The sequence below is a fragment of the Triturus cristatus genome, chromosome 3_2, assembly GCF_964204655.1.
Source record: "Triturus cristatus chromosome 3_2, aTriCri1.1, whole genome shotgun sequence".
Lineage (NCBI taxonomy): Eukaryota > Metazoa > Chordata > Amphibia > Caudata > Salamandridae > Triturus > Triturus cristatus.
This window is the reverse complement of record NC_140584.1, coordinates 301,218,056-301,362,234: the sequence shown is the minus strand read 5'-3', so window position 1 is coordinate 301,362,234 and position 144,179 is coordinate 301,218,056. Positions and strand designations below refer to the sequence as shown.

Sequence of the window (144,179 nt, the reverse complement as noted above, 5' to 3'; positions counted from 1 at the left end):
TTAGCACTGATTAGCAGTGGTAAAGTGCCCAGAGTCCTATAGACCACCACAACAGGTCTGGAAAAAATAGGCGGAAGGAGCAAAATGTTTGTGGATAACCCTGCAAAAAGGGCCAAGTCCAACAGTCTTTCTTCACAATTCCAGTCATTGCTGATCTTTTCAGCTATGTTAGTTGGTTTCATGTAATACTGGTTCATCAGTTGTGGAGTAATATTGCTGCAGGTCTGAAAGGTCTAGATCTGTGCTTTCCAAACTTTTTAAAACCACAACCCAGTTTTTAAAACGGCAAACCTTCGCAACCCATTTAAAACAAATTGCAGCTAAAGCATTGTGTGTTAATGCACGATCATTAACAGACAGCACATTTTCCATTGCAATTCCACAAATGTTTTGCTTTCCTAACTGCTGAATGTGTACAGTTCATTTACAGGTATTTACATTTTGTTGTGTGTTACCAAAAAATGACATCCTACAGCCTTTCCTTTCGCACTTGCCTACCCCAGTAAGATTGTCACATAATGCCCTTTTCTCTGACTACAAAGTGAGATGAGTTTGTCAACACAAATCCCCATGATAAAAAAATAAGCAGCAATTTGTCAGAAGACGGCCTGACATTTCACCTCTGTACTTGAAGATTGGCAAATGTGACAGGATAAATACAGAATTTAAAGACATCTTTATTTATTGATTGGACTTTTGTGTCCCACCAAATATCAGCTCATTGTTTAACAACATCATCAGTATTGAGACCGTTTTTTTTTTAGGTCAAGCATTCGAGACCTCTTGTATATACTTTAGTATATGCTTATATGTATATGTACTTTGTGGGCTCTGGAGATCAGCTCTAGGACTTGTCTCCTTCCGTTTAGGGACTTTTTTTTCCGTTCAACTGCCTCTATTTAACTGTATTAATAGAAAACGACCAGTAGAGGTCAGTAAAATACCAGAATTGCTTTCTGCTGAGGGACTTTCTTTTTTTTATTTTTCTGCCAACTGCCTCTATTTAACTTTCTTGATAGAAAACGACCAGCAGAGGTCAGTAAAATACCAGAATCACTTTAGCATTCTCTAAATTCCAATCCGTAGTTATTGTCTTCCATGAGCACCCATAGACAATTATGTTTTTTTAAATCTTTATTTTGAGTGATCTGACCAACAAAGGCCCTGATTTCATATTAAAAACTGAGCTTTGGACTATACCATTTCCTACTGAAAGGCAATATTTCTCTCCATGTGTTCCCATACCTGGCGTGTCACGCAGTTTGGTGCTTACTTTCCCTCCATGTTACATAACAGTAGCTGTTTCAGCACTCAGGCTAATGTGCTGCATAGCTAAATACATACAAGGTCCCAAAGGCGAGGCCAGTTGCATTGTAAATGATTGTTTATGATATCCGATGCAACAAGGGAGGTGTTCTGTGATGACATGGGTAGGGATAGGAGTTGCTTGATGTCATCAGTAATAAGATGTGGTGTTCTGTGTTGTCAGCAGCGAGCATGCATTTTCTATAACGTCAGGGATGACTGTTCTGTGAGGCCAGCAGAGGGACAGGTACTTCGGTGATCTCATTGTAGTAAGACAATGCATTTATAATGTCCTGTGCAGCAAGGCTGTCTGTACTGTGTCGTCAGAAGTGAGACTGTTTTCTATGATATTTCTACCACCAAGACGGGGTCGTTGTGACATTAGCGGTGATATTACGTATTTTTTATGTCATCAGAAGACGATGCCGTGATGAACGTGGCAGTGAGATGGTGTTTCTATTATGTCACACGTAGCGAAGCAATATTGTTGTGCGTGATCAGCAGCACGGCAAGGCCTTCCGTGAGTTTATCGGGTGAAACATTGGTTCTACATACTTCATCAAAACTGTGTGTCAGTGGGCAGACTGAAACATTGTTTGATGTCCCATGCAATGTGTGCGCCGTGATTCTATGCGCCATGATTTTAACCGGTAGAAACGCTGTATGTTCTGCTACAGCAGCAGAGGGCTGTCACTTCTGTCACCGAGAGTGAGACGATGTGTTTATGCGGTGTTATTAGCAGGAAGAGTGTGTATTCTGCGGTGTCAGCAGCATCTTAGGAGTTGGCCTTATCACGCCTAAGCCAACGCTTTCTATGGCGTTACTGGGTGGAGGAGGGAGGCTGGGGTGATAGCGAGCGAGTGCCCCTGTTCTGTGTTATGACATCAAATGATCACTAAAATTAGTTCTGTTGAGGTGGCCAAAAGTAAGTTTTGCAATGTGGTCAACACTAAGAGATTGTGGTCTGTGATGTCATCAGAGGTGAGCAAGGAGTTTCTGCGATATGCACGTGAGAGACACTATTCTTTGGTTTCAACAGGAGTAAGATACGGGGCCTCATTTATGAAAAGTGACACAATGCTGCGAGATAACAATGATGCGTCACTTTTCATTGCGCCCTCCTTGCGACACCAATGATGCATCATATTTACAGTATGACGCATCATGTCACAAGGAGTTACAGATACGTCAGTATTTCTGACGTATCTGTAGGCGCAAAAACGACGCATTGCTGGAGTGTGTCACAAAAGTGTTGCAACTCCAGCAATGGGTCATTACACATGCGCAAGTCCCATGTTAAATGTGCCTGCGTCAGTCGTGCGCCTGCCATGAGGCAGGCGTAGATATTGACGCATTTGCGTCCTAGAAGTGGTGCAGTGAAATCTCATAGATTTCACTGCGTTCCTTCTACGACCCTTTCTTGCGTCGGAACGCCCCCCCCTGGCGCAGGTATAATGTAGCGCAGGAGTTTACAAAGTGACGCAACTACCTCGATGGCCACTTTGTAAATATGACGCAACATGGCACATTTTTTACACTGCTGGTGCGTCACAAAAAGTGACGCAAGGGCCCATAAATAAGGCCCGGGCCCTTTGATTTCGTCATGAGTGACTGGCGTAGGATGGTATGTGTTGTCATTATGGAATCAATTGTGCAGGCTGCCCCTTGATTGCTTCAGTAGAGATTGGTGTTAGGTGTGGATGTGGCATACGGCCAGAGCTGCCGGGACTAGGGAACCAGTTTGGAGTCCCTGCACAGGCTCTACATCCCCTGATTCTGTGCAAATCACTCAGTCTCCACGTACGTAAAAAGATAATCTAACCTCGTGTCATGTAACTGGCCCTCCTATAAAGCACTTCAATGGCCCTGGGTGGAGTACAAAACAGCAAAAAAACGAAAGAAAAAGAACATCGTTGGGTAGTGATTCCGCTTGACTTCCTTTATAATGAATGGGAAGAGGAACAATGTCCCACATCCTCCCTCTAACTCCCCCACCATCACCTCCAGCATAAGAGTGTTCTTGGATTTCATGGTAGACAGAGGAGCTGCTCTGTGGTGGTTGGTTCCAGTTTGTCTTAACCCGTTGCATGCTCATGACGAGCTGAGCATGAGTCACAGTGGAGCTGTGCTCATGATGAGCTGAGCTCGTCATAACGACCGCGGTCCACCCACGCGCGATTAATTCCCCGCCTGTGCGGGAGAATTAATCAGTGGGCGGGGTCGTGACGAGCTCAGCTCGTCATAAGCACAGCTACACTGTGACTCATGACGAGCTGAGCTCGTCACGAGCACAGCGCCGCCGCGGCAACCCCCCCACACCCCAGCGCCACGGGGGAATTGCCCCCGCAGGGAAGGGGTTAAATCAGCAGTGAAACTCTGAGGCTTATTTACAAGCCCATCGCGCCTCCAGTGTCACTTTTTCCCATATTAAAAGAGACGCACCGGCGGCTTGCAAATAAGCCCCCCTGTGTTTAGTGATATTTCTGGAAGTGAAATAATAGTCGCACTAGAGAACTAAGGGGTTATTTAGAAGTCACATTTAATATGGGAAAAAGGGAAGCACCAGCGGCGCAAGGGATTTGTAAATAAGCTCCTAGGTGTTCTGTGTTGCCTTCTGTAGCTGTAAAATATTCCAGCCGGTGGTGTGCCTTCACCAGTAATCTGTATTTAACCTACAATTCTGAAGCTGACTCCGCATTTCATCCTACTACGGTCAGTAAAATGCGTACCATTAAGGTGGCCCATAGGGATATTCATCAGGGATTCCTTTGATCTGTCCTGTGATTAACATATGCGGTAAGTGTATAAACAGTCGGAAACTGGAGTATGAGACTGTTTGCTACACGCGGTCCTTTCTACTCACCGCACAAGAAGCTGGTAGCGAACTTTGACCCCGATTTTCGAGTGGCTTTGGCTGCTGTCCACTTTTCAGACAGCTGGGGCCATGCTGGCGGCCCTCCAGCCGCTAATCCGGGGGATCCCGCAGGCCTGGCATTTCTGAGGCCCAGATACACTGCATGGGGCTCTGAGGGCCGGGGTAGGGTAAAGCAAGTCAAGCGTCGTCGCCGGAGGCAATGGCTTCACAGCGCACATCAAACAGAAGCCATGCAGCAGCGCCCATGTTAACACGTCGCTCACTTTGGTCAGGGTGTTGCATTTTCTGATCAGGCGCTCGTTAGACGCCAAGCAGGGGGTCCTTTCCAAGTCATTCAGTTCTGAAAGATCAGACACTAGAGGCTAAATAGGCTCTGTCAGTTCAGCTGTTTCTGGGACCATCCCTATAAGTCGTTGTCATGTCCCATTTTGTAAAAGGGAGCACTCATATGTTTTTTTTTGTCCAACATACCCCTTTTTAGTGGACCCGGTAGTCCGTTACCTACTCACATAGATTTGCAAGACCCAGTGGCAATAATTATTCAACTCAAGTGCATTTGAAGGTGGGGAGCAGATCTCTTGGTCAGCCTCTGGTTTTCTTGTGTTTTTCATTATCTGGCAAGGTGTGGCTTAACGGCTAGAGCGGCCGACTTCGAAGCTGGGGAACCGGGTTCGAGTCTGGCATCCTGTGATTCTGGTCAAATCACTTAATCTCCCTTGCTTAAAAAGTGAATGTGTCCCTTTGTAACGCAACTAATGCTCATGTAAAGCGCTCTGATACCTTCGGGTCTAGCTCGTGCTATATACAACTGCAAACAAAATATGCTTAAAAGGGATGTGCATGATGGCATGGCATTTTGTGGATGGTTACTTTATCACATTTATCTTGCCATAAGATTTTGTTAACGGGGATCAAGTAGCATTGTAAGTCAGTGTGTGTTCCCTGATATATTTATTTTATTGACACCACAAGTTTTTAATTGCTGATTTATGGCTTTTTGTTGTTGAGAAAGTGCTTGTTGTGTCGGTTCCTTAGTTTGTTTTAAAGACACCAGGCTATTCACTAATGTCAGGGTCCCCAAAAGTTTGGTTGTATTATCAGAGGAGCAGCTAGGGCAGCAGAAGTACATGCCACTGAGGTTGCAGCTTTACGTCCGCCAAGAGTCTCGAGTCTTTGACTCCACCCAGGAATGGTGAGAGGTGCGACCCCCTGGAAGACTTGGCTACTCACGCCCCCAAAGGAAAGAGTCTGAGTGTCTACCCAGAAGCAGTAAAGACGGAATCCACCAGAAGACAGAGCTCCCCACCAGAAGACACAGCTTCCAAAGAAACCATCAAGACATTTATGAGTTAACCGGGTCCACCCAGGAGCAGTGGAAGAGAAACCCACAGAAAAGTGCAACATCTCAAAAGTAGACTGTTATAGAGCGGTTATTGTAGTGCACGGAGGCAGAAATTTGGCCAGCTGGAGGTTGGATTGGTTTAGTTCTCCAAGGAAGCTAAAGAATCTTGGTTACTCTTGAGGAAGGGTGGGAGAGAGAGGGAAGGGAGACTCACACAAAGTCCGAGTAGGCCCACATAAGGGAGAGGTCACAGGAGGCACACGTTACTTCTCCCCATTTACCTAGATACCTATGAAGGGCGGCTTATGAAGAGAGGACAGTCTGGCAAAGAATCAAAGGTGGGGAATGAGACTTGCCAGCAAGCACCTAGAGAGGTAGGACCAGAACCACCTCCTGTCGTGCGGAGAAGCCACCACTACCAACACATGGCATATGGCTCTTATGGATAAATGGACTTGCAGAGGCCAAAGGAATCAGCAGTCACTTGAGCTGAAAGATAACACCAGGCACCGTACACTGCTGTGAAATATAGTAAATGAATTCAATTTAGGTAAGCCAAATACAGGAAGCCTCTATGTAGAATTTCTTATTTCCACCTGTAGGGAGACAACTGCAAGTGCAACAGTAAGGTAAACTGTATATAGTGAAACCGAAGGACACGAGTTTCCTCAAGGAATGCATTTCCTTTCCCAGAGTTTGAGACTATCCATGATCACGATTGCGCTGTTGTTGGGAAGTATTCCTGAGATGCAAAAGCTAGTTTTATGCCAACTTTGGTGTATTTCCTTCAAGCGGTTCGGGCTACAGACGTGTCTAAATAGTCTATGGGAACTAACATGGGAAATGCACTTTTTTTGACACCCCCTTTTTCTCGGCCCCTGCCTCAGGGATCACACAAGACTTTCCATGCACAAACAAGACCCAACATGACACTTTTTTGGGGGAAATTTCGTGTAGATTCGTCAACTGGTGCCAAAGATATAGTCAAGTAAAAACGCTTTTTCTATAGAAACATGGTCCTAACAATAAATTCACTACTGGTGAGCGCTAGTAGGTAATATATATATATCCCAGTGGCAGTTGCCACTGGGTAGTTATAGTTATGTCAGCTCTTCCAAAGGGAATGCGTTTTTTGGGTTGCTAACAACTTTGGCTTTGTTTGACTAAACTTTCCTAACTGAGCTACTTTTTGACTAGTTTGTGCATGGAAAATTTTGGTGTGCTCCGTCAAGCAAGGACTGAGAAAAAAGGAGGGTCCCAAAACACAAAATCCCCATGCATTTTCCATTGACTTCCTTAATAAGCAATACTAAAAAACTGCTGAATGGAATTACACCCCATTTGGCAGGAAGCTAGATTGTACTTTTTGTGATTTGGTGTAAACCCGTTCAGTAGGTTTTTTTAGAAACCAAGGGGCAGATTTACAATAACTGGCGCTTCCCTGCATATCAGCAGGGATGCGCCAGTTATTTTGCGTCACGGTAGACACTTCTTGCGCCACCATGGATGGCGCTGGCTTTGCGTCACCACTGCGTCACAAAAGTGATGCAACGGCGGCGGTAATGTGGCGTACGGGGCTTGTAAATCTGCCCCTAAGGGTGAAAAAAATTTGTATATCTGGACGGCTGAGTCCGCAGTGGCTCAAGAGACTCTTGGGGAAGCACCAATTAAAAAATAAAGCATTTCATTGACCCAGGGAGATAATTTCCCTTGGGCCAATCGCTCCTGCAGGAGTCAGCTACAGAAGCGAGTGCTCTTATTGGCTGCTAGCAACATTAGAAAATGTTGCTGGCAGCCATTACAGGAGCGTACTGAAGTTTCTAAAAAAGTGATATAAGTGGGCCCCGCCCAGGCCAAAATACAAAAAAATCAACAATTTTTTCTGAGATACCACAGGGCTCCCACCAGATTAAGAAAAATGGCGGCCTGGACCCATTCTTCAATTATAGGCCCTGGAGAGCCCACCCCGAATTCGAATTGTTTATTTAGGGGGGTGGGGTGAGCTATTATAGGCCCCGGGGAGCCTACCCCCACGGCCGCATTTTATGAGGGGAAGAGGGTGCACAGCCCCCCTCCCTGCGCCATTATAGGCCCCGGGGACTCCATCCCTGGGGCTGCATTCCATCATGGAAAGGGGATTCATAAAGTGAGGGAGGCGCGCAGCCCCCCTTCCCAATTCATTATATGCCCCTGGGAGCCCTACTCCCCAGGGCTGTCACTTTACTTTTATTAAGAAAAAGGGAGGGAGGCCCCTCCCCATAGCCTTTATTGGCCCTGTAGACTTCATCCCCTGGGCTGGCTCACTTGCTGTGTCCTGGGGGCCCACCCACGGGACACAGCAGATTCCCTGCTTGCACCGGCACAGGCAGGGAAACTTGTGTTTGCTCCCATCTGATGGCAGCATTTTCAAAACTCCTGCGCAACGAGAACAAACACAAAGTCTGCTCCCAGCGGGTGCGAGCTTTGAAAAGGCTCCCACTAGCTGGGAGCAGACTTTTGATTGGTGTCTATGCCCGCACCGATGCGGGCAGGGAAACAGATCAATATTGCTCCCGCCCGGAGGAAGCAGCATAAATAGCTGCTCCCTGTGGGCAGGAGCAGTGCCAGCACCCGCAGCGTAATGGGAGCCGGCTGGGGCCACGGGGGCGCTGGGACTTCCCCCACAGCCCCCAAAGTGTGTATAGTGGGTGTCCTCGGTGGACACCCAACTATAATAAACTTAGGCCCAGAGGGATGGAATCCCCGGGGCTAGAATAGGCTCGAGAGGAGGATTGTTCGCCCCCCCTTTAGGAGAAAAAAAACAAGGCCTTGGGGGATGGTGTCCCCAGGGCCTTTTAAAAAGGGTCAGGGAGGGGTGCCGTGCTACTCTCCTCATCTTAAAAAAAAAAATTAGGCACCAAATAGGCTACAAGCTCTGCCTATTTGGTCCTGCTCCTTCCATGTTAGTAGTATGCAACAGTTTAACCACCATTGTCCAGGCTGATGGACTGTGTGTTTTCTCTACAATTGCTGAACATAAACAAACCATGGCATTTTGCTTTTTCCATATGTGCTGCACAAGCCAGCACACATGGAAAAAGCAAAATTGAGGAGAAATAATGCATTTCTCCTCGTTTCGCCAACTTAAGACAAGGGTTTTCCTGGTCTTAATGTTGGCACTGCCTCCTATGTACGCCACCCTTGTACATAGGGGGCAGCGTCAAATACAATGAGTGCAGTGGAACGCACATCACAACACCCACTGCATGCCCCTTTCACGCTAACCATAGCGTGAAAGGGTGCCTTATGTTCAAGGCAGCGTTAAGCCACGTTAAGTGGCTTAACGCTGCCTTGTTCATAATGCGCAGCCCCTATCGCCACCACAACATCACTGAAAGTAACATTATGGTGGTGATAGGGGATTATACATATGCCTCTCAGTATATATTATGTAGAATCTTTGCCCTGTTGGAAACTTTTTCTACAGAGCCAAAAAACGTGTGTGGAACATAGTGGACACAAGTCGTCAATGTCATCTGCACACATAGTTTCAATACAAAGATTTATAGCCTGTTCAATACCATGATGCATTCGAAGCATATCCGTTTTGTAAACACTTACAACCAGTACATGGACATAGGCTGTACAAAATCAGGCAGAAATGAAATATGTTAGCTTCCCGCCACTATGTAAACTAGAAAACAAATTAGCGCACTCATTGGATGATGTCATCAGTGATTTAGTTTGAGATGTCACAAGTTATAGTTAGGTCTGCTAACTATAACTGTTGAATTTCTGATTTTTTTTAGTTCAAAACATCAATGTTGTCACTGACTTATTTACCTAACTGTAATTTTCCTTTAGCCTTTGTTTTTTGAGTATCCTGCTTAAATTGAACCCATGCCTTAAACTCTCAAACGGGACCCAAGCCAACGAACATTTTCTCAAGAACAATCATGGTGCATGATGGGATCAGTAGTCCCTTTAAAGACAGGAAAACGCACCGAGGGGCTGGCATTCATGTCTGACAATTACACATTATGGTGCCGATTCCGATCCTGTAAAACCCGGGTACAAATGGTCGTGCGGAGCGTTTTCTCCGTACGACTCTTACCCGGGAATTCCACCGTACAAACCAGCAAGTACGATTCGTACAGAAATACCATTTCCGTACGAATCGTAAAAAACACCATACGGCTAAAAAATACATACAATTCCGATCCTGGTCCGCGACGTCCGCACGGAGTCAGGCAGCGTTTTACGGACCAGCAAGTACGATTCGTACCCACAGCACTCCGCACGTCTATATTTTTACGGGAGCCAAAAAGTGCCGGAAAAGCTAAGTACGCCGCGATGCACGAGGAAAAGGGGGCCCGCTACGTGACGTACACGCAATCACCCACATCGTACGTGTCCTCATGTAAGGTGCATACCCCAACATTGCATATGTACGGACCGTACCCCCCACCCCCCGTATGTACGGACCGTACCCCCACCCCAGCCCCGTATGTACGCGCCGTACCCCCACCCCAGCCCCGTATGTACGCACCGTACCCCCACCCCAGCCCCTTATGTATGCGCCGTACCCCCACCCCAGCCCCGTATGTACGCACCGTACCCCCATCCCAGCCCCGTATGTACGTGCGGTACCCCCACCCGTATGTACGCGCCGTACCCCAACCTCAGCCCCGTATGTACGCGCCGTGCCCCCAGCCCCATATGTACGCGCCATACCCCCACCCCAGCCCTGTATGTACGCGCCGTACCCCCAGCCCCGTATGTACGCGCCGTACCCCCACCCCAGCCCCGTATGTACGTGCCGTACCCCAGGGGGTACGGTGCGTACATACGGGGCTGGGGTGGGGTTACAGTACGTACATACAGGGCTGGGGGTACGGCGCGTACATACGGGGCTGGGGGTACGGCGCGTACATGCGGGGCAGGGGGGGGTACGGCATGTACATACGAGGCTGGCAGTACGGCGTGTACATACGGGGCTGGGGTGCGGGTACGGCGCGTACATACGGGGCTGGGGGTACGGCGCATACATACGGGGCTAGGGGTACGGTGCATACATACGGGGCTGGGTTGGGGGTACGGCACGTACGTATGGGGCTGGGGGTACAGCGCGTACATACGGGGCTGGGGTGGGGGGGTCGTACGACTCGTACCCCGGGCACAAGTGTACCCGGGGTAGGGGTCGTACACAGTTTGCTCCGTACGGGATGTTTTCCATACGCTTGTGCATTCGGAACGCCGGTACGGATCGGACTTGTGCGCTCGGACTTCAGTTTTACGACTCGTACGTAAAACTGTCCGGGGTCGTCTCGTAGACTTTTCCCGAGGCGATTCGTATGTATTTTTCCCGTACGAATCGAACTTCACCATTTGTACGGTACTTGTACGATTCGTAAGTAACAAAATACGGAATCGACCCCTATGTGTTTAGATGTCCCGGGTGCTTACATAATATCATCATGTTTTACTGTTAATTATGCTGGCACATGAATTTCTGTTATGAGCACAGTGAACATAGTTCGATTTTTTTTACTACTACGTACGCTGGTAATAGCTTTTTGATATTAGCGCAAGGGGTACATATCAAGTTGGGTCTCGCAGAGGAGGTTAAAGGGTAATTGCCGGTGGGGCAGCACACGCATTATCTTAACATCTCACATGATTACAAGTCTCGATTGAAGAAAAAACGTTTACAATTACAGGCAGCATGATTTTAAAAGTTGTTTATTTTAGTTAGACACATAATGGCTACAGAGTTAGGAGATTTTAAGCATTATTTTTAAGCATAGCATGTTCCTTAAATTACTGCAGATTTTCACGTTTACATTCATATATTTCTCGCCTGCTTTGCTCATATTTTTACACTGCAAATGCGACGTTTGAGGTTGGTAGGCTATACATTTAGTCATGTTTTGTATTTATCTATTAAGGAGAAACACTTCCAGAATAATAAGAAGATTTCATTATGTCATCTTTTTACGTTTTCAGCCTCACGTCTTAGTAACTTATGTAATGAGCATTGTTACATCGTACAGGTTTTTTATCATCACATTGCATCATAGTATGTATTCTGTGTTTATGCATGCTGCAGTAGGAGGGGCTATATATACAATCACATTTTGGCCCCAGTCTGATTGAGAAAGGCTTCTGCGAAGCCGAAACGCGTCTCTTGTGTTTCATGGTCGCGGCAGACCTACGATAATAAAATTGACGTATCCTAGCAGACCTGAGTACGTGCCTCCTTCGTTGCTCGAGATGGATTTGGTATATATATATATATATATATATATATATATATATATATATATATACACATACATATACACATATATATATAAACACAACATTCCAAATCATTTTTAAACATTTAATTGCCTCTCAACATAAACTTATTAAAACATATTCAAAATATAAACTATATAAATAAATTAAATGTAAAAAGAATACAAAAATAATTTAATAAATAACTTCCCTCCTGTAGGAAGCTGGCTGGCTCTGTATATCCTACACCAAAGTGAAGTATAGTGTGCACAGAGTCCAGCAGAACCCAAAGGGTAGGCAGAGGTAAAGTAGATAGCACCTCCCTCTCTATTTGCGGTAGTGTGGTCGAGCAGTAGGGCTTTATCAGAGGACAGTGTTAAGCATTTGTTGTACACACTCAGTCAGCAAATGAATTCACACGCTCAAAGACTGACCTTCAGACAAATTGTTTTTGTATGAAAAAAAAAAATTCTGTTATTTTATTTCCTAGAACCAAGCAAGCCTGGCACAGGTAAGTGATACATACTTTGCAGTAAATATACAGTTGTAACACAGTTTGGATTGTAATTGTAAATGTACTTTGATTTGATTACAGTAGTGTTACTGATAAGGCAATGCATTTCAGAATACAGTACATATACTTTGTATAGGATTTTTAGTAAAATTACAGGTAAGTTACTTTTGAGATTACATTTCTTACAAAGTGTAGTATACCTGGATACTACACTGGGACATTTCCTATAAATAGGTAAGTAGAATCTTTTGTGTTAGTTAGTACAATTTTCAAGAATTTATTTAGGTTTTCCAACTCCACACTTAAAACTTTTCATAGGAATTAATCTCAGGATACCTAGTGGCATGATCCACTACCACTAGCATGAATTTGTTTCCTGATGCTGTGGGAGGTTCAAGTAGACCTATGTCCACACCTACCCTTTCAAAGGAAGCCCCAACCACTGGTAGTGGAATCAAGGGGGCTTTTGGGTGTCCACCTGTTTTGCCACTGGCCTGACAGGTGACACAGCATTGCGAACAATCGTCGGCTGGAGTCTGGGACCTCCTTGACATACCCTAAGAGACAAGTCATGGGGTCTGGTGCAATAGTGTCTGTGGTGATCTCACTGATGATATGGCAAATGTCTTGCCAGAAAGACGTGATTCTAGGGCACGTCCAAGTCAAGTGCACAAATGATGCATTGCGGGCGGAGCATCGCGCGCAGTTGCCGTCTGTGGTCAGTCCCATTTTGTAGAGAGTAGTGGGTGTGCGGTACAATCTATGCAAGTTTTTGAAATGTATAAGGCATAACCAATAGTTGGGAGAAAGTTACTAAGCTTGGTTGCAGCAGTATAGCCACTGTTCCGGTGTGGGCTCGTATCCTAGATGAGTCAGCCGGGTGAGGCATGCCCGTTCGGTATCATCTGGGGTGGCCGCGGGTGTCAGTGCATAGAACCTAGTAACCAGTTTGCATGGAGAAGTGACAGTATGAATGTATTCCAGTGCAGCACTCAGGGAAGGGGAATTGGGGAAGGTGTCATTCGCAGCCCTGCAGGTAGCTCTTATCTGAGAGTATAGTAATTTATCTAGTGGGGTTGCGTTCTCTGGGGGAGAGACAAATTGACCATTGGGATATAGATCAGCGTTGGTATTGATGCCTAGTGTGGCCGCTCGTCGTGCCATGCCAAACGTCTACAGAGGGGGGAATGAGCGGTTGTTTGCCAGTTGCATTGCCGGAGCATATAACATCTTAACTCTTGTGTGTCTACGAATCCCATCCCCAGGCCAGCGCATGCATTCTACAGTGTCTATTTCACGCACCGGGGCCGTGTAAGGGAGGAACAGAGCCGTCTGCAGTGGTCACGGGGAGGAGAGGTCGGTTTCGACCGCGACGTGAGGTTGGAATGGTGTGGGGTGTAACCAAAAGTAGAGAAAGCTAGCTTGAGCTACACCAGGTCTTTCTTTTTTTTTTTTTTTTGAAACTGTTTATTACAAAATTAAAAAAATATACAAAGATGGGCCTACAACCTTCAGGCCGGCCGCTAGCAAGCAAGAGGAGCATGTGATACAAACAATAGCGCGCATGCCGCGGCAAAGGGAAATGCACAGGAGTTAGAAGCGGTGGTAGCCACACCATCCGGACCCCACATAACGGTTTCATTTTAATATAAATAACAACAAAAAACAAATCCACAAGGCAACCCACAATCGGAAACAGCAGCATGTGCTCCCCTAGAGGGGGGACCCTACCAATCCATAGGAGTATCAAGGGAGGGAAAAGGTCAAGACGGGGATTAGGTGGACTCAGTGCCCGGAACCGGGGAGATAAACTGGCTAAGGGGACGGGGCCGGTGACGGATCGGGCAATAACGGCGGGGTACAGATTCCCCCGCGGTAGGCGTTCCAGGGGCCCCATACGTTCACCCATGTCCCAGGCTTACCTCTCGCAACATACACCACCTTTTCCCGAAACATGCACCAATCCATGTTATCCTTCCATGCCGAGACAGTCGGCGACCTCTGGGAACCCCACAGTTGAGCAATGTCGCGTTTGGCCACCATATATCCCAGAGTCACCCACCGCGTCTGCGGCACCGAGTAGTCGGTTGGCTCCCACACATTCAGAAGGCATCTCCTCGCTTCGGGCAGCAGCGACACACGCGTAACCACCCGCAGGACCTCATGCACACCACGCCAGAATCGCTCCACCTCCGGGCATTCCCACAAAATATGGATAAAGGTCCCCAAAGAACCACACCCACGCTTACACAACCCGTCCACAGCATAGCCCATACGCAGTAGCCTTGGCCCCGTAACATAGACCCTATGGAGTATCTTAAGCTGGACGAAGCGAAGGCGGGCCGGTATGGCCACCTCTTTCGGGGAGGCCACCGCAGATACCCAGTCCTCGTCATCCAGCTCCAATCCATCGGCCACCCATGTCTCACGAAGGTTAATCAGCAGTCCCGAGCGGTCATTGATAAGTTTTTTATAGATTAATGAAATTGTGCTGTCCGGTACATGTCCATCTAGCACCCTATCCTCCAGAGGGGAATACTCCGGGATGGAGGCAACGTCCGGGAATACGGAGCATAGCGCATGACGGATCTGCATATACCGAAAGTACTCCCTGTCCTGCAACTGGAATTCTGTCTGTAGCATCTCGAACGTTTTGAATCCCCCCCTCGTCCAGAGATCACCCACCCTGCTGATGCCTATCATGTCCCACTTCTCAAAGCCCTTCGAGGTCCACAGGGAGCCCAACTGCTCAGATGCGTATAGTGGCGACGCCCGGGTCAAACGATCTTTCCACCCCATCGCCACATTAGCCGCGTGCCACACTCGTACCATGACACGCGTGGGGCCCGTCAGACGTGCGTCAAGCGAGCTGGAGTAAAGCGCTCGGTTATAATCACCACCCGGCAGTAACATCTTATCCATTTCAAAGGCCGGGTTTAGAGCGGGCCCGTACAGGCCGTGATTAATCGCAGCCAGCTGGGAGGCCCAATAATACCGTTTGATATCCGGGAGGGCAATCTCCCCGTCATACCACGGGAGCGTCAGCTTCGCCAGGGCGATACGCGGTCTACCCTCCCAGAACAGTCGGCGCTGCAAACTCTCCACGTCGCGAAAGTAGCGCGCCGGGACGATGTCCATTGTGTTCTGCAGAGCGTACAGGAAACGCGGCAGCGACATCTTAAACAATGCCGCCCGGCCGAGCAGCGAGAGGGGCAAGCGCCTCCAACGCGCGACATCCTCCTTCAGGCGCTGGAGGGGGGGAAGCAAGTTCTGACTATATCGGGCCTCCGCGTCCAGGGTAATGAAGACACCCAGGTACCGAAATCCCCGTGGGGCGATCTGGATAGGACAGCCCCGCGGAAGGATAGGATCCTCCCCAGAGAGAACATAGACGCACGATTTAGCCCAGTTGATGACAAGGCCGGAGTTAAGACCAAATGAATGCAATACATCAACCAGTACTATCAGTGATTTACGTGGGGAAGCCAGGTATAGAAGAATATCGTCAGCGTATAGAGATACGCGGTCCTCATACTCGGGGGTCCAGCGGAGACCACGAATAGAAGGTTCCCACCGCAGCCACTCCGCCAGGGGCTCCAAGGCGAGCGCGAAAAGGAGCGGCGATAACGGGCAGCCCTGCCGCGTGCCCCTGCCCAGCTCGAACGGAGCCGACACTCTACCGTTCACAACCACCTGCGCCAGCGGGCCAGAGTACAACAATTTTACCCAACTGATGAATCCTGGGCCAAACCCAAACTTCGCGAGCGTCGCCCAAATATAAGGCCATTCAAGTGTGTCAAACGCCATAGTGGCGTCCAGGGACGCCAAAATGGCCGGCTCCCGTATGAACGGGACACGTGCGAGCACCCCATGCAAACGCCGCAGGTTAAGCGCTGTGTTGCGATGAGGGATAAAGCCGGACTGATCCTGGTGAATCAAGTCACACACTACGCCGACCAGCCGATTGGCCAACACCTTGGCGAGGATTTTGGGCTCCGCATTCAATAGCGAAATAGGCCGATAGGATGTGACCCGGTCCCGTGGCCTCCCCTCCTTATGGATAACCACGATAGTAGCTAGACGCTGGTCTAGCGTGAGGGAACCCGCCGAGTGGGCCGCGAGGAACATAGCACGGAGATGCGGCGCCAGCGTATCCGGTCGCAGTTTATACAACTCGATGGGAAGACCATTAGGACCCATGGCCTTGCCGGAAGCGACCGAACGTATGGCGAGGGCAATTTCTTCGGAAGTTGGAGCGGCGTCCAACGACACTCTGTCCTCCTCCGAAAGGGAAGGCAGCGCGATATCCCTGAGCAGGGCATGGGAATCCTCTTCAGAGCGGGAGGACACCGGGGAATACACCCCACGGAAATAGTCTGCAAAGCAGGAGACAATTTCTTCTGGTTCAGTGACACACACACCATTCTGTTTCTCAATCAACGGGACAACTCGACTCGCTCTCTCCTTTTTGTCCAGCCACGCAATCAATTTACCAGCCTTATCACCCACATCATACAGTCTCCCCTGTTGCTCTCTACTGAGGCCCCTGGCAGCCTCCGTGACGAGGGCCTTATAGGCCGCTTGCTTGAGTCGGAGAACATGTAATTTGTCATCCGTCACCCCACATTCTAGATCACCCTCCAACTCGGTTATCTCAGCTTCAACACGGGTCACCTCCTCCCGCTCGCGCCTCCGGGAATGGGAAATAAGGGACAAGGCCTCTCCCCGGAGTACCGTCTTGAACGCCTCCCACAGTGAGACAGCCGAAGACACAGACCCCACATTCTCGTCAAAGTAGCGCTTAAGGGATTTAACCAGCTCTGCGCGAATGGTGGGGTCACGCAGGTACCAGGGATTATTCGGGACCACCCTACCCTCTCCCCTCGGAAGAATATCAAAGTGCAACAAGAGCGGGGAGTGGTCCGAAATACCCCGTGCCAAATGGCGCACCTCCCCTATCCTCCCCACATGCGCCGCCGGAACCAGGACATAATCTAGCCGTGAGAGACTACCATGAGCCCCTGAATGGAAGGTGTACTGTAGCTGCGTGGGATGTTTCAGACGCCAACAATCCACCAGCCCCAAGGTATCCAAGAGGCCAGACAACCACGCCTGGGCACGGGGGAGATCCCTAGGGGGGTGACGATCCACAGTTCCGGAAACCACAGCATTAAAATCCCCCCCCCACCACTAGAATCCCCTCCGGAAGGCCAAGGAGGAGGCGCCCCAGATCCGCAAAGGTGGTCGTCTGCAGCCCCGGCGGGACATAAACAGACACAAAAACGACCACTCTGCCCTCCATTCTACCCACCAAAACCGAGTAACGTCCCCTGTCGTCATGGAGCACCTCATCAATCTCCAACGGGAGCGAGTTCTTAACCATAATGCCCACACCCCTTGAACCAGACGTGAAGCCCGAATGGGCCACAAGGCGGTAGCCCCGTCGATTCATAGCACAAAAGGAGTTGCCAATGAGGTGTGTCTCCTGCAGAAAAACTATATCGGGCGAAATTTGCTTCAAGAACTGCAGGACCACACCTCGTTTTATCCTGTCCCCCAATCCATTAACATTCCAGGACAACAGACTCAGTCCCCTACCCCCCATCATAAACAGAAGCCATCACTCGTCCCCCAGAGAGCACTTTAGAAATAACACAACGATACTGTTGCCTTGTGGTATAAACGAACAACACCCCACCCCAACCCACCCACCCCAACAAAACTCCCCCCTCCCTGCACCCCTGCATGAGCCCAGACAGCCCCCCCAACTTGCAGTGTGCCTGTCGCCCCTATATAATGAAACTAGCTAGACCCCCTAGAGGAGGAAAGAGTACCCCTTCTAGACCCCACACAACCTCCAAGGGAGGGGAAAGAACAAAGACAGAAGCTTGGTCGAAAGTGGCATCATAGTCGTCCAGAGTGAGGCCCAATATCAACCCCTCAGTCCCGATCCAGTGGGCCGTCTCCTCCCGCCGCCCCCCCCCCCCACCATCTCGATCACTACCCCCAGACAGAGTGTCCAGCCAGTCCCCGGCCGCTTCGGGACGATCAAAAAAGTGCGTGCGACCATCCACCTCTACCCGCAGCTTGGCCGGGAAGAGCATGGCGTATTTTAAGTTCATGTCCCGGAGCCGGCGCTTGACACCCAGGAAACTCAGTCTCTGCTTCTGGACCGCTTGGGTAAAATCGGGATAAAAGTTCACCGCCATATTTTCCAGCTTAAGCGGCCCTTGCAGTCTGGAGGCTTGCAAGATCGCGTCCCTGTCCTGAAAGTTAAAAATCCGGGCAATGAGAGGCCGCGGAGGGGCTCCGACCTTCGGCCTTCCCCCGGGAACTCTGTGGGCCCTCTCCACGGCAAAGAATTTACTCAGTCCCCGAGGCTGGAGATTGGTAGCGATCAGGTCCTCTACAAAAAGATCCGCCGCCGCCTCCTCCCGTCCCTCGGGTACTCCGATGATGCGGATGTTATTCCTCCGGGCCCGACTCTCGGAATCCTCCAGGCGCCGATCCATAAGCGCACTCGCCTGACGAAGTCGGTGCACCTCCGTTTGGAGGGCCGCCACCTCAGTCGTGAGGCCCGACGCGGTTCGGGCCAAAGAATCAACCCGGTCGTTGGTCTTGGAGAGATCAGCCCTCACCAGGCCGACATCCACGAGGACCGCGTCCATCTTATGCGCCAAGGTGTCGAACCGCTGGCCCACCGAGGCCCTCATCTCAGCAATGGCGCCCATGACGTCTTGCAGAGTCAGATCCGTGGGCAAATCCGGGGCATCAGGGGGGCCCTCAGAGGACTTGTGCGGGCCGCCGGGAGATCCCTTCTGGAGGGTATAGCGGTCCATGATGTTGGCCTGATGTACGGCGCCACGCCGGGTCGACTTGGTCTTCGACCGATCTCCGTCTTGTTTCGTGGCCATCGCCACGGGTCACACACCCGCACCAGCTACGCCGTAGAGGGCAGGCAATCAAGGCCACGAGCTCCGGGGGGCCACCCCAGGTCGGCGGGGTGGGTCGCAGCCGGCAGGCAGGCAGGGTCTCCCAGCGAGGCCACACCAACACAAAGAGCTCCGCGATCTCACTTGCAGAGACGGCAAGGGGGTGCGAAAGTGAAAGCGAAAGTGCGGGATACGCGACTCGCCAGGCCCATCCCGCCGTTGTTGTTCACTTTGCCACTGGGTCACCCCCCAGCGCAAATCCGGGGTCCGGCGAGAAGTAGGCCGCAAACTTCAATCGGTGCTCACTCCGGTACCCGAAGTCCGATTCGAGAACGGGGAACGGGTACCACCTCAGCTCAGGCTCACCGACACAGTCCCCTCAACCGAGGCAGGATGAAGACAGGATAAACGTAGGAGGTTGCGGGGGTCCTCGGGAGCCTCGCACCTACGCGGCCATCTTGGTTGCGCGCTAGGCTCCTCCTCCAGGTCTTTCTTTAAAGGATCAAAGGGGCATATTATCAAGAAACGGTGTTAAAATTATCGCCGCTTTAGCGGCAAAAAAATGCCGCTAGAGTGGCGATAATGGGCTTGATAATATGCCCTTAAGAATTCCCATAGAAGCCCATGTTCTGGTGTCAACATGGGCTTCTATTGGAATTCTCTGCGGCATATTATCAAGCCCATTATCGCTGCTTTAGCGGCAGAAAACTGCAGCTAAAGCGGCGATAATTGTAACGCTGTGCTTGATAATATGCTCCATGGTTCTTTCTCCTGTACTTGTTAGTAGATTGGGAAGAGTTTTGGGACCCACGCCCCTGTGCAGGGTTTTGGGGCCCTTTTGAAGACTCAGGCTTTTTATCTTGGGGATTCCACCACCTTTCCCCTGGAGAGGTTTTGTAACCCCTTTCTTTTGGTCACCCCCAGTGGTTGTTTTTGTCACACTTGTCTTGACCCAATGGTCTGCCTTCTTCCCCAATTCTAGACCTAGGTCTACCAAATGCTGATGTAACTTTTCATTAGTGCAATTACTTAAAATATTTTCTTTCATAAACAGAATGTAAAGTCCATAGAAATCATGCACATTGTGTCCAGTTAACCAACCAGCTAGTGTTTTAACTGAGTAGTCTACGAAGTCAATCCAGGATTGGTTTTGTGTTGTGTGAGCACCCTGAATCTATTTCTATATTCCTCAGTTGTGAGTCCAAATCCCTCAATCAGAGTTCTCTTCATGAGGTCATAAGACCCAGCATCTGCCCCAGAAAGGGTCAGGAGTCTGTCTCAGCAGTTACCAGAGAACAGTTCCCAAAGGAGTGCCCCCCCCCCCCCCCCAGTGTGACTTCTTCACTTTTCTCATTTCACAAGCCCTCTCAAAAGCTGTGAACCATTTTGTGATATCATCACTCTCTTCATATTCAGGGACAATCCCTTTGGGGATTTTAGGATCATAATATTGCTCTTTATCCTTTTTGAGTAAATTGCTGTCACCATTGATGGGAGCTAGGTCCATCTCTGCTCTCTCTCTCCCTAGAGCCAGCAACCTGGTCTCTAGATCCAGTCTTTTGGTCAACCTTGCTAAAAGGCTGTCCTCCTCATTGAGGCTGTATTCAATGTCCTCAGTAGTGCCTGATCCACATGTGTGGCTTCTAGGTACTAAGATGTTTACTCTTGGAGTGAGGGGCACTTGGGCCCTTTTCTCCCTATGAAGTGGGGTGGGTTGATCTACCTGGTCACCCCCTTCCTCTTCTTCCTCATCTGATTGGTCTTCACCATTTTCAGATGGGTGGTCCTTAGCATACCCAGCCAACAGCTCCCGGAGCGTTTGTTTGGTGGGATGTGACCCTATGGCTATGTTTTTAATTTTACATAGGGACCTTACCTACTTGAAAGACAAGTGAAGGTAAAGGGTGAGGCCAAGCTCCTCAACCTGGTAGTCTATGGCATTGTGGTTATTTTCACTAACAGCTGGGTTCTTGCATTGAGACATTGTTAAAAAGTTCTCTAATCCCTCTAACCCTAGCTAAAGTGACTTTTTATTTTTCTAAAGTTCTACAAGGACTAAACCAAGGCCCTAGCAAGACTCTTAGGGGCATATTATCAAGCACGGCATTAAAATTATCGTCGCTTTAGCGGCAGAAAACTGCCGCTAAAGTAGTTATAATGGGCTTGATAATATGCCGCAGAGAATTACCATAGAAGCCCATGTTGACACCAGAACATGGGCATCTATAGGAATTCTCAAGGGCATATTATCAAGCCCATTATCGCCGCTTTAGCGGCAGTTTTCTGCCGCTAAAGCTGCGATAATTTTAATGCCGTTTCTTGATAATTTGCCCCTTAGTAATTTTGCAAAAATGCCAATTAAATTTTTTTTAGAATTACTAAGACAATTTAAGAGTTCTGTTGTGTGATCAGGTGGTAATCAAGTAGTCCAACAAATACAAAGTTGTATATCCCACCGCTGATCCACCAATATAGGAAGCTGGCTCTGTATATACTATACCAAAGTGAGGTATAGTGTGCACAGAGTCCAGAGGAACCCAAAAGGTAGGCAGAGGTAAAGTAGATAGCACCTCCCTCTCTATTTGTGGTAGCTTGGTCGAGCAGTAGGGCTTTATCAGAGGACAGTGTTAAGCATTTGTTGTACACACTCAGTCAGCAAATGAATTCACATGATCAAAGACTGACCTTCAGACAAATTTTTTTGTATGAATAAAATTCTTTCAGTTATTTAATTTCCTAAACCAAGCAAGCCTGGCACAGGTAAGTGATAAATACTTTTCAGTAAATATACAGTTGTAACACAGTTTGGATTGCAATTGTAAATGTACTTTGATTTGATTACAGTAGTGTTACTCATAATGCAATGCTTTTCAGAACACAGTACATATACTTTGTATAGGTTTTTTAGTAAAATTACAGGTAAGTTACTTTTGAGATTGCTTTTCTTACACAGTGTAGTATACCTGAATACTACACTGGGACATTTCCTGTAAACAGGTAAGTAAAATCGTTTTTGTTAGTTAGTACAATTTTAAATAATTTCTTTAAACTTTTCCTAGAAAAACAGTCAATGTTATCCTATGGAGGAAAATAGTGTTATCGGTTTAAAGGTAAGTACTTTGTTGTGGGAGTTGGTGTTCTGGGGTTAGAAATAGGGGTCCCCCAGGGTCAAAGATGCCCTCTTGTTACACCCTCAGCGGCACTAGGGCGGCCGGGTGCAAAGTGCTTAGGCCCAATGTTATCCAATGGGAGACAGGGGGCCTCCGGTTGGTGGCTGCTGATGAGCAGGCCACTGGGTTGTGGGAGCAAAGCTCCTGGACTTAAGCTCAGGGCAAATGAGGGTTTAGGCCAGCACAAAAGTTGTACCCTCAGCGGCACTGGGGCGGCCGGGTGCAGAGTGCTGTTTTGGTGTTGGGTGCCCTGTAGCTTTCAATGGGGAGTCTCCAGTTTGCAAATGCACTGCAGGCTTGGGGACGAAGGTCTTCTGGGGGCGACCACCACTTGGAAAGGTAAGTTGGGATCTTGGGGATTCGCTAGGCACCGTCGATTGGGCTACCGAAGGCCGTGGGGAGTCGGGTGCAGGGGTGCATTTTAGGGTCGGATCTTCTTACTAGCTCCTGGTCGTAGTTGGGGGGAACTTCCGGTTTGAGGCTGCAGGCGTCGGCTGGAGGCTTGAGGCAGGTCAGGGCTCACCGGATCTTGGGTTAGGATCGCTGGGGGGACCTCCTCTTTGTGTTGGGCCACTCGAATTCAGGCCGTGGGCGTCGGGTGCAGAGTGGTGCAGACCCGCGGATCCTTGCAGAACTGGAGTCTGTTGTTTGAACAAATCCGGTGTTCACGGGAGACAGAGTGTTTGGGATTGAAGGCAGGCAGGTCCTCCGGGTTTGTTGAGGTTGCTGGCTGCAGGACACACCGGGATTTCGCTGGAGCAGGTTCGAGGTGGGTACAGGCTGGTAGGGCTGGGGCCAAGTCAGTGGGAGTCCTCCTCTTGTTAGCTTCGGCATGGCTGTTCGGTCCTTCTTCTTCTTTTCTTCTTGCAGGTTCTTGTCTGAGGAATCAATGTTCAGGGGGGGCCCTAAATACTAGATTTAGGGGCGTTACAAGTAGGTAAAAGGTTGAGACCAATGGGTCCCTTCCTTATGGTGGGTACACCCCCTATTATGCTACGCTTCAGTGAGAGGGGGGGCATAAGCCTTTGCCTGGTTGGCTGGGTTCCCCCATCTGCAAGATGGCGGGGACTGAGAGTTGTGCTTCACCTCGTCTCCCCCACCTGAGGAGTGGAGTTGGCAGAGATGGACACACCTCTCTTCCTCACTTGTTTTTCCCGCCGGTTCTCCCGCCCAAAGTGGGGGTCAGAACCAGTGGGGACCAGTTGCTGAAAGCAGCAAGTGGCCTGGGGAAGCTCACAAAGGCGGCATGCCTTTGAAGCTTACCCTTCGTGGACCCTGCCCCTCCTGGGGGAGGAGGCTTAGCACCTTGTCCCAGGATGTGCATTGTTTCAGGCCCCGAGAGCAGCAGGCTTTCGACCCAGGGGTCCAGAAACATGTCTGGTGGTGGCAGCTGAAAGCAGCCACTTAGACTGGACACTAGTGGTAGGTCGTTTTTAAGGGGGCATCTCTAAGATGCCCTCTGTGTGCATTTTTCATTATATCACACACTTGCATCAGTGTGGGTTTAATGTGCTGAGAAGTTTGATACAAAACTTCTCAGTTTTCAGTGTAGCCATTATGGTGCTATGGAGTTCGTAATGACAAACTCCCAGCACCATATACTCTTAATGGCAGCACAGCACTTACAATGTCTAAGAATGGACTTAGACACTGTAGGGGTACAGGGCTCATGCACCTGTACCCCCACCACTGGTATAGTGCACCCAGCTAGAGAGGTGACTGATCTATGCCAGGGCAGTGGGTTGTAGGCATGGCACACAGAGATGTGTGCCATGTCGACTCTTCACTTTGTTCTGCACCAAAACACGCAGCCTGCAAAGGCAGTGTGTGAGTGTAATGGTACAGGGCCTCTAAGGGTGGCACAATAAGTGCTGCAGCCCTTAGCGGTCTTCCCTGGTCACAGTGCCCTGGGTACCTGTGGTACCATTTACCAGGGGATGACCTGTAGCCAAAGATGCCAATTGTTTTTTTTTTTCAATGAAGTTTTAGGGAAAAAACATAGGCCCTGTGTACCTGATTAGCAGGTGCCCAGGGCACAGTCAGTAAAAGTACATCAGCAATTCAGCAATAAGTGGGGGCAACCATGCAGAAAGAGGGCACTTTCTCACACCTCCCTACTACCTAAAAAATACACTCCCTCAAAAAAATTAAATAAATTATAAATAAAACATTAATGTTAAGCGATTACATGAAACCGATACAATGAAAACTACTTATACATATAAAGTACGTTTTCCAAATGTTATTAAGTACACTTATAAGTTAACAAATAATTACAGAACAACAATTAATGTACGTAAATAATCAATTTAAAACTTAACATATTTATCAATTAAATATTTCATAAAAATTAGAAAATAATCTGTTAGAAAAAAATGTTTAAATAACTCCCAATCCTATACCCTTAACAGAGAAACTGCAATTAAAATAAGAATTACTAATTTAACTAAATACAAATAAAATATACTTAAGAAAAAAAACACAAAATACACCTAAATAAAATAACAATAAATTAATCAATCACCCATTCAATATTTAGCATAAAAACTAATTACAAAATGAAAACAATACTATAATTTTAATAACTTCCCACCCTATTGCCCTTCAAACCCAACAACCAACTACTAAATTGTAAATTACTAAATAAATGTAAAAAGATTTTAATAAGACGTTATGAATTACAAACTATACTTAAAAATGTTAAAGCAATTACATTAATTTTAATAACCAACATTGATAGAATAACTGATATAAATATTAAATTAATTTAAAACAATCTTTAATACAACTCAATTAAAGTAAACAATATTATATACAATGTTTTAAAAAAATATATATACATAAAAAGTTATTCTTATTTTTTACATCCTGTTCCACAATGTTTGTAGCGCCGATATTTTTGCCATGATATTCATGTCACGCATAATTTTGTATTAGTTTGTCATTCATGTTTGTAACGCCAGAGACATCAGATGGCCTCTCTTTGCAATAGGCAGAAAGACAATGTTTTGCAGAACATACCGCTCTGTCCCCCTTTTAAATCAGCCCCTTCTTAAAGATATATCTCAGACAGGTATTAAGATTATTGAGTGTGATTACTATGTCATACATACTGTAATTAAGCCCCAATTGCTTTTATCACCTGCTTAACTAAGCCTTGACTGCTAGCTGTAGCCACCTTTGGAGAGACAAGTGTACAGAATCAATAACTCTTGTTCCTGGTTGGAAGGAAATAGGGTCTAAGGCTCTGAAATACCAAAGTAAACCACAGTATCCACCACGAAAACTGACTAGTAACCACCTACTTCTGGATATTCAAAGAAAGCGTCTCACAATCTACTTGAGACTTTATTCCCTTAGCTACAGATATTGTGGTTACCTAGAAATAGCCTCATTGGAGAAAGCAAGTGTTTTAAAAACCAGGTCCCCACACAATGTGGGCTATCCACTATGATGGACAGATAACCCCATTAAGACAATTGGATACTTTTTAGCCATGGAATTTTACAACTTTACCTAAACATGCTGGTAATAAACAGTGCAGTCCCTTGGCCTTTCCATCGGAATTATTGCCAACCCAGTTGTAGCCTAGTAACCTAGATGCAAACTGTTAAACGTGGATCTAAATCCCGGCCTCCAGATTTGGCCATATGTGTGCTCTTGGGCAGTCACTCTTTGAACTTATTTTTCTGTTCCCGTTTTTTGCAAGTTTGGGAGCACTTAGATTTAGTTCAGAAACAGCTGCTATCCACCGAGTGGCACTTTGTTATAACTCATATGGGAGCTGATGAGCTTGGGGAGGGACACCCAGCCAGGCTGCTCTCTAAATGGATCCCATCTGGCAGCCCATGTCTCCCTCCTGATTAGCGTTCATCTTGTTTGTCCGGTGAGTGTCAAACGGGGTCATTTGACATTTCTCACCCACTGGGTGTGGGACACACCCGTAAAGCCGGAAGAGTGGCTATCGGTAGTGCAGCTGGTGCAGTTGCACTGGGGCTGGGCCCAGGGACGAGAAGGTTCATTTGTATCTCAATTACAGCTAAATTTTTCAATTCAAGCCACAGATAGGCCTACCACAACGTATGCTGTTAGCAGGGGTGTAGCAACCAGTTGTGCAGCAGGTGCAGTGCTACCAGATCCTAGGGATGTGAGGGGACCATTTGAACCCAGTAGTCTTTTACAAACAAATTGTGGGCAGGAGGGCCAATTTTCCTTGCTTGTGGTAGGGCCTATGAACCTTGCTACGTCACTGCCTAAAAGCAGAACAAAAAAGTGGAATATGGTGCAGTTCCATATACAGCCTTTGCTATGCGAGTACGGGTGACTCTGCCAGAGTGTCCGCCCCAAAGAGAGCTCTGGCAGGGCTGAATGCCATTTTATTTTCCTGGGGGAATTTCCCCAGTGGGCTGGAGACATTAGAGGCCGGTTTTGAAAGGCCCCGTGCCTCTTCCACTTTCTTCAGGTCCACAAAGATGAGGGGGGTGCAGAAAAAGAGGTCTATGAGGGAGGGAAAGGGGAATGGACGGAAAGAGAGTTAGCGCGAGGAGAAGAAGGGGCGGAGCTGGTTTGAGCATGTGTTTCCAGGGCGCTTTTGGTTCTCTAGTCCGTTCTTGGTTCTGAGTCCGTCCCTTGCTCTGCTTGTAAGAGCCAGGCTCATCCACACTGCCCTTGTTACCCCAGGCTAGGGTGATCAGATTTTTAAAAACTAAGGGGCATATCAGCAACAACCGGCGATAATTATCGCTAAGCGCACTTAGCGCTAGGAAAATGATTGCCGGCTAGCGTGGATTTTTATCGCTGAGATAGCGTGCTATTAGCAACGCTTATCTCAAAAGCGATAAAAATCCTATCGCTAACTGCCAAACGCTGGGTTTCCAGCGATAATCCCACGAAGTTTGGTGATAGCTTGCTGATAGGGCCTCACATACTTAGCCATGATATCCACCTTCCATAGGCTATCATGGCTAAGTCAGTTTCAAAGCAGGCGTAAGTAAAGTAGCGATAACAGAGGTTATCGCTACTTTTCTTGTCGCTATGCTGCTTTGCGTGAGGCTTGATAATAGGAGAAATGTCGCTTAGCGACATTTCTCCTGTTATCCTGGGGAGGAACGCCCACTCTGCATCTCATTAGAGATGCAAAGATGGGCGTTAGGAATTCAGGTGCTAAGGCAAGGTTTCACGCGATAGCGTGACCTTGCTAATATAGCGATAAAATTGTCGCCACTTTTCGGCCCAAAACGGCCGCAAAAGCAGCGACAATTTTATATCGCTGCCTTGTAGATATGCCCCCAAAAACCTGGACATTTAGCAAAATTAGAAGAAGGGCTTCAAGTATATACCGACTTTGGTGCAGGAAACCAGGTTTCGAGCCTCGGGGTCGCGTCCACATTCTGTGATTCTGGGCAACACTTAATCTTCCCGTGCCTGAATGTGTAATGTAAATACGGTGCTCGTGTAAAGCACTCCAATACCTTCGGGTCGAGTTCGCGCTATATAAATATGCAAAAAAAAAAATAAAGGAGCGCACAGAATGATGGCACTTATCAGCAGAGAGCTATAGACCCGGCACTAAGGAAATAAACCACAATTTTTAAAGCCAGTAACATGCCTGTTATTTAAATTGCTTTCTTAAAACAGCTGCTAACTATTCCTGCTTTGTACACCATAACAACGTATCTCACACTGTTTTCAGTCAACCGTCGGTAAAAACCGGGACATGAGTTAAATTTCTCAAAATCTGCGGGGACAGCTGGCTATTGATACCCTGGCGCCGGGTCGCCCTTCCCCAAGCCTCACAGCTCATGGGACAGCTCTCTGAATGGGACGGTGACCCAGCATGTCTGAGAATGGATTGGAGCTCAACGGCATGGGGCGAGGGGGCAGGAGGTGACGGTCACCCCCTCCCAGAACTTAACCTCGGGTGCTAATCCTATTTATTACATATTGGAGTGCTTTCATTCACACAGCAGGGGAGTGCATCCTTACAGTGAGGGTAAGGGGCGCACCTTTCTGCACAGCCGCATCACCGTATATCCAGGGCTTGGCTAACTACAGCTTTACACACGCCCTTAAAGTGTTTTATGTGAATGATTACAGCAGTGCAACTGCAATGGTCGGTGCATGTATATATACAAATATACCGCTGTCCATGTCTTCATCGGAGCGGTGACATTGCAAACTGCCCCTCTTATGAAGCTTATGAGGCTCAGAGTGCAAATAGGCAGAAGACACCTGCCACCAAGCGCAATGTATGTATACAGCGCGCGCCGGGCCCAATTTCAGCCTCTGTTACCGGAAGCACTTCGGACACAGACGCTACCCTCTGAGCATGACGCTAAAGTACGTCACGCGCACAGAGAGGCCTTGCCTTCCGTGCATCTTATGACGCACAGACACAGAGGCCCTTCCCTCTGCGAATCTTATGGCATTTTATGCACACTTATACAGAGGCGCTTCCACTAGATACACTCCCATAACCCAAAGCACTTACGAGTATATGCAAAGCATGAACGAAGAACGTCGTACAGACAGGGACCAGAGAGGCTTTCCACTATACCCTTTTGTCTTTAAGTGCTGCCTTGTATACATACGGGTCAGAAGGCTGTGCCTTGTTCACCCAATGACAACAAGAGGTTAAGCACTTTATAAACTGGGGAGAGAGTTGGATTATATACACACTATTACTCAAATCAAATTACTAAATCCTACTGGGACCTCCTTTATAATATATAAGTGTAGTTTATATGCACTTAGTCCGACGTACTTCCTTCTTCAAATCTTTAAAGCGCGTTGTTACCGCGGAAGAAGTGCCATCCTCTAAGCACTTTAGTCACACGGTCAATGGTGCTACCCTTTTCTGATCCTTAAAACTCAAAAGCTGATGCGGGGGTGGGGTGGTGGGGGGGTTAAATAATTTCTTCTGATACTTGGAGCGCTTTATAAACACGGGTTGGACAACTGTCCCCCCTTCTGGGATGTTCAAGTTACTTCGTGTAGAAAGGTAAGTAACAGCTGCCGCCCGTGCACCAGGGGCGTAACACAGGCCCCCGCATCTCAGCTGCAGGGGGCCCCCTCACCACAGCGCTCGGGTCTGAGTGCTCCGGATAAAATCCGGAGCTGGGGCCCCTCTGTGTACATTGCAGTGGGGCCCCTTAAACTTTCGTTACGCCACTGCCGTGTACCCTATACGTACCTATACACCCATGGGCAAAGTGCTGCCCTTTCTGTGACTGGATGCGGATCGCTCAGGGTAGGGAAGCGCGGGGCAGCTGCAGGCAGCAGGGGGTGCTGGGCAGCGAGGGAGCCTTTGAAGTGGAGACTTTCGGTCCTGACTAGGGAAGAGACATTTCCCCTAATCCCATTAGTCAAGAGGAGTATCAAAGTGCCCGGCCTGGAATGAGAGGGCGCCCCACTGCGAGAAGAGCAGGGCCCCCCCCCTGCGGGGAGGGGGCGCTGCATACTCCAGCTTGCCTGAAATGGAGGCAGAGGGCGACGGACGCGGACAGACCGGGCTGTGTCTGTAATCAATGTCATTTGGGGCTTATCGAAGGTAAATTCCACTTCATCTTCTTCTTCCAGGGTACAAAGTAGGAATTAAAAAAGCATTGGCAAAGCCAATTCTTCTTAGTTTGCCAATACTGTAGGGTCGCTGCTACTGGCTTTGGCACGGTGGAGGAGGACAATAGCCAGGGCATCACCATTTATTTATTTATTTATGCATTTTTTTTTATAGCGCGGACTTTACCCAAAGGTGTCAGAGCGCTTCGCAATAGAACCAAGTATGTTACATGAGGAGAATTTTACATATTTACTTGTTACAGAATCAAACGAGAGAAGATAAAGTAGAATAAAACAATAGATGGCAGTCAAACACATTAGGGTGAAGATCGTACAGGCATAGATTACAAATTTACAATATTGAAAGAACTTGCTTGAGGGACATGAAAATGGATGTATTAGTTCTGGAAGTGTCTTTGGAGGAGAAGAGATTTGAGGTCAGTTTTGAAGGTCCGAGTAGAGGTGGTGGTACAGAGTAGTGGAGGAAGTGAGTTCCATATTCTAAGAAGGAATGAGCCATCGATCTTTCCCTTTTGAAGGTGGGGGCTCAAGCAGTAGATTTTCCGCATTACGAGAAGGTCTCGAGCCTCCAGAGATTTTAAGTTTCATTGCCAGGTATCCAGGGGAGGAAGTGTGCAAGGCTTTGTGGGTGATGCAGGCAGTCTTGTAGATTGATCTTGGCTCGATGGGAAGCCACCGAAGAGAAGACAAAATGGGTGTGATGTGGTCACTTCTTTTGGCCCCAAAGACAAAACGAGCCGCTGAATGGAGAACGGATTTAAGAGGGAAGGAAAGGTGAGATTTGGGGAGGCCAGCAAGAAGAGTATTGCAATAATCCAATCTAGATAGAACCTGAGATTGGACCAAGGTTTTTAGGTCTTGCTCAGGAAAGAAACGTTGAATCCCCCAGAGAAGGCGCAGTTGGTATCGTGCATTCTTTGCAAGGGAATTGATGTGGGAGAGTAGATTGAGCCTTTTGCTGTGTATGACACCAAGGGATTTTGCACTGTCAACAATGATAGGTTTATTGTTGAATAAATTCAGCTGATCCATCCAAGATTGAATAGGAGGAGGAAAGAGTGAGGTAGAGAGGAGGAGGAATTCAGTTTTGGAAGGATTCAGAATGAGTTGATGAGCTAACATCCAGTTGTGAATAGACTTGAGAGTAGGGTTGAGGATTGATATATCGTGTGCGGAAGACACCTTAAGGTAAATTTGAGTGTCATCCGCATAGAGATGGTAAAGAATCCAAGATTTACTTAGGAGATTTCCCAATGGTTCCAAACAAAGATTGAACAAAGTTGGTGCAAGGATAGAACCTTGAGGGACGCCTTGACCTACCGTCAATGAAGATGAAAGACTGTTCGCTATTTTGATCATTTGGGATCTGTCCGAGAGAAATGAGGCAAACTATTTAAGCACTGTGCCTTCCAAGCCCATTCTCTGTTGAAGAGTCTTAAGGAGAGTTTTGTGATTAACAGTGTCAAAGGCTGCAGAAAGGTCTAGAAGAATCAGAAGACAAGACTCCACCAAGTCGAGTACACGCAGCACATCGTCGATCACTTGCAGCAGGGCCGTTTCGGTGCTGCAGTTTTGAATGAAACCAGACTGGAAATTGTCAAAAAGATTATTATGCTTAATATGTAGGGAAAGTTGTTTCTCTACACATCTTTCTGTGATTTTCGCAAGAAAAGGGAGGTTAGTGATGGGGCGAAAGTTGTTGAGGGCGTTCGCATCAGCCGTGTTTTTTTTAAGAAGTGGGGTAACCTGTCCTGTTTCAAGGACAACAGGAAGGGAGCCTTGGCTGAGGAAGAGGTTACCCAGACTGGTCCAATAGGAACAGTGGCGTAGCTAGAGCTTGAGGCGCCCTAGGCTATCCCTCAGATTGCCGCCCATGGCAGGTAGCGGGGGGGAGGTTGCTGGGGGAAAAGTACGTATTTGCTCTGGAGCCCAATGGAGTCAACCGTGTAGCTTGGCTCTATCGCGCCAAAAACCTCCAGTTGATTATTGATATATAGAAGTTCACTTCACACAAGGCCTAGTGACTTAGAGAAATCCCGCACTGCTTTTGTGTTCTGACATTCTTGGCATACTTGTTTTCACACAATATAATATAATTGGAGACAAAAGCAGGTTTTAACAAGCAGGGCAAATTATTTTTAAAGGCCAAGTGCCAACCCGGTCATAATAAGAATGAAAAAAACTGAAATTCTTTTGTCAAGTGTAGGTGCTAATATTGATTGCAGTGTGCTTTACTGTAAACAACGCCCACATTAATAAAGTACAGCTACTTATTGACACAGGCAGGCAAGAATAGTACAGCATAACTTCACGTCATAATGTTAGACATACTCCATCATTCCATCCCGATATCAAGTATTTTAAACCTTATTTCTCATCTCCACATGCAGTACCTTCCCCATTTCAACTAAAATGTATTCGTCTTTTTTAACTTCCACACTCTCACTCATCTCTCTCTTTCGTTCTCAAGATAGCTCTCACATTTACTCGCTCCTCAGGTCTAACTTCCCCCGCCCCGTCACCAGCAATCACCTCGGCCTGATTGTACACACCTAAAATGGAAAATTAATGTAAGGTAAACTCATCTGTGGGAAATGTGTTGCGCTGCAAGAAATCTCAGTTGGTTGATTTGATCACTTCAGATGTCTAAGTCTGTAGCCGGAGGGTCACTGATTTGAATCCTTGTTGGCGCACTAGGGGAATAGGGACTTATATTTATGGTGCTATGAGGGCACAGTTTGTGACAGAACACACTGAGTATGTATGCAATTAATTTAAATATTGTATTACACACAGTATAAAAAAGACTGCACACAGCATAAGATAGTTTGTCGTCTGGAGGAGGCCAGTGACATGGTTGATTGCAACACTCATGTGAGACACATTCATTAACACACTTGCACAAAACACTGTTGCTGCATAATGTGTGTGTAATGTAAAGTTCTCCGACCTCTACCTAGGGATGAGTAGCCTTTAAAATAAATTAAATGTGAGAAAGGGGCTATGGAGAGGTGTAGGGCAGTAGTTAGATAATCTGTGAACAAGGAAGACATTGGAGGCTACCAACAGAGACTGTTATACCACCTGCTACCAATGCTAAAAGCGGCCCTGCAGCCGAGTGACATTTTTATCATTCTGAAGTGCAACACTCCGGAAACGAAACAATGACCTTTAAAGATGAAAAAGCTATACCAAATAATGAACTTTAAAGATTAAAGTTTCATCTGCTTCGAAGCCAGCCTTACCATGCTCTCTCACTCCCTTGCTGCTACTAAAGATACCAAGCAAACCGATTCTCGATTCCACTGCTGCTGAAACTAGAGGCCCTTGGTCTGAGGTAGTTGGGAATGGAGCCCTGTGAAAGAACTCTTGTGGGGTAATGTTCAGGGGCAGTTCTAAACACCAAAATGAGGAGGCTCACCGCTCACCAAAGATCCTTTCCTCCCCTTATTGTATTGTAATTGCATTTATATAGCGCTTACTACACCTGACAAGGCGTCAAAGCGATTTTTCGGCGAGTAGCACGCTACACAAGTGACAATATTTGGTTGGACTGACCCAGAAATATAAACTGTAAACCACCAAATTCGGTAGTCATATGACATACAGACTTAATGTTTATGAGACTATTTCAATTATGTTCATTGTTGTGTACTAATGATTAACATGTGTGACAAGTATGCACCTTGTACAAATTTCAAATTAAGATTCATGTTAAAGGTCTGGTCTTTTTTATCACAAATTTTACTTTACATAGGATTCTTTCTGCTGAACAGTCTGTTACCTGCTAAAATATTCTCTACTGTCCACCAGTTAAAGCCTTAAGTATGAATCTGTTACATCCAGTGAGCTCAACTCGATTCAATCCATCAGTAGCTTTGGGGAGAAGTAAGCCCTCAGCGTGCAAGCATGTAGATCAATCAATCAATCAGGTATACGCTTCTTATGTTCGTTCCTTCTACTCTGGCAAAGGGGTAGTGTCAGAAAATGAAGCTAGTAAATGGAGCTATACCAATAATACTATTCACTCAACATTAGGAGACAAAATGAACACCATATTGAATGATAGCGCTTTTATGGCAAAAAGTAAAAAAACATTAATTTAAATTTTAAGAAAAGTTAACTCAAATATAGAAAAAATATTCTGCTAATGATATGTGTTGATACCTACAAAACAGACATGCACCCATGTAATCACATTTGGGGAAGGGAGGAAGGGCATCAAATTAAATTAAAGGGGAAAAAAACTTCAAACATTTACCTTGCAGCCTGACGTGACAAACATTTTTTAAAAGGTGAAGCATAGTCTACCTTGAATAAAGTGTGCATGGCGGTTTTGGTGCTTCCCTACATACCACCCTATTGCCGTTTTTAACAAATCATGCTGGAGTGGCGTGATAGGAAGCCACTTAAAGATTTAGTAAAGCGTCTAAGTTCAGTGGAGCGCTGAGCCACGATCTTTCTTGCAATGCTAGTTCCTCACTCAGGCAGTATTAGTAACAAATCACATCTCACAGAGAGACAGAGTGCATTGTTGTCATGCGCGGTGGATGGGCAGCGAGCCTGTGCTGGACACCGGAAGCCAGGCAGGGCATGCACAGCTGTGCTGCATCAATTTTGAAAACGTCCGAGGTAGCAGTAGGGCAAGCAAGAGGGGTGCTACCCCCTTTTTTGCACCCACTCAGGACAAATGAGGTTTGAGTTCACACCCGCTCTTGCTGAGAGCAGTCGTCTGATGGTGTCTCAGGGCCTGCAGGAGTGTCACCGTAGGCAGGACAATGCGATGCGCAGCATATATAGTCTGTAGATGGCTGATAGCTCCTGGAGGCTGAAGCAGTGAAGCGTCGGGAAAAGGCCCCCCCAAGAAAGTCTCGGGTCCTGAATAAGCTGCTTTTATATCACCAGGATTTCCCTAGGGCTTCCCTAGACACCAGTCGATAATCAGTTTCCAAAGGTGCACCCTCGCTGGCAGCAATGGGGAGAAATGTTACTTTACCTCAAGCTCTCGTCGGTTATGTGTAGACTACACAGTGGTGGCATGGCCCCTACCGTAGGGGTTGGTTCGGCTGCAAATCGCCCAGCACTCTCCAGACTCCACTCAGGACGAAAGCGCGTCCTGGTGACGCGTGCAACTGCTGTATTTTCAGCACGGCGCGGGGGCTGGGCAAATTTGATGCCATGCCCAGGGCCGTCATTGGTAGCGTTTACGCGCACTACAAGATTGATGGCCCTGGGATCCACAAACACGGAACGTCACGCACCGCACCACCACCACTGCGCTTGGTGGTGCGTGCGCTGCAGCATTTTGCAAGCAGGTGCGCTTGCACTTCACTTACGTATTGTAATTGCATTGTATTGTATTGTAATACAATACAATACAAATACTTACGTAATTTACAGAACTGCATGTCACTAGTGTCGGGGTGGGGGCCGCGCGGCACTGGTGGCCCATGGCGGCCGCCTTTATAGTTTAATTGAGGACACTGACACTACTGTCCCCAAATAAATTATGAAGACGGCCGGCACGGGCCACCAGTGCCATGCGGCCGCTGCCCCCAAATAGTGCCGCCTGGGGCGAACCGACCCCCCCCCCCCGGCTACGCCCCTGACTAGGAAAGAATATGGGTGTAGAAATCAATAGCAATGTCACTAGGGATGGGGTCACAGAATGGTTAGAGGGTTTTGTTTCGAGGATACATTTGAGGAGGGCATCTTCAGAGATGATGTCAAAGTTCTGCCAAATGACTAAGGATTTGCGCTCCTCTAGGGGGTAGGATGAATGACCTGATCCACCAGTGATATAACTTTTTCATCAAAGAATATGGCAAAATCTGCTGCTTTCTTTGGAGAAACGTCAGGCTTGGTGGTTGAGGGTGAGCAGTTTGGATTTTTGATGAAGTCAAACAGTTTTTTGGGTCTGTTTTTGGCTGAGTCGAGGAGGGTTCTGAAATGTGATGCTTTTTCATGGAAGATGTGTTTGGGGTATTTTGATCTTGCTGAACGTAGAATAGAAAGATTAGTGGTGGATGGAGATTGTCTCCATTGTTTCTCCAGGATTCTCAGGTTCTTCCTTTCTTCATAGAGGGATTTATTGAAGCAGGGTGCTGAAGGAATAGGCCTTTTCCTTTTGCTTTGAAGTGGAGCGACATTATCAAATTCAACTGCAAGGACAGAGGCATTGAGAGGTAAGATCATTGACATCCAAGTTAGGGTCCAACCTTGGAAGTGATAGCATAGCAGAATCATAAAGAGTGATTTTGGTCGCCCCCTCCACCTGGCAGGCATGGAGGAGAATGGGCAGGGAGGGTGGGGGTTCACATGAATGGAGTGTGTAAGGGGGTGCAAAGGAAGTAGAACAAGCGGGCTGTGAAGAGGAAGACGTGCTCATATGAAGTGGTAAAATAAATAACATTTAAAACAAAGTTGCATGCCGTCAGCAGTGGAAGGAACCAAGTTATCCAATCAAAACCAAGGGTAAATAAAGTTCGCTGTGGGGTGGAAGAAACACAGAATATGAAGGGAAGTCACCTAATAATGACCACGGAACTAAGATGGACTAAAAGCCATCTAAATATGAGCCATGGCTGACACTAAGCCGACTCTCACTAGTATTGTATACAATGCTGTGCATGACTGACAGCTGACATTGTTTGTAGTTTGACTACAAAAAGAGTTGCACAATTAGAAAGTTAAAAATAAAAATCTCTAACTTTCCAAAAAAGAGTGATGAAGGAAAGATAAGAATCCGGATGCGTGAAAGCTGTGAAACCAGAGTCAAAAAGACAGACTGTCTGGCAGTGTGTGACATCTTAAGACAAAGTCATAGCGATAAACAGGAATATATAACTCAAGACAAATCTTTAAAATCTAAGATTGATAACCATTCACAATCCTGTAAATAGTAGGCCTCTGGCGTACCTTCTTCATATTCTTCCAGCCAGTGAGAGAATATATTTTACATTGTCAAACAATTACTTTGAATGCTTTTAATTCACTAACCCCTCACCGCTCCTAATCACCACCAGTCCCCGACTCCCTCACAGCCCCTAAACCCCATCGATTCATGCCACCTAAAATTCCCTCACCATGCCTAAACTACACTGATTCTGGACCCCTAAGCTCCACCCATCCCTGAACCCTAACACCCCTCACCACCACTAAACTCCACACATTCCTGAACAATATAAACCCTTTAGCACCCCACACTCAACCCATCATTGAACCCTAAAAAATCCTTCACCCCCTTAAACTCTACCCTGAACCTTTATAATGCAGACCAGCCAAAATCTCCGTCCATCCATGAACATCCAGAAACCTGTTTGTCCGAGGTATTTATTTCGATGCTTTAGTATAAGGGACTTAAATTTGGATTTATATATTTACATTGTCAAACAATCACTTTGGATGCGTTTACTTTGCTGACTCCCCACCACCCATAATCAGCATCCATCCTTAACCCCGTCACAACCCCTAAACCCCATCCATCCTTGCCCCCTAAAATCCCTCACCATGCCTAAATTCCACCTATCCCTGACCCCTAAATTCCACCTATCCCTGAACCCGAAAAGCCATGTGTACCCCTAATTTCTATCCATAAATGTATCCTAAAAACTAATTTCTACACTAAAATTCCACTAATCCTTGACCGTTAAACTCCACCCATCCCTCAATCATAAATCCCCTTTATACCCCTAAACTCCACCCATCTCTGAACCCTAGACCTGTCACTACCCTAAACTCGACCCTTTACTGAAACCTTCATATCTCCTTTCTAAGCATAAACCCCACACATATCCGAATCCTTGAAATCCCTCACCACCACTAAACTCCACCGATCCCTGAACCCTAAAACTCTTTCTGCCTATAAACACCAGTGATCCCTGACCCCTAAAATACCTCACCACTCCTAAGCTTGAACCATTCCAGAACCCTAAAACTCTTTCTGCCCATAAACTCCAGTGATCCCTGACCCCATAAACCCCTCACCACCCCTAAACTCCACCCATCCATGAACCCTAAAAACCCCATTCCTACATCTAAACTCCATTCATCACTGAATCCTAAAAAAACCTTCACTGCCCTTAAACGCTACCCATCAATGAACTCTAAAAACCCTTCACTATCCTTAAACTCTACCCATCACTGAACCTTAAAAAACCTCACCAGCTATAAGCTCTTACCACGCCGGAACTCTGATTAACTTCTCAACACCCCTACACTCCACTCTTTCCTGATCCCTAAAAACCCTCGCCACCCTTAAACTCCACTCATCCGTGAACCTTAAAAGCCCCTCACCACCCCTAACCTCCACCATTCCTGATCCTAGATACCTTTCCTCACCCCTAACCATCACCCCTCGCTGAACCTAAAAACTACTCACTACCACTAACCTCCATCAACGTGCAATGTACTTTGCATTTTTTCTTTCCTTTTCTTTAAAATATTTCCTTTAGTTTTCGATTTATGTGTATTTCTTTAAAATTCTCTCTCCTTAAAATAGTTTTTTCATGGTATGGTTTACTCCAATGTGGTTTCTCAGTTTTCGTTTTTCCATTAATTCACATACTTCAGTGCCTCCCACATACAAACATTCACCACCCACATACTGGCATACATTGCTCACATACATGCATACACCACTACCATACAGATGTTTACTACTCACAGATATTTAACTTCCACATACAAGCACTACTTCATGCAGTCACATAGAATGAAGAGTATTTTCATATACCAGGAGTGGGGAAAAAAACATCCCAACAGTAGAAAATTGAAGGCATAAGGGCCCCACAAACAAGATCCACGGAGGGCCCCAGATGTAGTTAGTCTGTGGAGAAGGGGTGCTTACAGTTGTCTGAATTAGATTTGGTCTTAAATGCTATATTGGTGTATTTTTGGAACAAATGTTTCAATTTGTATTTGATATATTTCTTATAATGGCTGAAACTCTGCTATATAGAGCTCAAACTGTCTGTGTACTACTGGGAGGGAGAATGCCACTACAATTGGAATTTATGACATCTTGATTAGAAAGAGATCATTGTAGTAGGTCCATCAACTCATTGATCTGCCTCACTATGTTTGACATTTGTGCCAGTATATTTAACACACATCTCTGCTACAGGAGCATTAAGCAACTTAGGGCCATATTATCAAGAAACGGCGTTAAAATTATCGCCGCTTTAACGGCAGAAAACTGCTGCTAAGGCGGCGATAATGGGCTTGATAATATGCCCTTGAGAATTCCCATAGAAGCCCATGTTCTGGTGTCAACATGGGCTTCTATTGGAATTCTCTGCGGCATATTATCAAGCCCATTATCGCCACTTTAGCTGCAGTTTTCTGCCGCTAAAGCGGCGATAATTTTAACGCCGTGCTTGATAATATGCCCCTTAGATTTTGTATTAGAATTAGAATCATTGCCTTGCAGGCCTCACACAGAGGTTTGCACTATGCAAAAGTACCCATAGCCCGGGTAAGCACCACTGACAAGTAGCACATGAATTTTTAGAGTTGGCATATATTAACTCACTGAACTATCTCACAAGTATTGGACGAGTTATCTGCAGTTTACACGTAGACTTCTGCATTCAGCACAATAATTCACTGTACTATTTCACTCAACCTACAACATAAAGAAAAAAATTCATTTCTTGCTAATTTACTTTATATTTTGTTTGCATATTCCTTTCTCTGCCTCTCTTCAAGCTCTGGTTCATTTCTATCTGTCTCGGAGGCCTCATATATTTGGATTTTTTTTGCTGATGTCTATCTCTTGTCATTTTTTCCCTTTTGCTTTATTATTTTTTGTGCCACATGCTAGCTTGACCCCTTTGTTTTGCATTTTTTTCTCTTTTCATCTATGAACCTGTTTATGTTTCATGTAGCTTTCGTTCTCAGGGTCTTGTTTCCCCTTTCTCCCTTTACTTTTTCCTCTGTTATAGTTTGGTACTTTTCCTCCATTGTGTTTTAATCCCAGTTTCAGTTTTTCTTCCCTTGCTTGCATTACGCTTGTTTATTTCTCTCTCTTTTCTTGCAGTTGGGACACTTGCCCATGTTCCCTTTTACCACCAGTTTCTCTCTTTACCACTATCTTCTCTTTTTGTCCTTTGTCAGCGGGAAAAATGAAGTTATGACTGCCACAAAATGATCTTCGTGGAGTTGCTCTTTTTAGGTATCGCAAGAGCTGTGCTTGTGAAATCTCTTGTATCTAATATATCTTAAAAGGGGGCTCTTATCAGTTCCCGTCACCGAATTACCATGTTCATCTGTTTTTGTGTGGAACTTTTTTTAAATTAATATCCCCTGGCTGCATGCTTTTACAATATTTCTACTAAAGCTGTTCTCACTTTTTAAGCCCCATTCACTGTCAAGATCGGATCTCTTCCCACAGAAAAGGCAGACAGCTTCTAACAGTATGCGGGAATGCTTGCTTTTTATTACTTGTGAAAAACAGATGCTTTAGCCTTAGAACGTTTGTGGCTCGGTGCCTTTCTTTGTACTTTGTTGACATTATCCGATTGATTTTTTCAACTAAATCTATTTGGTCATTAAATGTTGTAATAAACATTGCACATTAAAAATAAGGTTAATATACAAAAGCTATGCTATATTTTACTACTAAACAGGTAGCCACAAGTGCAGTTAACTTGCAGACAACAGGGTCATGATTTGAATGGTGCAGCAGGAGCAGTAGCACTGGGCCCAAAAATTATCAGTCACATTGCAGTTACCGTGCAGTTAAAAAGGACTTGATTTGAATGGTGCAGCAGGTGCATTGGCACCGGGGCAAAAAGCTCTAGGGACCCTATTAAACCCAGATTATTGCTCAAATTTTAAACTAACCAGGCAGTCAAAAGTGCAGTTACCTTGTAGATAACAGGGTCATGATTTGAATGGTGCAACAGGTGCAGTGGCACCAGACCCAAGAGTTGTCAGAACTCCTCTAAACACCTAATATTGCTATATTTTACTACTATACAGTCAGACACAATTGCAGTTACCTTGCAGTTAAAAGGGGCTTGATTTAATTGGTGCAGCAGGTGCAGTGGCACTGGGGCCAAAAGTTGTCATACTCCAGTAAACACCAAATATTGCTATATTTTACTATTAAACAGGCAGTCAAAAGTGCAGTTATCTAGCAAACGCTAGGCTCATAATTTAAATAGTGAAGGAAGTGCAGTGGCACCGGCACCAAAAGCTTCAGGTACCCACTAAACACCGAGTATTGTTATATTTTACAACTAAACAGGCAGTCACAAGTGCTGTTATCTTTCAGGCACTAGGGCCATGATTGGAATGGTGCAGCAGGTGCAGTGGCACCGAGGCCAAAAAGTTGTCAGAACACCTCTAAACACTTAATATTGCTATATTTTACTACTAACAAGGCAGTCACAATAGCAGTTACCTTGCTGTTGAAAGGGGCAAGATTTAAATGGTGCAGCAGGTGCAGTGGCTCCAGGGCCAAAAGATGTCATAACCGTCCAGTGGCGGCCCTACTGGGTTTCGGTGGATGAGACCTGGTGGGGATGTCGCCCCTAGGAGATGTAATGCGGGGTACCACATTGAAATCATTCCACCAACTTCAAGTAGACTTTCAATTACATAAGACCCAGTTCTATAAATACCTTCAATTCCGGCATGCTTTGACCCCCCCTTATCCAGGCCCTAGAATCCCTACCGGAATTCCATCCTCTTGAAGGACGCCTCTTAATGGGGGACCTGGGCCTACATAAAATCAGACAAACCTATCAAACATTGACAACTCACACCCAGACCACCCTAGACAAGACCAGACTTGCGTGGCAGGAGGGCATTCCCGACCTGACGGACGATGACTGGGCAGAGGCCATTGCCAGCCCTCGGGGTGCTGCAGTTTCTACACAGTATCGTCTTACACAATTCAAATATTTACACCGCGCATATTACACCCGAACCAGACTCTGGGCAATGGGCGCCATCCAATTCCCTACATGCTTGAGATGTGAAAGGGAAGATGGGAAGTTTGTCCATACGGTCTGGGGTTGTTCCGCTTTGCAACTCTTCTGGCGCTGGCTATCCTCTTGCCTTAGTAATGTATTATCTTGGTACTCCCACACGATCCACAACTCTTTCTTTTGCATAGTAGAGATGGGATAGGGGGCAATAAATATAAGCAGCATTTAATCTTTTTAGCCCTCACTATCGCCAAAGGCGATATTGCACAGTTATGGAAAGGGACTCCCCCCCCCCCCCCCCCCCCCCCCACCCGACTTTGGGCAAGTGGAAGGCAGAGCTTGATAGATGTATGGGTGTGGAAATTTCAATATTTTTGGCATGTGGGTGCCCCAAAAAACACAGAAAAATCTGGGCCTGCAGGGTAACCTATCGTGGGATTGAGCTCCCCACTCTACCATCAACGGACCCCTAACTGAAGTCACTATGTAGGTGCATTCCTCTGGACCTATTTATTTCCACATTATGCTTACCTGTCAATCTGCAACCATATCCTGGGTTTGTTTACTTGAGTCTGGAACAGTCTGCATATTATTTTTGTTGGGCTTGCCTGCATGTTCGCAGGTATTGCAAATATTTTAAAACAATGGTATTCCTGTCTACTTATGCTTTCTTACAGGTACTTTTAGGGCTCCTGCCCAAATTTCACCGGAATAACCAAGTAAAATCTGTTTAAAAAAAAAAAGTTGTCATAACTCCAGTAAGCACCAATTATTGCTTTATTTTACTACTAAACAGGCAGTCACAAGTGTCTTGCAAGCAACTGGGTCATTATTTGAATGGTGCAGCAGGTATGGTGGCACCAGGCCCAAACGTTGTCACTAGTCCTCTAAACACCTAATATTGCTAAATTTTACAACTAAACAGGTAGTCATAAGTGCAGTTATTTAGCAAGCACTACGGTCATTGTTTCAATAGTGCAGCAGGTGCGATGGCACTGGGACCAAGAGCTCTAGGCACCCCACTAAACACCTAACATTGCTATATTTTATTCCTAAACAGGCAGCCACAAGTACAGTTATCTTGCAGGAAACATGGTCATTATTTGAATGGTGCAGCAGGTGCAGTGGCACCAGGCCCAGACGTTATCAGAACTCCTCTAAACACCTTATATTGCTATATTTTACTACTAAACAGGCAGTCACAAGAACAGTTATCTTGCAGGCACTACGGTCATTATTTAAATAGTGCAGCAGGTGCAATGGCATCGGGACCAGGCACCCCACTAAACACGTAATATTGCTATATTTGACTACTAAACAAGAAGTCACAATCGCAGTTATCTTGCAGGTAAAAGGGACTTGAGTTGAATGGTGCAGGAGGTGCAGTGGCACTAGGGCCAAAATCTGTAGGGACCCCACTAAACCCAGCTTTTTGCTACATTTTACTACTAAACCGTCACAAGTGCTGTTATCTAGCAGGTAATAGGGTCATGATTTGAATGGCACAGTGGTGCAGTAGCACCAGGACCTAAAGCTCCAGGCACCTCATTAAACAGCTTATATTTCTATGTTTTACTACTAAATAGGCAGTCACAAGTGCAGTTACCTTGGAGACAACAGGATCATGATTTGAATGGTGCAGCGGGTGCAGTGGCACCGGGCCCAAAAGTTGTCAGAACTCCTCTAAACACTACATATTGCTATATTTGACTGCTAAACAGGCAGACACAATTGCAGTTATCTTTCAGCTAAAAGGGGCTAGATTGGAATGGTGCAGCAGGTGCAGTGACACAGCGGCCAACACCTCTAGGGACCCTACTAAACACAGAATGTTGCTAAATCTCATTACTAAACAGGCAGTCACAAGTGCAGTTATCAAGCAGGCACTAGTGCCATTATTTCAATGGTGCTGCAGGTGCAGTGGCACCAGGCCAAAAGTTGTCAGAACTCCTATAAACACCAATTATTGCAATATTTTACTACTAAACAGGCAGTCACTAGTGCAGTTACCTTACAGGCAAATAGGGTCATGATTTGAATGGTGCAGCAGGTGTATTGGCACCGGGTCCAAAAGTTGTCAGAACTCCTCTAGACACATAATATTGCTGATCCATCAATTAATTCTATTATTTCCCGGTTTCATTTCATTTTTCGAAGTTTTGCTATTACTTACCCGCACTATATCACTAGTAACAGCACAATATATTGCCTTTTAGTACATAAACACATCATAACACTTTAACAGACTTTCTGTAACTTATATTGTACAACTACTCAGCAAGCTACAACTTACAACAAAAAACAGTTTATTATTAATCTCATAGGTGAAGCCTAATGCATTTACCAGTGCTTGTTGAGGTTGTAAGGATCTACTCACTGAGGGGTGGAGGCTGCAGTATCACAGAGGAGCGGCCAAGGCTGAGCAGTAGGGAGAGTGGCAGGCTGGAGTAGTCTAGGAATAAAATTAAAAAGCCAATCGGTCTGGCTGCAAGACTTTTGACTATAAATACTTGTTTTCAGGTCTCGAGACGGGGTACCACGCGGGTGGATGGCGTCCCCCCACTTATTTCACCCGGAGGTCGATAACTGGAGCAAATGGAGCCACATATTCACTCTTTGGCCTCTCTGGGGCAAGATCGGAGCTCATTCAGAACGCTGCTCACACGCTGGCTTCTCTGATGCAATCGCATCTAAGGGGTGAGCGAGGGGAGGCAATGAGTCTGATGGTGCAAGCCACCTTTCGTGATGTCACTTCCTGTCGTAACATCAGCGTCCCCTCACTTCTTTTTAAGTCTCGCCTGACTCAGCGCATGCGCTGGTCTGGCGAGACTTATTGAGAGGGCTCCAAAAAGTGCTAACAGGCCAGCCTACAGCTACAGTGCATGTGCGCGGGCGCGCGCGCTGCGCTTGACCGCGATTACTTTTGCGGTCGCACGGCCGCTTTGATGTTTGATCGCGATCACTTTCGCGGCTGCACGGCCGCTTGGCACAGCCAATAGGTCTCACTTAGTCGCTTTTGGGACCTTATAAGTATTTAGTTATGCAACTGCTGCATGGCTAAACACTTATAGGGTCCCAAAGGCGAGACCTATTGGCTATGCCAATGCTTGTTTTAGGACTGGTGCCCTGCTTGTTTTTGTTTAAAATGTTTTTTGTAAAATATTATTGTTGGAGGAGCTACTGGACTCTTGCCAATATAAAAAAGAAAACATTGGCTAAATCCCAAAATATTTTTTGACTTCAGAAAAGGCACATTGCCATAGTAGGCCCCGTCACTGAATGAACTGCTTCGTTTGTGCATGTGCGCTTAGAGAAAGAGCAGAATGCGGTCAGTCACAGTGCCAGTGGCGAGAGTGGGCTGGCTCATTGCCCCATGCAATATGCTATAGTCAATGAAAGAAAATGTGAGTGACAAAATAACCATCCACTGGCAGAAGACGGCTGGATGAAACTCCCTATATGTAAGTATATTGTACATATAATTTTATTTTAGTAAGAGCAAAATTTCTTGGTTTAGGCCAAACCTAAAATAAAGATATAGCATTTTGCTTGTTTGATTGCTTTCCTAATTCTGATGGTAACTGTTGTTACTGGCTCCTTCTGAATAAAGTGGCCACTCATAAGGACCACACTGAGCTCCCAAATACTCTTGACTCCTACCCTACAACTATCAAAAAGCTCTTTTGTGTTAATCGGTTTCATTGAAGACTGCTACAATTGTGATAGGACTGTGGGGCACTTAGCAGGGCGACTAAACTTTTAGTAGGACCGAAGCTGTCCTTTTGATGGGGCAGTATTGGCCCTTCTGAGCTCAACGTTTAATGATGCAAGGCTAGCACTTCTCTGCTATCCTGCTAACTTTTATTGGGACCGTACATTACACTCTTCCACTATTTGGGAGGAGATGTGGCCTTAAAGCCGTAGCTACCTACTTTCGAACTGAGGAACCAGGGCTCAACCAGCTCAACATCTGTGATTCTGGGCAAATTACCAAGGGCCTGATTTTAATGTTGGTCGGAAACCCTCCGACCTGACCGACATCTTCAGTTTCAATTCCGACTTCAAGGAGCCCGTCGGCCAGTCAGAACCGGCACGTGATCCCTTAAGGACAGCGTTTCTGCCGTCGGGATTACGATGTCGGTTTCTCACAGGCTGTTGGAAAGTGACTTTGGGGGCCCCTAGCAGGGCCCCCTTTCTACTGCGGCCTCTGGTTGTGGGGCTGGGGGCACATATGGTGCCCCCTTGTCAGTCCTAGTGGCAGAACAAAAACTCCCATTTCTCTACGGGAGCTTGTGCTGCGGCCGGTTTCCGACTTCAGCACAAGCTCCCATAGAGAAATGGGAGTGTGCCACAACATCATGTGCGGTCGCAACCTAATACTGCGGTCTGGACCGTCGACCGCAGGTCAGTCGTTCCAGATTCCGCAACGGTCTCGTATGGACGTGAGTCCGCCCAACTTCGTAATGAGGCCCTAAATCTTTCCTTGTAAAAAAAATATTTGTGTAATGTAATCTGGTGCCCATTCAAAGAGCTATAACGCCCTTGCGCCAAGTTTGCTCTACATAAAACTGCAAAAACAAAAAGCATTTCTACATTTCATGTGATGATGGTAGTGGCACTTCACAGCACGGCCATTGTTGCCTCATGACAAGTATGTAGCACGAGTTAGCCAGGAAATTATCAACTGATTTGCCACATACATTTATTTATTGCAGTTTTAAAGCACGAACCAGATCACTTACACATTGTTTTAGCCACGGGAGGATTAAGTGATTTGCTCAGGATCACAGACTATTGAGCAGAGCCGGGGCTCGAGCCCTGTCCCCCAGTTCCAAAGTTGATAGCTCGTGCCTTTGGTCACAGCTCCTCCCCAATGGGCACCTCGGGGGCTATCCCTGGCACGTCATCTTCGCAGCAGGGCTGGCACACTTGCAATAGGACAATATCTGGAGGGCTCGGTGGCTCTTCCAAGCGGCAAACGGGGAACCAGCACAAACATGCCAATTTTTGAGAATGAGTATGAAGGCGGTTTAGGAAAGCATGCCAATATTTGAGAAAAAGAAAGCAGGAGGTTTAAGGGGCAACAACAGCGAAAGTTCATTTCCCCAACAGAGTGGTCGGGTGGAAGGTGTGAGAGACAAAGGTAAAATAATGTTAAGGCATTGTTTGTGTTTTAACAAACTGTCGGGAGACTCGCGCCTAATTCCAGTTCTTGACATGTTATGGCAGCACATCACGTTTCAGCGAGGGTGGTGTTATACTCAGAAAAGTACTAACATTTCTTGAAATTGAGTTTTTTTAATATTATTATAGCGTAAACTCAGTATTGTGAGAGGAAAAGGCGGGTTGGCAGTTGGGGACGGGGTATGGCAGCTGGGACCGCCCCTCCCTCTCACAACTGCCTTTGTTTCAGTGTGTGGCTGTAAACAAAGGTCTGCATGCTGCGCCTCACACGGTCGCAGCCAACACATCTGACGGGGGAAACAGACTGCTTTAATTCTAAAATGGCGCCAGAAAGCCCTGAAAGGAGACGGTGTGGTTTGAAAAAGTGTGGGGGTGGTGCGGGGGACGCGGCAGGGAGTTCACTCTGTATTGAACAATACATCAAAGAACTGTGATTTTCACTGTGCAAAAAACTTGGCCCACCCTCAACAAACATGACGTACCCCGGAAGGCACTTTATGCCATGAAAAGTATATATAAAGTAAATGCATGGACAATCAAAAGTACTCTATCAATAACAATTAGGCTAACTGATGACAGGGTAATGCTAAAAACTACGGGGCTTATTTACAAGCCCCTTGCGCCACTTTAGCGTCACTTTTCCCATCTTTAAAGTGACGCAAAAGTGGCGCAAGGGGCTTGTTAATCTGCCCCTACATATTTGTAAGTCTTGTACCTTTCGGCGCTATGCTCAGACATAGAAGTGGGCGAGCCAGGTCTGGCTCAGCTCCTGGAGCCCGCGCAAGAGCCAAGCCCTGAAAATGTTTGCTCTGTAAATCATACCACACACATCACCTAAAATAGTGCACGTCTCTTCAAAATCCCCCAAAGTGTCTTGTTTAACACATGGAATCTTCCACATTAATAAGTCACATTATAGCATCACACTGAGAAGTACTTATTAAAAGTGATCATTTTTAAACATGAACCATTAGTAAACTTAGAGGCAAGACAGCTTTATTATAGAGCAACAATATCATCTAGTAAATAAAACTCAAAAGGTTTTTGTACAAGTGGTATTCTGTACGCACATTTTGTAAGTGGTGTCATATGAGCAGTGGTTGAAGTGCATTAAAAAAAGAATGTATGGGACCGGTAATGCTGCGCACAGTGAGGGCGTGGTGAGTGAGTGTGGAGGCGCGATCAAAGGCGTGGCTAAAAAAACCAAGGGGCATATTCACAAGGAATTGGCAAAGTGTGGCGTTATGAAACATTGCTAACGCCATGCTCCACCATTCTGAAAACGCAGGCATGCGCCGTATTCACAAGAATGCGGCGTACCCCTGTGTTTCCCCTAGCTCTGGTGCAAAATCAAGCTGCCTTGTACCATAGTGCAAGAGTGTCGCATTGGGGGGAATGATTGTTTATGTGACTGCACAGAAACAATCCAGAATGGCGAATTGTAGCTCCTATGTGTGCTGCATTGTGCAGCACACATATAAGTTGCAAATCGTCATTTTTTAAATGATTGTCTATATCAGGAAGGGACACCTTACTGCACATAAGCAATCTTTCATGGCGATGTGCTGTTGCTATGTGCGCTGAGCAATGCAGCACCCAGAAACAGCAAAAATAAGGAGAAATTAACCATTTCTCCTCATTGCGCCATGTTTTCCCTGGGCTTAATTTTGGCGCTGCCTCCTATTTACACCACCCTTGTAAATAGAGGGCAGAGTTAAAATCAATGGGTATTGAGGTGGAACGCCCACTGCAACACCCATTGAAGGCCCCTTTCGCTCTAAGTGTAGCGGGAAGGGGGGCCATATATACAAGGCGGCGTTAAGCCACGTTAAGTGCTTTAACCCCGCCTCATAAATAAGACGAAGAGCTTATCGCCACAGGAATGTCATAAAAAAGACGTTCCTGAGGCAATAGGGGCTTGTAAATATGCCATTAAATATTCTGTAACTTTTTTCAGTCTGTCACCTGCAGGTAACTACATTTAAAATAAGGCACAGTTTAAATGAAAATTAAATGCAAGTTATGTTAATAAGTACCAGGGCCCTCGTCAAGAGGTCACCGCAGTTTGCACCACACATTGCTACTACCAGCACTGCCAATGACAATACTTACACAACTACTAACCATCACACTGCTACAAGTTTGACAATTAAGCCTGAGCCCGCCAAAGCTTTAAGAGTGGCTTGGGTGGCAGGTAGTAGTTGTTTTTAATGTATATTGAATTATCAAACAACTTTTTTTCTGCTCATCTTTAAATTACACAAACAGGGCCACCATGTGCCAGCTGTCATAAGTGCAGGCAGCGGCAATTAAGTGTCAGTGCCGAGCACCGGAAACTACTGGCTCAAATTAAGCACTGTTTTAATCAGTGAGAAATGCACTATTGTACATTATGAAATCTATATTAGTTAATGCACAGCAGAGGTCTATGTCTGTAACCAGAGGGCTACAGAACTGAATCGGTTGGTGCAGTGGAGAATAGTGACTTGTCGATGTTTAGTGCTACGAGGTCCCAGTCTGTGACAGGAAGCACTGTGAACATGTAAGTCATTATTTTAAACTTGCATTACACAGAGTATAAGATAGCGTGCTTTAAATTGCGCAAAAAGGTGTAGGATAAAACAAAACTGCATCCAAAATATAGATTTGAGTAATACACCTCTTTTTAAGACCTGTCTTTTAAATGCACACACTTCACAGCTTGGCTGGTAGCTCCCTTATAATAAGTCTCAAAAAGAATAAATGTGTGTCATCAGGAAACTTCAAGTGATTCCATCACTATTAAAGCCAATAGGCTTCCAAGCACCTTTTACATTTGCAGATTGACCAGTTGCGCATATTTACATTTCTTTCAGGGAAGCAGACACCCTTGCAAGGAGGTTAGTTTAGCTGTCTGTGTCTTCCTCAGTTTCACAGTACAGGAGACTCCCTGCCTTGCACTCAACATTAACGGTACCATCGGGGTTATCATTTCCCAAAAAAGTAGGGGGAACTGTTTTTCTAAAATTAAAAAAGTATGGGCATGTCATACCCCTCAGATCCCCCCCCACCCACACTTCGACTACTACATATGTGATAATGAAGAAAAAAAGGAGTTGTGGGGAAGTAAATTACTTGCTGAAGATAGCACTATTTAAGCAGGGAAGAGAAGCCACATTCCAACCAGGTTTTCTGGTTTTACTTTATACAAATAAGCCACTAAATGGGTATCTATTTGTCTTTCCTTACGTTAAAGCTTTGTTCTTACCTCTTTCTGCATCTTTCTGCAGTTTTTATATAGCGCAATCTCTAGGGCTTTACATGAACACCAGTTACATTACACAAGGTCACATTCATTTTTTATAGGCACGGGGAGATTAAGTGATTTGCCCAGAATCACAGGATGTTGAGCCAAGACTGGAACCCGCTCTCCAGCTCCAAAATCAGCAGCTCTTGCCATGAAGCCAAATCCTGGGTTGAGGAGAGAGGGCAGGCAGAAGCCACATGAAAGCACGGCTCTTCATGGGCTTGAGGTTCCATCAGGACCTGAGCCAAGCCAGGCTACAAGCCCGAGTCTGGCTCGAGCTTTCAGTGGCTTGCCGACCTCTACTCAGACATACTTTTCGGCCTTCGCTGCTCTCGATGGTATTGTTTTTCCTCTTTCTTTTTTTTTCAGCGACCCTTCATTTCTTTGCAAAATATTCGAATTAAAGTGTTGTCAATGTTGGGGGCTGCTTTTCCCAGGTCACACACCACAGGCTGACTGACCACTGACCCTCGTGGTGTCTCTTTTGGTATGTCTCTATTTCCATTTTTTTTATACAGCGAGAACTCGACCCACAGGTATTGGAGCACTTCACATGAGCACTAGTTATATTACATAAAGTCACATTCATTTTTTTAGGTACAGGGAGATTGAGTGATTTACCTAGAATCACAGGATGCTGCGCCATCGCCGAAACTCTTACCTAGTTCCAAAGTCAGCAGCTCTGGCTGTAATGCCACACCCTCTCCCAAGTTATAGTCTCTCTGTCTTACTGGGCCCTGTTTGCAAAAACCTGCTTCAAAATGTCATAAATACACTGCTACAGGTTCCCATCTGTGACTGAAGTAGATTTTTGATTTTTGGGGAATTCACCAAAATCCCCAGTTGCTATCTGAAGAACTGCATCTGCCCTAAATTTTTATAAGTCTCCCTAATATTCTTCAAGTTCCAGTCCTATGCTTTCAGTTAATATTTTAAAGCATTGTGGGAGTTGTAGTCATTACGTCATTTGATGCAATGGAACAAATGCTTCTTGTAAGGATGAGTTGTCGAAAGTATTCCAGCGCTCGACACATGGGATCTGGCAGAGTGACCCCGAAACTCTCTTGCAGTCCCTCCCACACTGCACTCCCCTCCATCCACCATCATGCATAACCTTCCCGCTACTTCACTAACATAGGGTGACCATCTCACTACATGTCATTACCGACACTGTCTCCAGTCCTGTACTTTTCACATAGAAACCACAGATTTCATGGGGTAGATTTACAAGCCCCTTGCGCCACTTTTGCGTCACTTTTGACATGGGAAAAGTTACGCAAAAGTGGCGCAAGGGGCTTGTAAATCTGCCCCCATGTGTGTTAGTCTAATTAGTTCAATGGAAGCAAATCAATGCGGCTGCACCCAGAATGCAGAATGCCATCCCACAACAATCCTGTTCTGGAAACATTACCCATAGTGACCTGGAGGGAGGTGGTCACCTAAACTAACACTACACAGTTTGTTCTGCCTGCAACAGCCACCCCTACCATTTCCCAGAGCCTGCAGTACCCCTCTTAAACTTGCCACCCGTCCTAAGACTGACCCTACTTAAACAACCCCGGGGGCCATGTGCATATAGGCTAGGCCCCTGCACCACCTTGTACCCTGGTCTGAGTGTACTGTGTGGTCCCCCGTATAGTCCTGTGTACTGTGCCTTATCAATACTACTCCCACATTGTTTGTTAAATAATGTTATTATTTTGCAATACTGTTAATTTACAAATTAGATAACACTTGTTTTTATGAAAAGTGAAACAACAAGCAGTTAAACAACAGTCTGTTAACGTGTGATGATGAAACTGGAAAAGGAAATTAAATAGCTACGTTCACATCTATCAAGTCTTTGAAAACACAATGTACAAGTTTATCACAAATAAAAAAAAAAGAATATTTCCCAATATTCTATTCATTAATGTTCTTTTTCTCTTCCTGTCTGCCCTCCCCTTTCACACTCTCACCTTCCTATCTCCTTTTTCTTTCTCTTCCTTGTTCTCTCTCGGTCTCTTGCTCGCTTTCCCTCTCTCCCCGCTTCCTCTCTTTCTTTCCATGCCTACAGCCAGACAGAGATATTGAAAATACAAACCTTGTTAGGGCGCACAATTGGAGCAGCCAGTGTCCCGCTTCCTAGAAGTGGAGCGGACAGAGCGTGCTCTCTGTCTTCCCGTATAAAAGATGGTATTCAAATCTGGAGCACAGCTGCCGACTCCTTCCTATATTTAGCACGTGGCAGGCATGGCGGGAAATCTCTGCCCATCCACCAGGCCTGCAAAGCCTTGTTATCTCGGCGCGCGCTGCACCGCACCAGGAAATAATGAACAAGGGGTACATTAATGCAGGGCTTTAAGTGGGCCGGGTCCTGCCTGTCCTCAGCACCGGCAGTTCTCCAAGCAGGTGCCGAGAAGGGGCCCTATCCAGCTCTTTATTTTTGCTCACAGACCGAAAAAATAAATCTTAACTCTGCAGCAGCGCCACACTTCACTGCCTTTGAGGTAACTTCAAAGAGACTCGTTTTAGTTCGTTCACAGTCTCAGAATGGAAGCGTTTACAATATTGTATATACAACGAAGCCATAGTTGATGCTAATTTTATTTGATTCAACTAACAATCACTGACAAAGTCCTGGCTTGTTATATGTAATGTCACTTGATGTATCTTGATATCTGCATGCAATGATGGAAACAGCAAAATACCAGTCGGGCGGCACACTATATTAAGCACAGATTTTTAGCTTGGGTGTTTTTAAGCCACGCCCTAAATTACATCGACCACGCCCCTTTGAGAGAACCCCCAGTTTTTTCATCCCACTTAAAGCCCTGCATGTATTGCATGTGTGCCTATATGTACAGGGCTTACCGTGACGTGAATCCCATGAACTAGAGAAGTTCAAGACACTACGAAAAGTGTGATAAGACACCCTAACCGCTTAATATTGGAAATTTCAGAAGCACTACACAGCCCTCTGATCTGCACCCTTTCTATATGTTATGTTAAATGTCTGGTGTTATTGCACAAACAAAAGAGGTTTAAAAGTCCTTACTCATGGGATTTATATCGCACCCATCAACCTTTTTCTATAATTCACAGGAATTATGTCAGACTCGTCAAATATGAAACCTGAAGCAAATCCTTCCACTGGCGGTAGAGTGAGAAAATGCTTTTTTAAATGTATGTAAGTCAAAATGCAGGCACCTATCTCATTAATGTAATTGCAATTTAAGCAGGGTAAGGATGGGATCATAAAACGTCTCTTAGCTGGTGGCTAGAAGCTTAACCTTCCTAAACCAATACTTTGTGAAATGCAAAAGTTATTCAGTAAAACATAAGCGCCTCATCTAATTACCTCTCTGAATTATTCAAGGTAGTGAATGAAAGGAGGTTTTCCTGAGGCAACTAAACTAAAGGTTTCCCTACAGTAAAGGCAGAGTCAGAGATAAAGCAGGCTTACCCATCAGGATGTATTTGTAATTGTATTTCTATAGCGCTTACTACCCCTGACTAGGCATTGTCAGGCTTATGTATCTTTATATAACTTTTATACTTATTAGAGGAATGAAAACTAAATAGACATATTCTAAAAAAAATAAACAAAAAAAATGATATGCATACATATGCACCTTTATCGTGATATCCATATATAGGCAGATTAATACATCAATAACATATAAGGTGATGAGTGTATACTTATGGATTTATTTTCCTATAATAACACATTATCTGTCACAAAGTGTATGAAAAGACTCTTACCCAGGACTCCAGGCAAATCAGCTTATCCAAGCTAGCTTTTCTGTCTGCACAGCAGCTGGGCACATACAGGCAGAACTTACAACAGGTCCTCACAGGCAGCTCCTCCTTCCATGCAGGGCTTCTCACAGCAGGAAGGCCTCCCCCACCTGCCCCGGCAGGGATCATATATCTTCACTTCTAGCAGGATTCTTCTCCCATCCCTGATCCAAGCCTGGGAGGGAGGCAGCGGTCAAACAGACTCGATCCCTAGAGCTCAGCCGTAGGAGTGCACAGGTCCTTTCTAGATCATGACAAAATATGGATCAATATTATGGATAATATGTTCAACATATATATTATTAGAGAAGATCAGTCAGATTTTTTAGTTACATTCTCTGAGTATCTTCCAAACAAACTTTGTATGGCCACCGCAAGGCCGTTTGCGACAGGAGCCCTTGCCGGGCTGGTTCCAACAGGCCCAGGTACAGTCGTGTGTTGGATCTAGACAACAGGCTATCTATTTTGTAAGTGCAGATCAGGCAGGAAGGGGGTGGAAGTGGGAGTGCTCTGGCAGGGATAGGCCACAAGCTGCGAAGGAAAGAGGCCCTGGCATCCCCACCCCAGGGCACTGTAACCTTCTACGGGTAATGCACGTACGCAGAGCTCTCAAGTCACCAGTGACCAGGTTAGCTTCACACAAGACCCTCCACCACCTCAGGTTGTCTTCGACACATGGAATACAAAGTGTATCCCTTATGGTCTCTCCTAGATGCACACCCAATCCACATTCTCAGCCTCAGACAGATAGACAATGTGTCAGCGCCATCACACATATCCCAGTTGTAACAAGGACGAAAGCAATGGTATGATGAGTCAAAAGTAGAGATAGATCCCTGCGGAGGCGACAGAGGTGGAAGAACATATTATTGGTCAGGTTTTTGACCTATGAGCTGAAGGATAGCTCAGAATTGAGGAAGACTCAAACTTTTCTGTCCAATCATGAGGATATCGAGGAAACTCCCATGACGCAGAGGCAATAAAGTTCACTGGAGGATCACTACAGCTTGTGAGCAGGATTTTAAACCTGTTCTTGTTCATGCACAGTCAGCCAGCCATCCATTGACATACACAGGAGAGGCCACAGATAGCTAATCCGGCAGGCAGACAGACATTCACAGATAGACAGACGTAAACACACAGGCAGACAGATGGAGAGAAAAAGATGTACACAATAAGATCGACAGAGAAACACACAGACAGATGGAGAGAAAAAGATGTACGTAGATAGATAGACAGACAGACAGAAACACACAGACAGAAAGATTGAGAGAAAAAGATGTACGCAGATAAATAGCTAGTCATAGGCAAACAGGTGGAGATAAAAAGATAGACATAAAGACAGACATAGCAAACAGATGTAAACAGTTGTTGACAGAACAAATGAGAGGCATGGGGGTGTGAGCAGCTCTGTCTAGGTGATTCAAAGAGCCAGGTCTTGAGGTTCTTTCAGACAGACAGACAGACAGACAGACAGACAGACAGACAGACAGACAGACAGATAGATAGATAGATAGATAGATAGATAGATAGATAGATAGATAGATAGATAGATAGATAGATAGATAGATAGATAGATAGATAGATAGATAGATACTCACTTGGGAATTGAACTTGAAGTTAAAGCTAATTACACGGTACCGGGGCTGTGTGCAAGTCAGGGTGTTCTGCAGCACCACACAGAAGCCCTGTACATCATTGCTGTTTGCTCATTCATGTAAGGCTGTAAATGCATTCTTGGCTTAGTAGTTGGGTCTGGGGGCCCTGAGTTGGGGCTACTATCTATGTGCCAGTTTTTCTCATCGAGAGCTAAGAATGAAAGACAAAACAGTGACATTTGATGAGAGAGAGATAGAGAGAGAGAGCAAGAGAGAGAGAGAGAGAGAGAGAGAGGTAGATATCTGGTGGCTGAATTTCAAAATATGAAACCAGATAACCTAGAATAAATACCGGCTTCCTTGCTTGTCCAAATAATGTGACCCTAGGCAAATATTTTATTTCACAGATCCTCCATTTTCTTTATTATTACATATGAGAACACTTTTAAATACATGAGTTCAGAATGTGCGCAGTACAATTATCTCTTATGTTTGATTTAATAGACTGTAATGTTGCTGCATCTATAATAGGAATCTAGTCACGTGTGGGGTTTGCATAACAACTGATTTTACTCTTAGTTCACTAATGGCATTGTTGGGGGGCGAGCCATGAATGTTTCTAAAAACTATCACTTTTAATGCACTGATATAATATGATGTACTAAGGTGAAACATTTCTGCATGTTTAAGGAATACACTTTTTTGAATTTTGAAGAGATTGTATTGTCTTTTGACATTATGGTTTGTTACACAATATACGTGCCAAACATTTTAAGGCTTGGCTTGTGCACGGAGAACCAAGCCATGCCTATGGCTCAGCTCTGGCAGCACCATTAATTTGCCTGTGTGCCCTCCTCTATTTGTGACTTGGGTTTAGTACATTGAAACACAGAGCCATGACCATATGCACTGATTGGGCAACTCTACCATCAAGGCTTCTTGTAGCAGAGGCGAAGAACACTGCATGCAGTCAAAATACATTTAAAATAAGTGATCCCAAGGCAGGGAGTCCAGTCCGCTGTGTTGTATGTGACCGTAGTTATGAGTTCCCAGGGACAACTACCAAGGTAGGGGCGTAGCTTCAGCAGGGAGTTTTGGGATGTGACACCCCTGGTTTGGTAGATGGGTCTGGGAGCGCTCACTCAGGTCTGGTATTTCTGTGTTGGTTTTTCTTGTTGTTATTATTTCACTAACAGTTTTAAAGGTGTTCGTTTTTTGGATCAGGCTCATAAATATATAAAGCAACCCATTTACCAAAAAAACAGTTAAATCTGTACCCATAGGAGTACTCCTAGAATGGGTGCAAATGTACAGCTTTTTGGAATTCACAAGCATTTGCATAGAAAGCTGAGCCAGTCTCAGGTTTCCAGGCGTACTACTTATAATCAAACACCCAAAAGATGATGGGACGAATGCTTGCAAATAGTCTAACCACTGGCTATCCCTCTGGGTATCCTTCCAACCCATCGTTTTTCACCCACTGTGCCTCTCGAGACAGAGGCCCACCCAATGCATATCAGTAAAGATGGGAACAGTCCATCCCGAACTATGGTCACCTCACCCCTCCACTCTGTGGCCTACTGCTTTTTTAGTTGGGAAATGTGAGATTCACAACCCTGAATCTCACTGACTAATTCACGCCCCTGGATCTAGGGCCTGTTCAAGCTTCATGTCTTCATCTCTGTAGACTGTGGAGGCTGTAGACTGTGGAGGCCCACATCCTAAAGTCCCAAAAAGTATACAGTTGACGGTAACAAAACGTATGCAGGCCCATCAAGTTTCATGCTTGCATGTGAATTAGCTCTGGGTAGTTTTTTGTTAATCTCGTCTGAAATGGTGGTAATGCTTCCAGTTCACCCCTTCTTGGCTCACATACTACATTTTTCAGGCAGAAAGGAAGTGGTGGAAGTGGGTGACTGGATTAGCAGATTCAAGCTTCCTTTTCCTTGTGTCTTTCCTTTTGTTTTCTGATTACACTTCATAGCAATGCAGTTTACAGTGTTCTCCACAATTGAAAAAAAAAGTTGCTTGTTGCAGGCAGGGGCATAGGTTCAGGGGGATGTTTGGGGTGTTATGCTCCCTTGTTAAATCTCTTCATTAGTAAATAGCTGGAAACAGATGCTTACAGTCGGGTATGGTGAGGTGTCTATAAAGACAAGAGGTAGTAGTGGTTTAACAATGGCACCTTGTTAGAACATATAGTTTAAGTGGGTACAGTACAATAATGCCACAAATATTTGAGATGGTGCTTTTATGGTATCCCACACCCTACTACCAGAGGTGTGAGCTCACGTTGGACCAAAAGATCCAATGTGTATACATTTCAAAGAAGGAAACCATGGCACTCAGTCATTAGTCTAAACACGTCAAAAGGTCCAAACAGTAAGGACTTGTGTTAAATTAAAACTTTTACTAGAGACGTTGAGGATTTTGTAATCTGTGGTACATTCACAAATTCATCCTTCTTGAACTGGACAATAGCCGACACATGTTTCGTCACACAGTGACTTTTTCAAGGCTTGATTAGGGTTAGATGAGGTCAAAGAGTCTGTGTGCGGAGATCCATATGGGGTAATGGGTATATATTGTAATGCTCTCAGGAATGGCCCCTCTAAGGGGTGTAACATATATTGGAGGAGACGCAAATCCAGTCCGTGGAAGCAGAATGAAATTCCCTCAGAAGGTCGTGTCCTGTAGTGAGAGCCTCAACCCTTGCTCAAATATAGGTCAGGCCACTGAATAAAATGAGTAGACATTTGGATAAACTCTGGATTTGTAAAATCTTTGACCATAATAAGCTCCTATCTGACGGAGACACTGGAGAGATTTACTCTGTCAGACAGGATCTTATTATGATCTCCATTTATCAATATAATTTCACTGGACCTACATAAGGCCACATGGTCTTTTACCATAGGATGTTACATTGTCCTACCTCGGTCTTATGTCAGGGCCTTTGGACGCTGTTCAAAGATTTTACAGATCCAGATTTTATCCCAATCCCAGGTACACAGTGTGCTCCTACCCTAAGGACTAATACTGGAAATCGTGTTTATACCTACCAGCCACCACTTATATTAGACATTGACAGCAACTTCTACTTATTTTAGTCAGTGACCTGCCCTATACTTGATCAAGGGTTGAGACTCTCACTACAGGACACGACCTTCTGTGTAAACTTTATTCTGCCTCCAAGGACTGGATTTGCATGTCCTCCAATATACATCCAATATACATCACATACCTCAGCGGTGCCATTCCCGAGAGCATTACACTATATACCCATTACTCCATATGAGTCTCAGCACACAGAATCTTTGACCTCATCTATACCCTAGTCAAATCTTGAAAAAGTCACTCTGTGACGAAACACGTGTCGGCTGTTGTACAGTTCTGAAGGATGAATTTGTGAATGTGAATGTACTGAAGATCATAAAATGCTCTCAATATCTCTAATAACAATTTTTGTTTAACACAAGTCCTTACGGTTTGGACCTTTTGACATGTGTATACCAATGACTGAGTGCTATGGTTTTCTTCTTTGAAATTTATGGTGAGGTGTCTGTCGGATTTCACCTAGGATTTTTACATGCACACACAGACTAAAACACATACACCCGCTCTCTCTCCTCTATGTTTTGAAGCTCTTATAAAGTGTTGGTTATTATATAAAATATTTTGTTTTATGTACCGCTAACAATCTGCACTGCTCTCACTTTCCACTGCCCCCTTAGGCACACCTCGTGTTCTGCTTCTCAGAAAATGTATGTTAACAAGATAGATATGTTTGGGGTGGAGCCTCGTGCAGGATGAGGTCAGCCAAGGAACCTTGGAGAAGGAACGTTGGGGAGGTTTGAAGATCTGAGGCAGCGGCAGTTACAATTGACTACTTATTGGATGAGGTGACATGGAATAAACTTAACCTTACCTGCATACTCGCGTTGTCCCTTCGTCTTCTGTACACCACAATTCTGGCCATGCTGGATGGGATACTGCGTAATTCACCTCAACAAGGCGAGTAGCTGAAGCTTGTAGGCAACGTCTGGAAGATTCACTTGACGGTTGCTGGGATGGATCGGTTTGGTAGTCAATGTCGTTTTCTTTGAGTATGCTGTCAAAGGAGTTCATGGTTCTTCGTTAGACCCATGCACAGTGCTGTGTTAACGAGCCCTGGCGGAAGCGTCCAAGGAGCTCGTGTGAGATCAGAAGCACTGCGCCGTTTAAACAGCGGGTTGTTTGTTGCTGTTTGTGCACTCAATCTTCTCAAAGTATGTTTGCGTTGTTTGGTTAGTGCTCAGAGGAACATCTTGTTCGCCATCTAGCACCCTTTGATGCGTTGGTGTTACAGAGTGCATGCAAGACCGCAGAGGACCGTCCTTTCGCCCTCTTGCTCCCACGTCTTTCCCTGCTGTGTGCATGTGCGGAGTCACACGGATTGGCTTGAGCGCGTAGCTTAGTTTTGTTTATTTAAATTGAAGAAACAACTAAACTGTGTGCCTGTTTCTTTCCCTGGTTGGAAAAGTTATGGCTTATTTGATTGTGTGAAATTCACGGAGGAACGTCAAATTCGCCCTCCTTTCTCTGACCATACCTGGTTCAAGAACCTTGACAGTTAATGATGGTTCAGCACACAGATAAATGTTATGTTTCTTCATTTTATTTTCCTTTAGTCACAGTACTGTATTTTGAAGGGAGTTTGGAAATGAATTTTACATGGCCAAAGTCTTTTTTTCACCATTGTGCAAGTTTGCTAAGTTGCTTCTCAAACTTTTCTTGGATATTCTTTAGTGTTTTTTTGTGGAAATTCCATCTTGGCTTATGCACTCAGCTCTGGTGTAGCATAATTTTATGCAATAACTATTTTGTTTGCTGATTAGTAAATGTTGTCGCAACAGGGGCAGAAAAGGTTTTAAAACTAAGACCCAGGAAATGTGTCAGGAGGTGTTGCTACAAGTGGGTGATGGTTTATTCCTTCAGAGGTTGTTGGTATTAATGGTAAGCAAATCTCCATGAAGTTTGACTCTTGTTCTTGTATTACCATCATCTCCAAACAAACCTTGCTTGACGTGTTTGTGGGAGGTAAGGATTTGTTACCTATGGCCACATGTAGTACCTATGGATTTTATTGTAGCCTTGGCCAAGATCTGCCTTAAAAATAACTTTTTTGCCTTTAAGGATGAATTGTACACCCAAGTGAAAGGCGTAGCAATGGGTTGTTGTTTCGCCCCGGAGATTGCGAATCTTGTTATGGACGCCTTCGAGAGGAAGTTTATTTTTCATGATGCCACACCTTTTAAAACTCATATTGCCCGATGGATTAGATTCATCGATGACATTTTTATGATATGGTCAGGGACCCAGGAACAACTTGTGGTGTTCCACAACTGGCTGAACGCTCGCTTAGTGGATCTTACATTTTCTATTAACCACATTAATGTCAAAATCAACTTTTTAGATGTGTGCGTGTGTAACAACGAGGGGATGCTAGAAGTATGTCTTTACACTAACTAAGCCTACAGATCGTAATACTTTATTGCATTTTACTAGCGGTCACCCTAGGACCCTTAAAGAGAATTTGCCGTATGGTCAAATTTTAAGGATCCGGCGTAACTGTACGAATAAAACAGATTACTTTGAAAATGCTGAAAAACTACAAACCAAGCTATGTAATAGAGGTTATCCCAAGAAACTGGTTGGAAATGCATTAAAAAGAGCATGGTTCACTCCACGCAAAACTTTATTATCTCCTAAGGAGAAGCAGGTATCGGACCGAATGACATGCGTGCTGACCTATAACCCAAAAGCAAACAAAATAAAACAGATCATCCTAAGAAATTGGAGGTTAATTCAGCAATTTGATATCCCTAAGCCGTTGTTTGCATTTCGCAAAGGAAAGAATATTCGGCAATATTTAGTGAAAGCGTCACGGTCAATCCCGCCTAAGGGTAACCTATGAAACATGTTGGGTCTCCCACCGGTAGTTGGACATTTTAAATGTAACAGCTGCGGGGTTTGCCCTTACATGACCAACTCAAAATATGTAATGTTGAATGATAAAAAACACATTCAAACGAACTTTTCGAACTGCAATACGAGAAATGTTGTGTACTATCTTACATGTCCTTGTGATAAGGTATATATAGGACAAACAACACAAACAGTGAAGATGAGGATAATGCAACATCAGTCCAGAATTCGTTGTAAAACACAGGGAACCCCTTTGGTTCAGCATTTCAGCGAATGTAACCACAATGAAAAGAATATCAGGTGGTCGGTACTCCTGGTGGTGAAACCCCAAAATAAGGTGGCTTTACAAATGACCTTAAACAAACTTAAAGCGCGTATGATAGAAAAGTATCAGACTGCGAGGTTGGGTTTGAATGACCGGGACGAAATATGGGCACTAATTTGACCAGTATACCTTTGGTGATGCTCCTATGCAAGACACGTCGGGTAGTTTACTCGAACGTACTATATGTAAATATGTATAATATTTCTGTATAGCTTAGCGATACTGTTCTCCACAGATTTTGCTTTGATTATATATTATGTATAGTTTTGTGTAATATATGTGTTATTGTATGAAACATATTTGTGCTTTGTTCACCAATAAACAATATGTTTAATGGTGATTGTTGACTTTTTATGGACTGTTAATAGGCGTTCTAGAGATTGTAAGTCCATCTCTGTGCCGATCCGGGTCCAATGTGTTGTCACCATACTTTTTGGTTCTCTTTAGAGAGTTCCTGGTTTTGCAATTATTTCTTGGAATTGTGCGTTAGTTTGCTAGAATAGGAAGATATTTTATTTTTCTTTGTTTTGGTACACTATTTGTTTTTGGGGGGTGGGTTCATTTTTAAGTTAGTTGTTCGCCCTCACTGCATTCCTATAATGTTTCGTTGTAGAATCCTGATGAGCTGAGAGCCTATGCGCCACAGGGTCAGTCCTGTGTCTGTGGTTGCGTTTTGAGCATGGGAAATGTGAGTGCTTTTTTTATGTTTAGCAGCCTCGACAGCACGAACAGAGTAGTCCCCTGTCTAATTTGATAGTTGGCCCGACGCGCGTCCCGATTACGTGGGATGCTGTGTTATTTTATTTAATGGTGCTCGCCCGGGAAGCTGGCGCTCGTCTGGCTGGCCCGTTTTAGTGATTTAGCCGAGTGATTTACTCACGGCTTGATTAAGGTCAGTAAATAGGCCATGTTCAGTGCAGTGGCCGCGATTTGTACGTGTAAGTTGAGAGCAGCCGGTGTGAAAGATCATGTTTTGTATGGAACCTTTCTTGTTCCCGATTATTTTTTAGAAATATCCCTGGCTTCGGATGAAGCGGCCTTTGACCTGTATAGTAACGCGTGTGACTAGGCGTTTTAGTTACGTTAAGTGTTCTGCACGATAACATTCTGGTGCGAGGTATGGCACCCTGATTGGTGTTGCGTAAGTGAGTGCTCATTTTCTAGCCGCATTGTTTTATTTATTCTCCTGCTTGTGCATTGGAGGTGTGCTTGGTAGGTTTGCTGTGTGAGTACAAGTTGTTAAGGGGGCTGTTTAATTATATTGGGTAACTCCAAGGTCATTGGGTGCGGACTCAATCGGAGCACTGGTGTCTTTGTATTGCTTATTTGCACCAATGTGCATGTGCAGTTATTCCATGCAAGTCTTTTCCGGTGACACAATTTTTTTTGTTTTGCGCGCGTTTTTTTTGTGTTTTTTGCCTTTTATTATTAGTTTTCACTTTTACTTTTCCTTCGGTGACCCACATTTGGCTTAAGGTGGCACAGAGATTGAGACAGTTTGAATAATGATTCCATACTTTATGTGAGATTTTGCATATTTTTGTAGGTCCTTAATTCACCCTGTCCAGAGGAGGCCAAGATTGTTCTGGAGGCCGAAACACGACCGCGTCGACACATTATAAAAAGAGTAGTCTGATGAAATTAGTGGAATGAATTTCTGAATGTATTTTATTTGACACAATCTTGAAATTCAGGTTCATGATTAAGTAGAACCTATTGTGCTTTATATGACTACCTCAGAGTGTACTTCCTGTATGGAATAGGTGGACACTCCTTTCTTGTTTTGACTTTTTGGGTGAAAAGCAATTACCTATTATGTATTATTTGTATGAATATTTGCTTGTTTTTCTTTGTCTTTTGTATATAATTGTTGTATATATGTGTTTATATATGTGTATACTGTATGTTTGAAAATAGTGTGATAAAACAGGATGAAGTATCTCCCTGGATTACTATAATTAAAATTTGTAATCATGTTTTCAATGGTATGTGATCGTTGCCTATTTTAAGCATGATATTGAATTAGAGGACATTGTCCCTATTATAGGAGAATTTATAGTCCCCTATTATAAAAGAGTATAGATATCGATCCCTCCTTTCCATTTTGTGTACTTACAAGTACCTGTGGACATACAGCCTGGAGGTTATGGAGGAACAAGGATAGAGATGCTTGGGTATTTTTAAGCTGATATTAGTCTTGGTGCTAATGTGACGTCAGGCAAGATATATGGCTCAGGTCAAGGTGATAACCTTTCGGGGTCTGTTCACCAGAGTAAGCTAGGTGTAAGTTTGCATCATAACAGAGTTTCCCAGGTCCAAGTTGATGAAGTTTCTGTTAGTAATGACAAATTTGTTAAGGACTTTGGTAGTCTATTTCAAAACAAATGAGGGAAGTTACTAGGATATAAGCATAAGATCAAGCTTAGAACAGATGGTCCCCCCACCGTGGCTAAAGTGCGCAGAGTTCCCCTCCACATGCAAGCAGCCATGGAAGAAGAATTGGGGAGGTTGTATGACTGTGGGGTGATTGAACCAGTGGAAGCAACAGAGTGGCTGGCTCCCATTGTTGTGGCATGCAAAGGCAATGGTGATTTTCATCTTTGCGTGGACTTGCGGGCTCTCAACAAGGAGGTGATTATTGACAAGTTCCCATTGCCCAACATTGAAGAAATGGTATCTACTTACACTGGGGCACGGATATTCTCATCCCTTGATTTAGTGTCAGCCTACCACCAGATTGAACTTCTTGAAGATTCCAAGATCTTACAGCGTTTGTTACCCCTTCTGGAACTTTTCGGTTCAAGAAGATGCCTTTTGGACTGATTTTAGCCGCAGCAGTGTTTCAGAGGATTATGGGAAGAATTCTGAAGGATTTGCCCGGAGTGCAATGTTATCAAGGTGACATTATAGTTTTTGGGCCATCCGTTGTTCAACATGATCACTGGGTTAGGAATGTTTTGAGGAAGTTGCACCCTCAATGCCGAAAAAAACAGATTTGGTGTTTCAGAGGTCAGCTATCTAGGATACAAAATCTCAGTCTGGTATTAAGCCACGTTCGGAACTTGTGGAGACTATTAAATTGTTAAAGGCTCCCAAGTCAAGGGAGGAACTGGCTTCTTTCCTTGCCATGGTTGAATATTACAGCAAATTTATGAGAGACTTTGCCAGCAAGACATTTTGCATGAGGAAACTGTTGAGGAAAAATGTGGAATTTATGTGGGACTCACAATGTGCCAATGAGTTCTATGCTGTGAAATGAAAGTTAAGTGATGCTCCTTGTTTAAAAGCCTACGATCCTCTGGGTGACACGCGTGTGGTAGGTGATGCCACTTCCAAAGGTTTTGGGGCTTTATTGATTCAAGTCAAAGATGGTAAGGTAAATCTGATAGCCTGCATGTCACGGACATTGAGAGATGCAGAATGCAATTACTCTGTCATCGAGAGGGAATCCCTTGCGGTTCATTGGGCCGTTAACAGGTTCAGGCAATTTCTGTGGGGTACCAGATTCACTGTCCATACTGACCACAAGCCTATAGTTGAGATATTCTCTAAGAAAGGACTTGACCCTATCTCCGCACGCATCAGGAGATGAGTAGTTAGCTTGCAAGAATTCAGTTCTGATGTACTGTATGTTCCAGCAGCAAGCAATCACTCTGCTGATTGTTTGTCCAGGTTGGTGAATGTCACCATTTCTGATGTGTTAGTGAGAGATGACTCGGATGAAGATGAAGTGGTGAGTGTGTGTGAAGTTTCCTATTGAACTATTTCCAAAAAAAGAGTGGCTGGACGTATTGCTTCTGGAAGAAGAGATGACTCTGATTATCCGGGTTGTGAGTTTGGGTAAATTAAGCTCTACTGAGTTGGGATGTTACAAAGCGAGGTGGGAAAAAAATCTTGAGGAACTAGCTGTCGACAGAGGATTTTAGTTGAGAGGGACGAGGTTAATTCCACCCAGGAATTTAAGACAGAGAGTTCTGCAACTTGCTCATGAGGGTCACGTGGTTTTGCAAAGTCATCCTGTGCCCTGGGCACCCCCCAACGTTTTGCTGGCTGGCTGGTACTAACTGACTCTGACTGACCCTGGGCTCTGCCTAACCAGGCCCAGGGCCAGTGCTATGCTGAAAACACTTAGAATACAGTGAAAACACCTACATACACTAGGGTACACTAAGGGTTGGGGTACCCCTGTGATTGGTATGACCTACTCCATAGGGCCCTAGTACATAATAGAGCAGGGGTATTGAAACTACCTATCAGTCCTTAGTAAAATAATAGGCCATGGCAGTTAAGAGGCCAGCAGGCCTCTCTGCACTTGCACGTGTGCCCTGCTGAAGTCTGAGGTATTTTTAAAAATGGCTCTGTGCTACAGGACTGCTTTTAAAAAGTAAATTGGGCCCAGACTCGACTTTTGTGTTTGGGTCACTTAAAAATGGTTAACCTACAATGTTTGGGCATATTAGGTAACCCTCGGGTATCCCCTAGGTATCCCAGGGGTGGGGGGTCAGGTATCTACCAGGTGGACCCTTATAAAATGAGTTTTATATGCCCTGGGTAAAGTGAAATTGCACATTTCACTCCCCACATTGTGATAAAGTGCTGCCCAAAATCGACTTTGGTGGTAGGACCACTGCGGAGGGAGGATCTGGAATATTTTTGCATATTCAGAAGCTCTAAAGTCTCCCCTAGGTGTTCCTAGGGTGGGGGTCCTGTTGATATATATAGCGTACTTATAAAATATGTTTTTATAAGCCCTGGTGCTGGACAAATGGCCCAAGTCACTTTTCTCTTTGCAAATCCTAGGCCATAGGTTAACATTGGAAAAGGTTATTAGTTAATAACTAGAGAAAGAAAAGCCATAAAACTAGTATTAAAGGACTCAGTAGAATGGTAATGATAAATTCAACAATATGGTATTGTTGAATTTATTGTAAAATGTACAGACAAGAAGTTATAAGACTTCTTTTGTCTGTAAACCAAAATTCAACCCTGTGCTGCTCTGCCCTGATTGGTCAGAGATAAGTGGGTGAGACTGGCTGCTTTGAAGAGGTGATCAATGACCCTTGGGGTTAGAAAGCCTCTCAGGGAGGAGAGGTTGCTGAGCATAGGAATGCCAGAGCAGGGGGAGGAGTCATAAACCATGGACTTTAAGAGTAAGGGAGGTCCACAGGGTCATTTACAACTCTCCTCTTTGACCCAAGGAAGATGTTAGGTTTCAGAAAGGAATGAGCAGATGCAAGGGGGAGAGGCTATGGATAATACACATCCTAGGGGGGTGTTTGGCCAGCTCTTCTCTCCCTGCTGAAACTTCAGACAGATTGAATTTTAGAAGAATAGTGGTTTCTTGGTTAGCATTTTGCCACACTCTGCAGGAAGTGGTCAGACCTTTGGGTGGAACCCTGCAGCCCATTGGACAGGAGTGGCCTCCTGCTTGACCCAGAGAAGTTGGAATATGTATCTGAGAAGGGCAGAGACCCTCAGATCTGAAACTTAAGAGAATCAGAAGGGTCTGCTCTGAAGAGTTCGATGGTCCTTTCCAAAGGCCTGGACTCTGAAGATTGAGCCTTTTTGCACCATTTGAAACTACAGCACTGTGGATCAAACCTGCTTCAAAATGGACTAAAGAGTGGACTCCCTGCAAGCTACAAGTTAACAGAGCTCACCTGGACATCACCACAAAGAATCCCTAACCTGGAGTACTACCAGTGGATTTGTAAGGGTTTTGTTCAAGTGGATTGTGGGAATTGGCGTTTCACACTTTCAAGGACCCTCTTGGAGATTTCAGAACCTTGGATTGTGTGTTGGATACTTTGGGACCCGCAAGAAGAACTTCGGGAAGGATTTCTAACTGGACCCAGCCTGCTGGAGAGGGCTGCACAAGACTGGTTAGAGATCCTCCAGAACAATTGCTAAAGGTGAATGTTTCCCTGTCAGAAGCAACAAAATGACCAAAAGGGGCACTGTTGGTTTCTAAGCACTAGAAAGTGACTAATCTTTAAAAGTCATATCTCTAGTTCCCTACAGTGGATTGTTTTCGTTTTGGTGTCATTTAAAAGATAAAAATATTACCTATTTTTACAAATTGGTGTTGGATTTTTATTTTGTGTTGTGTCTTAATTATTTACTAAATTGGTGTTTTTAAATGCTTTACATACCTGTCTTTGAAGTTAAGCCTGCCTGCTCGCAGCCACGTTACCCAGGGTTGAGCATAGGAATAATTTCCTAAGACCTATTCTGAGCCCTATACTGTGTTAGTGGCCTTATTGCTAGTGGCAGACCTACATTTGCCCCTACCAATAATCCACTTTCCAACATATGGGCATTGTGAAAACCAAGGCAAGACTTCAGAGAGACTTTTGGTGACCTTCTCTTGACCATGACATTGAGTGTATTGTAAGAGATTGTATGAAATGTGTAACTTGTGACAAAGGCCTCAAAACTAATCAGTTACCTTTGGTTTGTCATGTTCTTCCGAAATACCCCTGGGAGGAGGTTGCGATGGACATTTTGGGACCCATTAAGGGTGAACATGCCACTCCTTTCATTACTGTCATAATGGACCTGCATTCTAGGTGGGTAGAGGTGTTGTGTGTACAAGACTTTACTTCCTCAACAGTGATCAGATTTCTCTAGGGTGTGTTCAAGAGAGACAGTTTTCCCAGATTTTTAATCACAGATAATAGAGTTCAATTTTGCTCATATGAGACAGAAATGTACCTGAAGGAGTGTGGTATTGAGCATAAGAAGGCTGCTTTGTATCATCCTGAAACCAATGGTGCAATTGAGAGGGTGTTCAAGACATTTAAAGAAGGCATACAGCTGGTGAGAGTCAATAATCTGGATTGGAAGAAAGAGTTGTCCAATAGGTTTGATGGCTATCGTTTTTCTCCGCATGGTTCCACTCGTAAATCCCCTTTTGAATTATTCAAGGGACGTACTCCCTCAACACGCATGTGTCCTGGTTGGATGTTCTGGAACAAGGGCTGTGTTGATAATACACCGGGAGAACGGAGGGAGAAGGAGATTTTGGCTCAACATAAGAGAAAGGAGTATTTTGACACTAGCAAGCATGTGAGAAATGTTGTGGTTAAGGTGGGTGATTTTGTGAAAGTAGAGCACCCAAAGGGTGCTCAAATGGGTCCAGGTTCACAAGGAAGTTGCAAGTGATCAAACGTTTCAACAATGATGTTAAGACACATGATGGTCGCATATGGAACAAGTCCAGGGTTGCTGTTCTTAAGCAGCCACTTGCACCCTTACTTCCTGTTCCCTCTAATCCACAACTGGTTGGATATGGGTTGGGTGGTTCTGACCTGCAGGTTGCTCCTGGCTTTTCGTCTGAAACTCACAGGAGAAGTGTTAGAGTGATCAGGACACATGCATATCTTAATGATTTTGTTGTTTAATGTCTTTTCAGGCATGTTCTCACTTCCTTGTTCTTTTTCATCTCCTGATTTTCTCATGAGTTTCATTGCTATTGATGTATTCCCCCTGGGGGTGGGTGCTGGGTTTTGTGTTCATGTTTTTATTTTGTTTTGTTTTGTATGGGAGGGAGCAGTGTGGCGTGGAGCCTCGTGCAGGATGAGGTCAGCCAAGGAACCTTGGGGAATGAACGTTGGGGAGGTTTGAAGATCTGAGGAAGCGGCAATTACAATGGACTCGCCGTTGGATGAGGTGACATGGAATAAACTTAACTTTACCTCCATACTTGCGTTGTCCCTTCGTCTTCTGTACACCACAATATGCTAGCATGATTGTTGGTAAATCTGCAGCTCACACCCTGCCTAATCTTAGTGATCAAGCTACACCCATGGTTGCAGGTCATATGGGCTGTTATTTAAATGGTGGGCAGAGTCTTCTGAAGAGATGGATTATAATCCTTGTTTTTCTGGTTATCCGACGGTGTTATCCTGGGCACATCTCATTATCTTTCCCTGCTCCTCGTTTAACTTTAGGTGGCAAATTCGAATGCACCTTAGAAACGGTCTGAACGCCAGCACAAAAACAGTACATTGAAAGTTGGACATGCACAAACGTCACTTATATGAAATGAAATGAAATGAATCAAATGAAAAATATGCTTATATAGCGCATGGCTACCCGGAGGCATCCCAGCGCTGCGGAATACGAGTCAAGGAGACGGCGGAGTTATGGAAATAGCCATGTCTTGAGTTGTTTTCGGAATGACAGATGATTGGCTTCCCTACGAATGAAGAGAGGAAGGGTATTCCAGAGTCTCGAGGCGTTGTAGGAAAGAAGTCGACCTCCTGACCGAGCCCTTCTGATTCTGGGGACCTCCGCTAGATGAAGTTGGTCTGAGCGGAGACTTCTGGTGGCTTTATAAGGTTTCATTAGGTTTTTGATGACGGGAGGGCCTTTATTATGAAGGATTTTGTGTGCGATACAAAGGGCCTTAAAGTGTATTCTCTCTTGTATTGGAAGCCAATGGAGTGTCTTCAGGGCAGGCTTGACTGAGCAACGGTTATTAATGCCTGTGAGTAGCCTGGCAGCTGAATTTTGGACAACCTGAAGTTTGGAAATGACTGATCTAGGCGCGCCCAGATAAAGGGCATTGCCATAGTCCAACTTGGAAAGGACGAGTGCCTGAACCACAAGCTTTCTTGAATGGGCAGGCAGAAGAGGGAGTACTTTCCGTAAGGTGCGAAGCATACCATAGCAAGTGGCGGCCGTTTTTCTTGCTTGGGTTCTAAAAGTGAGGTAAGGGTCAAGCCATATGCCCAAGCTTTTTATTTCCTGTTTGGGTAATGGCGCGGGCCCCATACATGATGGCCATGAGTTGCTGGGATTGAAGCTTGCTTGATTGCCCAGCAGCATGAGCTCGGTTTTGTCACCATTAAGCTTAAGGTGAGAGAAACTCATCCAGCTGGTAACTTCTTTAAGACACGAGCAGAGATTGGTGGAGGACTGCTCTTCCTGATTCAGGGCCACAATGAGCTGGGTGTCATCTGCGTAGGTGACCAGTTGGATTCCAAAAGGGGCAACTATCTGTGCTAGTGGGGACATGTAGACATTAAAAAGAGTGGGGCTCAGGGAGGATCCCTGAGGTACCCCGCATTGGAGAGGTACTGGTTGGGACCGGATGTTCCCTTCAAATACCTGGAAGAATCTTTCTTCCAGGAATGACTCCAGCCAAGACAGGGCTTTACCTGTTTCTCCCACATTTCTGAGACGGTGAATCAGAATACGATGGTTCACCGTGTCAAAGACTGCACTTAGATCTAGGAGGATGATGGCTGAGGATCCTCCAGCATCAAGAATCTTCCGTGACTCTTCCACTACCGCTATTAATGCAGTTTCAGTGCCCTATATATTGTATTGTATTGTAATTGCATTTATATAGCGCTTACTACACCTGACGAGGCGTCGAAGCGCTTTTTCGGCGAGTAGCACGCTACTCCGGGACCCATAAAGGATTAGTGTTGAATTAGTATAGTGAAATATGAAAGTAATTAAAGTGGTAGATAGGTTAGTCAGTTATTTGGATTCGGAAGGATAGAATAGGAAAAAAGGTTTGTATTTATATAGCGCTTGTTACCCCTCAAGGGGTGTCGAAGTGCTTTTCTGACGAGTAGCACGCTACTCCATAACCCATAAAGGATTAGTGTTGAAAATTAGCATAGTGAAATATGAAGTAATTTGAGTGGTGGATATGTTATTCAGTTATTTGGATAGAGAAGGGTAGCGGCAGGATAGAAGAGGGAAAGAGGTTTGTATTTATATAGCGCTCGCTACTCCTGATGGGGTTTGAAGTGCTTTTTTGGTGAGTAGCACGCTACTCTGGGACCCATAAGGATTAGTGTTGAATTAGTATAGTCAAATATGAACGTAATTTGAGTGATGGATATGTTAGTTATTTGGATTGAGAAGGGTTGGGGAGGGGTAGAAAAGGGAAACGGTTTGCATTTATATAGTGCTTGTAAACCTGATGGGATGTTGAAATACTTTATTGGCGAGTTGCACGCTACTCCGGAACCCATAAAGGATTAGTGTTGAAAATTAGTATAGTGAAACATGAAAGTAGTTTGAGTGGTCAATGTGTTATTCGGTTGGATAGAGAAAGGTAGCAGAGGGATAGAAGAGGGAAAAAGTTTTGCATTTATATAATGCTTGCTTACCTCTGATGAGGTGCACTTTATTGGCGAGCAGCGTGCTACTCTGGGACCCATAAAGGATTAGTGGTGAATTAGTATAGTGGAATATGAAATTTGAGAAGTGAACATGTTAGTCTGGTATTTTGATTGAAAAGGATAGTGGAGGAATAGTAGAGTGAAGGATTTTGATTTTTTTTGGGGGGGGAAGGTCATAGCAGTGGGAGGAGGATTTTGGATGAGTAAAAAGGGGTTGTGGAGGGAAGAGGCAGAGAGAAGCGTTTAGAAAGGTTTGTTTTGGGGATCGGTATAATAAAAGAGGTGTCAGTTGATGCAAGGGGGGTAGAGTAAGGGAGAGTCTAGAAAGAGTTATTTTGGGGATCATAGTAGTGGTATGGTAGCTTGGTATGCAGTTTGAAGGAACTGGATATGTGGACAACGTTTTACCGATGGGCTCCATGAATTCTTGATAGCTGTTTGAGTATTTCAGTACTTTTTTTTTTTTACAGTCAGTGGTAATGAAGAAGGCAGATTATAAGTTGATTTAACATTTCCCTGATGACTTTCTGTTTGTTGATAAGGGTGGTTCAGGCGAATGGTTCTAGGCATCTTTGGGGATTTGGTGGACGCGTTACAAGTACCTCATGCTCTGGAGAAAATAAAAGGACCCTAGCACTGCTCGGATTTTCTTCCGTTTTGAACTTAATACACGGAGGATAAAAGCTAGACTGCCGATTGCCAAAGTGAGAGAAATGTTTTCTTTGTTGGAGGAGGCGAGTGAGGCGCAGAAGCTGGAATTACAAAAAGTTCAAAGCTTTTTGAGTCCTCTTAACTTTGCTTGCAGAGTGGTAAGGGCTGAGAGGTCTTTCTGCAGTAGTATTGTTTTAGCCATGTTGGCCACTGTGCTACCGCACTATGGAGTATGGGTCACGTTAGGCTTGTGGCAGACTACAGATGCTAGCAGCATTTTATGGAGTTTTTTGACATTATAAGCATGTTTTTTTAGAAAGTTATAAAGTGATTGGCATGTGCAGATTTTCTTTGGGTGCGGAGTGTGCTGCTGGTTTTTGCCTTTTCTGGGCGGATGGTGGTGCCCAAGGCAGTGGCCAGGGCACAGACAGATTCAGGGCAGGAACTTTTCGTTTCTTGAATTCTTCCCATTGTTGGAGGTGATTGAAGTGTGGGCCAAGGGGATGGGGAACCGGAGAGTGTATTTTAATGTGGACAATATGACAGTGTTCCAGTTGGTGAAGAAGAAGACGCCAAGAGATTTGAAGGTGCTGAGTCTTTTTAGGAGGTTTATGTGGGGTTGTCTGCATTACAATATTGTCTTTCAAGCAAGGCATGCCCCTGGCGCAAACAATGAAACAGGTGATGCTTTATCTTGTTTGCAGTGGTGGAGGTCTGGCAGTCGGCTACTGAGGTGGAGAAGAGAAAGAACGAGTTACTGACAGACATTTGGTCCTTGGGGAATGAGTATTTTATGTTTGGAGGAGAACTCGGTGTCAAGTAGGAGTAAACATGTTTTCTTTTAGGCATGGATGGAGGTTCTGGAGTGGCACGCAGCAGATAATCAGGAGAGGGGTTCAGAGCAGTATCGGAAGGATGTGATGATTTGTGTTTTTAGTACTAAATGACAAAGATTTGTCTGCAGTTACCATTTCTGGGAAGTTACAGTTTTGTCCTTTTATGGTTAACTATTTTAGAGGTATGACCCTGCTGAATGGGAGCTGGTGAGTAGTGTTGAGGTTATCCCAAGTTCATGGAGGAGGGGAGAAATGTAGGTAAACGGTGTATTTTTTCTTGTTAGTTCGGGTAATCGCGGTATTGGTTTTCTGCTATGACCAGTTTGAGTTAAGGTTTTCAGTCTTTGCATGTTATGGATGTTTTTTGGGTCTTTTAGGATGTCTGCGTTGTTGGTTTTTAGGGACAGGCCCGAATTGAAGTATCATGAAGTGATGTTGGAGATTGAATGAAATGAAGGAAAATGAGTTTTGTAATGCACATGAATGCCCGAGTGCGTCTTGGTGCTAGTCTATCGCAGATAAAAGGAGACAGGGAAGGACTAGTCTTTTATTTTTGTTGCATCTTTATATAGTGCGAACTCGACCCGAAGGTATTGGAGCGCTTTGCACGAGCACCGTATTTACATTACACATTCAGGCACGGGGAGATTAAGTGATTTGCCCAGAATCACAGGATGTGGATGCGACCCCAAGTCTTTAAGTAGAGGCAAGGCATTCCACTGGTTGGTTGTTCCATAGATAAAGCTCCTTCCACCCCAGCAGACTCCTTTGAATGTGGGTACTATAAGACTGACTGCTGAAGAGGACCGAAATGGCCTTTAAGGAGCATATATGATGAAATTCATTTTACAGTAGTCTTGGCCCTCATCATGCAAGGCTTTGAATGCAATGCATAGAGGCTTGACATATAACATGTTGGGATCTTTAGGAACATCAACTACAGGCATGTATTTTTAGGTCTCGCCTAGAGGCGCAGCGCATGCGCTGCTCGCTTTGCGAGGCATGCAGTATACACTGTAGGAGAGGGAAACCCCGTCCACTCCCCGCCCACTTTTTCATTGGCTTGTGGCTTTCTCCTTTATAAATGCTGCCTTCCGATTGGTTTAGAGGCTGCTAGTCCCGCCTTATGACGGCCATGTCTCCTTCCACGGCTATTGGCCCCTTTACTGCGTGTCTGTGGCATCAGCTAACTTGAATTCCCGTCACAAAAACACAGTGATGAATAACTTAAATTAAGTGTGTAAAATTCTTTCCTCTCTATCGTGAACTTGACCTGAAGGTATTGGAGTGCATAACATGATTGCTTTCAGGGCGATTAGGTGATTTCCCCAATTCATATGTTTTTGAGCCGATGCCGAGACTCGAACCTGGCTGCCCATTTAATTTAACAGTGATGCTTTCAAAGGAATTGAGCCACCCGGCCTGTACCCTGTCATGTTATATACGTCCCTGCACATTTCCATTTGTTTGAAACCTGGGTCCCCACAGCTATGGCTGTTGACAGTCTGTACTCCAGCCTGTCACGGGCACAAAGCACCAACAGCAGCGAAAGCATGGGGAAGAAACAAAGGAAAGAACGAGGACAGGTAACCGCTGTCCAGGTGTATCCCCTCTGCCCTTAGCTACCCTCATCCTGACTGGAGGAGCGCTGCTGGGACTGCAGCGCTTCTATCACTGTGCAGCTGCACCGCTTTTTGATTGAAATGTTGGCTTGGCATGTTTTCGGTTGTTTTGTAGGAAGAGTCAGGTGGGCCGCTCTCCACCAATAGAAACACGTATCCTAACTTTATTTCAAATGCATACTTCCCCACCGCGACCCTCGATGTGTGATCCTCGGCTGGCGAGTAAGGTCATCTCTCTGACTCCATTTTACAGTTTCACTAAAGCTGGGAGCACTTAAGAAACAACACAAACCCGGGTGTTACACAAGCGGTGAAAACTTGCGCACTTATGGTTAAAAACATAATGAATATATTAATCTGTGCTTGAATGCAACCAGGCGTGTTATATGGGATTCGATCCTATCTTTAAAGGCTGTGCCCTCGAAGCTGAGGAGCAGGTATTTAGACGGGTTACCCCAGTGTCACATTACCATATTTTGTTTGTGAAGTAGTGTGAAATGTTTCTTGTTAACGGTTTGATTAAGGAGATTTTAATAACAATGAGAATGCAAGCAGCACAGGTAACAACAGTACAGAGTCAATACATCTAGCATGTCACTACAGTTCCATTTAGAGTTATGTCATGTTACTGATTATTTGTATAGGTCTGCGCTCGCTTATTGTTTCGCCTCTAGGTATTTATAAAATTTAACAAACTAAGGAGTGACATGAATGTCACAAATGCTTTTTATGATTTAAAAGCAGGTTTTGGGCCTCAGGGGTTACAGCAGTGGATTTTGCTTCACTAACAATCCTTCTATGTGTTGATAAATGTGCACTCTCTCCGTGTGAATAATTATTTTCCTTCATTGTCACTTCCATAAAGGTTGTTAGCTGTTTGCCCCAATGTCCAACCGATCAGATCTGCTTGAGCTGTGATGAAACTGTATGTGAAGGACCCCTGTCCTTTCTTTCAGGGGGAGGAGGGTAGTTCCAATACCTTAGACGGCTTGGAAAGGCTCCTCTAAAGAGTCTACGTTCAATTCATCTGGCCATTCGAGAGGATTTGCTACGATCAGAAAAGTCTCTCACTCTTAGGAATTCCGGTTTGCGTTTTCAGTCTGTCAAGGGTTAGGTAGACATCTGTTTTCAGGCCACTTGAAATGATCTTGCAGTGTTCCCTTTCTTTTTATTGGTGTATTTTGTAGACACTATCCGTTAGAAATGCTGTATTCAGTCTATGGCTGCATGGATAAACACTTATAAGGTCCCAAAGGCGAGACTGATTGCATTGCAAATGCTTGTTGTATAGGTTTTTCCTTTTTTTCAGACTAAACTCCATGATTCTGAATTAAAGTGTTGGGCGTTATGTGCGTGCGGGAGGACTGCCTGAGTGGGTACCATGGTTAGCTGATGAAACAATGTATACTGGTCGGGTAGGGTTCCTCCTGCGTCTCTTGGTTTCTAGGGACGGTCCCCAGAGGTGAGGAGGGAGCTCTCTGAATGGCTGGATCGGCCTCTGAGTGGGCGTGGCCAGCACCTGGCCCGCCCCGCCTGCTGCTTCCCGGGCTGGATTTAATCTTATTGTGTGCCGAAGAAGCCAGGGAGCAGCATCGAGCGCGAGGGGCAGTGGATCCTGCTGAGTCAAGCTGAGGGACCCTGGGATTGGGAAACCCACAAGGGGGGATATCCGGTCTAGCGCTCACACGGAGCCAGACTGCGCTTAAATCTAGCCTCGAGCTACACATTCAGAAGCATGGGAGCGGCGCTCGAAACCAAAGCGCACTGAGGACAGGCGCCAACTCCGAGCCGACCAAACTCCACTCGGGAGCAGCGCCTCTCAGAAGCAGACTGCACCCAGGAGCTGCGCGCACTCGTAACGGAGCCCACTCAAGACTGCCCCCCTGGGAATCGGATCACACGGGCAATTGGCCCGCACCCGGCAGCGATCGCACCGCCTCTCTATTTGTTCTTCGCTACTCGGCATTCCCCAGCACCTACAAACGTTCCACGAAGTCGCGCTGATCGATTCTGAAGGAGGGGAGGAGAGGTAAGGGGGCGTTGATGAAAGTGGGAGACAATAGGAAAAGTGAGTGTACGGGCAAGGTCTAGAAAGAAGGAACCGTTGCCCAGGGCTGAGAAAGGAGAGCTGGTATACGAAGAGTGGGACAGAGGAGGGGCGAGATCAAAGAGAGACAAAGGAGGCGGGCGAGAGGAAGGGAGGCACGAAAAGAGGGGACCGGGAGAGGGAGACGGAAACGTGGAGTGATGGCAAAGAGGGGAGAGGCAGGAAGAGGGAGAACAAAGATGGAGAGAAAGAAGAGCTGTCAAGTAATGGAAAGAGGAGTAGAGAGAAAGGGAAGAGGCAAGGAAACATTGGGAGGGTAAAAAAGCTTTAGAAAGGGTTGAACTGGAGACAAACTAGAGAGATGGGAGAACATGGATTCAAGAGATGAAAAGGACTAAGACAGACAGGATGAGGAGAGGTGGGTCATGGCCGGCGAGGCAGCGGAGTGATTTCGGCAGTCAGGCTGTCCACCTCTTCCGTTTGTCATGTTCTTCAGCTGTCACTCTAGTGTGTCTCTCCTGCATCCGCCATGGCCACTGCCTCCCCTCCGTCTGCCACTTTTCGTTGCCCGCGTGTTCGTATTAATGAGCTTACCCATATCAATTTGCCTGCATTCGTTTGTCCCCTCTATTTTAAGAGTCTTTCTGTGGCGGTGCCAAGGCACTTTCTAGCGCTAAGCAAAGGGAGTCAGTGAGCTCGTAAAAGAGCAACTCGCTGAATGGAAGTAGCCAGGACTGACCAGGGCGTTAGGACTGGGCGCGATGTCAGGATGTCTGGGGACGTAGCTGGCAGAAGAGGTGTCCCTTCGCCCTCGGTGGTGGTTTGTGTGGTTCTCCTCACGTCTGAGGCTCCAGAGTGTAGCGCCTTGAAGCTAAAAGGAGCGCCTGTCAGATGTTCTGCACCTCGCAGGACGAATTGCCAGGGAGCTCGGTGATGCATTGCTGGGCTAGGGTGCCCGGCTGGCTGCTAGGGGCCAACACCTCGGATATTTACCCACGTGTGCCGCTGTGGAGTGCTCTGGGCCAAGCACTCGCGCTTTATGCACACTTTCTTCCCGATGCATTGCAGAAACGTCAATGTGCGCGTGATGTGGTCGTGGCCACTGGTCGTCAAGCAGTGGTCTGGGCCCCATTTCTCTCCCCCACAAAAAGGATTGGGGAAATGAAAGGGATCAGCCGGGAGGGGCGTGTACGATGAGCACTTTTTTCTGCCCCCGACTGTGAATGCAAACTTCTCACAGGAAGACAGCACAGCGATTTAGTGAAAGAAAACAATCGGCCGCGAGCTGCTCTGTAATGGCCCATCAGTAACTCTGCCTTTGCAGAGTCCAAAATGTTAATGTGTCCTGCGCCGCTAAGTAGCCTAATGTGTCCTGCAACTGCTCAGCATGTCTTGTTAGTTTATCCAACAACGCGTTGTATTTTGGAACCTATAGTCAGGCTCATTGGAATTATGCAATTTTGTGACCATGGCGTTTTCTGCATAATAATGGATTTGTGCCATTTTCCCACATAGTCCACAATCTGCTGCATAATCTTCAAATTTCAATAAAAAACTGATTGTATCCCAAAAGGATGAAAAGTGAGTAAATGTGCAGCAGCACCTGTTGCCGCGCACTGGAAGGTCCCTCACAAAGGTTGACTGGTCACCTTTTTGTTGCCTATTTCTGCATTTGGGAGTCAAAGTGGCACTAATAGCGTTAACATATCTAAAAAATCCAAAATAATGAGGTAATACTAAAATTAAATCTGTCACACCATGTCGTAAAATGTCTTTTCTTGCTGCATAATTTAGCCACTGGCCACATAATTTGATCCAAATTTACCACATAATTCCAGTGGCCCAGCCCATAGTTGGCTCTAAAATATCATAAATATATGCTCAACATATCCCAGCATGCGAAATGCTATTGGCTACAATGCCGAAGCAGGCTGCAGGTATGGTACATGATGTGGGAACATTTGATACCTAGGTACGATGTGAAAAAAAGAAACATTAATTTTTATCAACACTTCTTGGCCCTCTAAATAGACCTGGTTTTCATCCTCTTTTGTGTGCACTGCAGAAACATGCAGTGAACCGCTTTTTCCTACATCCCTTTTTTCTGATTCACTTGTTTCTTGGTGACTTTCTTTTTCGCGTTGGGCTAGGAAGGGTGGAAAGCCTTTTCAATCATGGAAAAATGAGTAAAATCTGCACTGGGCAGACCATTTGCGCAAAAAACATTGGGCATTTCTTCCGTAGGCTGATATATTTTTTCATCCGACATTTTTGGCAGTTTTGTATGCCCACTGCTGCCTCTTCGTCCCTCTTTCATTTTTGCTCATTTGCTACAAAATATTTTTCCTGTCAAGTATGGGATACATTCTAATAGAAAAACGAAGCAAAACATGGCTATTGGGCTATTCTTTTAAAAAGCCCCACTATACCGCAATCACATATGAAATGTTCGGCTTAATTGCTAAACTTACTTTTATTCAATGTCATAAATTGTAGAACATTATGAGTTGAAGGCTGTGCCCCCAAGACCTACCAAACGCTATAGCTTACTAGCAATATTAAACATTTTATATATTAATTATTTTATTCATGATGACATTTTATTTTGGTTTGACCCTAATGTAGTTATTTTACATGGGGTGGGGGTTGCCAGAATTAAAAGTTTGAATACCATTGGTCTATGCCATGGGTACTCGCAAACATTTGCCCAGGGGCCACCAAGTAAGGTCTGTGGTGTGACCGAGGGCCGGGCTGATGGCAGCAGGGTGGCAGTTAGGGATCTGGGTGGGTCAGGGATTGTGTAAGGTCCAAAACAAATGTAAATAAATGAGAGAGCATTTATTTGCAGGTTAACTAAAGTTAAGTGCTGCAGGACTCCGCCGTAGGTACTTCATAACTTCATTTAACCTGCAAATAAATGCTTGCACGTTTATTTAACATTTGTTTCTGAATATTAATGCTCAGCAAGTAAACTGTTCACCAGGGGGCGCTCATGTAAAGGTCAAGAGGACCACAAGCGCCCCGTCCCGGGCCGTACGTTGAGTAGTGGTGGTCCAGGCCAACAATCGGCCCAGTGTCAATGTTCTGTGCTCTTTGGAGTTCAGAGATGCTTTTTCAGAAGCCCTCCTTGGGAGGAGTTGCAGTAGTCCAGCCTGGAATTTAACAAATTGAGCCGGCCAACTAGCCAGTGTGTTGTGAGCTATAGTAACAAAAGAAATTGCCTCATTGGCTGCTGGTTGAATTAAAAAATACAACAATAATTAGTGTTTAGTGGGCCCTCGGGCCCCTGGGCGCTGGTGCAATTGCTTCTGGTGCACCAATGGAAGCTGCACCCCTGTATTACGTGCTGTTACTTTGTGTAGGCAAAGTGGGAGCGCCCCTGTAACTTGTCCAGGTTGCCCTACCTAGTAGACTGCACAGCACCCTGCGTAGTGGCATGTCATTTCCAATGAGCAAGCTTAGGTTGTGTACTCGCTCTACTGGTCTTTTGGATGAAGGAGAGGCATTGGAGATGACAGGGTAGTTAGAAAGATATGGAGTAAGGGGAAATTATTGTGAGGGGTGTGGGGCCCACAGGGCCGATGGCAGTATCGGTTTTATGTTGCCCATAACCAGCTCCCTGCATCCAAACTTCCACATCTTTCAAGCAGATAGCCAGTTCTGACTCCCTTCAAGTTTGCCTGAGAGCTGGGTGCCCTTCGTATATGACAGAACTCCTTGATTCGTCTTTTTCTCTACTTTTCTAGAAGGTGATGGGCTGTGCCAGTCTCCTATGTTTAAGAACAATTTATTGGCCATCTCTCGAGACTGCCATTCTTCAATTTATCTCTTGGTATGTGTCACTATTTCTTCAATTTGAGCCACTCTTGTGTTAATCTTTTCAGGTCAAGTTGTTCTACCTCTTCTGTTTGTTGCTCTTCTGGCCTTGTGATTGGTTTACGCTTCTCTTTAATCACTTCAGTTTGAGGCGAGCTCCGATCTCCTCAGGGTAAATCTCACCCCAGTTTTTACATTTTCACTCCATTTTTACATCTTGCCTCCGACAGCGCATGCATTACCTGCGCTCTTGCATGCAACAAAATATTGTATACAAGGGGCTTGCAGTCGGCCCATTGCTTACCATTAGTTGACTTCATTGTCACTCTTATTTGCTGACTTCTAATTGGCCTGCACATGCTGACTTCACTTCCTCTTCTTTCTTCTGAAGCACTGACCAAGTACTGATTGCTTCATTTTGATTGCTTTCCTTCTGCTGTTCGTGCTGTGATTGAGGTTCAGCTTTTATTGTCACCAAAACACTCAAAGGAGTCACCCCAAAAACAAAGAAAAGGGGACGGGATGCACTTATACCAGTAACAACAATAATTCCCCTCTCTATAAAGACCTTCAATTTTACTTGCTAATTGGTAGAAATGAAGCCTTATAAATGATCCATAAGAAAGTGCAAGGGCTCTCATCTCGTTACCTGTAACAACACCACTCACCTCACTCTTTTGTGATCTCGGGATAAAAATAATATGCGACTTGGCCGCCTTAAAACCACTAACCTACTGGTTGCGTCTATGGACTACTCCGCAACTAATTGACTACCGTAACAGTATGTGTGAGATCCTAGCGCTTAATGGGGCAAAACAACTACCCTGGTTCAGGCACATCGCCGAATGGTGTACACTACTGAACCTGAAGGGTCTGTGGGAGTACCCAGAAAGAGCCACCAAATATGATATCCCTATTCTTAAAGCTACGTACTGGGGTGTAGTAGGGGAGCAATATACCAATAACCAATCAAATGGACAGCTGACATCTAGATTCTCAAATATGAAATTTTGCTCCTCGTTCAAATCTTTTCTTGACTTGATTTCACCCCCCCTTGCCAAAAGTTTGTACATCAGGTTTAGATATGGCAATCTGTTATTGAAATTTTCGGGGAAAGAGGTGACTGGATTAATCTTTGATCTTTGCCCTGCTTGCCATGAAGTTGATGAAACCGAAGAGCATATGTTGTTTATTTTGCACAAAGTATCGGCAGTTACGCAGGAGATGGATTAGACCGATATGTCTCAATCTGGGCGCTGGGCAACATCAGATTGCGTTCAGGATCTTAAAAACTGATACTTCGGGGCCAATAGTCTTTGCTCTTAGACGTTTTTTTATTCTCTTTCTGGCTGATTCGTAAAAAATTTCTTTTACAGGAATAGCTGTTCTTTAATCCTTCCCCACTGTATACTGCATATGTATGTTGTACATCAGTTTGGTACATATAGCCCAGTATCTTAAACTCCTGGTGGCAGTTTCTGTTTCTGTATCCCCCTTTTAGTTTGACTTTGCTGATTGTATTTATGTACATTGTATCTTGTTTTTTAACTCTATTTGGGAAGTTATTTGTACTTGTGCTCGGAATGGTTTAATACTATTTTAATTTTATATATATTTATGTTTTATCTTTGCATACTTTGATGGTGTTTTGTACAAACGACCGAATAAAGTTATATATGATGATGATCCATAAGAACATCTTAAACATTAAATCGCAATCATTTGTGATCGGTAAAATAAAAACATGTTCAAAGTATAATTTATTTCATTTAAACAAACTAGAACAGTCCTTTAGCCCAAAGAACAAATATCTATAAATCTGTAATTGTGTGAGAACTTTTATTCTTCTTCTTCTTCTTTATATTCAAATGATAAGAACAATTTGTTACATAAAAAATACACAAATATATACAGTTTCTACACAGGTTACAATTTCTTCGTTTGAATCATACATCAAATAATTTCAACAACACATTATAAAAATTAATAACATTCTCATAGTATTTAAAAAAAAACACATCAAAACCAATAATAGATGTTATCTCTAGCCAAGGGTATTTTCACTATGATGTGGACATGGGCGCAATTACTTTCTTTATGTGATAGACTTTTTTGCCAAATTACGTTTTTTTTTCTTTTTCACGCATGGGGAGATCAACTGATTAGCTCAGAATTACAGGGGTATTGTAATGAGATATAAAAAGCATTGGCAAACCAAATAGGTCTTGCCTTTGAGACGATTGGCTCTGCTATTGCCTTTTGTTCCTGCTGTACAGAATGGGCCTTGCGGACATTGGCAATAATTTGTAGTTGTGCTCTATAGCAGCGTGGCTCATAATAATAGTATAACAAGCATTGGCATAGCCAATTGGTCTTGCCTTTGGGACATTATAAGTGTTTAGCCATGCAACAGTTGCATAGCTAAATACTTATAAGGTCCCAAAAGCGAGACCTATTGGCTATGTCAAGCGGCCATGCGGCCACGAAAGTGAAAGCGATCGCGATCAAACATCAAAGCGGCCGCGAAAGTGAAAGTAATCGCGGTCAAGCGCGGCACGCGTGCCCGCGCACGTGCACTGTAGCACTAGGCTGGCCTGGTAGCACTTTTTGGAGCCCTCTCAAAAAGTCTCGCCAGACCTGCGCATGCGCTGGGTCAGGCGAGACCTAAAAAAGGACTATGGTGCACCCAGTGCTAATTCACTTAAAAAAAATGCTCTGGCTGCATCTTAGCACTATTAAAAAAAATATTTTTAGCCTCACTGTGAAGCATAGGCGCTGCTGTACACAGTATGGGTACAAAATGTTGCCAAAGCCAATAGCTTTCATAGGCTATAGCTATTGACTTTGCCAATGTTTGTTTGAGTTGAAATCATTCTCTCGTAACATTTACGTTGAGTTAGTAAGGTTTCTTCCAACTGTTAAAGTTTATAAAACACTGGTCTCTCGCCTGATACTTTTTTCGTTCTGTTCAGTTTGTTATTATTTTCTTTTGTATGTTTTCATTGTGTTCCTTTACTCAGGGCGTTACTTGTCGGTCACTATTCTCTACATTGTTTTCTCTGTGCATCGCTTCTGTTTGTTACCGTTGTATATATATTTTCAGTGTATTGATCTTTACTAATTTCTTCAACTACACAACATCACTGTCCTCCAGCTCTGTAGTTTGCTGCTATTTTTAATCTCTTCAGCTTCCTTCCCCTGCCCATTTTTCAGGTTCATTGCTCTCTCTCCATGTCTTTAGTTTGTTACTGTTTCCTGACCCGAAGTTTCTTTGCTCTCTCTCAGCTTCCAGGTTATCATTCCGCTCGTATGTTGGCTGCACTTTTTTTAACATCCAACACCTTTTGTGCATAAGAGAGACTGACTGACTGACTGACAGAGAGAGAAACTGACAGAGAAAGAGAGAGACTGACTGAGAGAGAGACTAACTGACTGACTGAGAAAGACTGACTGGGAGACAGACTGACTGACAGAAAGAGACTGACCGACTGACAGAGAGAGAGACAGACTGACTGAGAGAGAGACTAACTGACTGACTGAGAAAGACTGACTGGGAGACAGACTGACTGACAGAAAGAGACTGACTGACTGAGAGAGAGACTGATTGAGAGAGAGGGAGACTGACAGAGAGGGAGACTGACTGACTGAGAGAGAGAGAGAGACTAACTGACTGACAGAGAGAAACTGACAGAGAAAGAGAGAGACTGACTGACCGACAGAGAGAGAGAGAGAGAGAGAGACTGACCGACAGAGAGAGAGACTGACAGAGAGAGAGACTAACTGACTGACTGAGAGAGACTGACTGGGAGAGAGACTGACTGGGAGAGAGACTGACTGGGAGAGAGACTGACTGGGAGAGAGACTGACTGGGAGAGAGACTGACTGGGAGAGAGACTGACTGGGAGAGAGACTGACTGGGAGAGAGACTGACTGGGAGAGAGACTGACTGGGAGAGAGACTGACTGGGAGAAAGACACTGACTGGGAGAAAGACACTGACTGGGAGAAAGACTGACTGGGAGAAAGACACTGACTGGGAGAAAGACACTGACTGGGAGAAAGACACTGACTGACAGAAAGACACTGACTGACAGAAAGACACTGACTGACAGAAAGACACTGACTGACAGAAAGACACTGACTGACAGAAAGACACTGACTGACAGAAAGACACTGACTGACAGAAAGACACTGACTGACAGAAAGACACTGACTGACAGAAAGACACTGACTGACAGAAAGACACTGACTGACAGAAAGACACTGACTGACAGAAAGACACTGACTGACAGAAAGACACTGACTGACAGAAAGACACTGACTGACAGAAAGACACTGACTGACAGAAAGACACTGACTGACAGAAAGACACTGACTGTGAGAGAGACTGACTGACAGAAAGACACTGACTGACTGACAGAAAGACACTGACTGACAGAAAGACACTGACTGACTGACAGAAAGACACTGACTGACAGAAAGACACTGACTGACAGAAAGACACTGACTGACTGTGAGAGAGACTGACTGACTGTGAGAGAGACTGCTTGAGAGAGAGGGAGACTGACTGAGAGAGAAACTAACTGACTGAGAGAGAAACTAACTGACTGAGAGAGAAACTAACTGACTGAGAGAGAAACTAACTGACAGAGAAAGAGAGAGACTGATAGAGGCAAACTGACTGACAGAGAGAGACTGACTGACTGAGAGACTAACTGACTGACTGAGAGACTAACTGACTGACTGAGAGACTAACTGACTGACTGAGAGAGACTGACTGACTGAGAGAGACTGACTGGGAGAGAGACTGACTGGGAGAGAGACTGACTGGGAGAGAGACTGACTGGGAGAGAGACTGACTGGGAGAGAGACTGACTGGGAGAGAGACTGACTGGGAGAGAGACTGACTGGGAGAGAGACTGACTGGGAGAGAGACTGACTGGGAGAGAGACTGACTGGGAGAGAGACTGACTGACAGAAAGAGACTGACTGACAGAAAGAGACTGACTGACAGAAAGAGACTGACTGACAGAAAGAAAGACACTGACTGACAGAAAGACACTGACTGACAGAAAGACACTGACTGACAGAAAGACACTGACTGACAGAAAGACACTGACTGACAGAAAGACACTGACTGACAGAAAGACACTGACTGACAGAAAGACACTGACTGACAGAAAGACACTGACTGACTGTGAGAGAGACTGCTTGAGAGAGAGGGAGACTGACTGAGAGAGACTGACTGACTGAGAGAGAAACTGACAGAGAAAGAGAGAGACTGACTGACTGAGAGAGAAACTAACTGACAGAGAAAGAGAGAGACTGACTGACTGAGAGAGAAACTAACTGACAGAGAAAGAGAGAGACCGACTGACTGAGAGAGAAACTAACTGACAGAGAAAGAGAGAGACCGACTGACTGAGAGAGAAACTAACTGACAGAGAAAGAGAGAGACCGACTGACCGACAGAGAGACTGATAGAGACAAACTGACTGACAGAGAGAGACTGACTGACTGAGAGACTGACTGACTGAGAGAGAGAAAGAGAGATCGTGATGGAATTGGGGTCAAAGTGTGTATGAAGCTGTGCAATGGCAATTAAGATTGCTATTGTCTGCAAATAAAAATGTATTTTCAAAATGTGCTCTTTGTAGTTACATCTGCTTTTGAAATACAGCATTGTCGCACTGTCTGTTTTGAAACGTTTTTTTAAAAACTTTAGTCCCCCCCCCCCACTGATCATGCCCCCCACTGACCTCTCCCCTACCGGTGCAGCCCTCTGCCACAAACCACACTGTCATTTTGTCCCCCGACAGAAAGTTTGTGAGTACCCATGGTCTGAGCTCTCTTTCTGGTATGACGTGTCTCGCTCAATCTCCTCAAATTAATTTAATTTTTTCTCTTTTTTCCAGATTGTCTCATCTCTGTCCACCTTCCCAGATTACATCACCAAGTTGCTGGCTTATTTCTTCAGATGGTCGCTCCCCTCGGCCCACACGCACCCTTGGTAGCGATGCCCCTCTCTCACCGGGGCCCGTTGCTCCTCCTAGCGGCCGTTCTCTGCTCGTGGCCCTCGCTGTCTTCCCAGTCCTGCCCGGCCCCCTGTGAGTGCTCCGAAGCTGCCCGCACTGTCAAGTGCGTGGGCAAAGAACTGAGCCAGATCCCATCCGGGCTCCCGGCCTACACCCGCAACCTCTTCATCACTGGCAACCACATCCCCCGACTGGGCCCTGGGGCCTTCCGAGGCCTGCCGCACCTGCTCACTCTGGGACTGTCCGCAAACAGGTGAGGAGGCCGCGGAGGCACTGGGGGGCATGGAGGGATGACTGGCTCCGGGGGCTCTTGGGGTGTGTGCTAAATGGGAGAGGCGGGGGTACAGTGGGCTGGGTGGATGTACAGGGGAGTAAGGGGCTCCAGGAATCGGGGACAATGGGAAAGTTGTCAGTACTGAGCAGGTGCCCCCGCAAATAGAGGAGGGCCGTCCTTAGTCGTGCCATGGGTAGAGCCCTAGCTTGCACAGGAAGTGGAGGCGTTGGAGAGTCGCCCAGCGACGTCATCACGAAGCGCAACAAAGCCATGGAGGACTATTTACGCCAGCACACTGCGGCTAGCTTCCTCTTTGTCCCTTTCATCACGGCTGGTGCGGATCGGGAGCAGTCGTCGCTCGTCAAGACATCGTCGTCAGCCTTCTTTTTTAACTGGAATAGGTGTTCTTGGCGGGGATCAAGCGTGGGGAAGAGACTACACTGCATAGCCGTTGTTCAGTAGTCAATGGCGTATCAGCTTATTTAATAGCTTATTAAGATATATTTTTACATTTGATTAGCTGATCAGCTACATATTTGCAGTTGATATCTCAGCCCCGGTCACCTTGCTGGGATTCACTGTCAGAAGGTAAGAGTAACTGTGGCCTGGTGGCAAGGTCTTACAGGCACATGCATCAACGAAGACTTTTGCGATTCCTTAATTGCGATTATTAAGGAATCGCAATTAAGGAATTGCAAAAGCCTATGCATGTAGGAATCGCTATAAAAATAGCGATTCCTACACATTCCTTAATTGCGACCCTAAATTGCGAGGCGTAATTAAGGAATGCCGTTCCATTCATTCCTATGGGCCTCCAGGCCCATAGGAATGAATTGGAGATTGCATGAGCAATTTGCGAGTGCCAGTAGGTACTCGCAAATTGCTCATGCTCATGCAATTTCAAGGGTGCAAGGGTGTCAAAAAGACACCCTATTGCACCCTTGAAATTGATCTTTGCACATATGTTGCACACACACATGCTCTAAGGGCATGTGTGTGCGCAACATGAAACTTTGAAAAAAGCACAAAAGTGCATTTTTCAAAGTTTTCGCAAATCACCATGAAGTTCAACTTCATGGTAATTTGCTCCCCCTAATAGCGAAATCGCTAATTTTTATACTTTTATGCATTGCATTTAAGGAATCTCAATTTGGGATTCCTTAAATGCAATCGCAATTTAAGTAATCGCAATTTAGAGATTCCTTAAATTGCATTCCAAATGCAAAAATACCGGTCGCAAAGGGGCAGATTCTGAGAATCTGCCCGTTTGCGACCGGTTTTTCCTTTGATGCATGTGCCTGTTAGACTCTTAGACCGTAGGTTAAGTGGAGGTCACAGCTCCAGGTCTGTTATGCAGGTATGTTCGTAGCTATGGGCATTGCTTTCGAAAGTCAGTCTCCAAGATAGTGGCATACCAGCCAGTTATGCAGTGTGAAGGGATTCGCCGGGAACGAAGCCGTGGTTTATTTAGGAATCCAATTGTAACCTTATGAACGTTAACGGACATGGGATGATGCAAAGACTGCAGGGTATGCAGCAGGTAATCTTTTGGGCCTCAAAAATGACAAGGCGGATTGTTTAGCACTAGGGTAACACTGGACAAAGGATGAAGAGGATGCAACCTCCCATGACCTGGCGTTGCGGGCACACATCTCTTATCAATGAGCATCACGGATATCAAGCCATTACATAGGGCTTGCCTTTTGGGTAGCCTTGGGTTTGGAGCAGGAGTCGGGGGGGAAATCTGGGAGAGTAATGACGCAGACTCATCAATATGCATATTGTACACGTGCAGGTTGGGACAGTTGGTTCCTGCTGGAAGGTCTTCCTGGCGTAGAAGATCCATTGGAAGTCAGTCGCTTACATCCTGGGACTCCCTACGTAGGATCAGGCAAACAACAGACGCAGGGGGAATCGTTTAAAAGCTTTTTACACAGCTCTGGGCGTTAACGTACATTGCACAGGATATTCTCAGGGGGGGGGGGGGGTGCTACCCTGGACTGATAAAGGTTCACAAAGGAATCGTTTCCTGGCAGCAAAGTAATTATACTTGGGTGTCAGTTTGTTTGGCGTCCCCCTACACTGCGCAGGGAATCTGACAGTGGTGAGGATGGGAATCATGTAGTCTGCTGTCACTTAGCATGCCAGGACTCATAATATGCAAGGTCATAAGCACTCCATGGCAGAGACCCAAGTATAGTTAGCTCTTTAAATTAAAATATAGGTGGACAGGGAGACAGCATCTCTGTTTAATGGCATGCATTTCGGTTTCCTGCATAGAGCCGCTAATAGAGATCCAGTAAGTTACATCGTGGTCAGGATGGGTCTAATATAGACTGCTGTCACTTAGCATGCCATGACTGATGTACCATGCGGGGTCATAAGCAGTGCATGGCAGAGACACAAGTATAGCTAGCTCGGGAAACTAAAAATATACATAGACAGGGATACATCAAATCAAATCAAGCTTTATTCGATTTTTGTTTCATAAAAGCATAAAGAATTTAATAAATACAAATGTGTCATTTTGGCGTAATATTAAAAGCTAAAATCAACTAATACCGCATCAAATCATTTTACAATATATAGGTAAAATTCTCAATATTTTTTCTACATTTGATGATACTTTTTATGAACAGAGCTATCTCTCTTGTGACACATTCATTTTCCAAAATCTGCAGTGCAATAAACGCTGGATGACATTGCTTCAAGCCCCATAATCTTAAAATAGGTGTGATCCGTCTCCTCCTTGTTGCCTTGTAATATTTACAAAAAAGAACAACATGCATTGTGGATTGCTGGGAGACCTCATCACACGGACATTTACGCAGTGTTTTAGAGCAAACATTTGTTGTTGGAAAACTGACCAAACGGTGGAAAGTACTCCGTCTAAAGCGGGTCAAAACTAATCTGTCGTACCCACTTGGTATATTAGTTAAGTATGAATGGATACCAGGAGTACTTAGCAGCATTTGATTTGAGAGTACCGTTGAATGTGAAGCCTCCCCAGCGAGTCTTAAGTGCCTCTAGATGAGCCATACATGATTTTTTAAAAGTTTTTCTGGAGATGGAGCCCATAGAGGGTGGGATCATCGTAAGAACCCGTTTGCCCCAAGTCACTCGTGAAATCTTTTATATATTTCAGCCATCATATTTCTAATGCATGATCTGATATAAGGCTGTCTATTAAGAATTTCACGGTTAAATGCTGTATAGGCTGTGGACCAAATTTGATGCCAAACAAGGACCGGTTGTGCTTTTATTATATCCGTTATATAAGGGACTCCCAATTCTGTGTGGCAAATATAAGAAGACGTGCTACGTGGGACTGCCAACAAAAATCGTAAAAATGCATTCTCAGTCTTTTGGATTAAATTTACATCACAATAGCCCCAAATCCCCGCACCATATATAGCTGTACTGACACATTTTGCTCTATAAATATGGAGCAACTCAGCCGGGGGTTTTTACCCAATTTAAAAAAAAAAGTTGACCAAGGCTGATATTGCTCTCATAAAATGCAGGTTTCTGGTTTTAATGGCCTGGCGCCAAGATCCCTTAGAATAAAATAGAATTCCTAAGTAGGGATATGTGGCGGTAGTTTCTACCTTTTTTTCTATTGATGTGGATATCTCTAGTGTTCATGCTACCTTTCCCGCAACTCATTATAAAAGTTTTATTGGTATTTACTCTCAGGCCCAGATTTTTCATAAACTCGTTATATATGTTGAGGGCTTGTTGAAGGCCCAGCAGTGTGCAAGCCATTATCACGGCATCGTCCGCATAGAGGGCAGGCAGGGGGCGGCTGGCTATTTGTGGTAAATCACGGCTCTTTTCTACCATCGCCTGTTCTAACCTATTGGTGTATAGTGTGAATAGAAAGAGAGCCAAAAGCAGCCCTGCCTAACCCCCCCTCTCCACCTTGAAGGACGCCGAACACTCGCCCTTGGACCCATACCGGACCCTGGCAGTCGCATTTGTGTATAACTGCCTCAAAAATTGGATTAACGGTTCCTCCACTCCCAAGCCGGCTAAAATATACCATAAGTTCTCATGAATAACCCAATCGAAAGCGGCCGTGAGATCTACATAGGCCAAAAATAATTTCCCCTTTCATGACCTTGTATATTTTCCAATTAAACTATTGAGGTTGAGGCCTTGTTCTAATGTGCCCAAACCCTCTCTAAACCCAAACTGCAGGTCGGATAAAACTTCGTTAGCCACCGCCCATGATTGCAACCGATTAAGTACTATCCGCACTGCCACTTTAGCCAGAGAATCAAGCAGTGAAATAGGGCGATAGCAGGCAGTATTCTGCCTATCGCCTTTTTTGAAGATAGGGACCACCGTGGATTCTGTCCCAAGTTTTAATGAGGCCAGTTTCACAGCAAGCTGCAAGCACTTGCGTTTAAAATGGGCCACATAGATCGATGTTAGACTTGAAAAGATCTATGGGTACCCCATCTGGTCCTGGTGCCTTACCTCCCTTGCTGACATTTATTGTGTGGAGTACTTCCTGCAGGGTAAAGGACAGGGCTATGGTGAAATGTATCAGTGGCGTTAGGGCCTGTAAAGTAGGGTTAGAATCCATGCCCTCCACTTCCTTAGACAGTCTGTAGATACTAGAATAGTGATCCACCCAAAGTCCTTCTTCAATGGCAATTTCTATACTTGGGTTCTCATTGGTTTCAAGAAAGGGGAATTTCGCAACCTGCCAAAAGGCGGTGCTTTCCTTGTTTTTGCTAACCTCTTGTAGATCAGCCCACACCTTATCTTTAAATTCGCTTTTACGTAGTTTCAGGGCTTACTTATATTCCCTTCTATACTCCCTAATTTCCTTACAGTCCCTGTTAGTTTTATGTAGGGCTTCTTTTAGATTTGAGTATGCTTTTGTGCATTTGTGGTCAAACCACCCTAGAGTCTTACCCTGGCCTTTGATCTTGACCTTTAGTGTACTTCTGGTTGTCTCCGCGATCTGCATGTAAGACTTCATTATTCCTTCGGGTGACGCAGGCACATCTAAGCAAACTTCAAAATTTTTATAATTACTTGTTATGATTTTCTCAATAAACTCAGTGGGCTCTAGCTTATCCCATCTCAGGGAGTAGCCGTTATGTTTATCCAGAACTAAGTCACGGGCCGCATAAACCCCTTTTCTCTGAGAATATCGCAACTTAGTAAGTTTAGATATGAATGTGCTCAGAGGAAAATGGTCACTCATAGCATTCTTGTGTACTTTATAATCAAGAAGTCTGTTTGCATATCTATTTGGAATGAGTATAAAATCTATAATAGAACTCAGGCCTCTTCCGTTGAAGGTCTGAGTGAAGGGAATCGATGGTGAACATAGTAAATTAGCAAAGTCCAGGTCTAATGCAAATATCATTCTATTTCGAAAATCCCCATATGGAGAATGTGGGAAATGAGGTAGATTACAATGATTATCGTCCATTAATCCACAAGTAATATCATTGACGAATGAGCACAGTGCAATATTAAAATCCTCCCACCCCAAACAATAAAAGCATTATCTGCCTGATCGCTCTGTATCTCATATACATCATTCATGAGTTGTTTCAGAATACCCACCACACTTTCCAATGGAGCATTATTATAGAAAATAATCAAAACAAAATAATTCCTGTTATCCAACTTTAAAATCACAATTTGATAGCGCGTTTCTGACTTCATGAGTAATGTTTTCTGCGTGCCCAACATATTTGAAATATAAATGCTGAGACCCCCCTTAGGCCTTCTATGATTTGATGGAATGGCAGGTGTGTGAATGGTCTTAAAACCATTTATGTGAAGTGGATCCATGGACCATGTTTCTTGAAGACAGAGTATATTAAAATCCCAAACAAAGTTAAGCCATAAAGGATTAGCCAATTTGGATCGTAGGCCCGCGATGTTCCAGAATAGAACAGAGACACTAGACACATGATTATTACACGCATTTTCCTGAACTTGCGATGTGATGTCATGGGCGGAAGCCTCGTCTCTCGGGTTGTCTGCTAGAGCAGGTCCTATATCCCTCCCTGAGATATGGAAGTACGCCCCCCTCTGGGTGCTACTTGCTCTAATATCCCAACTTTCAATGCCTGCTCCGAGAGTTGTTAGAGAAAGCACCCTTGGACTGGGACTGGTTGTACCCGGAGCTGATGTTATATAATCAGGCGGTCTATCGTTATCAGGTATGAGTCAGTCTATTTCTTCAAGAGAAGGGAGGGGTTCAAAGCGATTTTCCACTGCCACATTATACAACGATTACGCTCATTAGTGGCTCTTTCTGGCTTGTCCCTCCAATGTCTAAATGGTAAGAAAAGCCCAGAGGAAGTATGTTAATGCCAGTTGGCCTGCCCTCCAAAGAATGTTCTCCACTAACTGCGGGGTCTTGAATGTCAATATCACGCAGTCCCCGTGGAGGGTTTTATGGTCTTTACCGATCCAATTAACCGTACGGGCCATCTTGAATTCCATAAAAAGTTGTTCTGTAAGCCCTATTTTTTTTCCCCAACCAGTGCAAGGATTTGTTTCTTTAAAGTGTCCCATGCTTCTGTCTCTTGTAACCTCTGTCTAGGTACGTTTGCCAAGATAACTGTGTATAGTGTTACTGCTGGGGGCAAATCCAAGCAGACCGGCTCAGCTTTATCTGGCCTAGAGGGTATGGGTATAGAGCTGTAGTTATTCTGTACCAGCCTTGAGGTGACTAAACAACTGGCCAGTATCACTTCTATCTGGGCGAATCGTTCCTCCAGTGATGTCATTGAGGTTCGTATTATGGAATCTAATTTTTCCACTAAGGAGGTTAAGCTGCCCATATTATAAGCCAGGGATTTAGGCTTCTCCCTGTTTCCTGCTTCAGACGGAATACGTTTTGGCCTAGCTTTGGACACTTTTTTGCGCGTATTAGATGAAATATGCCTAGGTGCATACTAATTACCATATCCTTATCTGGAATCGAACATGTCTTACTCACATCAGTCGGTATTTTGTGGTGCTTTAATGGTGGAATCTTGATCACCGAGTGTGATGTGACCTGACATATTAACAATGGAGCCGTTCTGAGGAACGATATCTCGTGGGGACGCTGAAGAGCCCACTACGGAAACTTCAGGGACTTCATCATTTACTACACCCTTTACGCCTAGTGTTCTTGTAATCAGTGACTCCTCCACAGTGGAGATCTGTTTCTCAATAGCTCTCATTGCCCCCGTAAGTTAGCTCATTAACATGTGATGGGTTTTTGCTACTGCCTTTTTAGCAAGTTGAGGACGAACAATGGAGGCCTTTCCCTTCCCCATTCTTAGATCCCTAGACTCCTCCCAGAAAACACAATAGGTATTATAAGAAAAGATGGACCAAGCATCCGGGTCTAGAGTCTTGCACGTACACAAAAACAAACACACAAATTAGATTACTAAACAAGAATATTAATCTAATAAATCGTTAACGCGAGCGCGGCTGAGTATGTGTGAATAGATCCACAGTCAATAGGCAATAGTCAATAGTCAATGGCCACATATAGTCTGATATAAGGTATCTGCTGTTGACAGTTAATCCCTGCTTGTCAGAAGAGTGCAGACCGTATCCAATATCCAAACATCCAGAACTGCGCTTACCTTCTGTTTCAGAAGTGGGGAAGTCTCCCAGGTCTAGCTATCCATGGATTTAGAGGATAAGCCCGGCCTCGATCGGTCGTGGACGGGCGCAGATGGGCCCCGTGCTGCAGGAGCACGAGCTGGTCTTTAAAGCGCTTTCAGGCGCTGGAAGCTGGCGTGAGTGGCTCCGGCCGCGTTGAAGGCTGGGACCGGTAGTGTATGTCCCTCTCAAGCCGGGAAAACAAAGCAAAATGCGGCAGTGAAGAAACAGACTCCTATAATATGCGAGGTCATAACCACTGCATGGCGGAGACACAAGTATAGTTGGCTCTTTGAATTAAAATATAGGTGGACAGGGAGACAGCATCTCTGTTTAATGGCATGCATTTCGGTTTCCTGCATAGGGCCGCTAATAGAGATCCAGTAAGATACATCGTGGTCAGGCTGGGTCTAGTATATAGACTGCTGTCTCTTAGCATGCCATGACTGATGTACCATGCGGGGTCATAAGCAGTGCATGGCAGAGACACAAGTATAGCTAGCTCGGGAAACTAAAAATATACATAGACAGGGATACATCATCTCGGTTCAAGGGCATGCAGTGCGGTTTCCTGCATAGGGCCGCTACTAGCGATCTGCTGTTGAGAGATAGTGATCATTTATAGTTGGGGAAGAGAATGCGACACCCTTTTTGTGCCGTACTGCTGGTTTTTAGTAATAACCAGGTGACGTTTGGAAGCTTTGTACTACTGGGTCAAACCCACTATTCTGGCACAATTCATCAATGCGACACACAAGCTTTCTCAAGGGAAGGAGCAATGGAGCAACAAAGAAAAGCCTCCATGGTTATGCTCCTGCTAACGTATGTCCTCCTCATATGGTAACCGCAAGTCTTTAGATGAAGGGCCATTAAAAACTGTAAAGGTGAGGTAGCCTCAACATGTTGAACAAAGGTGTAGGCTCAAATTGCCGGCAAGGGGATTTATGTTGTACCCGTGTTCCATGGACAAGCCAGTATTCTAACAGACGTTTGGGCTCTTGTCAGGGTAGGTGGAATAGTAAATATATCCCTTCGAAGTACATGGGGACACTTAAGGACAGTTCGGCAGCTCTCAGCAACATTCTAAGTTACAGCAATACTCGTGAGCCAGTATTTATGAAGGGTTGTGCTATCGTGAGGTACCCGCTTGCCAGGGCGTAACTTTTCCAGGGAGCCCACAGAGCAGTGTCGCGGCAGTGGGGAGGCTGCAGCAATCATTCTCAGAGGATCAGCCTTGTAAGGTCCAGAATAGACGTTAGGGAATGAGCTTGATGTTTAAGGGTGGGACGTGGCAGTGATTTCGCATTTATATTTATCGAAGGCCCATTGCTCGGAAGCGGTATAGCATTCCTTGATAGAGTGGCCTATGATAAAGGAGGGGGAGTTGAGCTTCCATAGTCCTATTACCAGAAGTCTCAGGATTTGGCTGCGAGGGAGATCAAAAGATGAGAGTAAGCGGGACGGGCTTGCATTTGATTAGCTGATTAGCTACATATTTGCAGTTGATATTTCAGCCCCGGTCACCTTGCTGGGATTCAGTGCCAGAAGGTAAGAGTAACTGTGGCCTAGTGGCAAGGTCTTAGACCGTAGGTTAAGTGGATGTTCACGCAGAGTACAATCGGGCCAGGCGCAAGCAAGGGCTGCGCTACAAAATTAGGTAGAATGGCAGCGTACCTTTTTGGGCACATTGTCAGCCAAGAGAGGGGCGATTTGACGGGACGGCTCCTCAAAGAAGTCACCGGCATTTTCTGCTTGGTTAGGTATTGTGGGTTGTGGCGGAGAGCTGTAGGCTGACTCTGCTATACCAATTGGATGGCTGAAGGAGGGCACCTGATAATTTCCATGCTCTGGTTTGTTCAGCAAAAGGTGCCCTGTAGGTGTGTCCCTACGGATACCAGTAGCAGTCCGGGTGGGGGACGTGTATATCTACAACCAAGAGTGGGTTTTCATTGGAGGAGACCGGCAGTGCGGTGTCCATATCAGTAAAGGTCTGGCATTGGTCCCGTGATACTGCTGAAGGGGTCTATCGATGGGAATGGAATATGCAGCATAGCAGATCTGGTTAAGTGCGCTGGGTGGTACCATGTTTTTGGCTGCATTGGTGAGGCGACAATGGTTGATCTCAGCCGGTAATGATCTTGGTGTGCACAGGGCTGGCTGGAGGGGGGAATTGATTTCCTGGGGTTCCTAGACCTTTCAGCCCTACCTGCGGTCGCCTGTAGTTGATTGTGGATGGAAACTACCTGGAGGTTGGTCAGAACACAGGCATCCTGGCAGGGACGGTGCATTATGCAGTTCTCTGGAGGCACTGGTAAGGCGTCTATGGCTAACATCAGCCGGTAATGATTCTGGTAGCCACCGGGGAGAGGGGGAGGTTGCTGACCTGCTGGTAGTCCAGGTCTCTCCAGCCCTACCCGAAATGCCTGGTGTTGGATCTTTGGGGGTTTCACCTGTGATCAGGTTTCCTGGCGGGGCCAAGGCATTATGCGTTGCCCAAGACTGGTAGTTCCCTCTGAGATGGAGGATGATGGAAATACTAATGCTCACTTGTCACTGTTTTCCAACAGTTAGACATGGATGCCCTGAGTGGGACTCGGGACAGTGCAAATTGTGGTTCCCTGGTTGGTAGTTCCATCTGGGATGAAGGGTAGGGGAAATTACCAAGGCTAACTGGTTAATGTTTCTCATCCGGTATGCATGGATGTTTTGAGTGGAACTCTGGGACGGTGCAAATTGGGGCCTGTTGGCACAATGAGCACAGTAGTTTGATTGCACGACAGTGTATCTGTTCTTGAGGTTTGCTGCCAAGATGTATATAATGAATCATTCTTGGCCCAATGTATCTGCCGAATTACTGCATCTGATTAATTTTCACATGACTTTAAGAAAATTCTTAATGACGCCTATGCTTGATGAACAAAGTTTAAAATGAAGTTGCCAGGGGTGCCGCCAAGTCATCCGTCGGGAGTTCAGCACTTCTGAGCTTCTATTACACATCACCCTCAATAGTTAATAGTCTATAAGTTAGAAAGGGGCCCTCTGCAACGTCAATATTTTGGAAAAGGCGTACAGCCACGGCTGATTGGCCAAACATCTCACCCCGTAGGGATACTAGATAATCCTAAGAAGAGGTCAAGCACTTGGTTCTAAAGAGTCTGTCAGACTATTCTGGGGTTGATAGTAGACCTCAGCCAGTGTTGTTGGTGTGGGAGGGCGAGAGCGCCAGTAAGCTTCTTACCCTGTGACGTTTTCCCTGGCAGATACTAAAGGGGGATGTACAAGAATTCTGATTCTGGGACCAGACTGATCCCTTGGCAGGGTATGATTTGTGGGGGCAACGGGCAGGCAGGAGTGGGATCAGACCTGCTGGTGGTCCTAGACTCTCCTGCCCTACAGCGCTATGCCGGGTTTGGAACTTTGGCGGCTATGCCTTTGTTCGGGTACCCCGGTGGGCCGCTCCGCTATGCGGTGTCCTAGTTTTTAGTTTGTGGTTCTCCTCTGGGGTTAGGGGAAATGGAGATGTGGTAAGGTTGCCCCAATGATTTTCCTGTCAATTCCTGTAGGAATGGTGCATGGATGTCCTGGGTGAAACCTGGGAGTTGGGGCTATTGCAAGGTGTGGCCTGCCGGCACACTCTGCATAGCAGATCTCACGACAATGTGTGCCGGATGTACTTGGAATGTGAAATATGATATTTGACTTCTGTATTCATCTTCCATCTTGCTTTTGATATCTACGAAATTAATGTTTCTAGAGGAATACATGTCCTTTGACAGACTTTGCTTAGAGTAATTTTAAATGTTGATATGAACAAAAAAAGGCTACGCCATGAAAAACCACAAAACTGGTTCTAGTTTCTGTTCTTGAGCATTGCAGCAAGAGAATATTGCAGCAAGAGAATGTGGAGCAAGTTGCACATGTATGCGTAATATGAGCAGGTGCCCCCGCAACTAGAGGAGGGTCACCCTTAGTCACGCCACAGGCTGGAGCCCTGGCTTGCACAGGAAGTAGAGGCATTGGAGAGTCTCCCAGTGACGTCATCAAGTGGCGCAACAAAGCCTCGGAGGACTATTTAAGCCAGCACGCCACAGATGGCTTCCTCTTTGTTCCTTTCATCACACCTGGTGTGAATTGGGAGCAGCCGTCGCTCGTCTGTTCCATTGTGTATTGTCCTCTTCATTCAGGCATACTTGCCCCAACAATACAGTTGCTGAGCAGATAGCTGAGGGTTACAGCAAAGGAAAGAGTGGGCTCGAATGGTCAGCTTTAAAGGGAAGTAGACACAAGGAAATAGCTTATAGAGTTCTCTTCCATTTCCAGGTTTAGTTGTTTCATTGCTGTGAACTTTTTGGGAACTTTGAGATTTCTTTGCTTTTCGAAATGCTGTGTGGTCAGGGGTTTTGTTTAGCTCGAAACGAGCAACCGCCAAAGGTGAGCACCCTTGTGGGAGAAGGGTCCGCACCCTCCTGTCTCAGTTTATTGAAACACTAGTCTGGGACATTCAATCCAGTTCATGACCATGATATCTGGGGACTCTGTAGGAAGGGCCTGCAGGCTACCATAACACATAGGCATTTATTTATGAGTGAATTTATGATGTGCTCATGCAGTTTGAACCAGCCACTTCAAGTTGTTGATTTTTGGCTACTTAAGATCATTGGATGGTGTTATGGGTTGTGTGGCTGTGTGCTCTTCGGCGCATGTGGATGGTAAGGAAAGGAGCTTTATGTTTTTAACAAGCACTGTAACGTGGAGATGCCATCAGGCTTGAGTCTAGAATACACCTCACTGTGATAATTTACTCTGTGATCAGAGCCAGGTTTGCGGCTTAGAGAGATTCTGGCAGTGTGATTATCAAGTTTCCCAGCCAACAAAGGGGTGGGTGGCTGGGTGAAGGGGTGAGATGACCAATGGATACAGCACCCGTAAAAGGTCACAAACCTGTGGGTGCATCTTTCTGATAGTTTTTTTTATTAGGTCTCGACTGAGCCAGCGCTGCTCTGGCGAGACTTTTAGTTAGTGGGCTTCAAAAAGCCGACCACAGCTTTTTGTGTGGCCTAGAGCGTGTGGTTACGCGCACAGTTACCCGCGCGCCATCTGGCTTTCCTCGCATTGTTTGCGGGCACCCTTACAGCGTACGATCAGGCACCATCTTTATTTCCTCTAGCTTGCTCTCCCAAGCGCCTCGCTCGGCCGCGCGTCTTGTTTTACTTTGCGTCTTGTTTACTATTCTAATCCGCTTCAGCCCTTCCGGACGGAGCCATATGTCCGCTTTGCAGAGTCACTTTCATGCATTGTGCACCAAGAGCACACAATCTGAAACGCCACAAAGCCCCTCTGAACTGCTCCTTGTTACAATTTCGTCTGCTTCCCTGGTGTAGCTTTCACAAACAAGAGACCAACCACACAAGTACTGTCTCGTGTAGCTTTTCCAAGTGTCAGCTTCTGTGTTCGGGGTCACAGAGCTCTTCTGTACAATGTCACACGTGGTCCGCATTGTGGTTTGTCATCTAGCTCGGAAGAGTGGGCATGTTATGAACAGCATCCTCTTGCTGCGGCCTGCTGTTCTGGGTGCGTAGACTTTCACAAGTTTATGCCTCCAGCATATGAGCAGGCTTTTTTCAAAAGACAGTAACGAAAGACTGTATGAGGCAGCGCCTTAACATGCCTTCTTGTACCCCCTCACCCCACGCCTGATTTTGCATTATTGCCCACTCTACCCCACGCCTGGTTTTGCATCAGCCCACGCCTGGTTTCGCATCCGTGCCCCCCACCCCTTGCCTGGATTTGCATCAGTGTCCCCCCCCCCCCCCGCCAACCCTCTGCCTGGTTTGGCATCAACTTGCAATGTGTGAAGAGACATGGAGCTCCAACTGGTCCGCGAAAGAGGCACGGCATAAGCACCTCTAATATGAACAGAACTTGGAAGACTTCTTTCTGTAGCATGCCACCCCTTCCCTTCTAACTCAGGGTGTATCCTTTTTTTTCTCTCTCTCGCTCTCTCGCTCGATCCCTCTATCTCGCTATCTCTCTCTCTCTCTCTCGCTCGATCCCTCTATCTCGCTATCTCTCTCTCGCTCGATCCCTCTATCTCGCTATCTCTCTCTCTCTCTCGCTCGATCCCTCTATCTCTCTCTCTCTCTCTCTCTCTCTCTCTCTCTCTCTCTCTCTCCTTCCCTCTATCCCCCTCTCTCCTTCCCTCTATCCCCCTCTCTCCTTCCCTCTATCCCCCTCTCTCCTTCCCTCTATCCCCTTCTCTCCTTCCCTCTATCCCCTTCTCTCCCGTCTCCCACTCTGCACTTCTCTCTCTCTCGCCTTCCCTCTATCCCCTTCTCTCCCGTCTCCCACTCTGCACTTCTCTCTCTCTCTCTCTCTCTCTCTCTCTCTCTCTCTCTCTCTCTCTCTCGCCTTCTCTCCTCTCTCCTCGCTTTCTCCCCTCCATCCCTTTCTCCCCTTCTCTCCTCTTTCCCTCGCTCCACTTTTCTCCTCTCTCCCTCTTTCTCCTTCTCTCTGTGTCACCTTCGCTCTCTCTATCTCTCTCCCCTTCTCTCCGCCCACACTCCTCCCTTCCATGCTCTCTGATTCTCCATCACTGTGCCCTGCTCTCTGCCTTGCTCTCCATCATCTCTGCTTCGCTGCATCCCCCTTCTTCCATGCTGCCCGCATCTCACTCCAGACTCTCTTACTCCCGTTTCCATTTCTCATTAACACACCCTCTCATCTTTTATATCTTAGTGTCTCTCTCTTACTTTTTTGCACTCATCACCTTTCCTCATCACCCTCCCACCTTATTATACTTCTCTCTTGCTCTCCTTCCCATCTCAGTTTTCTTTCTCCCCTTCCAGAAGGGTGTAAAAAGGCCATTTATTAGGGAGCAGGGTGGGCAATGAAACAAACATCCTTCAGCTTCTTGTTGCACAAGCTGAAATCCTGTGATTAAAAACTAAACAGTAAAACAACTAATTTATCCTACCTTCCCTAACAGTTCCTGCCCCCTTTACATTTTCCTTATTCATCTACTGTGAACAACATCTGTCCTTATCCCTCCATGAGGCTCCTCTGTTGTGTCTCCTGGTCCCCTCTGCCTTCTCCGGCCGTGGCAGGCTTGCTCATCCATCCATCAAGCCTGCCCTTCACTCCATGCCTTTTAACTTTCCCTTGGACTCTTCCCTCATACCCCAAACCCCATCTAACCTCTTGCCCCAATAAGCAAAATCAAATGCTTAAATGGATTAAGCAACCCCATTTTTTATCTTTTATAACTTTGATGTTGTAATAAAACACCAGCTTGCAACTAAAAAAACAAGCATTGGCATAGCCAATAGGTCTCGCCTTTGGGACCTTATAAGTGTTTGGTTATCCAGCACAATATCCTTGGTGCAACAACATCAAGTGTTGCATGGCTTAACACTTATACGGTCCCAAGGGCGAGACCTATTGGCTATGCCAATGCTTATTCGGTTGGACACAAAGCTTTTTATCCAATAAATAATTTTGGAAATTGTTGTTGTCAAATTAATTGTTACACCCCAAATTTGTTTCAGATTCTGTTGGTGGTATATTTCAAACTTTCCCAGAAAGGGTTGGACTGTCTTGCACTTGCTCAGGGCAATAAAGGAGCGGGAGACAAACATTTCCCAGTGCTGCTTTTAGCACCCAGTCCAGTCCATCGTTCCATTACTAGGCATAAAAGTACAGGGAGGGTTGATTCGTGAGTTTGTAGGCATTCTCAAACTCCTCTCTCACCCTTTACCACTTTGGAAATTGTTAGAGATTTGCTTCAGAGTAAATCCCTTTCTAGGGTGAAAAGTGTATCAAAACACCACAACATTTTGTGGAGTGCAGGGGAAGGGGGTTCAGCACAAGGGGTATCACAGCAAGGAAAAATATTTTCCCTGTGGATGGAAAAAAGGTTCATCTGCAAACGGACTTTTCTCAATGAGAAAATGTACTGTTTATACAATTTACATTTCGGAAACCGTAAGATCCATAAATGTTACATGTTCAAATTATCTCATGAGATTCCCAGTAGTATGCCTGAAAAAATGTAAGTCTTAACACAGCTTTCTGATACTACAACTTCCTTCTAGAAAGTAGTAAACTTGTACCCAGCCGCGGCTGGTCCATTGGGGCTGAGGGGCCATGCCCCCCCAACAGTGTCTTTCAGGCTGAGCAAAGGTCGGCCTGGCAGACACTGTTCATTTTCAGGTCGGGCAGCCAGGAGCCAGACATGCGCTAAATGCGCAGCCTCCTGGCTGCCTGAGCTGAACTTTGCTGGGCTGAGGAAGTCACCGCTCCTGAGGGCGTGGCCTCCTCAATTCAGCAAAGGTCCCTGAGGTCCTCCCCTCAGTGACGAGGGGTAGAATCACTGATTGCCCCGCACCTGGCTGCTTCAGTTTTAATCACTGACGCACCCGGGTTGAGTGTCAATCAGTGACACTTCATCACACAGTGGGGTGGGGTCAGCAGTCTTACTGACCACATCCCACTTTGTGATTACGTTATGCCTGCTGCCTTCCCTCATTGGCTAACCTTAGGTCAGCCAATGAGGGAAGGCAGCAGTACCAAGCATCCTGGGATCTCCGAGGCAGAGCTGCAGGTAAGTGTGTGTTTTTTTTCTAATTAATGTTTGGTGTGTGAATGTATGTATGAATGTTTGGAAATACGTGTTGTGAATGGATGGGTTTGTGTGTGTGTGCATGCATTGCTGTAAGTGTGTATGTGTGCGTGTGCAGGTGCGTCCCGCCCGCCCCCTCCCTTCTAAACTTACCGGCTGCCACTGTTTGTACCTATTCAAGGAGTACTTCTATGCCTACAGATTTACAACTTTTTTCTTTTAATTTGCTCACTATATATCTTTAATTAAGTTCCAGATCCAAAAAGGAATAAGTTAAAACCATCTCTTAGTAAAATGATGATGATGATGAGAAAAACCAACGCAGCCATAACAGACTCGACTCAGGCCCCCTGGCCATGCTACCAAGCCCAGACTACATAGCCACTAAACTCATGGAGAGGGTTAGTACTGCACCGTTTAGGCACTTCGCTGAGGAAACAGGCTGTTTGGGGTTTGAGGCAGTGCTGCCGTTGGTTCCTGCACGGCTCTCTGCGGATGCCTCTGGTGTAATGATGTTTGCGGAGTCACATCTCTGATATTGATTGACTAATAAGCAGCCTTTGGCACTAGCCTGCACGACGTTTTAGTCAGTAATATGAGAGAGTGGCCCGTCCCTGTGTGTCCCTTTTTATTAACAGTGTGTTTCTCATCTGCCTTTCACTTCTCGGCCCATCCTTTTGTCTGTGGAGTACCCCAGGGATCCAACCTCTCACCCTCCTTTATTGGTTCATTCTTTATGTTTCAAGAATGTTCAGCTCACGTAGACTCAGGGTTATATGTTTAAACCTAAAGGTAATCAGAAGTAGGCTCTCTCGGACTTCGAACCCGCCACCCATGGGCAAAGTTTAGTAGATCAGTTGCAGCTCTTTTCTGCTTCCTGCAGCATATGAATTTTTGGACATGAAAGAAAGTAGGGAAGCTTTACTACTTGAATGAAATACTAAATGAATACAGTGCTAATCATCAGATTCCACTGAATTTTGATGTGGAACTGAAATAAACTAAAATGTTATCTATTTATCATTACATGGCCAAAAACTCTTAAACTACCAACATGACCCAGTAGAAGATGTTTTCAATTGAAAATTTCAGCACAACTCTGGGAGTCTCAGCTGTTCATTTCTTACAGTAATTCAGTAGCGGCTCATATCAAGTGCGAGTGGTGGATTAGCGCGAGGGGGGGCAATTACAAAATAAAACAAGCGTTGGCAGTGCCAATAGGTCTCGCCACATATTGGAGTTTAGTATATAAAAAGTATTAACCCCTTCGCTGCCAGGCCTTTTCCCCCTCCTGTGCCACGCCCTTTTTTGGCTATTTGGGGTAGTGCGTGCTGAGGCCCCTGTAACTTTTTGACCACATAAGGTATCCGCGCCAAATTTGCGTCCTTTTCTTCCAACATCATGGGGATTCTGAGGGTACTCAGGGTTTGTGGACTCCCCTGGATGGGTCACAGAAATGAGCCAAAATACAGCAAAATGTAGGTTTTTTTGGGAAAATGGGAAAAATGGGCTGCAAATGAAAGCATCTGGGTTTTTCCCTGCAAGTGTTATCAAAAAAGGGTTTGTGGGGCTGAAATCACCATTTTCCCAGATTTTAGGGGATACCAGACTTTTGTCAGAAACCCAACATTTTTTACACAGTTTTGGCATTTTTCTGGGACATAGCCTATTTTTGCTATTTTTTGTGCTTTCGACCTCCTTTCAGTTAATGGTAGAAATGGGTACAAAAGCAATAATGGATCCTGGAAAGCTATACATTTTGGAGAAGTAGACAAAATTCTGAATTCAGCAAGGGGTCATTTGTGTAGATCCATCAAGGTTTCTTTATAGAAACTAACAGTTAAATATAGGATAAATTGAAAATTTGTTGAAAAAAAGCGCCTTTTGTGTCAACGTTTTCACCTGTAACTTCTTCTAATTTTGACAGCTGTTTGAAAGCAATATACCGTTACAGCCGCTGAACATTTCTGGTTGTGGGGATATATAGGACTTGTAGGTTCACCAAGAACCCGACGAACCCAGAGCCAAAAACTGAGCAGCAACTTGCAATGGTTTTTTATTATGTACCGGGTAAATAGTAATTATTCTGTAAAAATGTGTACATGGAAAAATCGGTATGAAAGACACCTATGTATTTCTGAAATGGGAACAAAATATAGATTTTAGAAACAGTAGATATTTACACATTTCCGAAATTGGGAATACTCATACTAGCATGAGAATTATCAGTCATTTTTTAGAATGACTTCTTTTTTACACAATGTCTTTCATTTGGAAGGCAGAAATGCATCGAAAGTCAATGGGTAATAACAGTTCCTTTACAAATCTGAATTATCCTAAGTCTCCTGATAAAAATGGTACCTCACTTGTAGGGGTAGGCATAGTGCCCACCACAGGAAATGGCTCAAAACCCAACGTGAACACACCACATTTTCACAATGCAAAATTACCCTTTTTTAGCAAAGTGCCTAGCTGTAGTTTTTGAACCATAGCTCTGCCGGCACCTTGGGAAACCTAGCAAACCTATACATTTTTGAAAATTAGACACCTAGGGCAATCCAGGATGGGGTGACTTGACTGCCTCCCACCAGGTTCTGTTACCCAGAATCCCTTGCAAACCTAAAAAATTGCCAAAAAAACAAATTTTCCCCACATTTCTCTGGTGGAAAGTTCTGGAATCTGCGTGGATCCACAAATTTCCACACACCCCGCATTCCCCTAAGTCTTCCGAGAAAAATGGTACCTCACTTGTGTGGGTCGGCCTAGTACCCGCGACAGGAAACGGCGCAAAACGCATCGTGGACACACCTCAATTTCGCAGTGAAAAATGAACCTTTTTTGGCAAAGTGCCTAGCTGTAGTTTTTGAACCCTAGCTCTGCCGGCACCTAGGGAAACCTACCAAACCCGCACATTTCTGAAAACTAGACACCCGGGGGATTCCAGGGAGGTATAGCTTGCGTGGATCCCCCAACGTTTCCTTACCCAGGTGACCCCCCTTGCAAACCAGGTCGTTTTGAGGTAGGCAATTTTCATGTCGCCTCAATACGTTTTGGGCCCTTGCCTGTCGCGGGTACTTGGGCCTCCCACACGAGTGAGGCATCGTTTTTATCGGGAGACCCGGGGGAACGCTGGGTGGTAGGAAATTTGTGTCAGCCCGGTGATGCCACAACTTTCCCACACAAAAATGTGTGAAAAAGGTGAATTTTTCAGCTAAATTTGAGGTTTGCAGGGCATTCTGGGTAAGGAAACGTTGGGGGATCCACGCAAGCCAAACCTCCCTGGAATCCCCCGGGTATCTAGTTTTCAGAAATGTGTGGGTTTGGTAGGTTTCCGTAGGTGGCCGCCAAGCCCGGGGCCAAAAACTCATAGGACCCCCTTTGCAAAACCAGGTGGTTTTGTGATAGGTAAATTTGATGTCTCCTCAATAGGTTTTGGGCCCTTGCCTGACGCGGGCACTAGGCCTACCCACACAAGTGAGGTACCATTTTTCTCTGAAGACTTTGGGGAACGCAGGGTGGGTGGAATTTTGTGGACCCACGCAGATTTCAGAACTTTCCACCACAGAAATGTGAGGAAAATGTGTTATTTTGGACACATTTTTAGGTCTCGCCTGGCGAACGCAGCGCGAAGCGCTGTCGCCAGCGAGATCTATTGTTGCTGACTTGCCTCGGAAGTGGGACAGGAGATGGGCACGCGCATGGTCTCGGCGGATTTGAGTTGGTGTACGCGCCTACAGCCACGCTGCGTGCACATCTCCTGTCTCCCTTCCCTCAGCAAGCCAGTATGCAGTTTCACTTTCGTCCTCATTGTAGAAGTTGTTGCATCTCAGCTCATCCCCTGTCTGTCTGTCTGGGTCCCTCTCTCTTCAGTATGTCTCCTCCCTTTATATCAGTGTGTCCTTCTCTCTCCTCCTGCCCGCTCGTTCCCGGCCCTCTCTCTTCACCTGCCTCCCCAGTCCTGCCTCTCTCAAACCTCTCCTCGGTGTCTTAGCCTCTGTCTTCGGCGCTCCTGCTTCAGGGCCGGCCCGTTTTCATGTTCTCTGTAACTTTCCTTTCTCCGTCTGTGCGCCCCCGACACCCGGCCCCGACTCTCTCTTGCCCACCCATGTGCTCTGGGTCTCCTCCGCCCCCTCACGGACCGCTCGGAGCGCAGCTTCTGCTGTCTTCTTACCTTCACTCCCCGTCCCAACAACAGCTATTATTGCCCCGCTCTCTCCGGTGTCTTCTGCCCGCTTCCCATCACACGCATTCTCTCTCTTTCTCTCCAAACTCCCGTCTCCCCTCATTTCCCCGCCCGTCCCCATCCCCCCGGCCGCGGGCGCAGCTCACCTGTCTCGGCGGCTCGCGCTCGGCCCCGCGCGCAGGGCTCTGGCTATTGGCTCCCTCCTCGCCTGGCCCATGCCGCCCGCGGGATGCCGGGCATTGGGGGGTCCGCTCCCGACGGCCTGTGCGGTGGGCGCTGCAGGCAGGTGCCTCGCCCCCGTGGCTCGAGACTGGTGGGTTCTGAAGTGACAGCGCGCGCACCGCGGTGGTATATCCTGGAGACAAGTGCCCTGAGCAGGTCCTGGGGGCGAATACTGGTGGGTACTGAAGGTCGATGCCCTAATAGAGGAGGGATGTTGATGGTAGTTGCGTCCTCAAAAAGGTGACCTGCTCTTGTCTTGCAGGCAGGTGTCCTGAGCCGACCCGTCCTTGATCTTGGTGCTCAGGGCTGCTGAGTCCTGGATGCTGGTGCCCCAAGCTGCAGGTCCTGGGGGAGGGATGTCTGGTTGGTGCAGAAGGCGGGTTCCTTCCTTCCTACGCGTGTGAGCGCTGCAGGAAGGGTTCCTGCACCGGTCCTGCCCTTCTGCTGCACAGTCTCCCTTTCTCTGTTCCAGTCCTGGCGGGCTGCTGCCGTCCTGCCTGAGCTCCACGGGCCGCTCTCCTCTGCCGCTCCACGGGCTGCTCTCCTCTGCCTCTGCCCGGCACAACTTACCCACAAAAGAGTTGTGAATCGATTAATGCAAGCTGGAAGAGGGCCGTTTTATACTGAAGTCGCCCAGAAGCCGAAACCGCAAGAACCCACATTTAATGGAATAAATAAATAAATAAATTCCTTAGTGGAAACCGCACAACTCAAGGACATGTGTGAAATTCACACTTTGAAAAAAGGTGCCGCTTTTGCTACTCATGTTTTAAGGCATCCGACTACCAGTCTCTCTCTTCCAGTCTCGGACCACGGCAATGCCAGAAACGGGTAGGTCACTAGGCAAAAGGGCGAGTTTCTCGACAGGCCCGTACCTTTGAGAGGTTGATGGGGTGGACGGAGTCAGTCATGCCAGGCACATGAGATGGGAAGGAATCTGCCAGCACTGGTCGAGGCCTGGCGGTCTGACATCAAAGCGCTCCCCATGCAGTAGCTGCTTCTAAAACAGCAGGACAGCAGATTTTAAATGCATCGGTGGGATACAAGCCAGCTCTTCCACTCCCCTACAACCACAAATCCGAAGATTCCCCATGTCACGAGTGAGTAGTTTATACAGGCCCAGGTGTTTCGTTCGATTCTGGTACCTGGAGAATGACTTATTTTTTTTACACTTACCCCTCTGTTGTAGACAGCCATTGGCTATACCGCATTAAATACAATTATGAGCAAGATGGTTCTTCGCCTTCACACGTGGCAAAAGAAGCATAGTACGCTCAGAAATACGTAGAAATAAATAAGTAAACAATAAAAAGTACCGACATCCAAACAGGATTTTCTCCCAGGAATGCCGAAAGCGAAAGAGGATCGCGCTGGAGCTTGTCTTTATGGGGCCATGTGTTTCAAACACATGGCCCCATAAAGATAAGAAACCTTTTGCGACGCATGGAAAACAGGCGAGCCCGTCCAAGTGGCCCGTCTGAAAAAGCCCAAAGTACACGACATAACAAGCATTTGCAATGCAATCGGTCTCGCATTTGCTAGAGTTTGAGCTATTGGCATTATAAATGACAATGCCTTTTATTAATGTGTTTTGAAAACCTGCAAGCGTAGCGTAAGCACACACTTTGTACTTCTAGTCATTGTTTATGAGAAGCAAGGGTGGCAGTAACTGCGCCTCTTTTACTGCCAGCCTTGCTTCTCGTAAGCAAGGACTATAAGCCCAAAGTGCGCGTTAACGCACCGCTTGCAGGTTTTCAAAACAAATAAAAGGCATTGTCATTTACAATGCTAATAGCTCAAACTCTTGAAAATGCGAGACCTATTGCATTGCAAATGCTTGTTAGGTTTGCAATGGATTCTGGGTAACAGAACCTGGTGAGAGCCAGTGAAGTCACCCCATCCAGGAGTCCCCTCGGTGTCTAGTTTTAAAGAATGTACAGGTTTGCTAGGTTTGCCTACGTGCCAACTACGCTAGGGCCCAAAATCCACAGGTATGCACATTGCTAAAAAAAATTCGGAGCCCAGTGGGCTTTCTGCCGCCCTGGGGGGGGAATCGGGGAAGGGGGTTTCAACCTGATATGCCCCTAAAGGGGCAGAAAGACTGTGGCTATTTTTTGTGGGGGTGGGGGCATTGGTACGACCATTTTGGGCAGCCCCCACCCCCACGCATAAAAAAAGCCTGCGTACTCGCTGGCGCCTAGTGGGCTTTCTGCCCCCCCAGGGGGCAGATCAGGGGCCACTGCCACCATCTGCCCTCCCGGGGGGGCAGAAAGACTGGAATTTCTCTGGGGGTGGGGTGGGGTATTGTCATGCCCATTTTGGGGAGCCCCTACCCCTACACTAATTAAACAAAAAAATCCATGGTTTTTAGTGGGCATTCTGCGCCCCCAGGGGTTGCCAGATTGGGGGCTACAGCTCCCATCTGCCTCCTGGGGGGCAGAAAGACTGTCATTTTTGTGGGGGGGAGGGTGGGGGCATTGGCGTGCCCGTTTCGGGCAGCCCACACCCTAAAAACAATTGCGCTAAAAAAAATACCTGGTGTTTAGTGGGCTTTCTGTCCCCCCCCGAAGGGGCAGAATAGGGACCAATGCCCCATCTGCCCCCCGGGGGGGCAGAAAGACTGTAATAATTGGGGGGTGGGGGCATGGGCCTGCCCGTTTTGGGCAGCCCCCACCCCTATTCTTATTTTTTTTGTAAATTCCCTGGTGTCTAGTGGTCTTTTTGCCCCCCCCCCCCCGGGGGGCAGATTGGGGGCCAATGCCCCATATGCCCCCCGGGGGGGCAGAAAGGCTGTAATGGTGGTGGGTGGGTGGGGGCATTGGCGTGCCCGTTTCCGGCAGCCCCCACCCTAAAAAAAATGAAAAAAAATCCCTGGTGTATAGTGGGCTTTCTGCCCCCCCCGAAGGGGCAGATTAGGGGCCAATGCAGAAAGACTGTGATTATTGGGGGGTGGGGTGGGGGCATGGGCCTGCCCGTTTTGGGCAGCCCCCACCCCTATTGGTATTTTTTATAAAATTCCCTGGTGTCTAGTGGGGGGGGCAAAAAGACTAAATCATGCCCAAAATATTTGGGGGGAGCAAAGGCCCTTGCCCAAGGGGCCGCTCCCCCCTCCCTGGTGTCTAGTGGGTGGATCCCTGCTTGGTGATCGCCCTCCTGTGGCGATCCCCAAGCAGGGATCCACTGGGGAGGGGTACCATTGGAAAAGGGGAGATTCTCCCCTTTCCAACGATACCTCTCCCGTCTTTCTACGTGCTGAGATAGCCCCCTGAGCACGTAGAAAGTGAAACTGAAATGAGCCTCTTGGCTCATTTCAGTTTCACTTTCACTGTAATGACGTCAGCGCGACGTGCGCGACGATCGTCATTACAGTGAAAGGGGGGGGGGGCCTCGGGAGCTGGGGAAGCTCTGAAGCTCTTCCCCAGCTCCCGAGGCTATTTTGCATGAAAGGGAATCCCTCTGGTGCCCGCACCAGAGGGATTCCCCAGGGTAGGCCTCATGTCGAGCTGGACTCGTCATGGGCACAGCGCGACTGTGCTCCATGACGAGTCCAGATCGTCATGGGCATACAAGGGGTTAAAGAGCAGTGAAAGTATTAAAGAGCAGTGGTAGCAAAACTGAAAACTAACCCCGACTACGTCAACAGAAAAGGTCAAAATAAATGATCTTCCGTATTTCTTAATAACACGCAATGCTTAAAATTAGTAAAATAAAATGCTCAGTGTTTTTTAAATATTATTTTTAAGTTTGACTGTTTGGTATAGTTGTATTAATCACACCAACACATAGCTTTAATTGGGTCGGTTCCTGCCGGTGCTCACCATTGTTAGCTCTAAAAAGCTGGTACTGAAACAACTGTATATGCACTGCGATTTACTTCCAGCCACCCCTTATGACTCCAGCATCTCTGCCCATGTCTGCTGGCAAAACAGAAAACAAACCCGACAACGTCAACAGAAAAGGAAACTAAAAATGCTCTATTGTATTATTTAATTAATAACACACAATATTTAATATTAGTAAAATAAAATGCTCAGTGGTTTTTTAATATAATTTTTAAGTTTGACTGTTGGAATAAAAGTCAGTGTTTTTTAAATATTATTTTTAAGTTTGACTGATTGGTATAGTTGTATTAATCACACCAACAGACATAGCTTTAATTGGGCCGGGTCCTGCCGGTGCTCACCATCGCTAACTCTAAAAAGTGCATATGCACTGCGATTTACTTCTAGCCTCACCTCACATGACTCTAGCGTCTCTGCTCATGTCCGCTGGCAAAACGGAAAACAAACCCCGACAACGTTGAGAAAAAGAAACTAAAAATGCTCTAACTTATTTTTTTTATTAAAACCAGCTTTAATTGGCCCTGGTCCTGCCTGTGCTCACTATCGTTAGCTCTAAAAAGCTGGTGCCGAAACAAGTGCATATGCAATGCGATTTACTTCCAGCCACACCTTACATGACTCCAGCATCTCTGCCCAAAAAACATAAACAAAGGCACAGGGCTTTTTAAGTCTCGCCTGAGACAGCGCTTTAGCGCTGCTCTGGCGAGACTTATAGTAAGCGAGTTTTGGAAGTGCAAACAAGTGCTTTCAGGCCTCCAAATACAGTGCATGTGCCCCGGGCGCGCGCACCATTTGGCAGCCTGAAAGCACTCGTTTTCTTTCACTTTCGCGGCCCCTTTGATGTCCCGCCCCACTGTGCCCGCCCCCACTCCCCCTCCCACTCCCTCCTCGTCAACTTCAGTGCGCGCTTGTTCTTACACATGTGGAAATGCACAGCTCCGCAAGCAATGGTGCCTTAAAGCCACTGCACTGAAGTTGTAATCTCGATAACCTGTGCTCCGGTGGCCCCTGTCTCCAGCCGCTCCCCGTGCCCTGCGCCTCCTCTCCGGCAGTAAACTCAAGCCCCAGCAGACCGGGATATTTAACACCCGCCCCTGTCCAGCCCCCCTTCTCTGGTGTGCTTTTGTGATACACCACCCTACCGCAACAATACATGCCCCAACATTTGCTTTGTAACCTGTCTTTACCAAGTCCCTCGTGCTGTATTTACAACCGTTGGTATTTACTTTCGCTTTTCAGCAGTCACGTCTTAATTTTTTTTCTCCCTCTATCAGGCCCCTTCTGCTTTTGTGATAAACTGTAAAAAAAGCTCTGGCAGGTAACAATAAATGAAATACATATGTGTCTAGCGCCAAAGCACTCTTAGGACATCAGTGCGCTGCACAAGTGACTTCCATTCCAGTATAAAACCACATGTGGAAATGCACAGCTCCGCAAACAATGGTGCCTTAAACCCACTGCACTGAAGTTGTAATCTCGGTACGTGTGCTCCAGTGGCCCCTGTCTCCAGCTGCTCCTCTGTCCCTGCGCCTCCTCTCCGGCAGTAAACACATGCCCCCCCCCCCCCGCAGACAGGGGTATTTAACACCGCCCCTGCCCAACCCCCCTTCATTGGTGGCTAATGAGACCTGGACTGGAAGAGCAGGTTCTCTTTGAAGATCCCCATGAACCAGAGGCCGGCAGAGCCCAGCCCCGGACCAGAGCAGCAGATTGGGAACACGTGGGGTGGCACTGCATGCCCTGCAGCTATCGTAAGGGGCACTGCACACCCTGCAGGCACGAGCACAGCACTGCTACCATGCTCACAGCACTGCATACCCTGCAGCCACGGTAAGGGGCACAGCAATGTTATAGTATTTATTTATATTTATAGCAGTTTTATGTAGCGTGAACGTGCCCAAAGCATTTACAATGCAATACGGCATTGTAAATGACAATGCCTTTTATGTATGCGTTAAGAAAACCTGCAAAGTGTGTGTTTACGCGCACCACTTGTAGGTTTTCAAAACACATAAATAAAAGGCAGTGTCATTTACAATGTCAATAGCACAAACTCTCGCAAATGCGAGACCTATTGCATTGCAAATGCTTGTTTAGGTTGGAATTGAAGTGAAACTGCAGTTAAGATAAGGATAATTGCTAACAGATGCACGCTGAAATAGAAACAAAGCCACAGAGCTTCTTTAGGTCAGAATAGAAGTCAGATTGCAGTTACAATAAGGATAATTGCTAACAGATGCATGTCTCTGTAAACAGAGGCCATCACATGCTACACAATGTGATGGCCAAACTAAATATTCACCAAGTGAAATCGCAGAAGGAGAGAAGGGAGGGACTTTTACAACCCAACACCAATACAGAGGCTACATTTTTGAATGGCACAGCCAACAGCCAATAGAAAGCAGTTAATTTTTGAATACACAAAGAATAAAATACAACATGTCTTGCAGACAGCGCAAGTGCTGTCTAGGCTCGACCTGAAAACAAAACAAAACCAGCATTAGCATAGCCAATAGGTCTCGCCTTTGGGACCGTAGAAGTGTTTAGCCATACAACAGTTACATAACTAAATACTTATAAGGTCCCAAAAGCGAGAACTATTGGCTATGCCAAGCGAAAGTGAAAGTGATCGCGATCAAACATCAAAGCGGCCGTGAAAGTAATCGCGGTCAAGCGCGGCGCGCGCGCCCGCGCACCGGCACTGTAGCTCTAGGCTGGCCTGGTAGCACTTTTTGGAGCCCTCTCAATAAGTCTCGCCAGACCAGCGCATGCGCTGGGTCAGGCGAGACCTAAAAAGGACTTACCTGCTGCTCTCCTCTCTACTGCTTTTTGGTGTGCACAGGCTGATGTTCCCAGACTCCCCTACGGCCAATCGAGACACTGCTCTCATGCTGGAACCCAGAATAAAGCCACCAACAGCAATAGAACACTTTTCAGGACAATCAAGCACTGCATAAACCTATACCACAGTCCACCGATAAGTGCAGGGTTATCAACCTCTTCTTCATTAAAAAAAAAATCTAGATCTGGAAACACCAAGCATGCTTCTCCTCTATCGCTCACCTCTTCTTGTAGAATCACACCATGGTTATCCTTCAAAGCCCTCTCCCTGACATACTCAACTCCCTAAAAGCCACTGCCTTTGAAGATGATGCCTTACCATTGTCCTTCATCAAAGCTTTCATCTTTACCCTTGTCAATTCCTCCCTCTTCCAAAGGATCTTCCCAGTGCTTAACGTAGGCCAGATTCTCCCGTTCCTAAAGAAACCTACAATAGGCCCTGATGACATTGACAACTGCCAAACACCTCTTTCATCTGTAAGATAATTGTAGAAGCAGTCTACGCTCGACTCCAGTTTACACCAGTGCTGGCCACCTCTTTCATGACTACCAAACAGACTTCAGAGCGCACTGTAGCATGGAGACTGCTACCCTGAACACCATAGACGACGCCATCCTGACCACAGCTTGCGATGACCCCTGCCTCCTGATATTGCTGGGCATCTCAGCTGCCTTCGGCACAGCTGACAGTCTAACCCTCATCTGGAGTCTTGAATGGAATTCTTTGGTTCTCCTCTTATCTTTCCAGTTGACACCAGTTTTTTCACATGGGCGCATCCAGGACCCAAAAATATTCCTATCACATGCGTAGTCCCTAGGGTTCCACATAGTTTCATGTCATATCTCCTCTGCACAGTGCCTCTTGTCACTATACTCACAGATAACAGCATTAAGATTCCTCAGTATGCTGAAGATACACAAGTCTCCTCTGCCGCAGACGTCCAATGCCTTAAACACTGCCTGCACCTCATCCAGACGTCCAGTGCTTACCTAAAGTTCAGTGCCAACAACAACAAGCATAACCCCAGTTCAATTACACGAGTCTTCATGGCTTTGGACCCCAACTTTACCTGAATACCAAGTCACTTCGATTCAGCTTGGATACCAGCTTCACCCTCAATGAACACATTGCCAAAAAAAGTGTTTTACCTGCTCTCTTCTTTGTAAAGACAGTGAAACCATTTCTTCCAGAAAGCATCTTCAGGATTGCTGTTCAAGCCCTTGCATTCTTTTGTCTGGATGGAGGTATCGCCCTGCTCCATGGACTCTTATACTCCATTCTTGCATCCTAGGCTCTTTTCCGAGCCCATCCTGCACGCTGCTGCACTTCTCATACAGGGCAGGAAGAAATATGATCCCACCACTCCCTTCCTGATGGGTAATTCTACCACCTCCATCCTTATGAGTAATGCTCCGTGCCCCGTTTAACTGATGCCCTGCAGGGTGGTACTGTTCTTTTATCCACCCTGGCATTTTCCCAGAGGGTTACAAGCCACAGGCGCTGCCTCCAGCATTGGAAGGGCTGCCGTAACCCGAACATCAAAGGCCCCATTTGGTTCCAAAGCTTCTACCCTTTGTGGCCGATTTGACTATTTTTGTCAGCCAGATTTTTTTGATTCCAGTACGACCTGTCCTGCATGTACCAGGCTGAGATAACGGCAGTTGCAAACGTAGATCCTGAAGACAACCGCTTCTGAGCGCCCTACAGTCCACCGCCCATGTCTTCATCTCCGTACAGGCTCAAAGCATTGCTGCTTTATCGATCCCGTCGTGGCGGCGACAGCATCCCCACACACCAGCTGCGGCCGGCCCGATTGATTTAATTAGCTCCACCAGGTAGCTAACAGTTTGAGGGAAAAGAGGGCATCTGCCAGTTTTGCGTTTGTCCTACTGCTCTCATATCAATGAGGCCCCTAGTCGGGACAATGCGTTGTTCGAGGCCTGTGGGAGCACAGGGCTACCGCAGAAGAATTTTGTACGCGATTCATTTATTTGGGCCTTTTATTTAGTGCTAATGCACTTCCATCTGGTTGGTTTGATGGCCACAGAGTCCCAATAAGGGAATGCATCCAGCAGATGGCTTTTGTTTACCTTTACCTTTTGCTTCTGTTTTTGTTTGGTACATTTTGACTATTTAGTCATATTGGACTCTACCTAGTTTACACTTAACACCCAAATAATGACATTTGTTTCCATTCTTTTTAACCCAACCGTTTTTCCTTTTCTTTCTTCACACGTGCTGCTGGATACTGTTCTGAACTTTAGGGATGCTTTCCTGGAGCCAACAAGATGGCTGTATATTAAACGCTAGTTGCTGCGATATTCCCAACACAAGTTTGAAGCTCTGCAAGGTCTGCTCAGCCATCTTTCTTTCTGAGGCTGCTCATTTGGGTGCCTGAAACAAAGTGGTAAAATGGTTGCAGTGCCAAATGCCTCTATGTTCAAAGCATAGATGAATAATAGGGTATTCTGAATGACATACAATCGAAGGAAAAATCCCTAGGCAATCGATCGGTCTATCTGATTAACAGAGCATATTACGTGTCCGCATGATACAATGACCTCAGTGTTACAAAGATAATTTTAAAATGTCATTTCTTTAATTCAAAATTGATAAAAGGTGTGGAAAAGATCTCATAGAAAGTGATAAGCAAATTTGCATCATGATACCAAAATACAATTATGACATTGCACCAAAATTGGAAAATAGCACAAATTAACTCATTACATATAAATTACAAGGAACACACTTTTTCCAGTGTGGCAAATACTCAAAGACATACAATAAAATATTAAGCAAAACGTGGCTGCACGATGGGTCTTCTACACGCGTTTCGGTGCACACTGCACCTTCATCAGGAAAGCCACAATAATTATTCTTAGGACTGGTCGTGAGCCTAGTCCAGATTAAAATGCAAACCGGCAGAATTCCAAACCTGGGACAAATGAACGTCACGATCTCCCATGGACAGGATGTAAGTGTCTCAAGGGATATACAAGTCGATGTACTTAGTGGCGAAAAGGTTTTTCTTGCGTTTCGATAGATACAGTGTTGTTGTCAAAGATTTCGGTTCATCTGTAATGATGTTACAGAATATGTCATAAGTGTTGTAATATGTAAGATCATAAGCAGTGCATGGAGAAGGCACCGTTGACCAGACCATGCATCCAACCCCTGTCAGCCAGCCAACCCCTGCTGCGCACTCAGCCAACCACCCATGGACAGCAAATCCCCTGCCTCATACGACCTTTAGCCCTGCGCAGCCTGGGGTTGGCCGGAGGGCCTGGCCTGTGTCAAACCCCCTGCAGGCAGTCCATGCCCCTGCCGCATGCGGCCTTTGCTTGTTTATAATCACGCTACGCCCCCCCCCCTTTTTTTTCCTCAGTTTTTCTGATCCTGTGAGACTTTCCTGGGTGCCAGCATAGCCCCCTGCACTCCTGTGGGACTCCTGTAGGAGTGTAGGACACCCACAGGATTGCTGAAAACCCTCCACCAATTAAAATTTCTCTTCGTGTTGCAGTCAGCCAATCAAAGCGTGAGCTCCCGTGGGAGTTTGTGGGAGCTTTACTCTCCCACGGGAGCGAGGCGGCCTATGGGGGGCGAGGGATGAAAGCTCCCTTGCCTAACAGATAGCTCTATTATTTGAAGTTGTGTGATTGCAGAGCTCTTGCAAGTCTCCTGCGAACCCAACTGCCCAGATATACAAAAGGTTATGAACCCTTATTTCTCAAAAACTACTAAACGGGTTTACACCAAATTACGAAAAGCGCGCTTTCTACCAAATTTGGTGTAATTCTGCTCAGCCATTTTCAGGGTATCACGGCTCAATTTCCCTGTGTAAAATTGCAGGGGGAAACTGCTTTTTGGACCCCTCCCCCATTTTTTCGCGGGCGTCAATTGACAAATCATCTCTGAAACTTTCCTCCCCCACCAGCAAACGGCACCAAAATTAACCCCTTGAGTGCCCCGCCCTTTCCACGCCCTGTGCCGGGCGTTTCATTAGCGGGCGGGGTTCATGACGAGATAGTCTCGTCATGGGCACAGCGCAACCGCGCTCCATGACGAGACTATCTCGTCATGGGCACTGAAGGGGTTAAGATCATCCAAAGGCGCTCTTCGTATGGTAACTAGGTCCTACTTATAACTACAGTAAACTAGGCAGGTCATACAGGTCCTGCTCTGATGGCAAATTCCGTGGGTAAATGCTTGACTTGTCTGCATTCACCTTTAGCCTGGATACCTCTTCAAAGCCTTCCATGTGTGCCAACACTGTCCTTATTCCTAATACCATGTAACCTCGACCATTGGAATTATACAAGAGGGTTCACAAAATATGTGGCATAACGTGGTAGATTTTGTGATAGCAGTACCCAATTATTTTGCAAACTTTGTGCATGTTAACCTGGTCCGGGCAAACGTTTCACCTCCTTAATATCAATTTAACATCTGAGTGCAGTAATAAACAGCTGAAGGGTGACCAGTCAACCTTTGCAAAGGGTCTTCCACGGCACAGCAACAGGTGTTGCTGTGTTTTTAGTAACCATTGTTCCTTTTGAGCTAGGAACAAAATGTTATTTTTGCTTTTTGTTCAAATCTACAGATTATTTAGCAGATGAAGGATTATGAGGCAAATGCAGTACATCTATAATTATGCACAAAAAAAAACATGGCATCAGAATCGCATAATTCTAGTGGTCCTACTTGTCACTAAAGTACAGTAGTAGGTAGCGCTCGTGTAAGGATACAATATGCATAGGTTGAACCATTTTAATTCCACAATGCTTGGCTTTGTGGCGAAGTTACTCTGCTAGGGTGAGCAGACTGGAGGACAGAGGACAGCCCTGGCATGTGCCTCACTGAACTGGGATAGACTCCGACATGGCCCTCCCACATATCACTCTTGCAGTTTGATTCAAATATAGTAATTGTATCCCTGACATTTATTTCACGTCAGAAGCCCATGTCTGGAGCTGCTGACTGCTCACAAGTCTGCGACTGCAGCCCTACTTCTCCAATATAGTTTTGTTATTACCTGGTCATCTACTTGGTTGGGTGCAGAGTACAGTCTTGCATAGCATGCCTACATGGTCTCATTTATCTCAGTTTAACAACTGGCCAATCCAACTAAAGCAGTCCTAAGTGTTGATATGGGTACATCCATACGACGGCCTGCCCTGTCACCTTTTGTATGTTGTCTCGCTGAGTACGCCTTGTAGTCAAATATGCATCTGCACTCAATCCTTTGCTGGTATTCTATCCTGATGCATACTAGATTCACAACCGCCTGCATGTCTGTATACCCTTTAGCTTCCAATGTCTTCTACATGTGGCTATTCCATTAAGAGGCTGCTTCACTCCAAGAAAGGTAAGGACCTATATGCTTCTTAGATGAGCTTTAAAGGCATCACATTCTACCAGTGTTTCAGTATCCGATCCACCATTTACTGTGAAGAATTAGAAAATGTGTGTTTTGATACAGCGCCTGTGGGCTGCATCCTGCAAGGAAGATGCCTGTGGTATCCATCTCAAAATACTTGACCGATTATGCCATTCCAATTAAACTGGTTTGGGCTTAAGGTCCGATATTGTGCATGCTGGATATTCTACTTGTGTTATGTACCTTCAGATGTGTGTATGTGCTCTAGAGTGCAAGTAATGAATGGGTGAGTAATATGTATATTCTGTCCCCGTCACATGCTGAGCTCACTAGACATCCATCAATTTCCCGATACACAGCCTAGTTGTGAGTCATTGGTGTACGGGCAGCAAGTGATGTGAACTATCTAGCTGTACGTCCCAGACAGTTGTAGTCCCCTCTATATATGGTATGTGTGTATATCAGTTGGAGCATGTGTCATTACTGCATGTCCAGGTAACCTAGCTACAAGGAAGCTAAAGTTACAGGCAAGCTTTCACAATAGGCATCACGTCCAGCTAAACTTTCATTTACAACATACTTGCCATTTTGGTCTATTCGACTATGGTGCGCCTCCAGTGGCACACCTTGTCTGATCCTCCCTTCCATCAATTATGTAATATAATGCATTCCAGTTTTGAAAGGTGCGTTTTGCAGCGTGAATCTTTTCTGGAGTCACATGCTGTGCATTATTCCGCCATCTAGTAGTTGGGTCCAGAACTCTCCTGTTGCATAGTAGTCCTTTCTTCCTTTTCTCTTTTTGTTGGCTGTTGACAGTCCCCACCATTTGGTGCTTGTTCCAGCCTCCCCTAACGTCGGATCTCTGGAAGTACCCACACTTGGTCGCCATCTTCAAATTCTTTTTTTCCGCCGTTGGGTCTGGAAGCATTGTTTAAGCTCTCGGATCACCAAGGGCAAGAAGTGTAAGGAAAACAGCATTTCATTGAGGAAAGCAGAGAAGATGATCACCGTAATGAAGTATGGGAGATTTACACTGGAAAAACATCAAAAGTAAGTGAAAATTGCGTCCAGCAAAGGATGTAGAATTCACGAAAAGGGGGCTTCCGGCTCTGAATGAGATGGGGCACACACCTTTCCATTTCAGCCCGGAGTGCCACCATAGGTTTGCCCAAAGGGACAACCACCAGGTGTGCAACCTCTGCCTTCCAAGAGACCACAAGACAGACACCTGCATAGCATGCGCAAAGTTCAAACCAAAAACACTGAAGGCACAAGAAAAACAACGGTAGGCACACTATGCCATGCAGGGGCAGAAGGAAACAACTTCACTGAGATATCTTGGACTAGCTAGTAAAGAAGAGGGTTATCCGAAGCTGCTGAAGAAGTGGAAGGAGAGGGCTCTGATGCCGAAAGAGTCATCATCAACATCAGAAAAGAACGTAAGAGACTGAATGAGAAGCACATGCAGGTAAACGTCTAAAAAGAGGAGTGCGGTTGAGCCAAAAGTTTTGGACTCTAGACCACATATGGCTGCCTAGGTGCTAAACATCTCCCTGACCAAAGGCAAGTTGAGGCAAAAAGAACCCTTGGGTCCCATACAAAGGATATCGCAGGTGTAAGAGCCTTGGAGAAGGCACTGGTGTCGAAAGATGATCGAGGTTGAGAAAAAGACAGTAAGGTGGCAGTTTAGTCAACAGCAACCGGAACTTCGATACTGAAATGGAGAGCAGTGAATACAATCACCACCGAAGAACACGCTATCGAAATCGAGGAAAAGAGCTCGAAGCAGAAATTGCCACAATCCTTCAAAAGAAGAAATATTGCCAAATTCCTGGATTTTCCCCAAATGGTCACTATTGACATGCTGCGCGAAACATTCCCTATGCTGGACATGGTGATCACAACAGGAGACCTAAAATTCTGGTGAATATTTCTTAGATATGATGGCTCGCCTTTTAAACAGTTTATTTTGTTCAGCAATGTAACATGAAAAGGGATTATTTTACTAAGGAATAATGCTTATTAAATGAGACTTAAATTGTAATATACCTAAAAGACGATTAATGTCTATGTAGTGACACATGCTTATTTTGTTTTTTGATTTGTACTATATGTTTGACACTAGGTTGATATATGATCACTTTTTTATAAAAGAAGAAAAAAGTTAATGTCCTGAAGAAGGTGGTCCTATTGCGAATTTGCCACTGAAACGCGTCGACGCCCACAATACAATTGGTGTTAAATTTGGAAGAGTCAGCATCAAGCTACAGACAGGGAACTCAGATCCATGCTCTATGCTGTCTATGTACATAGCCAAATTAACATGTAAAAGACGTAGTGGATTCTCTCTGTACATTCTCCTTTTTAGCAGTGTTTTTAGATTATTGTATTTTCAATATATATGAACTTATGTGTTTTTTAATGCTGTAATCTACTTTTTGTTTGTCATATACATTTATACAATTTTTATACTGATTAAAATATATTAATAATCTGACAAAAATAAGCAGTCGACTTATAAGTGCCTGAATCATTGATGAGTACGATATGTGTGGAATATAAGTATGATAGAATAATGAGTGTGACGTGTTAAATATAGGTCCCATCCAAAGGGAATATTTCTTTTAACTTGACAGTTATTGGGTGCTCCATCCCTTTGGAGTACATAGCCCCCTTTCCTTGATTTCGAGGTTCAGCAATGCCAAATCGTGTTCCCTCTCCTCTTTTTGCTTAACGCAGGTACTTATCCTGTGAAAGCTATACCGTCAGATTAAATATGTTTTGTTCAGAAAAGATTAACATTTTAAATCCTTAGACAACTTTGGGGTTCTCAAATTCATGTATTGTACTTTAACTGACAGGTACCTACACAATCCTATTGTCATGCCCGCAAGTTTTCTAGCTACCTTTTGTTGCTTGTTCAATCATTGGTGACCTCTCTTCTTAAACCATTGGTGACCTCTCTTCTTACACATGACTAATGATAGTGACTCTAGTTTTATTTAAAAAATAGATGGGCTCCTGGCGGTTGTGTGTCATATTAACACCTCCACCTCGCATTACATTATAATTAAAGGCCATAAACGGACACAAAAAAAATACAATCTAAACATTCGAAGCAAGAATAAAAACATCAGTAAAAATAGAAATTATGGAACAAATCCTAAAAATACAGCATTTTAGGACAATACAATTGTAAAATTAAGACTAGAAATGTTTTCTTAACTTTAAAGCAGCAATAATGTAACTGAGTACAGAAAAGCAGATTTCTCTGGTAGCTAGCAACTACAAATATCTCAGACCATCTTTGTATGAGGTAAAGTGCTTGTGCAATAAAATAGGAAATAAAAACTGGACTCTTAATGAGTGATACAGATTGCAAAATAAAATGCGCAGTTCATTGTAAAGAGACAGCATCACATGAGCAATAAGAGAAAAAGATAACCCCAGAGCCGGTCAAAGGCAAGGCAACTAGGTGATGGACCACATTTAGTCTTAGCCCTGTCAAATAAAATCTGTGCTGGGGGTTGATAAGCCAGGTTAAATACGAATCCAGACCTGAGGCATTTGATAATTGCATATAGTTAATAATAGTACCCATGCCAAGGGACCTTTATATTCCACCCTCCCCCCTATGTGAAGCACCAATTATTTTGATCCTCTCCTTTATTTGAGGGACTATTGCTTCAGAAGAATCAAAAAGAGTATTTATTGTAAAAGATATTTTTAACATAAGTCAACCACGGAGTGGTGTCCATGTTATCAAGATTCAACAATCCTCCAACACTTCCCTTCGAAAAGCCGGCCTTGGGAGTGCTCCGCATCTTTAACCAGAATATTCAAGGAGCTATCCCAACCAAATCCTCCCAAAAATAAATTCCTAGTTCTAGAAGTGAAATAAAACTTGGGGTGGTTCGGGGAACCGCTAGAAGTCTACAGAGAAATGTATGCTCTGCTACCTGCAATTTCCCTTGAGTGACAAATCCCCAGACTCCTGCACCATAAACACCAATGGATAAGCACTTGCTCCTATAGAGCTGGGTCATCTCCCTAATTGGTTTGCGGCCTAACCTTTTGGCAAATCTAAATATCATTTCACATGCTGCCCCCATCTTTTGCTTTCTCTGGTTAATTTACCCCTCCCAAGACCCACTAGCATCAAGCAGAATGCCTAAATAATTAAAATGGGATACCTTTTCTATAAGCGTCCGCCCAATGTTAAAAGGTTAAGACTTTGTACATTTGGGCCCACAGGTCTTTACAAATGATTTTTGGTGATTCACCGTAAGATTTGATTTTATCATAAAATTATTAAAACTTAAAAAAGATTCTGAAGGCAATTGCCGTTAATGCGTAGTCCACATATAAAAGTTCCAGGACTGCATGGGTACGGATTCGGGGGACATCTTTACTACATAGCTTTAAGGAAGCATCCAGGTAATTTAGGTAAAATAAAAACCGAAAGGGAGCTAAAATACATCCCTGCCTAACACCTCTAGTAACCCTTATCAATTTTGTGCATTCCCCGAGTGTGTGTACCACACTTTTGTGGTTGTGTCCTAGTGCAGACGCCTTATAAGATCCAACAAGGAGAGGTCAATGCCCACCTGATCCATTAGATCCCACATTATCGTCCTGTCCACCAGATCAAAAGTGCAGGACTGGTCCATAAATGCCATGTGAAGGGCGCCTCTCCTGGCCTTGACATACTACTGCCAGAGAAGGTTTAAATTAAGAGCCTGCTCTCTAGTCTCTAAACCGGGTAAACCATACTGGACTGGCAAAAAAGAAAGAGGTAGTCTCAGCCCAATCCTCCAGTTTACCCAGGATGACACCCAAGAATCTTTGCTGTACAATCAATTAATGATATTGGGCGGTAACATGTCTGTGAATTCCAGGCACCCTTTTTGTCAATTGGGTCTATGGTAGCCTCTCTCCAAGAATCCATTACATTTCCCTAGCTGCAGCCCTTAAAACATTAGTTAAAAGAGGGCCCAAAACTCTACATTGTGTTTAAATATGTCTATTAAGACCCCATTGGGGCCAGGGACCTTGCCACTGGCTGCACATTGGATGTCTTTAGTAACTGATGCTAAATCTATGAGGTCTGCTAACCAATCCTCGTTTACTACAGGAGAATCTGGCACAGGACCATGTCCTTGTTCATCCCCCTCATGGTCAGAGTTAAAAATGGAAGAAAAATTGGTCGACCCAATCTTGTTCATGAATGTGACACTCAATGCCAGTAGTTCGGTTGTCCCCAACGAAAGGCAGGTTTACTATTTCCCAAAAAAGGCTGTTATCTCTGAGTTGGGCAGCTTGTTCTAAATCCTCTTAGTCCTTATTTCTAACTTATTGCCTCCTATTCTCGAGAGAATACTTGTAGTTATTTATAGCTGCTCTATAAGCCTCTAGATTATGTGGAGTCTTATTTGTGACGTTTTTTAACGCCTTGAGCACAGCTGTACATTCAGGGCTAAACCATGACTTAGAAGGACGTTCTTTCCCTGGTTTACTGCTATATAAATTACTAGCCACAGTCCTGCTAATTTTAAGAAAAGTCTCCAGAATATTCTGTGAAGCCATATCCACTAAAGACAGCAAGTGAAGTAATTAGTGGCTTCAGTAATCAAATTGCTAAAAACGTGTTTGGTTAGACATTACTGCAGTTAATTTGAACACCTTTGTGGCATAGCTAACAGGTAACTTAATTGTGTCTGGTATCTCTGGGCATAGGTTAATAGCAAGGTATAAGAGGATGGGTTTATGATCACTGTAAGGGAAGAGGACAGATCTCATACTGCATGAGGTTTCCTGCAAGATCAGTTGTCAAGAACACAAAGTCTATTGTGCATCCCTTCCTATGAATGTAGGAGGAATTTTGGTTGCCTTGAACTTGAAGAGCTGATGTTAAGATTTGCTGGTATAAAACATCTCCATAAGTTGAGTGTGTGAAGTGACGGATGGCGGTCCCTGGACTTTTGTAAGCCCACAAATATAATCCCCACTATGGATGTATTTTCCTTCGATGCCTCGTCAGGGGTAGCAAGCGCTATATAAATACAATTACAATTCTACGCCTCCCTCCAGGGATTTTGAATACTGTCGAAACCTTGCAGGAAGAGAAAGACTCAGCGAAGCTAGATCCCCCCCCTTTAATGCCACAAGAAGAGGAGGACCCCAAGGTACAGAGTCTGTACCAGGACATCGAGGGGTCAGAGTGCGTTGAAGAATTGTGGCAAAACCTCAAGGCAGATTCACCCGAGGAAGCTATAGACACATCCATCGGGGCCATCGCCCCCGGATGACATTACCATGTACAACCAGCTGGCTATGAAGGCCTCAGAGAGGTGGAGAAAAGTTACAGGCATGCTTTCTACTAGAGACACTACTACTATCACAGAATAAAAGTAAAGTCCTTCCAAACCTCCTGAGTTTTCTGGACCAGGGAAGAAAGGCCTTTCAAGAGCCAGCAACCTGCAGGTCAGTGACACCCAGTGTCAAGAAAAAAAAAACCCTTCCTCCAGGGACCCAGCATACTTTCGGGGCAGTGTAGAGGCAGACTCCATCATTTTAGCCACCACCAGCAAAAGAGCTAATATATCAACCACCTCCAGTCCACCTCAGGATATAGAAAGTAAAAGAATAGAAATGGTGGGAAGAATATTCGAGAGAGGAGTGGCAACGTAGTGGCATATAGCAAACTCCAACACCCTACTTAACAGGTATGTACATCAGAACAGGGAGGAATGGTGGCACTAATGAAATAACTGCCAGAACAATTTTTTAATTTTTATTTTATTTACTTGAGTTTTATATAGCGCTGGCTAGACCCGGAGGTATCAGTGCGCTTTACATGAGGAGAGTTAATGAGGAGAGTTACATAGGTTACAAGTTACACAGGTTACAAGTTACACATTGTTACAGAAGTTACATCTATTACAAGTTACATCCGTTGGTTCATGGCGTGTAGAAGGGTGGGGGGTAATGTAAAAGGGCGACGGGGAGGGAGATTAAGCGGAGAATAGGCACAAGGATAAACAAAGCAGGCAGGGGGAGAGAGATTCTAGGGAGAGAGGAAAGGAATAGGGGAGGCAAGCAAAGAATGAAGGAGGGAAGAGGTGGGGGAGGGGGTAGGAGACGAGGCGAGGAGGAGGAGGTAACTGTGTTTGACGTCTGGCTGGGTGGGAGACGGCTCCCAGCGGTAAAGGTAACATTCCCAGTCTTCCATTCTGGGTGATTCCCTTGTCGGGGTGGACTCTCTCAGCGGGGTCGCTGAGACTCCAGGGCATAGATGCTGGATCCCTCCCCAACAAGGGGAGAGGAGTGCTTTGGTCACGGGCACACTTAGAAGAATGAAGGAGGGAAGAGGAGGGGGAGGTGGTAGAAAAACTCAGCGTGAACAGTGTCCGACTTCTGGCAGGGTAGGAGTCGATTCCCAGTGGTAAGGGGATCAATCCCAGTCCTCCACTATGTGAGACTCCCTTGTCACTGTGGACTCTCTCAGAAGGATCTCTGAGACTCCAGGGCAAAAATGCTGGATCCATCCCCAACAAGGGGAGTAGGAGTGCTTTGGACAAGGGCATACTATAGGGGGCCATTTTAGTGAGTCAGGCTGGTAGGGTTACATTGGTTACAATTTGCACATTGTTACAGAAGGTACGGCAATTCCGAGTTACATCCGTTGGTTCATGGCGTGTAGAAGGGTAAGGGGGTAATGTAAATGGGCGACGGGAAGGGAGATCGAGCGGATCATAGGCACAAGGATAAACAAAGCAGGCAGGAGGAGAGAGATTCAGAGGAGAGAGGGAAGGAATAGGGGAGGCATGCAAAGAATGAAGGAGGGAAGAGTTGGGGGAGGGAGTAGGAGACACCGTGAGGAGACGAGGAAGTCCAGTCTAGATCCGGAGGTATCAGAGCGCTTTACATGAGGATTAGGACGTGTTACAGTGTTACATCGGTTACATTACAGTTAAATCCGTTGCTGGTGCATTCAATAAACATAGAAAAACAAAATCGATGGAGGGAGGGAAAGGTTGGGAGCACGCTGCCTCACATCCCAGCGCAGTTCACCCCTTTGCATCCTGGTAAATGCAGTACAAAATTAATCCCAAACCAATTTGAAAAATAGAGAATATGTTAATAAATAATTGGAGACAAAAACAATAAAAATCCAATCAGTAGAATCTGAGATATGCAATTTCACAGATTTAGGTAAGTATAGCGCCTAAAATCACAAAGCTCCCCTCATGGTCATCTGGACGTGCTAGATCAGGGGAAAAGTCACAAGTTCAGGCGGACATTGATGGAGAGTGGCCCGGATACAGGGACCAGGTTAGTCATGCTAAAAGAGTTACCCTCTCAAAGTCAGACCCGAAGAGTGCAGTTCGCGGTGGTGGAGGCCGTGTGGACCAAGGAGAGCGCTGCTGATGTTCGTCGCTGTAGCGCCAAGAACCTGTCTGGTGTTGCTGACTGTTGTTGTTAGAGCTTCGTGCTGACTGTCACCGCTGGCTGTCGTCACTGTAGCGCAAAGTGCAGATTTCGAGTTGCCCTCATCTTTAAAACAAAACACCTTGGCTCCTCTCCGTCGGAGAGTTGTAACCCACACCAGGTACTATTGGTCATGGTGTGAGGAAGGAACCCAAGCATGCCACCTTCGAGTGGGTGAGGGTTCTTGTCCTAGAAAAAGCTTTCCTTCACATACAGCGATACTCCTCTATCTCTCTGACAAGGCATACGTTTTGCGATTAATATTGATAGAGAGCAGTACGCTAGTCGGGTTGTGAACTCCCCCTAGACCACCCCTTGTGTTTTAATATAATTTGTAAGCCTACTGGAGCAGGCATTATACTGCTGAACGGAGGACAGATTGGATTGAATCCCTCAAGTTTTAGTGAAAGTGTGGAGTTGAGCTTTATTTGAAGCCATTTGTGGATAATTTAAAGTCCACGGGAAGGGAGTTCCAAGATTTAGCAGCAAGATGAGTGAAACAGCTGCCAGAGCAGCTGTGATGTTGTGAGGGAAAGTCAGCAGATAAAGAGATGTGGAATACAAGGAAGGACCCTCATTGTGAAGTGCTTTATAGACAAGACGCAGAGATTTGAAATTATCATGTATGGCAACAGGTTAACGGTGCACGCTTTTAAAGTGGGAATGCAAGACGCAAGATGGTCATTGAGAATGGCAAGTGCTGTGGGATTTTGACCAGTTTGAATATGTAGAATGAAATGCATTTTGATAAGAGCAAAACAAGTTGAAGGTACTATCTGAGTAGCAAAGGACAACTTATGGTCGAACACAAACCAAAGCATTTTAACCAGAGTAACTGGGGAGGTCTGTGTTCCTAGTTCACAGATCAACAGGTAATTACCAGCTTTTTTGCTGTTCATTTTGAGGCACTTAATAGTCATTGACTATGCTACTGCTGGCATGCAGAAATTAAAAGCACCTTGCATAGCAGAGGAAGTAACTGAAACATTCAGGATAATCTGCATACAAATTGATATTGAAGACACAGGACTGGAATAGTGATGCAAGGGGGCAAATGTACTGTACTGGATAAACAACTTTGTTTTTTGGGATTTATCCTCACAAGCTGTGAACGTTGTTTTTATAGATACGTGGACACCCCCCCCCTCCCCCCCTCCCAAGTAAACCCACAATTACTCTGGGATTATCCTCAGCATAAATGACGGAACAGGTTTTGTAGACCCAGCACATGTTAAATGGCCAAAAGCTACCTTCATCAAGTTGTCAGAAGGACATTCCATGTGAATAAGGGTTAAAACACAAAACAGTGGAAGAACAGCAGTGGTTAGAGTGCAGGCAATGACTTTTCCAGCAATGCCCACCAAGTGATAGCAAAAAGAAGCAACTATTTTGCCAACTCCTTTGATGTACGTTTCACCTGTTTATTAATTCATCAAAAATGACACACATTTTGATCTTTGAATTCTTCCCATCTTTGATCTTCTGTAGGGGCTCTAGCTGTGGGTTTGGGACTCAGAGCTGAAGGGTGAATGGCGAAGAGCCTATAGTCTGGTTATAGTCTGCCTATAGTCTACCAGAAGAGGGTAGGCGCCCTCGCAAAAGAGGGGGAAAACATGGCCAACACATGCTTAATATCAGCACTGGATGCCGCGGACAAAAGAGCTAGGCAACTGATGACAGGATTGCCCCTAAGACGACACACTTGGCTAAGAATCTCAGGGTTAAAAAATTAGGTGCTCGCAAACATTATCAACACCCCTTTTAGCGGAGAACACCCGTTCATTAGTGCAGCACATGACATGCTGCAACAACTAAAAAAAGATAACACAGCAAAGTTGATGGGGACCACAGTTTAGAGCATGGCAGAGAAGGGGCCTATTAGAAGGCCAACATGAAGAGCAGGCTTTCAAACTGTTGCAGCGCATCACACCTGGCAAATGGGACAAACACTGGCACAACAGTGGCAATTTTAAGCACCACAGAGACAGACCTTTCATGGGAAAGCAAGAGGCAAAGGACAGCCGTCAAGATGGTGGCAACATCAAATAATTAACTCATTAAATATGGACCTCGACCCACACACAAGACCTGTGGGGGGAAGAATAGGAGACTTCCTCCAGGAGTGGAGGGAGATCACATCTGATAAATCGATTCTCAACACCATCCAACACATTAATTACATAGAACTGGGGAAAAAAAAATAATAATAAAAGAACTGGAGGCCCAAAGCGCAACATCCACATGCAGGTAGAAAAGACCTACCTTCAGAAGGAAGCCAAAGAACTGCTGCAAAAACTGGCAATACAGAAGGCACCCCTAAAAGAGAGCAATCAAGGAATCTACTCAACATGCTTCCTTATACCGACACCAGCCAAGTCACTATGACTCATGTTAGACTTACACATCTAAAACAAGTTAATAAGACCACAAAGGTTCAAAATGACAACTATACAGGAGGTTATCCCTTAACTCCAGCTAGAGGGTTGCATTGCAACTATAGACTTAAAGGATGCCTACTGTCAAGTACCTGATCCTCACGGAAACAGAATGGCTGAATGATCCCAATGCCCGCTAACCAGTGCCTCCGTAATTGGATTATTTCCTACGATTGCACCAGAAAGGGGGAAAGGGACAGAGAATAGACACTCCAGTCATGCAGGTTCTCCCTCCAACTCCTAGGAATCCTTCTCCTTTTAATGTACTGTTCCTGGATGGGAGAGGACCTAATGCACAGAGAGGATGAGAGAGAAGTAAGTATCTCCTTCACAACCTACTCGTTTTCCCCCTATAATTCTAGTTCTACTCCAACTTTTCCTACCTACTAAAGCAGGAGTCTAGCTTCTCTTCTTGCAGTACTATCTTTATGTGTGTACTCTCAGGTAGATGTGACCTAATGCACAAATAGAAGGAAAAGAGCGAGAATTACTACTGGTTCACTTCTAACCCACTATTGTTCAGTTCTAAATGGATTTGCTCTTGTCTTTTACCTGTTCGAATTGCATATTGCTTATTTACTTTTCAACTATCTCTGGTTCTAGCTTACTTCAACATGTCTAGAAACTTTAGATAACATTTATACTATAATATACATGTAGAGTCTATTTTCCTGGTTGAGTCTTTAGTGACTTGAAGTTCAACTGATGGTAGCGCTGAAATAGTTCACTCACAAGGCTTGTACAATTCCTTGGTGGATTGGAGCGCGCAAAGAGGAATAAGGGGGCGGAGAAACAGGGAAGGAAAAAATAGGGAAAGCGCAAGGGAGGTAGCTGTTGTATAAATCCAAGAATGCAGGAGAAGTTAGCGCTCTGTTAGTGAAGCGATAGAGTCACTCGGAGACTGCTTGGTATTCTTAAAATACTAAATAGCTTACTTGAGCGTAGTGCAGTTACTGGCACTGGAATACTTATCAGCGGAGAGACTGCCTTCACAGACCGGACAGTTCTGAAGCATACAGCCGTTTAGGACAAACGGAACGCCAGCGAACAATCAAGAGCTCCTTTCACAATACCGCTACTCTTTTCGTCGTTGCAGGATTATCTTTACTGTGACTTTTCTCACGCTCCGAAATATGGAGCGTCGAAGGTACGTGCGTACTGAAACTCTGGTAAATTGAAGTGCGCAGCAAACAGCGCGCGCACGTCGTTTAACGAATCAAATCTCATGAGAATTCTAACGCTGACTAAGGGTTCAGATAACTGGGTGGCCATCTTGTAGTGTACTACAGGGAGTGAACTAAATGTCTTTCCACACACTGATGAACCGAGGCCTCACCACCAGCCTCGCCTTTTTACTTTGGACCTTACTCCTTTTACACTGAAAGTTGGAAAGTGAATTTACTTGGTTCCTGACACCTACCTGCACATTCCAGTGAATCTCAGATGCAAGAAGTTCCTGCTCTTCATAATAGACAAAACACACCACCAATTCAGAGTGCTACCTTTTAACATAAAATCAGCACCCAGAGTATTTAAAAAGTGGCTGGTCGCCATGGCTGCGCACTTGAGAAGAAAGGGATTACATGCGTACCTCTACTCAGATGCTTGGATGATGAGAAAAAGTTCAGCAAACAGATGCAGAGACAGCACAAGAACAGTGAAAATGACACTCCACAGATTGGGGTTCACGATAAACATGGATTAGTCTTAACCCATTCCAGAACAGGAGAAGCTCTTTTTGAGAGCAACAATAAACACATTGCAAGCGAAGACATTCCCATGCTAGAAAAGAGTCCTACCTCCAACACAAGAGGCTCGCCGTTACCAGAAGGGTCTGTCTCAGACAGTGAACATGGTGAGGAAATTGCTTGGAATGATTGCTTACTGCATACCACTAAACATGCGAGGCTACACATGAGACCGATCCAGGCATGGGTCAAAAGCCATTGGTCACAATCAACGGTGCACTGGGACAATCTAGTGGTTGTCACACAAAAGAGTACAGGAGGAAATTAAGTGGTGGAACAGGGCCAGTATAAAGGCAGGAAGACCATTTATGACACCAGCCCCAACATTGACTATCACCATGGATGCCTCACACATGGGATGGGGAGCTCATAAGGAGAAACTCAACATCAGAGGGGGTATGGAACCCACAGTAATCACTACAGCACATAAATATATTGGCGTTGAGGGCAGTGTTCCTAGCCTTAAAAGCCTTCCACAAGCAGCAGAAGTTTCACTGCAGTTCATAAGGTACCCTCTGGCATGGAGTTCTTCTAGATTTCTCTACAGTCCGTATGGTTAAGTAGTCTGGCCAATACGGGGTGTAGTGTGGCTTTGGCTCACAGCAGTGCTCGGGGAATACTATACGCCCTCTCGAAGGGGAAGAACCTGAAGAGGCCCTGTCATACAACCTGGGTGCTGAGCCACCTCTTGAGATTCAGTTTCATACTTGGACCCTCAGCCTTCTCCGATAGCCCTATTATCCTCAAATTCTTTTGCTTGGAGCATCCTCTGTATTCTCTTCCCAGTACCCCAGAAGTAGGAGCGCTTTGTGAGTTCAAGGATTCGTTTTCACATGTCTTGCGACAAGGGTAACCCTGTTGCAGGGGTGGTTTCAACATCAATGACTCTGCCTAAAATTGTTTGCTCTAGATGAATTAAGATCAATGAACACCATATCAATCTTTAGCTCACAGGCATCACACATCTCATCAATGGCTGTTAGGATGGCACAAAACTTTCCCCATTTTGAGGGAACCTCTTTTGGATCCCCCATATCTGGTGCAAGCTGTATGTCCAGCTTCTAATAGAGGTGTGCTGACTTTGGGTGTAGTGCGTAAGGCCTCTGTGACCTCTGTTGCCAGGTCACAGAAAGGATATTCCTCCTCACAGAAGGGATAGTCCTCCTCACTGTGTCACCCTCAGCAAGTAGTTCCCAGCACCCATAGGGGTCCCCCTCTCCACAGTGCACCTTTATGAACCAGTACCCTAGTGTGTTTCCTCCAGTGCCCTATTTCGGTTGCCAAATTATGTCTGAATTTGGCGACACAATTCAGTGAGTCCTCCTACATGCAGAGGGCCATTCACATTTGTGTTGGAGTGCCTGAGGTTTTTCTACCCGCACCTTTCTAATATATGAAGTATCATGCCTGTGCTGCTAGAAAGAGTGACTGTGCTCCCTAGATATGAGGATCTGATGCTTAAAAACCTTTCAGCACCTAGCTCTCGCACTGGGCTTTTCAAAGTCTAAGTGAAGAGGAAAGGTGAGGGTATCATTCGAATTCAGAAAATCTTTAAAGTACTTTGTTCTCAAATACAATTTAGTTTCAATTATTGAACACTGACATCTGTTTCGCCCCAGGAAAAATTTCAAGTAAAGGTAAATGGTAACTATTACCCAATATAATGGTAATCGATTTATTGACCTCTAAAAACACTAAAGGTTGAGTTTGGCCCCAAGTTCGGCCGGGAATTCTCTCAGATAATAAGATGTCTGCAGCGACCATTTATCTCACAGAGCAAAGAGGTTTTAAAACGTGTCTTTCATTTTACACCTATACTAGTCTAGTTTTAGATTTGCATAAATAATACAGTTGGTATATCGCCCAAGGCTAAAGGCTGGGTCAAAATTGCCCCTGCTATCTTAATGTGACCTCCTGAGTGGACCACAATGCACTGGAATTGTAGTCCAGATTTCACATACACGCTCTAAAATATACTTTTCTCATGCCAAAATGCATATATAAGGTGTTATAATATGCAGGTGTAAATTATTCCTTTTTTTCGAGCAGTTACAAGGAATCTAAGGGCAAAAGGTATCTATGAACCTGAGAAACAATGTTATGTTGGCGTGAAAGTGTATTTTCAGCACTAACCATATCAAGATGGCATCTTCAGCTACAAATCTTCTGATCAAATCACGTACAATTGTCTGCACGAGTGGCGTTCAGTAATAGACATTTTGTTTACTAACTGTAGTGCTGCACAATTTAAAATGAATTTGCGTAAACTGAAAAATTACACTGCTCGGTATCCCATTTGAACGGATTATCGCTGAGAGGGCATTTTTTTTTCCTGTGTCGGAAGCATGTTTAGCCACTGATGTAAGTGTAAAACACTGTTTATGCTCTTGGAGTAAAACGCATAAGTATTGACTGATACGAGATAAAGCAGGGAATATATATATATATATATATATATATATATATACACACATCAGCTGTATATTGAGATATTGAGGCTAGAGTTGCCGGGGTGCAGGAGAGGCGGCTGTATTTTGAGGCTAGAGATGCTGGGGTGCAGGAGAAGCGGCTGTATATTGAGGCTGGAGATGCCGGGGGCATGACGCAGTGTATGATGGTGAATTAGAGATGTTTGGGTGCAGGCATGGCAGTGGATCTGGAGACTAGTGTTGCACGGAGATTGTAGGTGCTGAGGGTACATATGACACTAGAAGGGCAGGGATACAGGGATGCTTAGGATACTGTGTATTGAGAGGCTGTGGTTTCTGGGGCGTAGCGGGGAGACTGGCAATACATTGGTTGCCAGTGATTCTTGGGTAGGGGCAGGTTGGAGATATTGCCGGGCCAGGGGAAAAAAAAGGTATACTGTTTTTTTTCTTTTAGAAAACTGTGGATACTTGTTGATATGTGTGATGATAAGGATATGACGACGATGATGGGGGTGCTGGGAGAATACAGGCAGAGGCTGATACTGCTGTGTTTAAAACATGGCTTATGGTTGACTCTCTCCCAGCCCTTCTCATCTTACAGGACCGAACCACTTTATACAAGCTGATGCAGACCTCATGTTGTATCACTATATGATGTGATATCCTTCAGCTAAATGGTGTGGAGGTACAATGGAGTAAGTGACCCGAAGGGTGTGCCAGAAACTAGAAGGTCCACTGGTCCAAGCATGGTCCAACATGTCTGGTGATTTTAAAGTTGCATTGTTTCTCATTCTTGCTCATTATTTTGTCTTTCCAGAATCAACATTGTGGAGTCCCAGGCCTTCTCCTCACTGCCGAACCTGCGCTTCCTAGACCTCAGCAACAACCTCCTGGCTGAGATCCACCCTGACGCCTTTGGTCCAACCAACAACTCCATCCAGGAGCTAAGCTTGAACCGTGCACTCTATAACTCATCTGCCATCCAATACTTGGCTACCGCTCTATCACGAGGAGGTTTCCGGCATCTGATAACGCTAGAGCTGGCTGACAATGCAATTGTGTATCTGCCACAGGGCATGTTTGCTAGCATGAGCAGCCTGCGTCAGCTGGACCTGCGAAACAACTCCCTGGTGGGTGTCAAAAATGGCACGTTGGCCGGCCTGCAACTGGACACCCTTGACTTGACTCTGAATGCGCTTAAGACACTACGTGCTGGTGCTTTGGGGGATCTAGCTGCTCAACAGGGACTCCACCTCTACTTGAAAGAGAATCCATTTGTGTGTGACTGTGAAATCGAGGAGCTGGCTGCATGGCTCAACAGCAGCACTCAGGTGCAGGATGTGGAGCAGTTGGTTTGTGCCTACCCCGAGGACCTACGGAATGTCTCACTGGTGGCTCTGGGTGAGACCGAGCTGGACTGCCATGTCGTTGAGGATGTCCTTCACACCTCTTACGTTTTTCTTGGTGTGGTGCTGGGCATTGTAGGCCTGGTCTTCGTTTTTGTCCTCTACCTCAACCGAAAAGGTATGAAGACGTGGATCGTAAACATGAGAGATGGTTGCCATGACCTGATGGAGAGCTACCATTACCGCTATGAGATCGACTCCGACCCCAGGGTCACACGGGTCTCGACCACTGACATTTAAATGTAGCTCCTGACTAGGCAGGGGAAGAAATGATCTTTTTGCCAAGTTCATCAACTACCTGATGAGTTGCCTACGCTCTTTTCTAACACTGTTGTTAACATTGAATTCTTAAGCTCTTGGTGATACCCGACTGTGGTTCTCGGAGTGAGACGCAGAATGCTGATGCAAAGTGTTGGCAAGGTTGAACTACAAGAAGAGAATATTTAGAAGGAAGTTGGTGCTCTGGTAGGACATTGGGCAGTATGTCTTAGTATTCCCTTCATTAGGAGTTGGGCATGCCTTGGTTTGGCTCCGAGCTGCTTCTTGCCCTCTGAAAACTTGGTACAGCTTCCCAGTGGAACTGTTCTGAAATGAATGTTTTTCGTGAAAGTCCTCGACTGTTTGAGTTTGGATTCCAATCACAGATTATACTGAACAACAGAAATGCTACCTTGAAAGTGAAAGCCTCAACTCTTCTTTTGTGTAGGTGCTTTTGGGACATCTGAAACAAATGAATTGTTTTGGTAAATATAGCCCTAACTTGTACTTTCTTGACCTGGTGCCAAGCCATCCAGCTCACATATGTCCAGTGGCCAGTGTTCAGTGAGTGCAGCATTGATCACACAGCAACAATTGCCAGGTTGTGCACTTGCTATCAATCGCTGCAGCTTTTACTCACTGAGTGCCAACAAGTAGAGCCCTCAAATGCCTGACATAAACCAATACACCTCTCGTACACTTTGTATAGCAATACTGCTTTCTGTCACTCGGTGCTAAACAATAAAGCTTTCGATCTACTCTAGCCAATCAATAAGCCCTTTATTATCTAGTGCCATCCAAAACAGCCATTGTATACTTGTTGTCAGCACTACCACTCTCAATGGCATGGTACCAGCCCCTCAGTCACCTGGCACAAAATAATTCAGGTCTTGATCACCTGGTGTAAATTGATACAGTTTTCCATCACCTGTCCACCATCGGCACAGCTTACAGTAATCCTGCCACTCTATGCCAAGCAGTGTAAATTTTAATCATCGGGTGTCAGTTGGTGAGCTCTTGATAACCACTATCAACAAATACCATTTTTGATCATTTAGCACGAATCAATGCATCTCTTGATCACCTGGTGCCTACTCTTGCAGCTCTTTGTCACCTGGATCCTGTCGTTAGAGCTGTCAATCACTTGCCACCTAAGTTCGTCGATTAACTGTTGTATGCCGCAACACCTCTCCATCGGCTTGCACCTACGAATATGCCTCCCGATGTCCTGTCGTCTACCAGTAGACATGTTGACTCTTGTCAATTACCAGTACAGTTATTGAGCTCATAACACCTGCAGCACCTTTCCTACACCTGGTGTTTACAAATACAGCACTAAATTACCTGGCATCTGCAAATCGAACTGTTAGTAACTTGGCATCCATCAATATAGCTCTTGATCACCTGGCACCTTCTTGTGTTTCTGTTCGTTGCTGCCATAAAAGATGCTGAGAATGTGTTTAGCCCCAGAGAAATATGGTGCCAGTCTTTGTAAAGACCTCATCTCTTTAACCCCTTCTCCGAAAGTACTGTAAATATTTCCACTCTTAAAAGTCCCTTGTGCTTCACTGTGCACACTCTCTAGGCCACGTGTTAGGGACGCGGCAGGCTGTGGGAAGTCACAGTACCGGGCTGGTACCGAAAGACTCTAATTCTCCTGCGGGCAGGAAGTTGTGCTACCCCCTCCGGCCTTTTCTACTTGAAAGGGGACATTTTTGGGACTTGGTACAGGATTTCTATCTTTCTCTCCCGAGGCGCTGCGGAATATGAATGTTATGCAGTAAACGCTCCTACACTACTTTAGTTATTTTAGAAAGACTTTGTTATTATCTGTATGCAGTTTAATAAGGGTTTTAAATGTTTTTTCTTTCTTTGACAGTAGCATGTATAGGTGATGTGTATATCTGGTTGTTTCAAAAGAAGGTTGCATCAAAAGAAGGTACAATGCATGTGTGATGAGTACACTGAATGACTTTCCTAATTTGCTCTCTAAGGCACATTGCATACACTGAAGGAATGAACCTGTGCAGGGAGACTCGAGTGGAGCTATTACACCATGCCTCCAGCACCCATAGTCTTCCAGCCCTGCCTTCTGACTAGGCCCTATCTCACTGACCTACGTATGTAGCACACACAAGCAATCTCCCCCTGGCGGGCAGTTTTACATGCAGCACACACATGTGCATTTTGTGCCTTCCTGTCAGACAGATGTGCATGCTATGCAAACATATCTTGGGGCTGTCCCTTGGTGGCAGACAGTAATGCCTACAAAGGTTTTGCAGCATGCACCTATTTTAGATTCACATGCTGTGCTTCTTCCTACAGGTTGAGTCAGTATGATGCAGGTGAGGGTGCAGACCTACATGTAAAACAAAAAAGACCTGTAGCAGATCCCTTCACTTAAATGTAGATATCTGTGCAGCATAATCAGACATGCAGCTCCCATTGCATGCAGACAGACCAGTATGTAGTTCACACACACATGGAGAGAAACCTGCATGATGCACATACAGACATGCGTGCAGTTCTTTTACTTAGAGGCAGTCCTGTATACATCATGCACAGCCCCACGTTGTATTTCCTCTCTTAATTGCAGACATGCATCATACACAGACCTGCAGGCTGTCCTGTCATTTACACTAAAGTATTCAAAAAGTGATAGATGGAATGTTTGAATTAATCTCAGCCACTGGAAATCACTCACGCCACATCCCAGTCCATCGTTCTTTTGCACACCATGCCACCTCAGTTTGGACCCAGCCATATGCAAATCAGTCTAGACCCTGCTCTAAAAGGAACAGTCCAGCCGAATTGCTAGGCCAGGTCCTCCCTGTACTGGAACACAAGCAACCAAGGACCAGTTTTGCCTATGTAATGCTCATCAGCCAGGTATAGCTTGTTTCCAATGACCAAGTGTGCACGGAGCCCACTTTTGTGCATATCAGCCCCACAGCATTTCCACGGACATCCATGACCACGCAGGAACAAAAAAAACAACACTGCAGCAGTGGCAGCTTCTTAGCCCAATGCTATCCATTTTGGGGTAGAGGAAGAGAACAGAACCCAAAGGTCAAGCTATTCAAGCAAATGACTCCACACATTAAAAGCCCCAACACACAACACCAATGGGGACAGAATAGGGGGCTTCCTAAATGGCTGGCAGTTCGGGCTGAACTGTTCCAATAGGAGCAGGGTCAACATTGATTTGCTTTGGCTGGGTCCAAACTAAAGTGCAAAATAACGATACACTGGGATAAGGCCCAAGTAATCACCAGTGGCTGGATTATTTCAAGCATTCCATCCATCATTTTTTTGTATACTTTAGTGTACCACCTACATTAACAGGTACAAAGGCTTGCAGCACAGAGACTCTCCAAATATAGCACTATGCCCAAAGCACCCTATTGATTCAGCATCTTTCAGTGTCCTAGGCCTCTCTCCTACTATAAGAGTGGACACTGTGTAGCATCTACAGCAGAACATTGGCATGGAGTTAGAGTCTGCTATTGAGTGGGACCACAACGACCATGTGAAATGGAGAATATGTGATTGGATTCTTAGACCGATAGGCTGGACCCAAGAAGAAATGCACATTCAGGGCCTCGTTAACGAGGTTTAGGCGAAGGGCAGCACCGCAACGAATCTTGCAGTGCTGCCCTGTGTCTAAAGGGCAGGAATGCGCTCTATCTATGAGAAAAGGAGCATTCTTGTCTTTTGCCCCTGCGCTGTCGCACAATGGGCTTCCATGCGCCAACTCAGGCACCTTGGCGCCATGGGGCAAGGGTACCAGTGTTGTAGGGACGATTGTTTTTCTGCACAAAAACTATTACTAGAGGAGTTTCCTCTTTCTTAGTGTACTGCAGAATGCGGCACACATAGAAAAAAAAAGAAACAAGGAGAAATAAAGGTATTTCTCTTCGTTGTGCGTCCCTTAACGCCTTCCCTGGGGAGGCGTAGGAATCTGGTGGATTCCCTGGTTTACGAAACCTTGTAAATGTGGGATTCCATGAGTGTTGAGTGGGAACACCCACAGCAACACCCAAGGAACGCCCCTTTCACGCAGAGTACTGCTCAAAAGGGTACCATATGTTCGAGGCATATGAGCTGCAGATCACACACTGAGGATAAGATCGCCATCTGGTGTTGGGCTCGGATGATTGCAGGTTGTTGTTGTCTTCGGAGAAGCCTTTGGTCACGAGGTTGGTGACTCCTCCCCTGGACAACAGTGCGCATGGGCATCCACTCCATCGGCAGATTGTTTTTTTCCGCCATTGGGTTCGGATGAACTTTTTTCCGCTCCAGCAGAAAACTTCCAGCAATCGATTTAACTCTTTGATTTGTATTCCATCGACGTCGACATCAACTCGGACCGGTTCCGGAAGCGGCTGATGGACAGGACACCCTTCAAAAAATGCCCCCAGTGTGGAGCGAAGTTCCCCCACAGTGACCACCACGAGGTTTGCAACCTCTGCCTGTCGCCGGAACACAACGAGTCCACCTGTCCAGCTTGTTCCGCTTTCCGTTCGAAGAAGACCCTCCGGGACCGAAGAGCTCGACGCCATATTATGGCCAAACCAGCTCCAGAACCGGAGGACATCTTTGCTCAAGATGTTCCCGAAGACGACACCGAAGATCTCGAGATCGTGTCCGAAGCCGACGATTCCGATGACCTCATCACTCCAGGGCAGCGTGTGAGTACCACCCCCCCTGCCCCTGCCCCATCCAAAAAAGCAGTGGTCAAGACTCCGCCAGTTGGGCCCAGTCGCGACCGGAAATCCTCTTCAGAAGCCCCGCCCTCGGGCCCGGCTCCGAAGACATCTAAGCCTGCGGGTGGCTCGGGCTCGAGCAAACCTCACCTAATTGTGCCTTTAACACCCTCGGCACCCAAACACTCATTGTTGGCACCGAAACAGGCTCCAAGGCCGAAATCTCCTTCGGCACAGAAACGTTCCTCGGCACCGAAGTCTCCACCGGCACCGAAACGTTCTTCAACATCGATGCCTAAAAGTCCATCGGCACCGAAAACTCATTCGGCACCGAAACCTCAATCGGCACCGAAACCTCAGTCGGCACCGAAAAATCAGTCGGCACCGAAAAATCAGTCGGCACCGAAAAATCAGTCGGCACCGAAAAATCCATCGGACCCGAAAAAATCATCGGAGCCGAAAACTGCGTCCCCGCCGAAACAAGCTCATAAAGACCCGAAGCGAACGTCACAGACACCACCTTCGGAGCCAGATGATCTTTTTCGACCAGATCCTACTCAGAAGCGGATCTACATCAATCCTAAAACGGGACATGTGACTGCCATCCCATATAAAAAGCGGAAGCTGGACACTACACCTCCCCCAGCTCCCATACGGAAAAAGGACTGTGCTACTTCACCACTTCGTCCTTCCTCTCCTGTTTTACCTCCTAACCCGTCCCCCCCTCCTCCTCCTGCTTCTCCTTTACCTTTACCTTTACCTGATGACTTAGGGGGAGGGGCGGACCCTGATTTATTTGATGATCCTGCTGATCCAAACGACCCTTTTACGTTCCCAGACCCAGCACCCATGGATGACTGGTCTTATCCTATACCTGACATGCCTGACCCCACTACCTACCCTTCCAAGCCCTCCCCTCCTGATGACCACCTAGGGTACGGCCAACTTATAAATAGGGCAGCAACATTCCACGGCGTTACAATGCACACAGACGCCATTGAAGAGGACTTCCTCCTTGATACCTTTGAGCAGTCACAAAAGACTGTCCACATACTGCCCATGATCAAAGGGGTTATAAAGCATGCTACTGAAGTCTTTAAGGACCCTGTTCGAGCTAGGGTGCTCAACCCACGCATCGAAAAAAAGTACCGACCAGCCCCGCAAGACCCTGCATACATTAAGGCCCAGCTCCCTTTAGACTCCCTAGTCGTATCAAATGCCAGGAAGCGCGCTAACTCTCAGACAACTGGAGAAACGCCTCCCCCAGACAAGGAGTCTAAGCTTTTAGAAGCCTCGGGCAAACGGGTCGCCGCGCAGGCGGCTAACCATTGGCGTATTGCGAATACCCAGGCCCTGTTAGCCAGGTATGATAGAGCGCATTATGACCAACTTGAGGACCTTATGCAGCATCTGCCTGAACCTTTTAAGTCCCAGGCCTCTGACCTCATCCAAGAAGGCAAATTAATATCTAATGCCTCCATTAAATGCGCCTTAGATGCAGCAGACACTGCTTCTAGAGCGGTCAATACTGGCGTCTTACTCAGACGACATGCCTGGCTCCGTATTTCCGGTTTTAAACCGGAGGTTCAAACCGCAATTCTTGCTCAACCTTTCAACCAAGAGCAGCTATTTGGCCCTGCAGTGGATACTGCATTAGAAAAAATGAAAAAGGATAATGAAACTGCCAAGTCTATGGGAGCACTGCAGTCTCAACAGAACCGGGGTTCCTTTCGTCGCTCCTTTTATAGAGGAGGCTCCAAAAACACATCAACTGAGACCACGTCCACCTTTAAAAATTCTGGACAAACATCCCCCAACAGAGGTTACTTCCGGGGAGGTTATAGGGGAAACAATAACAAAGGTCGAGGACGGGGCAATAACAACAACACCCGCACCTCACCAGCCACCAAACAGTGACTTGCCACCACTCCCCCCAGACCATTCCACTCCGGTCGGGGGACGACTCCAACAATTCCTGCCTGTCTGGACTTCCATCACCACAGACAGGTGGGTAAGACAAATTATCCAGTCTGGCTACTGCCTCGAACTCATACAATCCCCCCCAAACATACCGCCCAAACAACGTCCAATGTCCTCGCATCATCTCTCTCTCCTCAAACAAGAAGTTCAATCCCTGTTACAAAAACATGCGATAGAACCAGTTCCCCTTCAACATCAGGGAAAAGGGGTATATTCTCTATACTTCCTCATTCCCAAAAAGGACAAAACACTAAGGCCCATACTGGATCTCAGACTACTAAACCAGTATATACATTCGGATCATTTTCACATGACCACTCTCCAACAAGTCCTCCCACTTTTACAACAGGGAGACTTCCTCGCCACATTGGACCTCAAGGACGCATACTTTCACATCCCTATGCATCCCGCTCACAGAAAATATCTACGATTTGTGGTAGATGGGCAACACTATCAATTTACAGTTCTCCCATTCGGAGTAACAACAGCACCCAGAGTGTTCACCAAGTGCCTAGCAGTCGTGGCAGC

General features: G+C 45.6%; 1 protein-coding gene across 3 annotated transcripts; it reads left to right on the top strand.

Annotated features, from left to right (window-relative positions):
• The first annotated feature begins 46,924 nt into the window (after positions 1-46,924).
• LOC146857210 (trophoblast glycoprotein-like) lies at positions 46,925-138,857 on the top strand. 3 transcript variants are annotated; one of them, XM_085647689.1, is made up of 3 exons: positions 46,925-47,053; positions 87,082-87,454; positions 136,119-138,856. In XM_085647689.1, exons 1-3 carry the CDS (start codon positions 46,951-46,953, stop codon positions 136,945-136,947), a joined length of 1,305 nt encoding a protein of 434 aa, XP_085503815.1. In that variant the 5' UTR covers positions 46,925-46,950; the 3' UTR covers positions 136,948-138,856. The 3 variants fall into 3 exon arrangements, with proteins under 3 accessions (XP_085503815.1, XP_085503816.1, XP_085503817.1); XM_085647690.1 differs by lacking the exon at positions 46,925-47,053 and adding an exon at positions 62,811-62,942; XM_085647691.1 differs by lacking the exon at positions 46,925-47,053 and adding an exon at positions 76,865-77,333 and having other exon boundaries at positions 136,119-138,857.
• Positions 138,858-144,179: the final 5,322 nt, after the last annotated feature.

Bases quoted from the DNA above. Each gene is read 5' to 3' on its own strand.
- LOC146857210 (XM_085647689.1), top strand. From the start codon at position 46,951: ATGCCAATATTTGAGAAAAAGAAAGCAGGAGGTTTAAGGGGCAACAAC. The intron at 47,054-87,081 runs GTAAAATAATGT...TCTTTTTTCCAG, and splicing joins GGAAGGTGTGAGAGACAAAG to ATTGTCTCATCTCTGTCCAC. The intron at 87,455-136,118 runs GTGAGGAGGCCG...TTGTCTTTCCAG, and splicing joins CTGGGACTGTCCGCAAACAG to AATCAACATTGTGGAGTCCC.